At 32.2% G+C, this 144,179-nt stretch overlaps 5 protein-coding genes, 3 long non-coding RNA genes and 1 pseudogene across 9 annotated transcripts; 6 read left to right on the forward strand and 3 right to left on the reverse strand.

Moving 5' to 3' along the window:
- Nucleotides 1–3,894: 3,894 nt before the first annotated feature.
- LOC143042964 (sodium/glucose cotransporter 4-like) lies at nucleotides 3,895–6,054 on the reverse strand (annotated as a pseudogene).
- Nucleotides 6,055–17,558: 11,504 nt separating this feature from the next.
- Nucleotides 17,559–28,369, forward strand: LOC143085099 (sodium/glucose cotransporter 4-like). 2 transcript variants are annotated; one of them, XM_076261284.1, is made up of 14 exons: nucleotides 17,559–17,771; nucleotides 19,199–19,270; nucleotides 19,878–19,982; nucleotides 20,462–20,521; nucleotides 21,174–21,278; nucleotides 22,418–22,523; nucleotides 22,911–22,991; nucleotides 23,350–23,564; nucleotides 24,213–24,348; nucleotides 24,693–24,800; nucleotides 25,146–25,469; nucleotides 26,041–26,258; nucleotides 26,889–27,012; nucleotides 28,076–28,369. In XM_076261284.1, the coding sequence occupies exons 1-14, from the start codon at nucleotides 17,694–17,696 to the stop codon at nucleotides 28,288–28,290; spliced, it is 1,947 nt and encodes a 648-aa protein (XP_076117399.1). In that variant the 5' UTR covers nucleotides 17,559–17,693; the 3' UTR covers nucleotides 28,291–28,369. The 2 variants fall into 2 exon arrangements, with proteins under 2 accessions (XP_076117399.1, XP_076117400.1); XM_076261285.1 differs by having other exon boundaries at nucleotides 25,146–25,465; nucleotides 26,037–26,258.
- Nucleotides 28,370–29,965: 1,596 nt separating this feature from the next.
- LOC143085100 (sodium/glucose cotransporter 4-like) lies at nucleotides 29,966–57,719 on the forward strand. Its single transcript, XM_076261286.1, has 14 exons — nucleotides 29,966–30,054; nucleotides 30,780–30,851; nucleotides 33,227–33,331; nucleotides 33,960–34,019; nucleotides 35,010–35,114; nucleotides 35,885–35,990; nucleotides 37,448–37,528; nucleotides 38,022–38,236; nucleotides 38,794–38,929; nucleotides 39,847–39,954; nucleotides 40,417–40,736; nucleotides 41,618–41,839; nucleotides 56,114–56,237; nucleotides 57,392–57,719. The coding sequence occupies exons 1-14, from the start codon at nucleotides 29,977–29,979 to the stop codon at nucleotides 57,616–57,618; spliced, it is 1,959 nt and encodes a 652-aa protein (XP_076117401.1). The 5' UTR covers nucleotides 29,966–29,976; the 3' UTR covers nucleotides 57,619–57,719.
- Nucleotides 57,720–62,840: 5,121 nt separating this feature from the next.
- LOC143085101 (sodium/glucose cotransporter 4-like) lies at nucleotides 62,841–81,295 on the reverse strand. Its single transcript, XM_076261287.1, has 14 exons — nucleotides 81,178–81,295; nucleotides 79,651–79,722; nucleotides 78,066–78,170; nucleotides 77,743–77,802; nucleotides 76,220–76,324; nucleotides 75,379–75,484; nucleotides 74,944–75,024; nucleotides 73,862–74,076; nucleotides 71,647–71,782; nucleotides 66,800–66,907; nucleotides 65,821–66,140; nucleotides 65,229–65,450; nucleotides 64,634–64,757; nucleotides 62,841–63,542 (listed from the first exon to the last, which is right to left on the reverse strand). Exons 1-14 carry the CDS (start codon nucleotides 81,253–81,255, stop codon nucleotides 63,334–63,336), a joined length of 1,941 nt encoding a protein of 646 aa, XP_076117402.1. The 5' UTR covers nucleotides 81,256–81,295; the 3' UTR covers nucleotides 62,841–63,333.
- A 2,784-nt stretch (nucleotides 81,296–84,079) lies between these two features.
- On the forward strand, nucleotides 84,080–93,786 carry LOC143085102 (uncharacterized). Its single transcript, XM_076261289.1, has 9 exons — nucleotides 84,080–84,243; nucleotides 85,739–85,956; nucleotides 87,950–88,116; nucleotides 88,577–88,827; nucleotides 89,651–90,063; nucleotides 90,824–91,093; nucleotides 91,605–91,799; nucleotides 93,128–93,275; nucleotides 93,535–93,786. Exons 1-9 carry the CDS (start codon nucleotides 84,153–84,155, stop codon nucleotides 93,663–93,665), a joined length of 1,884 nt encoding a protein of 627 aa, XP_076117404.1. The 5' UTR covers nucleotides 84,080–84,152; the 3' UTR covers nucleotides 93,666–93,786.
- Nucleotides 93,787–98,347: 4,561 nt separating this feature from the next.
- On the forward strand, nucleotides 98,348–101,808 carry LOC143043118 (uncharacterized). Its single transcript, XR_012968202.1, has 2 exons — nucleotides 98,348–98,419; nucleotides 101,387–101,808. It is a non-coding gene; the product is annotated as an uncharacterized LOC143043118 (long non-coding RNA).
- Nucleotides 101,809–108,097: 6,289 nt separating this feature from the next.
- LOC143043119 (uncharacterized) lies at nucleotides 108,098–110,882 on the forward strand. Its single transcript, XR_012968203.1, has 3 exons — nucleotides 108,098–108,168; nucleotides 109,851–109,915; nucleotides 110,404–110,882. It is a non-coding gene; the product is annotated as an uncharacterized LOC143043119 (long non-coding RNA).
- Nucleotides 110,883–116,336: 5,454 nt separating this feature from the next.
- On the forward strand, nucleotides 116,337–118,218 carry LOC143043120 (uncharacterized). Its single transcript, XR_012968204.1, has 2 exons — nucleotides 116,337–116,401; nucleotides 117,699–118,218. It is a non-coding gene; the product is annotated as an uncharacterized LOC143043120 (long non-coding RNA).
- A 5,553-nt stretch (nucleotides 118,219–123,771) lies between these two features.
- LOC143043121 (acetylcholine receptor subunit beta-like) lies at nucleotides 123,772–129,278 on the reverse strand. Its single transcript, XM_076215575.1, has 5 exons — nucleotides 129,131–129,278; nucleotides 128,076–128,120; nucleotides 127,254–127,372; nucleotides 126,023–126,558; nucleotides 123,772–125,344 (listed from the first exon to the last, which is right to left on the reverse strand). The coding sequence occupies exons 1-5, from the start codon at nucleotides 129,266–129,268 to the stop codon at nucleotides 124,968–124,970; spliced, it is 1,215 nt and encodes a 404-aa protein (XP_076071690.1). The 5' UTR covers nucleotides 129,269–129,278; the 3' UTR covers nucleotides 123,772–124,967.
- Nucleotides 129,279–144,179: the final 14,901 nt, after the last annotated feature.

Here is a 144,179-nt window from a genome sequence, read left to right on the forward strand (position 1 = left end):
TAGATACCAAAGGGTCATCGAAACTTATTTATATATAAATCAAGTCAAGAGAAACTGACAATATCATGACCAAAAAAAAGAAATGACGGAATGTGGCACAATCGTATCGATTGAATATGATCGATACGATCGTGCAAGGTTTGAAAAATTGATATAGAGTTGACTGTGTTGAATATATTATTCAACCGTGGCACAATCGTAACGATTGCATACGATCGATACGATCGTTTAAGGTTTGAAATAAGAAAATACAATTGACTGAGTTGATTATATTGATCAACTGTGGCACAATGGTATCGATTGAATACGTTCGATACGATCGTGCAATATTTGAAATAAGAAAATAGAGTTGACTGAGTTGATTACATTGATCAACAGTGGCACAATCGTATCGATTGAATACGATCGATACGATCGTGCTTTGAATGCAATATAAATTAACATTTTACAGAATTGATTATAATTATAGCAAAGTTGACTGAGATGATATATCCTGACATGAATGAAGAATGTTAATTTGGTACAACAATTGATTGAATCGACCAACTGATACGATCGAGTACAGTTGACAAGATAATTATACTACAAAATAGAATGTGTCGAATCAATCGATTGTCGAATATTGTACCATACCTTTTTTATAACGGAGTATGCACATAGCGCATTGGCTCACACCGAGCAACAAGCTATAAAGGTCCCCCAAAAATGACTAGTGTAAAACCATTCAAACGGGAAGACCAACCGTCTTATCTGTATAAAAACTACTGAACATCAGATTCCTAGTACGATATTACTCTATTTATTTTGTTAATCATGAAAACTCTTTATAAATCTATAATTAAAATATTAACAATAACTTTGATTTCATGTTGAAATAATTAAAAAAAAAATAAACCGTTTAAATGAATGGATAGAGACGACTAACTTTTTCAAATAGTAATATAACTCATATACAAACATACAGGTCGGGTATTTCTTTTTTTAGAAATAATTACCTAGTATATTGTGCATTTATAATATCACTTTTTTTAACTACAAACATTAATAGAAAAAGCCAATTAAAAATGTAGTAAATACCGCAAGTAATATTGCAGTAACGTTTAATAATTTTCGATAAAATGGCTTCTCATCAAGTGACGTCATTTATTTACGCAATTTTTGCTTTTCTTCCTGTGTGAAGTATTTTTTAGAATCTTCAACTGTTCCACAAACCCAGTCCTTGCAGGCTTTGTGTAGTCTCGATTCCATGCCCATCATCTGTGGAAAGAAAATGGAGTTATCAGATAAGATTTTTTTATCAAATGTGTACAATTATATTTACTATATCTGTTGATTTTTAAGAAAATTTATTTGTTTAAGACTTACTAAAATGTGCCACCTCTATAAGACAGACATCCCACAACATATATACCAAAAATACATCTTTATGGTAATAGGCCTCGGTGGCCGTTCTGTATCACTAGCGTGTGGTTGTGCATACGAATCCCACACCTTCAGTGAACATGACTACAATCTTAACTGACCAGGTTGTCATTTGTCCTGCCAAAGGTTGGTGGTTCACATCGGACACCCGGCTTCGTCCATCGGTACAGACGGATCTCCAGGAAATAGCAAATATTTTATAATGTAGCGAACACCAATCAATCAATCAATCTTTATATGAGCATTTAGTCCTTGCGTCGTAACTACAATCCCCTTCCCTTTCATGAATGTGACCTCCCGAATTAGACTATATACCGGATTTGTTATCACATAAGCAACACGACGGGTGCCACATGTGGAGCAGGATCTGCTTACCCTTCCGAAGCACCTGAGATCACCCCTAGTTTTTTGTGGGGTTCGAGTTGCTTATTCTTTAGTTTTCTATGTTGTGTCATGTGCACTATTGTTTGTCTGTTTGTCTTTTTCATTTTTAGCCATGGCGTTGTTAGTTTATTTTCGATTTATGAGTTTTACTGTCCCTCTAGTATCTTTCGTCCCTCTTTTAGTGGAAACTACACTATATGTCCATATCTGGATCGCTCCAAGGCTCAAAACAGCTGTATGTTAATAACACAGAAACTATCATTGATCTGCTGTCAATTATGACTTTTAAAAATAACTTAAGCAAAACAAAACACTATCAAATCAATCAAAAGATAAAACATGACATCAGGCACCCACTCAAAAACTTCAATTAAACCTATTGGTAAGATATTTTAACATTCGATATTTGCAGTGTATATAAAGTGCGAATCCAGCTAGTTCATTTTCACTGTCATATGCGGGTATGTCTATTGTAGAATAAAGGATCATGGGAAAACTGTATTTGTTTACGTTTTGAAAATACCAAATTAATTGATTTGAAGAAAAGTTTTTACATATTTTCATTGTGATATGTCTTAATTATGTACAAACATAGCATTAAAGTTCAAATAAGTGTTACAAAAGCAACATAATATAGCATATCGATTTTTGAAAGCGATCCATTTTAACTATAGATGCGATGAATTATCACTGTTAGTGCAGTCATTTCTGATGTGGAATTTTCGAAGATGCGAGGAATTTTTATTGTAGAATTATGTGATAAATGCACTTGAAACAAATGAAAAAACTTAGTTGATGACTTTAGAATATATGATAAATGTATTTTCAAATTGAAATACAAACTCCTCATTCATTCTTTATGAAATATATAGCTTTTCAAACTTGTAACAAAAACGCTTCTCAAAATGTCATATTGTATTCTTCAAATTACGTTTTTTATCTATTGTTTGAGCAAGTCGGCTAAATTAAGGCTTTACAGCTAATTTCCTAATGCATGTAAAGCAAAACTTTGGTTGACTTGATTGCTTAGTTTGTATAATTGTTTATACAAACTTTGTAAATAAGATTGACATCTTTAAACAATATGTATCGGCATAGTTCAACCTGTATTCATATAATTATTATATTTGAATTAAATTGGGTGTTAAAAAAAACAAAGCAAGCACGCTAACTAAAGTCTTGCTTTACATGCTTAAAAAATACGCTGTAATAGATAAAAAAATAAATATATCATACAGTGAAAATGCGCCGCATATACAATACTAGTGAATCGCTCTACAGTGAAAATGAAAGAATAGTATCATTATTCGACAGTTAACATGACTCACATAAAGAAAACATCATAGTGGAATTCAGTTCAATATGAAGAAACTGAATGACAAAACCTATTCTACGTTATACAACTTTAATAATTGTGTTGAAATGAATATTTTTTCTGCAACAACATCTTACCTGTTAGTTATAAAACACCTGCACGATCTATTCGTGAAATGTCCTAAAGATTCACCTATTTTGGTATATATTTCACAGCTATTTGGATTTAGGCGCGAAAAAAAAACCCGTTCGCATCTTTTAGTTTGTTTTATTAGTATTATGTGTTTCTTAACATATACTTTTTAACTAATTTTCTTCATTTTCTTCAAAAATAAAAAAAAAGTCGTCTGTTTATTTATCATTCTACATCAAAAATTTCTGGTATATACAGTGAAAATGATACTTTAGGATCCGCACTTTACATACACTGTATTTGGTTAATCAATGATGTTTGTATTGAAAGACTTAACTATGATAACTTTTTACTTCACAGCCTCAGTATGTAGTATAAGTTAAAAAAAAAATGTCTGTATAGACTCAATATTTAAAAAGTCACATTGTTTTTGTCAGTTGTTTTTATTCTCTAAATCATGGTTTTTCAGAAGAAAACTATGAACCGTTACTATAAACGTGTTAATGAGCAATATTTTTTGTATTGCCATTGTATCGATGGTAATAATTTAAAAGTGATTTTACTAAATGATGTTTAAACCATTTTCCTAAAATACAAATTTTCCTACAATAATTAATAAGCCTATTAAAATATAAACATACTTTCGGTACCGTCATCGATTTCTCTATTTTCCGTTCTTTTTCTCTCTCGTCTTCTTCATCATCCTCTGACGATAGGTCTGGTTCTTCCTAGTCATTTGTTGTCCAAAAGGTAACACGTCTTAACTAAAACATCTGAGTGTACATTCTGTATATGAATTACTCACAACAAAAAGATTTATTTCATGACAGAGGAATGTGATGGGGTCATCACCGAGGGCCCGCTCCATGCAAATGAGTAAATTGTAATCAAACTCTTAACTTTGCCAAAACAATCTTACGCAATCTTACAAGAAATGAGCTCTTTTTGACAAATGATACAAGAAGATTTCCGTTTACATGGCTCATTGTTAAACGATACCCCTTCGTCCCCAAAACAGTCAAAGACCTTAGCTCGCATGTGAATGATCTAATAAAGATGACTATTCGATATATTGTCAACACCACATTTTAGAAAAACATCCTACGAAGTATACGATTTTTGTTAAATGAGTTATAAGAGGAGAGTTGCGTTCAAAAGGGTGCGAGCATATGACGAATTGACAAGCGAGAGCCTAAGTATGGTTATTAAAATTGGACTTATTAGCAACTCATCATGGATTTGTTCCATTCACGTACTCCTTCCATTGTTTATAATTGTCATAGAGTATCACAACATGAGCAAGTGATTAGATGTAACCAATAGAACCGGAACTGCTTATTATTCTAAAGCAAATGAGATCACAGCCAGACTTTATTTGTTCGTATTATTCTAATTTTTTTTTGTGGTTTTTGTTATTGTTCTGTGGGCTGTTTTTTAGTTATTTTTCTCGTATTGCATTTTTAGTTTTCGGGTAGTATTTTGTTGAATATTTTGCATATGTCCGTCTTTTAACTTTAGACAATGGAGTTGTTGGTTTGTGGTTTGTAACCTTGATATCTTTATACTTCTACATCTATCTATTTCTATTGGAAAATATATCTTTATTGGAAATACTATTTCTATATTAACAGTATTAAACTAAACTGTGTTATTAATCCATCATAAATAATGAGGTGCAAAGACTACTGTTTAAATAGACACAAAAGGTGTCAAACGGTGTATATATACTTTGATCAGCATGATGGCTGTCTGAATTGATAAATCTAATATTATATTTTTGTTCTCTTGTTAGTTTCCATTAAAAGTTAAAATAAGAATAAGATCAAATACATACTTTTTTCTCAGGTCTTGGCTCTGTGAATATGTTGATTACAAAAATAGCAATAAAACTAAATATAGCCAAAATGGCGGCAAAGTGCAGAAAGTCTACATCCTTCACGATAGATAGCTGGTCTATCATCTGGTTCTCCACTACCACACACTGGCGCTACATAGGTGAAGTCTAACGCCATTCTCACGATACCAGCTACTAAATTTAACATCAAACCCCAAAAGGCTCCCTGGAAATAAAAGGAACAGTAACATGAAAATGATGATGATGATGCTGTCGACGACAACGACGATTTTGATGATGATTATATATGATATCGATGACGAAGACTATGTTCTTGTCAATGGTAACGACCACGATAATACTTATGATGTGAAATATATTTAGATACATGGTATTATACACGGTTTATATGTTGCGTATGGTGTTCTTTAACATAAGGACATCAACCGTCGGATAAAAACACAGGAAAATTTGCTATCTGCGTTTTACAAAATTTTTGTCGAAGCTGGAGTTTGAATGAATATATGGAAATGTTCAAAGCAACTTGTTACAGGTTGTTGATATCACATCAGAACCTGTTTACTTTCCATTTGAATACAAAACATGTATCATACTTGCCTGTTCCGTCAATCTTTTCAAGAAAAATGCAAGAAGAAATAAAACACACATGAGTGGAATCAAAATATGACCGGATAGCCTGCATATAAAACCAGAATGTTCCTCCCTCTACAGCTTCTAAGATAGGTAACCAGATTTTACTGATACAAACTAGTATCAAAACTTTTACACCGCCTACATTCATGAGCTCGGCCTGAGAAGCCTGTTTACGGAACTGACGCCATATATCCATCGTCATAATTGCACTTGCACTGTTTAAAATAGATGTAAGTGAGCTCATGAGAGCTGATATCAGGGCGGCCAACATCAATCCTTTCAAACCTAAATACAGAAATCTAAAAAGTACCATCACGACTGATAGCAAAGTAATGCTCATTAAATCTTTTGTATGAAAACATCAATTACCTTTGTTCAGATTTGTTTGATGTGTTTGAGCTTTTGATTTTGCCATTTCGATTATGACTTTCTAGAAATTGACTACGAGGGTCGGTTGGAAACAAAACTTTACGACCAAAGAGATGGTTTCAACTTCCCAATGGTTTCCTTTCTAGTTATAAACCAAGAGATCTAAATGGTGAAGTTGTAATCACCACTTCGTAACTATTACGGCCGCCATCATGTGTTGGTTGAACTTAATGGAATATTCGTTATATAGATGATATCGGATATGTTCCTTATTCGTAACTACAATCCCCTTCACTCTTCACGAATGAGACCTACCGAATAAGACTAGTTAACTACTTTGTAACAACATGAGAAACACGACGGCCACATTTGGAGCAGGATATGCTTCCTCTTCCGTAGCACCTGAAATCATCCTTAGTTTTTGGTGGGGTCCGTATTGGTTTTGTAGCCCTATTTGTGACATCTAATTCGTGCATCATTATAAATATTATGGAAATTGATGCGAAAGTCGTACAAGTGAGAGGTTTAGCGCTATAAAACCAAGTTCAATCCACCATTTTCTTCATTTGACAATGTCTGTACTAAGTCAGGAATATGACAGTTGTTGTCCATTCGTTTGATGTGTTTTATCTTTTGATTTTGCCATTTGATTAGGGACTTTCCGTTTTGATTTTTCTTCGGAGTTCAGTTTTTTTTTAGTTTATTTTTTGTTTCACATATAGTTGACATTTTTACCAGCAGTAACAAACCAAAACTAGTCTGTAATATGCAATTTGTTGTAATTTCGGTACTGGTGTTGACTCGTACATCATGGATTTGTTTGAATTTTACTCGATATTATTCGACAGTAGACTTAATCGTATTAAACCAATCTTGTATTCGACCTTCATTTGACCGTTTCTTAATTATTCAAAGAATCTCAATCATACTCTGCTGAAGTCTGAACCATACTAAACCAAGTCTAAACCATCCTCGAACGAGTCTGAACCATACTGAACCAAGTCTAAACCATCCTCGAACGATTCTGAACTATAATCAACCAAGTCTAAACATACTCAACTAAGTCTTTAAACTTCTTCGACCAAATCATAATCTTTATCTCTTATTTCTTTTTCTTAGAATGACAATGAGTTAAACATGTTTTATCCTGGTCGAGTACGAGTTCAGACGTTTATGGTATTGTCAAGTTGGGTATTCATCATGGTTGAATTTGTTGTCGAGAGATATCATGTATATTTTAAACCTTAATTAGTTAATGGTTGAGTTTTGGACAGCGGTATACTATTGTTGCCTTTATTATACATATTCATAGTAAGGACATTCGGTTATTATTAATTAACTCATCATAGATACCAGGACTAAATTTAGTAATTATTTACATCAGTGGAATTTATAGTATAAAATAAGAATAACAAAAGTATGCTTCATAAAATTGTACATAAAATCCCTACCTGGATATAATATTCTGCTGATCATTCCGAGTACAACAAACAAAAGAAGCCCTGTTAACTTTATCAAAGCACCATACAATGACCCAGCTTTAGCATGAACCATATTTTTTGCTGGCAATGTCCTTTGTACAATCAACTACAACAGACAATGTTGGTTGGCATCACAAACCATTCATTGGAAAAAAATTAAGTATCGATAAGTGGACGAGGATATGCTGGTGTACATAATTTGTTCGTCTGTTTACAAAATGATGCATATCCTCTGCTTTGAAAGTTAAATTCGAATCAGCAATAAAAGAAAAAATGAAAATGATAGTTTTCTGATAAAGTGAATGAATGTTACGGGCATATGCTAAATTATAAACTGAGTTTTAATTCGTCTATAAAAATAGTTCGCCTAAATTTAACAAATAATAAATGCATTCCCATTCATTTTAGATATCTTACCTTAATATTGTATATCAATGAAGTAAATACTTGGTCCATGCACCAAACATAGAATCCCCGGAACGACAATCCTGTCAGAGCTATAGTCCACGGTATATAACCCGTCTTTGGACTTCTAAGGATGTGCAAGGCGTATTCTCTTGGCATACCACAAGAGTAAAATGACTGATTAAGTAATATGTAGTTAGCACCACTGTTCATATACTTTTCTGTCATAGCATTTCAAACTCCAACCTCTATATTTTATTTTGATTAGAATTAAATTGATTTTTGAAAATTGTTAAGACAAAACAACATTTTTTTGCGATCAAGGACCCCTACTCACTCAAAATAAAGAGAACTGTTGCACTAGAAATCAATATAACACAGTTAATGTATCTGTATATATGACAGATGCCAGTCCAGCTACAAACAAACAAATGTTCGATCATTAGCATACACATTTTCTTTAATAATATTTTGAATGAAAAATACTAAAAGTAACATTTTGTGAATTTTATACGTTTGAATCACTTTTCTACCTCTACTTTCATCTGGAAAGATTAACGCTAATTATCGCATCATACTAATTTTTCACACAAACCAAATTATTGGAACATGACATTTCATTTGTGGCTCAAAGAGTATATATACAGTTCACTTATTGAAAGGATCACAGCCACAAAATAAAAGATAAAGTTTGAAGGCACATAACGATTTCAGTGCAATTGGTTAAACATATTTCTTCATTTTGACGAATAGGAATTATAGTTGAATTTTAAGTTGAAAATAGGAGGTGTTGCAATACGTTTCTCATTCTTGTTGTATAGTTTAATTCTTATTCCGTGTCTTACCCCACATGATATATAAACAGGTACAAATATCCATCCTAAGGCAATTAGGAAAAACACAGCCTGAAATGAAAATTATAATTTTCTTATAGCAAAGCCTTTGGGGTCACAAAATACATGTTGACTAAAATCGTCCAATGCAAATTATCTGTGCAAGGCAACATGAGTACTTTGGTTTTCTTGGTCTCCTATATTATTATTCAATGTGTATTTCAATGGTCAGATTTCTCAAAAAAGGTCAAGATATAGAGGAGAAAACAATAAAAGTGTTACATTCATGAATTACATAATACCTTGCAAATTAACTTTGATGTTGATGAAAGAAAATCACTACTTTATGTAATTTTCACAGATGAATAAAGGCAACAGTAGTATACTGTTGTTCAAACCTCGTAAATCTATGGACAAAAAACAACATCGGGGTAACAAACTAAAACTGATGAAAATGCATTAAATATAAGAGGAGAACAACGACACAACATTAAAATGTAACACACACAGAAACGGACTAAGCATTAGACAAAATCCGATGAGAATAACAAATATAACAGCAAAACCAAATACATGAATTTGCGATAGATAAGTACCGTGACACGTTTTATAGTAATGTGAATTCACACTCAAATATAAGAGAAAACAAACGACACAACGGAAACACAACGTTAAAATGTTACACACACAGAAACGAACTATGATATAACAATGGCCATTTTCCTGACTTGGTACAGGACATTTTTAAAGAAAAAAATGGTGGGTTGATCCTGGTTTTGTGGTATGCCAAACCTCGCACTTAAATGACAATGTTTAATATAACATTAAAATGACAAAATAATATTACAGGACTACAATACAAATAAATAGGAGAACGTATAAGACAAAGAAACACATGATTAATAGATAACAAAAGGCATCAGGTTTGAAATTCAATACACCAAAAACGCGCCTCGCTTCACCAAGTGCGTGTATTTTATAATTCATGTCTATAATTTTTGTATTTTCGAGCGTCACTGATGAGTCTTTTGTAGACAAAACGCGCGTCTGGCGTAAATAGAAAATTCCAATCCTGATATCTATGATGTGTTTATTCACGATGCTATGACTAAATTCTGTCAAAAGTCAAAACCGTATTCAAATACTTTTAAGCAATTCAAGGAATCACGCTATGCGATCATGGGGATACATTCCTTAATGTTTAATTGTTTTACTTTATTTGGAAGCACATGTTAAAACAAAACAATATCCGTATTGTCATACCAGTCAATCCGAGTACTGTCTCCTGTGTTAGTAACACCCTAGGGGACTACCAGTGCAACAGCAAAAGTATCGTCCCAGTGATTGTAGTAATAACTACTGTAGCAATTAAGTACAGTGTCGGTGTTGCCTTTATACCTTGTTCTACTTTTGTTGGTCAGAAATAAAAAAAATCATGACTTCAAAACGAAAAAATATAAATCATTATCTTCCACTAATTTACAACAAAAGCCATACAACTGATGCTATTATCCTGACTATATTTTAATTTTATGTCGTAAAATGTGCAAATCGACACCAAAACATTTATTATCGTTAATTATCCGTTTTTAGATGGTGACGTTCCCTTGTCACCATCTTACGGTGTTTATATATCTCAACTTGTACGATTCGCTCGTGTATGTAACAATGTTTTAGATTTTAACGAGAGAAATTTATGTATTACTGAAAAATTATTACACCAGGGTTTTCGATATCACAAACTAGTCAAAACATTTACTAAATTTTATCATCGGTATAAAGACATGATTCGTAAATATAGCTCAACATGCAGACTTCTAATACGTTCAGGTATTTCACATCCAATTTTTTATGGTAATATTCTTTATAAAGCACAAAGGTGTCAGTATTCACCTCAGAAACTTACAAAACCTTTGAATAGACTTATTAAGAAGGGATATAATTACGATACTGTTGTCAAGTCATTAAAGATTGCATATTTTGGCGTTAATATTGAGTCACTGATAAGGTCTTTGCATCGGAACTAAACACATTATTTTTAAAAACAGTTGTTGGCATGACACGGGTTATGTTCTTCTCATATATGTTATGATGGTATGATACTAAACCCCTAACGGGAAGGATTGTGCCTGATGATCATATGATGAAATCATAATCTTTCAGTCAGTTTAATTGAAGTCTGGAGCTGGCATGTCAGTTAACTGCTAGTAGTCTGTTGTTATTTATGTATTATTGTCATTTTGTTTATTTTGTTTGTTTACATCTTCTGACATCAGACTCGAATTGTGTACAATTTGGAAATTAGTATGGCGTTCATTATCACTGGACTAGTATATGTTTGTTTAGGGGCCAGCTGAAGGACGCCTCCGGGTGCGGGAATTTCTCGCTACATTGAAGACCTGTTGGTGACCCTCTGCTGTTGTTTTTTATTTGGTCGGGTTGTTGTCTCTTTGACACATTCCCCATTTCCATTCTCAATTTTATTAAAAGTCAAACTCATAAAATCAATATACCATATTGTAAGTTATGGTAGACTTACATGCCTTTCATATATAATAACGGCAAATCCAGAAGCCGCTGCTGTTCCAGCTAAACAAATAAACATTGAAGCTCCTACAGTACTAGCATAAATTGATGCACCCACCTACAAAATACAAGAGACATACTTTATAGTTGTATGTATAGGTAGTATACTGAACTAACTCTGCCCTAGAACATACAATTATAAATTGGACAAAATTAATTTTAAATATCTGACATTATCGGGATCGTCAAATATAATACTTAAACGTACAAAAAACAAGCGTGTACGTACTATTTGTCATAAGTGACATTCTAAAGTCTCAAATCATGATTATGCATTTCTATCTCACCTCAAACCTACCAGAAGTGACTGAAACGATGATTTCGTGGTGTTGTTTGCAGATTTATAATACGTTTACATTGAATTAACGTACAGGGGTAAATTCATGGTAGACATATTTTTTTTTGTTTTACATATTTTGATACGCACATGCTGAAGACGACAAAAAAAAATAAGTTATTTCTAGATGTCGCTTCATCCGGACGCTTTCACAAACACATTAATGAATGGGTTCAAATTGATGGACACTACACACCAATGCCTATGGGAGGTATGTATTGACCTTTGTATTGGTTTCAAGAAAAAATTGTTTTCACTGGAATACTTTTCTTCACAATTGTTATGTCAATATGAATAAAATCGGCTAATTCCTACATAATAGTTGTTCTAGAATAATGAATGACACATTTTCAACAAAATTTTGTAAAATATGACTATTGATCACTATATTAATTTACGACTTACGGGTATCCAGTGCATTGTTTTTCCCGCCAAAAAGTATCCAGTTGCATTTCCTCTGTTTGGTCGAAATTTCGACTGAAAATGATAGATATTCTGTCAATGTTATGAATAAATATATCATTGAACTGCTATGGACTTTGTAGCATGATACATAAAAAATTAAAAATACAATTCTATAAAATTTCGTAACTGTTAGAACTTCCCCAGCTCTAAAGAAAGTGTTAAGACTTATAATTCAATAATCTCTGAATTAAATTGTTAAAACTGTTTAACATCTAAGGTATGGAATAAAAATACAGAATGCATGTAGACAACCGAAAGTATATTTTAAGTTGTGAAAGATTCGGTTTTACATGCACATGTCTATATACAATCTTCTTTTTATTTATTTTGTTTCAAGGAAAACATCAACTTTTACGATCATGACAATGAATAGTAACAATATGAAGTTTGAAGTTTTAACATTTACGCATAGCATTCCTTAGAAAAGTATATTTTGTGTATGCAGCAATACAAACAGGTAAACAAATCTATCATCGATTTAAACTTATTATCTGATATTATCACTGAGTAGGTTCTTGAATGGTAAAAGCTTAATGAAAAACATTGCTGCAATGATTAATTGAACAGACATTTAATAGTCGGTGCTTGGTTGAATATGTATTGCGGATGAATTCAGGGTTCTTTTCTTTATCCTTTCGCTCCTTCCAAGTTTAATTACTAATAATTTAATTTTGGATGTGTCTTCTGATTGGCTAAGAACATTTATATCGGCTCATAGACATAATCTTATTCTGTGGCCGTGACGTTGCCAACGTTGTTTTCACGATTTCCTCCTTAAAAACCTGCTACAAGTGCCATTCAGTGTGCTCCACATTTTATGTGTTAGTCTTTCCTTAAACATACCCTTGATTGATAGAAATGAGTGAGAGTGAGCAAACTTGATAAATGAAAATTAGGGAAGCGTTTTCGAAACAGGATTTTTTCAACAAATTATTTTCAGTGGCAAATTTTAGAGGAATAAACAGTATACAAAAAAGGGATATACAAAATATCGACTTGGGATTTAGGTTCAGAATGAAAATTATATGTTTTAGCTCAGTTGCACCAATATCACTGATACAAGAATGTAATGATTCTATATAAAGTTACTCACCCACAGTCCTACTGCAGGACCACCCCGAAATATATAGCAATAGTAACAAGGTCCTCTGTATGGAGTGTTTCCACCAAGTACAATAAGCTCCTGTTTTCATCCCTTTGTTATCTTTTTAACTGTCAGTTTGAATTTTCGCAGTTTATAAGATAACACAGAATATTGGTACGGTACCGTTTATGGTACATTAATCGTGTTACTGAGACACGTTGTTTAACTGGTCAGGTGATAAATGATAGATATTTCATATGAATTCAAATTCAAATATCCAGGTACACTTTTGTGTTTATTTGTACAAGAATATGCACATGATGCATATATAGATAAACAGGTAAAAGTATTCAGGTGTAAAAATAACAAGAACTTATTAGTAATAATGTTTCGTACCAAAATTTAAAACAGGACCGAGAAAACCGGTTCTGATGTTGATATTTTTTTTTCTAAATTATATGAATTGTAAATATGAAGACACTTCACAAGGAAGCAGATGTTTTACTTCCAAAAGATCTTTCACTATTAAACACGTTCCTTCCAAAATTTACATCTCGTTCACACGTACATTTAATTCGAATTGTATTCGAATTGAATGCGATCGAATTCGTTAATCGCAATTACACACTCTTTTTTATTTGAATTGGCTGAATCGCATTATCCAATTCGCATTAAAAATGCGTTTTTGTTATTATGAATTTGAGGTAACGTCGTTTGGACAGTAAAGCGAATTTAGAGCGCATTGTGATTCGAATTAGAATTTACGTTTGAACGTAAAACGTTTAGAATGCGAATTAAACTAATTCGAATTACGTGTGAACGCGACAAACGGAAGAGTTCTAAGTAATATCATTGATTATAGAGTGTGCCCTCGATTATTTCCTGCATTTCAATGTGATTTGAAAGTTAAATATTTACTGGACTAGAAAAATGAGCAACAATGTAGGATTTATGCATGGACATATAAACCGCTAACCTGCCATTTAAATACAAACAAAAATGTATTTTCATACTCAATATCAAAGTAATAGCAAACGTTTATTACCTTGTAATAACTGTACTGATATGTTTATCTTTTGTTCAAAAACTATAACTATACGTTTCATGTTATATGAGGTATCAGTTTTTAGCCCATCGATTACCGTTTCATTGAACTTTAAGATATCTTTCGAAATTTAGACTTAGATGAAAACCATGTGCCATAGCAACTTTGTTTCACTTGTTTCGTCGATTGATTTTTGTTAGCTTGTAGGAACTGCCTCATTTTAAACTAGCCTTGGAGTTTGATAATTTGTTATGCCAATTTTTAAATGTGAAGAATTAAGTACTTTCATGATGATAGACCAATCAAAGTTTTCATTGAAATTGGTAGCATCGACATAATATATATATTTAATTTTAGTATATATATATAGAGAGAGAGAATAATACATGGCAAAATCCGTATCATATGCCGTATCATCCCGAGATATCAATATCAGCCCGAGGGCCTTTAGGCCCAAGGGATGATATTGGTCGACGGTGATACGGCATGTGATACGGATTTCGTCATGTCTTATTCTGTTTATCATATATTTTAATAGAATCAGATTCATGGGATATCCATTTTTTTTAAATCGTCCGAAATTATAAGCAAGAAAAGAACATTATGATTGTGCTCTATTTTCCCAGCTGACCTTTTCTTTTATAGACTTCCTTATTTGCTTAATATCCACATCGTAATATTCCCTATAACCTAATTTTATTCTCAATATACGTTTAAGACAATGTATTAAAATGCACCCACAAACGATACTGTTCTATTATTTCAACAAAAAATAATGTCTAAAAAATAAATATTGTAAGATGTAGAAATGTTTAAAGTTTTCTAGTTTATTTGGCGATGATATTATTCATGATCTGGTTCATTTTAACTTCTGACGAGGTGAACACCAAGAAAAATATTTATTGAAAAGTTTGCTATCTATTCTAATCAAATTAAAATCGTAAAAATTTCCATTTGTGTTTTACCCATTAGGTAATGCAAACAGACTTCACAAAAAATAAGACCAAATAAGCAATAGAACTTCAGATATTTCCGTTTTATTGTGTCTTTTTTATAGATAAAAATCGCTCGTAAAGTTACTGGTTACTAATTTTTTTTAAATATCGATTTTATTTTAAAATTTTTGTTAGTTTGAACTATTTTTTTCCCTTTCATGCCAGGAAATACAGCAACTTGACGTCATAGGTCAAAAGTTGACGTCATTCACACTATGATGTCACGCCAGGTATGCGATACGGGTTTTGCCATGCGATACGTGGTATGCGATACGGGTTTAGCCATGCGATACGGGGTATGCGATACAGGGTATGTGATACAGACTGGAAAAAATACCCTTTATTAGATATACAAAATTGCTGTATTTTGTACTAAGTATATGATAAATATATATATATATATATATATATATATCAAAATTTCTATATGAATCCGTCCTAAAAAAAAGCATTTTCAATATCCGTACTATAAATCAGTTATTTGAATGGTGTTTAGATCAATAAATACATATTTTTCGAACGTTTTTTTTTAGCATTTTTAAGTTGGAGAAAGTGTTTAGATATGTGTTTATGGTCATTTTTAGCTTATAAATGAGTGTTTCAGGTCTGTAAACGTTTAATATTAAAACACATTTAAAGTTGTTTATATATATATATTCAAAACATGTTTACATGTAATGTGTTTACTAAGAGATGTTTTGAGATAATATAGTCCTATTCATGATGCAAACTAGCATTGAAAGAATATAAAGATGCTTAATTTGAAAATTGTTTTTGCTCAAAAGCAGTCGCTTGTTTACTGTAGTACATGTATTTGTCATTATTCTCGATTTCGTTTTCCCTCTTTTTCACTTTATTGTACAAAGGTTAATTTTAATAGATTTAAAGCTGACAGAAATATGGAATCTATGAAAGTAAATTCATGTCATGAATCTTCTGTTCCAAGTTATTATATTACCTGCCCATGTCAAGAATCTTCTGTTCCAATTTATTATATTACCTGCCCATGTCAAACATTATTGTCGTCTACGTTGACTATCTTGTAGATTGTTAATCAATGATGTATTTGTTTCCATCTAGCATTTCCAGTTATATATAACTTTGTGTTTGAGGCTTTAATTGCGCAATGATCATAATTTGATTTGCAACAATTGTTTGCAGTGTTTATTCTTACTTTGACCTGAATTTATTTATGACTCTAACTCATTGTGATAACCAACATAAGCTTCAGAAAAAAAATCCCTTATCGTTCAAAATTGTGCTACGCCGGTATATGCAAGACATATTTGAAGCGATTCATATAAAATATGTGGATAAGATGAAGTAGGTGCACGACGTTACTATATATAGTTGTGATTCTGTTTGTAAATACTTTCACTAATGGGTTAAGGAGGAAATGATAATACCCCTGATTAAATGGTAAAAGCGATATTCACTAAAAGTAACCTGAAACAATAGTTCAAATAAAAACCCTACATGAGTGCACAATATTGTATAGTAACTAAAGTTTGTGACAAAATATCATTGAATTAGGATTTATGGTTCCGTATAAAAAAAACAAGAAAAAACGGGCAAAAACGTGAACTGCAATGTTAGAATTGACTTATTCCATGTCGTTTCAAGGTAATAGTATTGCGGTCAAGCAGATACAACGAAAAGTATTTCAAATCCAGAATTACTCTTTAACTTATACAAGTAGTTTTAATTTGAAAATAATTATTTGATTGGTAGTGTCGAAAAACTAAAAAAAAAAAACAATTCGGACTCAGACTAAAACCATAACTCCCCGCATTGAAGTTGAAAGGTTGCTACCTAACTAAAATTATCAAAATTATCAAAATTCAACTTCATTGTTAAATAACGTAGAAAACCGGGTTTTTTAGGTCAGTAATATATGAGATTGAAGTATTATTGCAAAGGAAAAAGTTCTGACATTTGCGTTCAAGTAAAATATGCGATAAAATAATACAGTATAATAGTGCAACTAAACATACTGTTTTTAGTTTATGTATGAAACGTTTACAGGGACCAGAATAGACAAGTACCTGTTATTTCTACACTTGAATAGGTACGTTTACCTGTCCATAAATATATTATATTCTTTTACAAGTTAATACGAAAGTGTCCTTGAATATTTGAATTTTAATTCACATGGACAAGCCATCATTAACTGACCAATTCGTCTCAGTAACACGATACTATAAACGACACGTTGTTATATTCTAAAGTCTCTGAAGCGTACAACAAATAAAGGAAGACGATTCAACATCAAAACTGATGAGTTTAAAATGACATTTAGAAAGGTAACAAAACGGTGAAAATAGGATTTTATTGTACATTGTACTTGTAAACATGGTGGAAACACTTCATACAGAGGACTATGTTACTATTGCTATATACTTTGTGGTCGTCTTAGCAGTAGGACTCTGGGTGAGTAGGACTAACAAGGATCATGGCATATTTTAATTTTGCATGAGTTTTATAGATGTAGGGTACATTTATCGGGCGTCTCTTAAATCCTTGCCTTATATTAAATTCGTCTGTGACCCGTGCAGTGATATTTTTATATTGACACTTATACCCAAGCGAATGTCTTTTTTATTGGCAAATAAAAGCAAACTAAATTCATTGTTGATAAAAAAAAATGTTGAAAATGTCCTGCATTCTAAGCGCATTACTGGATTGTGCATTATCAAGACTCTCAAGATGAAATATTTGACAGCCGGGGATGTAGTATTTAATACCTAATTAACGTGGGGAGATATATGACTTTATTATACACTTAGTTGTAAATACAGATAAATTGTATGTGTAATAGAATCATTGACAAGCGTGCTGTATCAGCCACCAGTGATGATATCGATATCAGCACGGTTAAAAAAGCTTTATCACTCCTTTAATCTGTATGACGTCACGTCATCGATTGCAGTCACTGTTGCAAAGGCTTTATCAAATCCCTAATCTGCATGACGTCATTTCAAACCTATAATCTGTATGACGTCATTTCAAACCTCCTTATCTGTATGACGTCATGTCACACAAAAAACATATCCGTGAGGTATATGTATATAATAAAGTGTATATGATATGGCTTTTTCAATATCTCACACCGTATCAACCCTCAACCAATATAATCCCTCGAGCAGAGCTCTTGGGATTATATTGGTGTCTCGGGTTGATATGGATGCGATATTGAAAAAGTCATATAATATTCTCTATATACTGGCTGGACCTACTAGCTAAAGTAATGTAATCTGATATATATTTTCGACAAGCATTAACTTTACTCAGTTTCTGTTTACTTCATCCATGCAGCAATGTTGTACGTCTAGCTTTGAAGTACCTAGTTAATGGGTATCTAAGATTATAAGTTTATATCGATGAAACTTGTTTACCTGTTTGTGTTACTGTGTACAAAATAGTATACTTTTATTAACAATGATATGCATGAATGTTAAAACTTCATAAATTCATATTGTTACCCTTATGTAATGTTCGTAAATGTTGATTTTACCTTTGAGCAAACAAACACAAATTGAACGTTATATATCCGTGTAATAAAGAAACGTTTACAAATTAAAACATATTTTCCGTTTTCTACATGCATTTTACTTTAAATAAACACCTAAATTTAGATTACGTAATACAATTTAAATTCATAATACATATACAAAAATGTAGGTATAGAATAGTTAACAATATAATTCAGAGACAGTGTCATTGTGAATCTTAGTTTTTCTTGGGCACTGGGAAATTCATACCAGTGGTTCAATGTTAACGATTTACACAAGTATATTTATATGTTATTTTGAATATAAACACTAGTAGCTCAGACTTATATGTCTCAATATTTTCAGTCTACCTTTCGACCAAACAGAGGGAATGCAACTGGATATTTTTTGGCGGGAAAAACGATGCACTGGATACCCGTAAGTCGTAAATATGTATTGTGGTAGATAGCCCTAGCTTTACAAAGGGTATGTTGAATAAGTGTAATTCATTAACCTACATCAATTTAAATGTATGCATTATCAGATTTTGTACATATAGACTTGAACAATAGAATAAGAAATAGGTAATACAAGTTTTCGTTAAAATAAAACAAAAGTCAAGAAAAGACAATTTAACCACTTTCATTATTGTTTCACCTGAATGGCTGGTATGGCACCTTAGTCCGATAACTGCTGGTGTTGTATGTTATAACAGTGATTGGGCGACACCTGGATAACTGCTGTCGTCTTGTGTGTCGTTGACCGCATTGTTCATGTCACCATGTTTTGTTAATCTGCTTCAAATTTATACGGCTCGACAGGTTACCACAAATAGAGATGTTCTTATTTTAAAATTTATGCTTGGAATATTTTCTACTGAACGTTTGAATCAACATAAACATATTATAATTCTGCAAACAACACAACAAAATAAATATGTCAGTCATATTTAACAATTCCTTCAATGTCAAATTTTATGTACGGGGGCTGTTTAAGTAAACAAGTAAACTGCTACAGTATTATATTTGGCTCTTATATATTGTAGGTCGGTGCATCAATCTATGCCAGTAATATAGGAGCTCCAATGTTCATTGGTTTAGCTGGAACAGCTGCTGCATCAGGATTGGCTGTTACCATATATGAATGGCATGTTAGTTTACAATAAGTTGACATATATTGTATGAATGTTTATTGACTTTTAATTTGTTATGTGTTATGTTTGTTACTTAAATTTGGTGTTGATATAATCTGTTTTGACAAAAAAATATAAAATTGAAGGCCAGCTTATGGCATCAGTTGTATCTTATTTAGTTATGAATTATAGTGTCTTTCCAATCTTTAACTTATCGTTTTTTCGTTTTAATCATGTGACCCCAACATTTTGGCTTAGTGAATTATGATTTTCATTGCAGGCTGTGTTTTTTTTTTTCTGAATGCCTTAGGATAGATATTAGTGCCTGTTTGTATATCTTGTCATCTATAAAGCGTTGTATAATAAATTATGATTTTCTTTACAGGCTGTGTTTTTTTTTTTTTTTTTTGTGATTGCCTTAGAACGGATATGTCTGTCTGTTTATATATCATGTACCCCCAATAGCTTTGCTTAGTGAATTATGATTTTCATTCCAGGCTGTGTTTTTTCTGATTGCCTTAGGATGGATATTTGTGCCCGTTTATATATCATGTGGGGTAAGATATGAAATAAGAATACAACTATTGAAAAAGCTGGAAAACAAGTATGTGTCGTATGACATAATTAGAATATGCTATTAATTATATATGTACGTCTTCTGATACATTATAAGTTTAACTGTGATTATATACATACATAATGTATCGTGTTATGTAATCTTTCAATTGAACACTGTCAATGATACAGAATACTAATTTAAATTAATTGACATGACATCTACTAGGTTATAAGTCATTATTAATGTGAAAAACAACTTTATGTATTTGTTTCCTATTCATTAAAATAAAGAAATAGTTTCATCTTATTTGTAAAATCAAATAGAATAATACATATTAAAAAGTAAAATACGAAAAAAACGAAGAAAAATCATAAAAGAACAAACAAAGAAGGCCAGATTAATGTGATAAAACGAAAAGTAATTTTTGACTATCACGGGAGAAATGTTTTTATGTAAACCTTTATTAGTGTTTCTAGCCTCGAAACGATTGATATAAAATTGATGTATGGTTATGACACACTGTTATTGTTGTGGACTGTATTTCGGCCATTAATAAGATCGTTGATTGTGTTTGTTCTGTTGCTGTTGATACGCATATCTTCTTTAATTTGCATATATTCAACTGTATACTCTCATCTCTTTCTTTTCAGGCTTTTACTATGCCAGAGTATCTCAGAAAGAGATTTGGCGGGAAAAGAATCCGCATGTACTCCTCATTCTTTGCACTTATTGGATACGTCTTATTTAATATAACGGTAATTCAATGTATTTATACTTATTATATGTTCATAAGAGATTTATGGAATTTGATAATAAATAAGTTATTGTTTAAGTTATTATATTTCTTTTTAAATGCATTTTTATTAAAAGTACGTATGCTAGTTAATACTGATTGTGAACATTTATTCTTAAAAGTTGATGAATGCATTTGTGCTTGACATCCGTATTCAAATGTTAAATATTGAAGGAGATAATATTATGATATAAAACAAAATATCCTGCTCAATACTAAGATCAACACGCTAAGTCAATCATTTAACATGCCAAGTAAAAGTAACAGCCTTCCTGGTAAAACACGGTGTTCTGAATTCAAGTGCTCCTATCTCTGGTTTTCTTCCCAAATGCTACATTATCATGTAAGGAGTATGCATACTATCTAGTTAATAGTAAATCACTATTCATGACTGAAAATATAAAACCACGACTAATTGTTATTAAGGCGAAACAATAACTAACGAGAAATGCTTTGGACAATTTTGAAATACATTTGAATACGTCCCAGAATTATTACCCTGATTTTTTAACAAGATTAAATATATGCATAGGCCTTGTTGTATAACATCCAACATGATAGCATCTTTGTGTAAAGTCAGAACTTGTAATAAATTTATGTACAGTTTTTCAGTCTTTTTTCAAAAAATAGTTTCCACTTAAATGCAGGTAGTACTGTTCCAACATTTTTCAATAAATATATATGTAGCTTAAATACGAAATTAGGTATCCATGACACAAAACCAGCTCAAGCACATATAATATGCAATAAACATAGGGACATTTTATCAGTGTTCTTCATCGTAATGCCACAGTGCAGCCTTCGACTCGGAGGAAAATCCCTCCCCTCATTGAAAGTTTATAATGACTATAGCACCGGTTTTGGCTAAATTTCTTTGCAAATCGACGATCGGCTTTAAATGAAAGAACTAAGTCATTGTGTAACAAGTTAAATACCAAAAATACCGAACTCCGAGGAATTTTAAAACAGAAAGTCCTTAATCAAAAGGCCTAAATCTAAAACACATCAATATATATAACAAAAAATCTGGTAAAAAAACAAAATACTTACCGTCATGATTTAGCCCAACAATCACATATTTTCCTTATTTTTTTTTTTTAGATCGAGATTTATTCCGGTGCAATATTTCTCAAACACATACTTGATTGGAATATGTATTTGAGTGTTGTGGTGATCCTTGCCGTAACGGCTGTTTATACTGTTGTAGGTAAGAAATATGTACTATTGGAAAATAGAGTGAAGGGCATTCAAAGCTTTAAGTCGACTAAAAACAGACAAGAACATAAGTATCTTCAACAGTTCTACTCGAAAAAATCAAAAAAAATCAATGGTAGTACCAAGTCTACCAATGCAAATTATTTTCAATGATCTTACAAGGGTGGTAAAATGCAACACGTTATTAATGAATTTATTCAATGTTTGTTATGATTGCATACAAATGTGTATGCTTTTTAAAAATGAAATCGTTGTATGAAAGAAATGAAGTAAAAGTTTTATTTATCTTTTATTTTTATTTGTTATGCAAAAAGGTTTAACTGTGCCTTATAATTATATGATCTGCAAGGAGGTAATTGTATGCCTATTTTGTTTGTAGGAGGACTTGCATCTGTCATCTATACAGACACATTACAATCAGTTATACTGGTTGTGAGTGCAACAGTTCTCTTTATTTTAAGTAAGTAATTTATATTATTACAAAATATGTCATTTCTTTTTAACTGTGACAAAGATTTAAAAAACTAACATTACATTATCTGCTTACCACAATGAAATAATTCGTATGAAAGTATTTGACAGTAAACCGCAATTTTGGAGAAAAAATGGAGACATTATTAGTTGTGTAGTGTTGAATTCAAAGCTTTATCATAGTGCAAATACAACAAACAACAAAGAATATTAGTATGGTTAATACCCCAAATAAACGAAACATTTTAAAGTGTTATAAAATGTGTTAAAACTAGAAATCTGTTTTACATTTGCTTCAATACAAGACAAATTAGTATCATGCAAAAATCATACTTCTTTCTTTTTAGGTATGATAGAGGTAGGGGGTTGGAATGCTATGACGGAAAAGTATATGAACAGTGCTGCTAACTACACATTACTCAATCAATCATTTTACTCTTGTGGTATGCCAAGGGAAGACGCTTTACACATCTTTAGAAGCCCAAAGACGGGTGATATTCCCTGGACAGGTGCTCTGACAGGATTGTCGTTCCTGGGATTGTATGTTTGGTGCCAGGACCAGGTATTTCTTGGTTGATAGACAACGTTTACTATGAACATTAACTAGGTTCAAACTGAAATAATCAGGAATGAAGAAGTAATGATTTATTCAATGTTAAACTTAAACAATTGTTCTTTAATGAAATACTAACTTCTAGATCTTAATAGAATATGTACATGTATCAGAAAGCTATCAATTTAAATATATTTTTCGGTCTATAATGTCTTCATTAAAAATTACAGTAATAGCAGATTGTGGAAATATTTTGTAATTAGTTGAACAAAAAAAATCTAATAGTACCATTACGTTGAATACTAGCACTTAAAAGCGGGGCGAAAGATACCAGAGCGACAGTCAAACTCATAAATTAAAAATAAACTGACAACGCCATGGCTGAAAATTAAAAAAAACAAAGACACAAATAATAGTACAGAAGACACAACATAGAAAACTAAAGACTAAGTAACACGAATCCTACCAAAAGCTTGGGTGATCTCAGGTGCTCCGGAAGGGTAAGCATATCCTGCTCCACGTGTGGCACCCGTCGTGTTGCTTATCCTATTACAAATCAGGTAAATAGTTTAATTAGGTAGGTAACATTCGTTAAAAGGGGAGGGTATTACAGTTTGCTCTAAGAAATGTTGTGTAAGGCTTCAATGTCTGTTATAGTTGATTGTACAAAGGACATTGTCGGCAAAGAATATGGTTCATGCTAAAGCTGGGTCATTGTTTGGTGCTTTACTGAAGATTACAGGACTTCTTTTGTTTGTTGTTCCTGGAATGATCAGCAGAATATTATATCCAGGTAGAGAATTTATAACAAAATGTTATTCCCCTATTTTGTTACTCCACCGAAGTACTTTTGTATAACTGATTACTTTTGATTTGAATATATATTCTTGTTTTGTCTTTGTTTAGAACCATACTCATTTCAAATTTATTTAAGTGATTCAGAAAATATTAAGACTTTTTTGAAAAGTGAAACGTCTGTTCATTGCAACATTACATTGTTATACACACTTTTGTTTTAATACTAGCTGTCAATTTGATAAGACCAAATATATATAGATGTTACTACTGTTTTCCTGCAATCCAATTAACAATGTATAATTTACATATTTAAACGAACCATTTGCGTGTGTTCCACAGATGAAATAGCATGTGCAGATCCACAAAAATGCGAAGAGTTCTGTAGTAATGAGGCAGGATGTAGTAACTTTGCCTATCCATTACTTGTACTGCGACTTTTGCCAAGAGGTTAGTGACATAGATGAATTCCATTATGTTAAAATGTTAAAATTATGAATTTATTTTTCTATTTTATGGTATCAAGCTTTTATCTAGAGCTATATGTAGAAAGATTTCAACAACACGGAAATCATTTTACATTTGCGAGGTCCCCATACAAACATGTCAATGTGTCTTTCCCCACTAGCTCTTCGAAACACTACTACAATACAATGTCTATGCTTTATAAAAAACGTGTCTTGGTATACGTAGTAACTAGGTTTGAAACAACGATAACGGATATTTAGATTTTAAGAATTATATTTTTTTACTCTATCAGCCGCTTTGTATTGATTTGCTTGATGTTATTTTTAGGTTTGAAAGGACTAATGTTGGCCGCTCTGTTAGCAGCTCTTATGAGCTCACTAACATCCATTTTAAACAGTGCAAGCGCAATAATGACCATGGACATATGGCGTCAGTTCAGGAAACAGGCTTCTCAGGCCGAACTCATGATTGTTGGCAGGGTGACAGTTCTGATACTAGTTGGTATCAGCATAATCTGGTTACCTATCTTAGAAGCTGTAGAAGGAGGAATGTTCTGGTTTTATATGCAGGCTATCCGGTCATATTTGATTCCACCTATGTGCGTTTTGTTTCTTCTTGCATTTTTCTGGAAACGATTAACGGAACAGGCAAGTATGATGTCTTTTATGTTTTCAAATGGAATGTAAACAAGAACTCATGATCAGGCGTAATAAGACAAACTTCGACTTAGATTTAAAAAGCACCTCAAAAAGTAAATTAAATGTGTTTGAGTCCGTCGATTAACATTACACAAACGCAACTCTATGATGTAAAAAGTAAAATAAAAAAAAATAATATCAAACTCCAAGAAATATTTGAATCGGAAGTCCTTTAAAAAATGACAAAATCATATGCTCAAACACATCAAACGAATGAAAAACAACTGCCATATTTTCTAATTGGTACAGGCATTACCTCATGTAGAAAATAGTTGATTAAAGCTGGTTTTATAGATAGTTAAACTTCGACCTTGTATGACAGTCGCATCAAATGTCATCAAATTGACAACAATGTGTGAACAAAATAAACTGACAAAATAGGTAAAAAATGTCAACATTTTGGATACAGCAGTCAACATCGTGTTATAATTTCTTAATCACTTTAAAAAATCAAATACGTCAACAAAAACAATGTCACAACATCATGTAACCTCTGAACTGTTTGATATTTTTTTTCCAGGGAGCCTTTTGGGGTTTGATGTTAAGTTTAGTAGTTGGCATCGTGCGAATGGCGTTAGACTTCACCTATGTAGCGCCAGTGTGCGGTAGTGGTGAACCAGATAATAGACCAGCTATCGTCAAGGATATAGACTTTCTTCACTTTGCCGCCATCTTGGCCATATTTAGTTTTATTGCTATGTTTGTAATCAGCATGTTCACACAGCCAAGACCGGAAAGAAAAGTAGGTTCACTAGTACCATATTTTTCTTTGTAATAATTTTCACAAACGAGGAAAAGAATTTTATTAAATTAATGAATATCACACTTCTGGTATTCTGATATCCATTATGTAGACAATGGTTGATTAAACCGTTTTTTTAAAGCTTTTTGTCAGTAATTATTCCATCTTTGTTCCACCTGTCAGTTTAGATGTTACATTTCGCATCAACAAATGCATTAAACTGATGAATAACAAAGTAAGAAGGTATCGAATGAATGACAATCCAAAACCAGAAGTCAAACACCGATACTGCTGAAGCCGGGTCCGACAAAAACCAGACGTTGAGTCTTAAAGATACCTCTTAAAAATTTACGGAGTAAGCAAAAAGAAAAGCAATACAAAAAACATATGAACAGACAAACAGTCGACAAAACACTGAAAATTGAAGCCCACTTAAAAACCTCGGAATGCGAATCAGTTTATATTCTACTAGTGGCACCTGTCCTGTAGCTCATGTAAACAGGGGTAGAAATACGTAAATGGAACTCATTCCTGATCAATTCTATTAAATCCAAATTTCCATGTCCAACAAAAGCTTTCTTTCGTGATTGATACAGGTTCAGATGAAATATATACTATGCAATGTTTCAGTTAAGACGGGTTACATTTTGGACTAAAAATGACAAAGAAGAACCAGAACTATCGTCAGAGGATGATGAAGAAGACGAGAGAGAAAAAGAAAGAAAGAATAGAGAAAACGATGACGGTACCGAAGGTAAATTGATCTTTAAATAGTCTTATTAAAGATATTTAACAAATTGGTATTTCAGAAAAATAAAACTTTCACCTATCTGTAGGATATTAACAAATAAAAAGTCTCAGCAATATCACAAAAATGCACGACACTCAAAAGGTAACGTAAAAAACCTCACACAATGCACGAAACAACTACTACTGCCGGAGCGAGTTTTAATATAGATTATCATATCTTCAGCCTTTTTCAAGTTATATACACGGTAACTATAGTGTCCACTTTTGATTTCAATATCCCAAACCTTCATGTAAAAGTGTTTTGCTTGATAAGATCTAGAAAGCTAAAAACATCTGCCTACCAAAAAAATCAAGATACAAAAACAATCCCTTAACTTTCAAGGAAACATTGCCAGCCATATCGTCAATGGTTATCATCTTTCATGTCATATCATTTAAGGTTGTTTTTTTACATTTAGAGAAATTAATGTTGATGATAATTTCTGTTTCTGCTAATTTCTCATTGTTTAAAAAAATAAAACTCTGGTTGGCTTGCTTGCTTTGTTTGTATTAACGTTAGCTTATACATTGTAATTAAGATTGCCAACTCCAAGCAATGAAAGTAGGCGGAGAAAGACCTGTATATCGGAAATTGTATTATTTGATAATGTCCAATTACACTTATTTTTAATATAATGTATACAGGCTTGAGCTCTAGGAACAATTTTATATATCTAGATAATGGCATGTTGAATGTACACCTATCTATTGTGTACTATCAAGGATTAATTTTGTATAATACGTATATATACATACAAATCCTTGGAATTTTGAGAATGTATCATGTTACCCTTTATATATCTTTTGTTTGTTTGTGTTGTATGGCAGCTGTCTTATAGATGTAGAAAAAAACTTTGTTGTCATAGCTTTCTACAAAAAGTAATTTACAATTAAAACTAAATTGTTTTAAAAAAATAGTTGTATCAGACGTCTATTACTAGACTCTAGTAATGGATAGTTGTTGTATTCATTACATAATATTACGTATTTATTCAAACCTATATCAATACACCATTTTGTTCACACAGATGATGACATGGGATCAAGACTAAGAAAAAGCTGCAAGGACTGGGTTTGTGGAACAGTTGAAGATTCTAAAAAATACTTGACGCAAGAAGAACAGCAACAATTGCGTACAAAAATGACGTCACTAGAAGAAAAGCCTCTTTATCGAAAGTTATTAAATATTGCTGCAATAATAGTTGCGATATTTACTACATTTTTAATTGGCTTTTTCTATTAGTGTTTTAGTTTTTAAAAGTGATATAGTTAATGCACAAAATAGATAATTATTTTTGGAAATAAAATATATCCGACCTGTATTTAACATTGTTCATATGTGTTATATTATATTTCGTTTCTGTGTGTGTTACATTTTAGTGTTGTGTTTCTGTTGTGTCGTAGTTGTCCTCTTACATTTGATGCGTTTCCCTCAGTTTTATTTTGTTACCCGGATGTTTTTTTTTCTCAATCGATTTATGAATTTCGAACAGCGGTATACTACTGTTGCCTTTATATTTGCGTTTCAAAAAAGAAAGTCTCTTTGCATTCATCTAAACTGTTTAACCTTGAGTACCCTTGAAAGCAAAGTAAATGACATATAGGTTTCTAACGATTAGTCATTTTTATCAAACAAAACAGATTGTAATGAAAACCTCCTAACTGTAAAACTAATGCAAATGTGTCAAACTGAATTGAGAACATACTGCCAGGTGACCTACAAGATGAAACTGATAAAAAATGTTTGTAAAAAGAACAAATTTCAACTAAGCAAAAACACAAATTCAAATATAGAGTAATGTTATTTAAGAATTGAATGCTTCTTTTTGTAAATTTATTGGGGTGTAAAAGCGTTGACCGAAGTACATTTTGTATGAAGCGCGGAAGGGCTTCATTCTAAAAATGTGCGCACGGTCAACGCTTTTACAACCCTATAAAGTTACAAAAAGAAGCATTCAATACTTATAATTACATTTTTTAGCTATGATCATGAAAACACGAATTTTATATATTTTTTTATTTAATTCACCTGTGCACTTTATTGTTGGACCACGTGTTATCATGAATGAAAAGTTGTATTGAGCAATGCAACTGCTTACGGAATAACACGTGATGTGCAGTAAGCCAATCAGAATAAAGTATTACAATGAAACATACATCTAATGTAATTATAAAGAAATACACAACGTAAGCTAGAAACTCATGGTATATATACCAATGGTATTGAGGTAAATAACTATACAATAGCCTGTCTTTCTGCAATTATATTATTGGCTTGAATTATATTGCTAGCAAACATATCACTTTATTAAAGAGGGACGAAAGATACCAGAGGGACAGCTAAACTCATAAATCGAAAATAAGCTGACAAACGTCACTACCTTATTCCGTTATAAGAGTCAATGAGATTTGGATACAGGTAATTTGATGATGTCCAAGATACCATTGGTATCTCTTGTACGACAGAAGACTTGTCGAACTTTGAAATAACCTCTGTGTCATACCAATTTACTGTTTTCATCATACATATAAAAAAGAAGATGTGGTATGATTGCCAATGAGACAACTGTTCACAAGAGACCAAAATGTCACAGACATTAACAGCTATAGGTCACCGTACGGCCTTCAAAAATGAGCAAAACCCATACCGCATAGTCAGCTTTATTTTTTTATAATCCCCAGAGGAATGGATTGACTTATATCCTACATCTATTATTCATTGAGTGAAACCCTTGTTATTCCGAATTAAACCAGTTGATGGAACAGTTTCAATATCGCGTAGGAAGGTTATCATTTCGATTATCGAATATTAAACTGTTACTTACCTGTGACACTACTTATATGATATACATGGCATTATTTGTCTAGACCTATAGTTCCTTATCACAATCTATATATATAGAAATGCCCTACTTAAAACGATCCAAATATGGTGGACACGTTAGCAACGGAAGACTATGTCACCATTGCCGTGTATTTTGGAATTGTCTTGGCAGTTGGTCTATGGGTAAATAAACATAATCCATATTTTTTTGTGAAAATAATGTTGCTTTGTTTTGTAAACGTCTTATATGCAAATATTTAAAGTACACCAATAATGCTTAATAAAGCAATTTTCTCATTAAATGACTGAACGGAGTATGCATCTGAAATGAGAGATTCAAAATTGCAATCGTAGCTATTTTTCAGTTGCTACTTTCCGCACAAAAAGTTGTATTACTTCACAATTATGGAATAAGTACAGAAATGACTTTGAGAATAGAAACGGAGAATGTGCCAAACAGACAACAACCCTACCAAAAAGCAGAAAACAGATGAATAACACCGATGAGTCTTCAACACAGCAAGTAAATCCCGCACCCGGAATCGGGTTGGCCCCTGAACAAAAAAGTGCACTAGTTCAGCGAAAATATTCGAATACGTCAAAGTAAAATGTTACAATACTTATTATATTAAAAAAATGTAGATTAGCAATGAAAGATAAAAAAAAAAGAGAGAAATAAGCGAAAAACAGTTCAAACTCCCAAAGACAAAGATGACCTTACTTGTATGAAGATGTGTTTGGCTATTCGCCATTTATTTTATAATTCATTCAATTTAGTATTTACACACCCTTTGCTTTCAATTGTTTTGTTTGAAGAGTTCCTAATGAACTTACAATTATTACAGTGGTTCGACACACCAAATTTATAAAATATATGTAGTTACTGTAAGTGTTATTCCATTTTATAGTCCACATTTCGTCCAAATCGTGGAAATGTTACTGGTTACTTTTTGGCGGGAAAATCAATGCACTGGATACCAGTAAGTATTTTAGACGAGCAAAATTAGCATATTTAGAATTCTTTCCCTCTCGACCGTTTTAAAGCTACATAAACATTGAATTATAACTGATCGATGAAAATGTAAATTTAACATTTTTTGTTCTGTAAGGTTTGCTATAAATATTGCTATAAATAAGCAATTGGTCTATTATAGTATACATTGTGTTTCGTTTGATGTTAAAGGAAACCATAAATAGCTAATTACTTATTAAGTTTAATAAAAAAGGGGTAATATTTATATTTACTAAAATTTTAAAAGTTTAAGGTTACTGGTGAATCACTATGGTGATGTAATTTGGTTTTTCAAACCATCTCAGATAAAACAAAATCCCATTTGTTGTTGTTCATTTGCATTTGTTCAATTTTTCACATAAGGACTGACTGGGTAATAACAATATGGTCACTTAGATCTTCTTTTGACCGGTAGTAAAACCCTTGTCAAAGTGGGCTATGCGGGGTGTAAAAGTACACAGCCACGTCTAGTCTGTATTCGTGTAAAGAGAATGTCACGCTCTGTGCACGCCTAGAATCCTTGCAACATCTTTGTTGGGTTCGTAGGTGGCCTGTCGCACGGCTTTATTTCTGTTCTTATATAATATACCATCATCTTCCACTGGCAATCCAAATGTTACGGACATTCATCTTGGACACCCTCTTTACAGGGTTTGTATTGTATTGTATTTATTGTTAAAAAAAATCGTCCTAAACATCTATGACATATCAACCACTGGACATTAGTTAAGCAACCACAAAATAATCAATCAACACTCTTAGTTACTGTTTATTCGATGTATTTGGTATTTAATATTGTATATTGTATTCTTGAGCTTGGAGTACCAATGTTTAATGAAGTAAGGTAAATGTAATACTGTTAACAAATCTCTGAAAGTAATTAGGACAAATATATCAGAATCATGTGTAGTGAAGTAGAAATTACGATATTGTATAACTTGTATACTGTGTGTCAGGGTTTCATTTTATTGTTTGAAATATTGGCTCATTGTAAAAATGAACGCGTATGATTTACAATTGTCACACATAACCCCACCTGAATGTCATATTTGTTTTTTGTTCATTATTTTGTACATAAATCAGGCCGTTAGTTTTACATTTGTCATTTCGGGGGCATTTTATAGCTGATTATTTAGTATGAATTTTGCTCATTGTTGAAGGCCGTACGGTGACCTATAATAGTTGTTAATTTATGTCATTTGGTCTCTGGTGAAGTGTTGTGTCATCGGCATTCATATCGCATCTTATGAACAGACCTTCAGTAATTTCGTGTAAATTGTACCGTTTATCGTACTTTGTTATACCGCTGCATCAGTGTAAGACCCCGTTCACACTAGGACATTTTTATCGATTTAAAATAGACCGGTTCACTTTAGATCGATTTAAGGGCCAATGTGAACGCTTTGAATCGATCTTCAATCGGTCTAAACTAAAACACCAAAAGAGGTAGTTTAGTTTGAATAGATCTAAAGTAAACCGATCTTACTTTAAATGTGAACGCAGAGATCGATTTAAACTAGTACGATTGAATCGAAAATAACGTATGCGCATGTACAGCGCCAAAACTATCTCAGAGGTTCGTTGTTTAACCCATATTTCTCTGTTCACAGACATTTAAAACAAACTGAAAACATATTGTCTTCGCCATCGCATAGATTCGCGAAATCTGTGTCTTCTTTTCTTATGACGATTTTTTTCTTTTCAGGAACCGCAATACTTCGTCGTGTTGTAACTTCGTTACTACAGATATTTTTTTCAAAATTAAAGAAAACGGCAATAACACCTGTACCAAAATGTTAACTTCTAATTCAGGAGAAACAATAACTTTATCCATTTTTTTTCAAGTGTGTGTGTCAGAGTATCAATAAATGAATTTAATAAATCAGTTCTATTTATACACAATGTTTACAGTTTTACGGGTAAAAAGGTTAGATCGATTGCGTTTTTAATTGTAGTGTGAACGCAGTGGATCGGTTTAGACCATAGAGATCGTTATAATTAAAGATAATGTGAACGCTAACTGGTTTTATTTAGATCGATTCAAATTAGATCGATTAAAAAAAATGCTAGTGTGAACGGGGTCTAAGTGTGCAAGTATAATAAACATTATATATACATTATTACCTAGTTTCAAAATATTTCAGAATCTAATGCATTCTGGGTAATATTTTCGAAACCAAAACGTTGTGATTGGTTTTGAACGTTCTAAACAATAGAAATTAAATAAATGACGTAACGTTATTTTCATTTTGGTGTACAAACAATTAGATTACCAATAGTCCTTTAGATTCTGAAATGACAAATTAAAAGCTTTAATGTTTGTGTGCGAATTGCCTATTTCAGGTCGGTGCATCAATTTATGCTAGTAATATTGGAGCTCCAATGTTCATTGGTTTAGCTGGAACAGCTGCTGCTTCAGGGTTGGCTGTGACTATATATGAATGGCATGTAAGAATTGATTTTGAATTAAAGTACATTTCATATGAATAAACATATGGAAAATACGTGCATTTGGAGAACAACAATGTTTATTGATGAATTTAGAATTGTCCAAAAGTAAACGGGAAATCCTCAAAATATTGGGTTTGTCGTTTAAACTATCAATAAAGTATACATTGTGGTAAATGGGTAATAAGTGGCATCCTTTGTCGTGGAGAAAAAAAACAGAAAGATTTTCTTCCTGTATCTGTATATAATTACAAGATGTCTTGGAGACAAGTTTATTTTCTATACTCTCAAAGATTTTGGCTCGTATAGCCTTGGTTGCGTTTAAACAGATACGTCAGTATTTTTTATCTGCATTTTTGAAATATCAGACTTTTTGTTAACAAATTTTCGTAAAACCGTTATTTGATTGAATATCGTTCTCCGGTACGCCGTCTGAATTTATCGACTTTTTTTCTTGATAATAAATAGAACATTCTTGTTCAGAGAAAAAATACATTTAAGTTCTCCTTTAGCCACTGCAACACTGCAGCACAACAAAAATGTTGGGTTTTTTGTTTGTTTGTTTAGCTTTTATTGTATCATAATATCAATGTATTATTATTTTTTATTACGTTTTCTCTACATCCAGGCAGTGTTTATACTGATAGCTCTGGGTTGGATCTTTGTACCGGTGTATGTATCAAGTGGAGTAAGTAGGTTCTTTTCGAGTTCACTTCAAAATCAATGAATAACTGTTGTTTTCGTGAAAGTATATTACAAAATGTAAGAAATAAATATATAATAAAACATTAAAAAGAGAGAAAGCCTGACAAGGTCGACACATTTTATACCGAAAAAAAAAGAAAAAAAAAAAAAGTATAAATTGCATAGAGTGTTAAGACAAATATTCTTTGTACTTGTTTGGCTTTCTTTACTGTTTTGGTCTAAGCGTCACTGGTTAGTCTTATGTGGACGAAACGCACGTATGGTGTATTGAATTATAAATCTGATACCTTTGATAACTATTAGCATGTCAAAATGTCCTATTGTAATGTGTATTTTTGTATTTCTCTGTCCTCAATGTTCTTGCGACTATGTTTATGATAATATAAAAAAAAAAAACAACAAAAAAAACAACAACAAAACAATAATTTTAGTTGACATGGATATATGTAAATTATTATCTTACTTTGAAATTCGTTACTCAAATGTCCTCAGTTTGCTTTTAAAAAGAAAAGTAGTAACGAAATCATAAACCTGGTAAGTGACAATGTGGAGAGTTCTATGACTGGTAAGTGACAATGTGGAGAGTTCTATGACTGGTAAGTGACAATGTGGAGAGTTCTATGACTGAGAGAAGTGTCTTGTTTTAGGGATATGAGACACAGAAATAGGGAACGTAGCCATAGTGATTATTGATTTAACTCTATATAAGGAAAATTAACACAAATCCTCTCCTTTGGCATACAAAATGTTTGATGAGTGTGAACATTAATGTCGAACACGCAAGTTTGACAGAACTTTCTATATCAACCTCGATCATGATAGTCCGTAATTAAAATCAACCTTGGTTTGCATTTATACACATCTCTGCCAAACCAGACATAGAAAGATATCTGTTTGGTCCACTGTTAATGTTGAGCATCGTCACACAAAGATTGATAGATTTTGTTAAATTAATATGACAATTGAATTACAGGCGTTTACTATGCCAGAATACCTGAGGAAGAGATTTGGTGGAGCACGTATTAGAATGTACAGCTCATTCTTTGCTCTTATTGGATATATATTTTTCAACATTTCTGTAGGTACAAGTAATTTCTACTGATGAAGGGAAATATAGAAAAGCATGTTTGACGTAGGAAATTTATAACGTGTTGTTGGTTTATATTTTTTTCTATGAATGGAACTACAATGTATCTTACATATCATACATGTATCTTACACATCATACATGTATCTTACACATCATACATGTATCTTACACATCATACATGTATCTTACACATCATACATGTATCTTACACATCATACATGTATCCGAGCTTTAAATATGTAACCATAAATTTAAATCACATTTGTTTTTACTTTAAATAAATATTCAAATGAATTTTTAGGATTGGATGGAGACAAATCTCAGGCTATGAACATCCAGGAACATATAATATATTAACGTTAGATATACTGTTCACGGGAACATCCAATGAAATATTTGTAGTTTAGAGTAGCTATCAATCAATCACATCAAAATTGAAATGGATTAATAAAAAAGATGACTATGAAAGCTTAAACTTAAAATAGAATAGAATATAGAATTTTTTTTTTTCTTCAAATTATGGAGCCCATCAGATTCAATGATTGAAGTAATTGGGTGAACAAAAAAGACATTACAATATTATATAATATGCATCGCTGTAATCCTCAGTCAGAATCAGAGTCAAATTAAAATCAAAACAAAGAATACATTGATGGAATACAAAAGTAATGTCTAGCATGCCTTGAAATGTGACGATATTTTGGACAATCAGAAAATAATAAAAAGACCAAAATTAGTATTTCTTTTAATTACTGCAGGCAGAGATATACTCAGGAGCAATATTTCTCCGACACATACTAAAATGGAACATGTATCTTTGTGTTGTTGTCATATTAGCTGTCACAGCTGTTTTTACTATTGTTGGTAAGATACATTGCATTGTTCGACTAATATAAGTAATTTATTATTCTGAAGGGAAATTTCCCGGTTAATTGTGCAATTTGATAGGTTTCCTAAACAGGGGTGTGATCCATATCCTTAGAGAAGACAATCAAAGATGAAAATGGCAACTAGAAATAGTATTGAAATCAGGATATTCAAGTATAATGTAATTGACATTCAGGCTGCACAAAGGGTATTGGAGCAAAAATTCCTGTTAGTGTCTTATCGCCTGACGCTCAAGTGATATGACGAAAGGATGAAAGGGTATACGAGCCGAAATCCCCTGTGAATAATACATCAGTAGATTTAAGGGATGCTTCCTTTTATGAAAACAAAAGTAAATGAATCAAGTCCTTATTTAAAGGTAGATTTTTTTGGTATTCCAAGTCCAAAAGTACACCTAGTGTCTGAGTGGTGACACATTTAAACGTCTATCAATCAAGCATATATCTAGTAGGAAGCGTGATTTTTTTTCGGCATATATATTAAAAGTACAATCATACTGAATATGGGAATTATGCTACATTTGTTTATGTTTCAATAATTTAATTCTGGATGTAACCCGTCTTCTGATTGTCTGACGTTTTGTCTATCAACTCATAGACATAATTTTGTCACGTTTTTTTTTTTTTTTTTTATAGTTACTCCGGTTTGAAATGGACTTTAGATTTAAATTATAAGAAATGACTGTAATATGTTTTCTGTCTATTCGAAATAACATTAAAAAATGTGATTCATACTTCTGTCTATGAAATAATGACATAAAAAAATTTGATGCACGCTTAGCGTGTTATTTTAAAGTGTGAATCACATTTTTTATGTTATTTCTTCATAGACAGAATAAAATATTAGTCATTCCTTAAATATTTTCAGTATTGAACAAGATATAAAAAAAAATTTATTAAATTAAATATGTTACCGTTTGGTTATTTGTTAAATGATGTCTGATGCTCGTTTGTTAAATGATGTCTGATGCTCGTTTGTTAAATGATGTCTGATGCTCGTTTGTTAAATGATGTCTGATGCTCGTTTTTTGTTTTCCAAGAAATGGCCAAGTGAATTATTGCCTAGCAATCTGTTTGTGTATTATGTAAATCATAGTACTATCAAAACTATAGTTTTTTAGCAATGCATACATCGTTATTGCCTAGCAACACATATGAATATTATTTTACATATCTTTCTTCAATTCATTACATATGGAAATAAATAAGATCTTATATTTCTTTATCGTCGAAAAGTCAAGATCTTTAAATGTTTGCCTGAGAAACAAAATAACAAAAACAAAAACAAAAACAAAAAAACAAAAAAAAAAACAAAAACACGAAAGGTGGATTATATCAATTTTTTGAAATAATTTTAATTTTGTTTTTAAATTATGTACGAAGTATTAATTTACCAAATTAGGCATTGAAAGTTTTTTGTCGATTTACTTGTAGGTGGTCTTACAACTGTAATTTACACAGATACTCTACAATCAGTTGTTCTAATAATTAGCTCCATTATATTATTTGTAATTGGTATGTAGCTTAAAATATTTGTCAATTATGGATTTTAGAATATATATTATGTAAATGTATAAAATATGCCTGTCCCAAATCAGGAACCTATAGTTCAGTGGTTGTCGTTGATTCGTGTCATTCATATTTGCTTTTTTATAATAATAAAAAAAAGGCCATTAGTTTTCTTGAATTGTTTCACATTTTGCCGGTCGGGACCTTTTATAGCTTCGGTGGATCATCCATCAGCATTGCTATTACCATTAGACGAATGTAAACCAGGTCACTGACTTACTTTTAAAAAGACAAAAGATAATGCATGTGTATGTGGTAAAGGTCAAGCAGCAAAACAAATCCGTACCTATAAAAACCAAATAACGACCGAATGTCTGTCGTTCAAAGAAAACATTTTCCTCTAAGATGTTGTCACTACAGCTTCCAATCAAGTGATGAGAAAAAGGCACCTTTGTTTTCAGAAAATTATCATAAATACTTTATACTATTTAACTTCAAGGTATAATACAGGTAGGCGGCTGGGACGAAATGACGGAAAAGTATATGCACAGTGCTGCAAACTATACACTTATGAACCAGTCTTTATACTCATGTGGAATGCCTCGAGAAGACTCTTTACATATATTCCGAAGTGCCACTACTGGTGATATTCCATGGACAGGGGCTTTGACAGGACTGTCCATCATGGGACTTTATGTTTGGTGTCAAGATCAGGTTTCAACTTATTCTGAATACGACAAAGATTTGTTGCATTTTGTTTTTAGAAAGCAATAGTTCTAAAACTAAACCCTTTTCAATAGATAATTCGTAACAAATTGAAATTATGGAAAATGAAGGTACGTTTCATCAACATTTCATACACAGGGAAATCTTAAACATTTATAACTAGTAGTCAGTGCTATTTTTTGATTTACGAATATGTTGAATGGACGTCTTATTTCATTTATACAGAGGATTAATTGTGGAAAATCTGTTCTAAAAAACATGATAGTTTAAACAAAGCATTATCGGGAAACTATTTATAATAATAATATAACAGACGGACATTTATATTGCGAGCTGAAAAAGATCACACACACAAAAACAACAAAAGACCCACAATGTACGTATTACTACTTCCTAAAACTACATAATTAGAGGATAGTCTTGAGCATACAGAACACATTCACAACGACAAACGTATACTTAATACGATTTCATATGTTTTCAGATTATTTTTTCAAGTTGACTTTGTTGAATCGACATAATTTGTGAGCCGTTTCTTTTGATAGCTTATAGTACAGAGAACACTATCAGCCCGTGACATGGCCCATGCTAAGGCCGGTACGCTACTAGGTGGCGCTTTAAAGCTATTGGGGTTATTTACATTTATTGTTCCTGGTATGATTAGTCGTATATTATATCCAGGTGAGCAAAATTAAATAAAACCTATAAATTCTTGGTTTGACTAATCCTGATGTTTTGCCTTCAGTTTTTTGTTCATGGTCTTTGTTTTATGCTTTGTTTATCAGCATGGCAAATGTTGTATTTTTTCACTATGTATTTGTTTTGCTTATGTAGCAAGCCCCTTTAATTTGATCATTGTGTTTTATCCCAATTGTGCCTGCTTCAATAATTTGAATTAAAGTTCAATTTATTTGTAAATTTGTTTTTAGCACGAAGGTTTAAATTTGGCGCGCTCCCGCTTGGTCTTGCAGACCCCAAATACCCAGCCTCGTTTTTAGTTTGGACCATGCTTTCTCAGTAACTTGCTCATGGCTGCACGCTTTCTTTTTGCTAGCTTTGTGTGTGTGTATGTTTGTGACTTTCTTGTACTAACTATGTCTTTTGTCTTGTTAATTAAATTATTTGAAAACAGTAAAAGAAAATTACTGTGTTGGAATTTTGTGTTCACGGTTTCGATGCGTTCCTTTGAATTTTTGTCATTACTATATGAGTTTGTTTTCTTGAGGTGACATTGACGACTGGAACCTAAAGAAAATTCTGATGACGTGACATACTGATTCCTTCTTGGTAATTGAAATTCTCATTTGAAATTAGTTACTTGATTTTATATTTGAATATGAGTTATCTTCCTTTTATCAAATATTTATCAGTAAACAAAAACTAAAAGCTTAATAGCCGAACACGACTATGAAATTGTTACAATAACATACTCTTTATAGGAGACTTTACTCCCAATCTCAAAACTTTTAATTGTTTAAGAAAAGGACTTGTGGTTTTCATATGTACATGTATCTTATCCCAATTGATAACCTATATTGTAAAGACTAGTGGTTAAATTACAAGTCGATAAGGACTAGTTTGGCAAAATTGTTTTGCAGATGAAATTGCCTGCGCCGACCCAGACAAATGTGAAGCGTTCTGTCACAATAAAGCTGGTTGCAGCAATTTCGCCTACCCTGTTCTTGTTCTGCGGTTGATGCCAAAAGGTATATCAAATCAAAATCCTAAATCATATAACAATAATGTTCTTGTAAAATGCGCTACAATGCAGAGACATCAATTAGTAAGGTTGTCAAAATCACAGTTTTTAAATACAGAGTGGTACCTCAAAGGCATGTATCTTTGTTTGATTGAATACATTATCAGGAACAGGGTTTATATAGAAAGAAGCGAAAGGTCGAAACAATAGAACAACATTGTTATTAACAAGTGATCTAAATTAAAAACTAGAAAACCCTGACTGAACACCAATCTTGTCACTTGTATTTTTCTCTAGTTCTAAAAGCTTTTCAAATTAATAACCAGAAATATGAAACGAAGTAACCCTACTGTACTCTATATATCTTTCTTTAGCCTAATTATTTTTTTGGGTTGTTGACGTATACATGTACACTGCATATCATACAACGTGCGAAGCCTTACTATTTATTCTATTACCTTACTGATAGGTCTGCGAGGACTGATGCTGGCTGCACTATTGGCAGCTCTTATGAGCTCATTGACATCTATTCTTAACAGCGCAAGCGCTATAGCCACCATGGATATTTGGAAACAGTTCCGGAAGAAGGCAACTCAAGCAGAACTAATGGTTGTTGGCAGGGTAACCGTGATGATTCTAGTTGTTATAAGTATAGTGTGGCTACCAATCATGGACGCAGCTCAAGGTGGAATGTTCTGGTTTTACTTTATAGGAATAAGGTCGTACTTCTTACCGCAGATGTGTATCCTGTTTGTTCTGGGGTTGTTTTGGAAAAGATTGACAGAACAGGTGAAATGCAGATGAATAGTTTCAAAATTGAAGAGAAATAATAGAATAAAAATTATTCAAGCAATGATGAAAGTAACATTTTATAAACTTTTTGCGTTTGACGCCATTTAGGAAATTTTATCCTCATTCGAAACTTTAAGCTTCAAACACAGAAAGATCAGATTGAATAGAAACTTAAATAATTAAAGACCTACATGAACAAAATTGACACCAAAAAAAATATATCGATTTTGTTGGATCGATTTTGCCTAACTTTTAAAGGGAGTTGAAATTTTGATTAAAAAAAAAAAATAAAAATATTTGTGAACGGAGTATTTTAAATTTTATAATATAATAAATAATTTGGTGATTATAGAAAATTCAATTACATGAAATATAAACGTTAACATAAAAACATTCCAATTTACTTAATCACTATTGGATTACAATAAGTCGATATGAAGCAACGACAAACTGTTTGAAAAACTTATAAAAAAACTCAAAGGAAATTGAATTTAATTTTTGACAATTGTATATTTTAGTTTTGAATAGGTATGAGTATCAGCTTGTCGGGTTTAAACAAATCATAAATCCATTAGCAAATTCGGAATGACTTCTTTGAAATAAAAAAAAGGGGGGAAAAAGGAATAAAATGTAATATCACATTTCATCTAAAACTATTTAGATCTTAAATAAAAAGCAGCTGTTTAGAAACATTATAAGGATTAAAGATAAAGTTTGTCTTCAATAAATTCATAACGAACTTACAAAAATTGAAAAATATGTTCTATTGAAACTTGAACGATTGATTGATCGTTGATTGTTTAACTCCAATTGTAAACGTCTCAATAAACATAAGAAGATGTGGTTTAAATATTGATACTATACTTTTCATTATTTAGGGTGCATTTTGGGGTCTTATGATCAGTTTGGTTATCGGCATGATCCGAATGGTTCTGGATTTTACATTTATAAAGCCATCTTGTGGAAGTGGAGATGAAGACACCAGACCTTCAATCATCAGCAAGGTTGATTTTACACATTTTGCCGCCATTTTAGCAGTTTTATGTTGTATTTCTATGGTAGTTATCAGTCTTTTTACGAGACCGAGGCCGCCAAGAAAAGTGAGTAAATTGTATCAGTCTTATATATCTTAATCTCTCTGTGGAAGATTGAAATAATTTTTGAAAAGGCCTGGGTGTGATATTAATTCAGGGGAAATTGATCCTTCCTCATTTAACAAAAGAATGCATAGGATAATCCAGGTGTGCCTGGGGGCCGGGGTCCCTCTTTCGTGGGAAAAATATGGTTGATTACATAGGGAATCACTGAAGTATGACTGGAGCAGCACTCCCCGTATGAAAAGTTCTTCAACCGCCACTGGGATGTAAAAGTTTGTTGCATTGCATGCAATATTGTTGCATTGCATTGCATTTTTATTCATAGCACATGTGCTATTGTGACAACCTTTTTAATTGTACCATATAGATTGCAACAGCCTTCATGTTTATTATCTTTCAAAGAAAACAAGTTTAATAAAAGGATTATTTAAGGAAATTGAGCATACCCGTTTAATTTAATAACAAAACTACAACCAATTAAAAGTCCCTCACTATCAGTCTTTAATCGTTAAAAAGAATTTTCCATTTTTTTTTTTGGGGGGGGGGTTTAACTGGAAGAGGGAATTGTAAACTCATGGTGCGTTAGTGTTCATGATTTCCTAAACATATGGTATTGATGAGCTTATCTAACTTTAAGGTTTGTGATGATTGTTCCAGAAACAATATTCAAGTGCACTTAGGTCAGTGATTGGCTTATCTAACTTTAAGGTTTGTGATGATTGTTCCAGAAACAATATTCAAGTGCACTTAGGTCAGTGATTGGCTTATCTAACTTTAAGGTTTGTGATGATTGTTCCAGAAACAATAGTCAAGTGCACTTAAGTCAGTGTGAATAGTTAATTATAGTGTAACCGTTATAATCAATATTAATTTATCTTTAAGTTTAGATCAAACCGGAATGGAATGCTTTATATTTCCGTTAAGCTATTGCAGTACATTGTATTAATCTTCTTAAAACCTCAATTGTGGACCAACATACGGATGTTTTTATTAAGTGTGTTAAGTTAAACATACTACTTTAATTGATTATTCAGTTAGCCAAAGATGAATTTTGCATATCCTTAATACATATCCCTACATTTATTAATTTTTAGAAAAATGTTTCTATCTGGAGAAGGTCATAAGAACAATCATAACAGAAATATTATATCACAATTTTTTAAAAATGATATCACTTTTAAATTATAATGCTAAGTTTGGTAATCCTCAGAAACCACGCGTTGATTAATATTGTCTCGTGTAATGATCTGTAATTCCCTGCCATATCCATTCAGAATATTTCATATATCAATAGGAGCCCCTTTTCTACAACTTTATCCTGTGACTACAATATTTAGGCGAAAGAAACCAGGTATTTCATATTGAATCTGCAAACCCTAATTGATTTGTGATTCAATTGTCCTTAAAATCAATCAAAGCAAATTTAACAATAATATTTGGTCGGCGTTTTGCATTTGCGACGATCTGCATTTCATTTGCGCCGATTTTTTCTTTCATTTGCGGCGATATTTTTACAGGTAAATTACTGGTGAATGATATTTTTCATTTATCATTATTGACCTCTTCCGTTAGCCAGTTGTACAAATGATATGCATTGTCAACCATAACATGTATATGACGGTTGACGGGGTTGAGGTGGAAGTAGGATGTCGTGCAGGATACCAATTTAAACACACTATGTTCACCTGTATGGGAGATTGATGTTCACCTATTTTGTGTTTCCTGGTAATTACATTGTACGATATGTGGGCGGTTCTTTCAATATACATTTCGGTATCCTTCCAGCAACAAAACTTGAAAAATCTTTATTAAAAAAGGCAAACATCTTAGATAAATAAAGGAAAGAATAGACAATACAATTCAAAGGCGAAATGTAAATGAATTAAAAAAAAACACACCTTTTTATCAACTTTGCTATCCAGAAGCCTGTTATTTTTACATCGCGATGATCTTGAGATCATTCCGATGTATTGCTACTGCCTAGATTTCCATTATGTAAATTATTTTTGGGTTTGTAACCGATTTATAAACATGTGTTATGATATTGTAATTATTGTATTTATTTATGTTGGCCTGATTTGTGTTGTGTGGCCTGATGGTTGTTTACAGAATAATCTTAGAACTGTGCAGTTTAGAAATCACTGGAACAATTACAGAATGATTGGAACTTTCCAGAATGATCCTAATAAATGATGCGTTATATAAACTTCTACATTTTACTAGAAACTTCCATTGTAACTTTCTAGGATGTTCCAGTATAGATTGTTCCAGAATTTTCCTTGACAATTATATATATACCGACACTAAAATTAAACACTCACTCTTGGATTTGGACTTAGACATAAATAGACATTAATATTCATAGCCTTTGGATTGACACTTTTATTCTACAAACAACATCATACTGGATTGTGACCGTAATATTCAGATTGGATTCCGAAAGATATCCGGATACAGATAAAGATAAAAGATTGGACTCATATTTTGACAGTTAAGTTGACAGTAATATTTGTGTAATACTTCTTGTAAACTTTTGTATAATAAAAATTGTTAAATTTTATTATTGATTTGTGTCTTTTGTTGGCTACAATTTAAAGGCGATTTCTGGCCGTAACAGAAATTGGGGGCTCGTCCGGGAGAACGAAAATATCTTATTCAAAATTTATTCAATATTTTTATTATAACTAGCCAACAAAATTCTACAAAATGGCATTTGATGCCGGTAAATTTTTGAAAACGCCAGACCTGGAGGGGTTTGATAATTTAAAGAAAGAGGAATTAGTGTTGCTTGCTAAACATCTGAAATTAGATTTTAAAGTATCTATGAGAAAACAAATTATAAAAAATTTGGTTATAAACAAATTAGTTGACGCAGAAATTTTAGGTGAAGAGGCTCTTGAACTTAAGGTCGAAAATATTGACGCCTTTAAATTAAAACAGCTTGAATTAGAACATGAACTCAAATTAAAAGAACTGGAGATAAGAAAAGAAGATGAATTTAAATTAAAAGAACTGGAATTGAAGGAGATGGAGAAAAGAAAAGAAGATGAACTTAAATTAAAGCAGGCAGAACTGGAAATGAAGGAAAGGTTGGAAATGGATAAAAAAGAAAAAGAAGATGTATTTAAATTAAAAGAACTTGAAATGAAGTTAAAAGAACTTGAAATGAAGGAAAGGCTAGAGATGGAGAAAATGAAAATTGAAATGGTCAAAGAAGAAAGCAACACTAAAGTCCAGTCAAAATCAGATTATTTTGATGCAGCAAAAAATATACGTTTGGTTCCCAGATTTTGTGAAAAAACAGTCGATAAATATTTTCCTCAGTTTGAGAAAATTGCTCGTAATTTGAATTGGCCAAAGTCGTATTGGACTACAATGCTACAAAGTGTTTTTGAGGGTAAGGCCGCTGAAATATACTCCGCACTTCCATCAGAAAAAAGTTCCGATTATGACACGGTGAAACAAGAAGTTTTGAAAGCTTATGAGCTAGTACCAGAAGCATATAGACAGAAATTTAGATCTGATAAAAAGTTTGATTCGCAAACCTATGTGGAATTTGCTCGGGAAAAAGAAGATCTATTTGATAAATGGCTCACTTCAAAGAAAACAGATAACAATTTTGATAACCTAAGACAATTGATGTTATTAGAAGAGTTCAAACAATGTGTTCATTTAGACTTAAAAACACATTTAGACGACAAAACTGTTGGGACAATACATGATGCAGCTGTAATTTCAGATAATTATACCCTTTCACATAAAAGAAGTTTCAAGGGTCAAAATGTTAATACTTCAAGTGGAAATTACAAAAATCAAAGTACTGAGCGTACTGATAGTAAGCCTGTTGCACAGAATAAGAGTCAGTCCAGTTATAATATGTCTAGTCCAAAATTTGATACTTTTGAGAAGAAGTCACTGATTTGTGCTTATTGTAAGAAGAATGGTCACCTGATGGCTGATTGTTTTAGACTCCAGAAGAAGAATGAACGAGATAATAAGCCGAAGTCCAGTGCGTGTACGACACCTTATATTACCAGTACGTTGGAATGTCCTGCGAGTCAAGCTTTTAAGTCCAGTTTTTGTGATTACATGGAGGAATAAAAACCCTTTATGTCTGATGGGTTTATTTCTATTGTTGATGATACCACTCTTCAGCCTATTAAGATTTTACGGGACACTGGAGCTTCTCAGTCTTTATTGTTAGAAGGTGTGTTGCCTTTGTCCGAGAAGACTTCTGTTGGTGCCTCCGTTTTGTTACAAGGTGTAGAGCTAGGTTGTATAGATGTTCCTCTCCATCGTATTTATCTGAAGTCAGATTTGATAACTGGACCAGTTATTGTGGGTGTTCGTCCTAATCTCCCTGTTGAGGGTGTTACATTATTGCTAGGAAATGATCTAGCTAGGAACAAAGTGGTTGCTGAACCAATTGTTACCAGTGAACCAGTGGTGGATGTTAAATCACCTGAAGGTGATGCTGAATTGTATCCAGCTTGTGTTGTTACTAGGGCGATGGCTAGAAAACAACAAGATGAGAATTTGCAAGAAGACCAGTTCGATTACATGGACTTTTCTGACACTTTCCTAGCTGACATTGAAGGTCCTGGTAGCTCAGAAAAGGCCATAATAAGACCACCTAGTGTTAACAAGAATGTTATTATGCCATGGCCAAACGTAAACAGCCATTCATTAGACCGAAAGAATTTATTCGAAGAACAACATAAAGACCCTGAGGTTCTTCAGCTCAACCAGCGGGCTCAACCACAGGAGGAAGCAGACAAAGTGGCCGAATGCTATTACCATCAGGACGGCATTTTAATGAGGAAATGGAGACCTCCTGATGCTAACCCAGAGGAGGAATGGAGAGTGGTATACCAAGTGGTGGTGCCTAAAGTTTATAGGCAAGAAATTATTGGTCTTGCCCATGACACCCCCTTGGCTGGACACTTAGGTATAAGGAAGACTTGCCTTAAGATCTTGCAGCATTTCTACTGGCCCAGACTTCGAAATGATGTCGCAGAATACTGCAAATCATGCCATATATGCCAGGTTGTTGGTAAGCCTAACCAGAAAATACCACCAGCACCACTTCTGCCTATTCCAGCCTTTGACGAACCTTTCAGCAGAGTTCTAATTGACTGCGTTGGACCTTTACCAAAGACCAAAACTGGAAATGCGTATTTATTGACAATCGTGTACATCAACACGCTTTCCTGAGGCTATTCCGCTAAGAAATATCAAGACACCTACTACTGTCAAAGCTCTTATCAAATTTTTCACGTTAGTAGGACTTCCTAAGTCTATACAGTCCGACCAGGGATCAAATTTCATGTCAGGTCTATTTCAGCAAGTCGTGTACCAGTTAGGGATTGCTCAGTATAGATCAAGTGCGTACCATCCAGAATCTCAAGGTGCCTTAGAACGTTTTCATCAAACATTGAAGAACATGATTAGAACTTTTTGTCTTCAATTTGACAGAGACTGGGATGATGGAGTTCACTTTCTACTTTTTGCAGTCCGAGAGGCTGTTCAAGAATCCCTTGGATTTAGTCCCTTTGAGTTGGTATTTGGCCATACTGTAGGGGGACCGTTAAAATTGATTAAGGAAAAGTGGCTTACTGAACATACTGACTTGAATCTTTTAGACTATGTATCTAGATTTAAAGAAAAATTGTATACTGCTTGTCAAATTGCTCAGAAAAACTTAAAAAATGTACAGAACAAGATGAAAATTTGGTATGATAAAGATGCCAGGGATAGAGTTTTTGAGCCTGGTGATAAGGTACTTGTATTTTTGCCAGTCCCTGGACATCCTTTACAGGCTAAATATTGTGGTCCTTATACAATAGAGAGTAAAATCAATGATTTGAATTATATTGTAAAAACTCCAGGTCGGCGTAAACAAAACAGAGTGTGTCATATTAATATGTTAAAACCATATTTTGAGCGTACTAATGAATGTGATAGTAAACCAGTTGCCACTTTAGGCATGGTTAAATTTGGGGACAATCATGACAAACCAGATGTAATTGAACCACCTTTTAGTTCTAAAACTTTGGAAGAGACGGTTAGATTGAAAAATTCAGAAATTTTGTCAAATTTAGACTCAAAACTTGCACATCTGTCTTTTGATCGTAGAGAAGAAATAAAAACTTTGGTATTTTCTTTTAAAAATCTTTTTCCAGATGTGCCAAACAAAACCACTGCTGTTTGTCATGATGTTGATGTAGGAGATTCTTCTCCAATTAAGCAACATCCTTACCGGCTTAATCCACTCAAACTTGAAGCTATGAGAAAAGAAATTAAATATATGCTTGACAATGATATTATTGAGCCAAGTAACAGTGAATGGAGCTCTCCTTGTCTCCTTGTACCAAAACCAGATAAAACCTTTCGTTTCGTGACTGATTTCAGAAAAGTAAATTCAGTCTCAAAATCTGATTCCTATCCGATTCCAAGGATAGACGATTGTATTGACAACATTGGTCAAGCAAAATTTGTGAGCAAATTTGATTTGTTGAAAGGTTATTGGCAAGTTCCACTGACACAGAGAGCTCGTGAAATATCAGCTTTTGTTACACCAGATGGCTTATTTCAATATACTGTAATGCCGTTTGGCATGAAAAGTGCACCAGCTACATTTCAAAGAATGATCAATAATGTTATAAAAGATTTAAACTGTTGTTATGCTTATATTGATGATCTAATTGTATGTAGTGATAGCTGGGAACAGCATTTAACACATTTGTATGATACTTTTGATAGATTGTCACAATCAAATTTGACTGTTAATCTTGGTAAAAGTGAATTTTGTCAGGCCACTGTTGATTATTTAGGGCATACAGTTGGCCAAGGTCAAGTGAAACCTATTATGGCTAAAGTAGAAGCCATTTCAAAATTTCCTCCTCCTACAAATAGAAAACAACTTATGAGATATTTAGGCATGATTGGATTTTACAGAAAATTTTGTTCAAATTTTGCTACTGTGGTTCAACCATTGACTCATCTTTTACGAAAAGATTCTAAATTTATCTGGAGTAAAAATTGTCAAAACGCTTTTGAAAATAGCAAATCACTTTTAATTAATAGTCCAGTTCTGATTACTCCAGACTTTGAAAAACAATTTAAACTTGCCGTCGATGCAAGCGATGTAGGAATTGGAGCTGTTTTATATCAAGAGACAGATGATAATGTTGAGAAACCTATATTATATTTTTCTAAGAAATTAGATAAACATCAGAAAAATTATTCAACTATTGAAAAAGAGTGTTTTGCAATGTTGTCAGCACTTCAACATTTTGATGTATATTTGAATCCCACTGTATTTCCTATTCTTGTTTGTACTGATCATAATCCTCTCACCTTCATACAAAAAATGAGAAACAAGAATCAGAGGTTGACTAGGTGGAGTTTATTGTTACAGGAATATGATGTAATTGTAAAACATATTAAGGGTAAAGATAATGTAATAGCAGATGCTTTATCCAGAGCTTATTAAAACACTTTAATTTGTCTATACTATGTATTTTTGTTCATATTATTCATGATAAGTTTTTGTTACACTAAAACTTCTTTTAAGGGGGGAGGTGTTATGATATTTTAATTATTGTATTTATTTATGTTGGCCTGATTTGTGTTGTGTGGCCTGATGGTTGTTTACAGAATAATCTTAGAACTGTGCAGTTTAGAAATCACTGGAACAATTACAGAATGATTGGAACTTTCCAGAATGATCCTAATAAATGATGCGTTATATAAACTTCTACATTTTACTAGAAACTTCCATTGTAACTTTCTAGGATGTTCCAGTATAGATTGTTCCAGAATTTTCCTTGACAATTATATATATACCGACACTAAAATTAAACACTCACTCTTGGATTTGGACTTAGACATAAATAGACATTAATATTCATAGCCTTTGGATTGACACTTTTATTCTACAAACAACATCATACTGGATTGTGACCGTAATATTCAGATTGGATTCCGAAAGATATCCGGATACAGATAAAAATAAAAGATTGGACTCATATTTTGACAGTTAAGTTGACAGTAATATTTGTGTAATACTTCTTGTAAACTTTTGTATAATAAATATTGTTAAATTTTATTATTGATTTGTGTCTTTTGTTGGCTACAATTTAAAGGCGATTTCTGGCCGTAACACATGATAAAAACGCGCACATAAACTAGTGCAAAATTACATTCCTTATCGTTTGATATTAAAATACATCTCTTCAATGAATACTGATATAAGTTTTTTATTTACAACAAACAGTAATAATATGAAAATAATTTGTAGTACAAAATAATATTCAATTCCCAAATCGATGAAAAAATCTGTTCAAGCAGAGGACAAAAAAAATATTTTGAATCTAGATCTTCACCAAAAATGATTTTTTTATCTTTCAGAGATGCAAAATGAATTTAACTTTTATAAATCTAAAAACATTTAAAACTTCCCAAACCACACAGGAAAGGTAGCACTCCACAGTAAGAAAATAAAATTAAAAATTAACCACAAAATGTTTTATCATTTCCTATTCCTAGATTTCTAATACATTAACCTAACTGTTTGTGTTGTACATGTGTATATGTATGTAATCAGTATCTTCCATAGATTTGATTTTCAAAGGTTAAAAGGGTGACATATAATTCCTTTTATGTGTATCTATGGCAACATTCTGCATTTATTTACCATAAAATATTGCAAAAAGGGAGATGAAAATGTCACATATCCTCCCAAAATTTAGATTAAACTAGAATTTCAATGCCTTTGAGTGATACCTTTTTGAAACTATTTGACAAGTTTGACAAGTTTATTCCGTAAAACCTTTGTGGATGCAATGGTATAACAGAAAACAATAACAACAAAGTAACCCTCTGTCACAGCGATGGTGAAACAAGAGGTTTTCATAGAAACATTTATACATGTACCGGATTGTCTTTAAAAATGATTAATAGCAAAGCAATTATTTAACGAAATAATGTTCCCTTTTCTCTTTAAAGTGGAATATCTTGGTTTCATGTTTAAAACACTGTTAATTGTTAGGTATTTCTTCTAGAATCGTCTGCGTTCTTTACTGTTTGGTAGTCAAATCTTGTTTGAACACATGGAAACCTTTCAAGCTGCGATAATTGAGGTTCATTTGTTGATCTTTCGTATTGTTGTGTTATATTTCTCCGCTGTATAAAACTCAAAACATCTTGTACATTTTCGTTTCCAACTCCTTCAGTGTTTGGTTTGTACAAATCACCATCAATGTACAATTTGTCTCTTACCATACGTACTTTTCTTTTTTCTTTTCTTGCCTGTTTTGCAACTGGGTATAAAAGTTTTCGTTGTTGTTCGATTTCTTTTGGAAACTGTTCTTTAACTCCGAATTGTGTCTCTTTTAATTTGTATCCGTCTTTTAGCACAATTTCTTTGTCCTTAATAGATACAAATTTTGCTAATATCGGACGATTACCTCTGTGACCTCTTTTTCCGAATCGATGGACGCATACGAAGTTTACTCTTTTGTCAATTTTCAACTTTTTTTTGATAAAAGAATTAAGTTTATCCTCAGTGTTTTCTTCTGGGTGAAATTGAATGCCAGTAAAGATGAGGTTAGTTTTCATTGAGCGCCACTTGAGCTCTATCGCATCATCTTCCATATTACGCAATTTAGAATCTAATTTTTCACTATGATCTTTATGTTGTACTACTGCAGTTTCCAAGCTTGTTATGTTTAAAATGTTCTCTTTACATCGATCTACTACTTTATGCATCACATGACCAATATTTTCAATGCTCCCCTCAATTTCATTGCTCCTATTCATTGCACATTCGAGGTGCTTTTCAACATAGTTAACCTTTTCGGCGAGTTAATTCACTGTGGATTGCATAACAGTTATCTTCTCCATTTTCTGTTCAAATTTGACAAATCGATGCTGAAGATCTTGCACCACTTGTAATAAACTGTCAAGAATCGTAGCAGTTTTAGTGTCAAAACAGTATTCAGACATATTTTTTTATGAAAAGTCTCAAATTCAAATATACTTTAAATCTATATTGAGGTACCGTTCGTTTCTAAGGCGCCATATTGGAAACAATCTTTAGAACAATAGGCAACGTTAACGTCGTCAAATTGAAGATCTCGCTTGGTTCAGAATTTTCAAATTCTTCACGTTTACCTTTATTTTCTGGATAAATTTGAATTGCCTTTACATGAACAATCATAATATTAAATACTTCTCAACTAATTCATTCAGAATCACTACCAAAATCCAACGTAAATTTCTAATTTTAAAGGGAGCTCAAATTTTGTGGCCTTCGTTCCTTAGCAGTACATCCGGGTCTCTATTAATCTGCCTAAAACTAATAAAAAATGAGTGTCTTTCGACTCATTTTATCGTAAACGTTAATCACAAAGTTCGTGCGACAAAAAGTTGGAAAAAAATAACAATAATTGCCGGACCAATGTATGGTATGGATATGCAAATACAGACTGTCATACTGAAAACAGCCTATATTAGAGACATTACATTATCTTGATGTTCATATAAACCCAATATGAAGACCATTTTAATCCTCAGCTATCCAAAAATCAAGTTTTTAGGTGAAAATACGGCCGTATTTGCCAATTTGTTATGATGAACCTTAATACATGTACTAGTGTTAAATGTTGAGTAAATAATTTTAATTGATAGCGCTGAAGGGCTTCGGTGAAAAAAATCTGGCTCGAACAAAAAAACATTCATATTCCGGATCATCTTCAGTTTGTTGCTTCTACATCAATTTGATGTACTAATTCAGAGTCAGTTTTATGTCATTTTTTGCATATATTATTTGTTAGCTTTTCAAGTTTTATATGACAGCAAAATAAAATTGAGAATAGAAATGGGAAAAACAAGCATGTCAAAAATTTGCTTTCGAGTAAATTAATGCTTAATCATGTCTTGACATAGTTGTTTCCAGAAGACATATTTGGTTTCCAGACAATAACTTTAGTATAAGTAAAATTTGGAATGGAATTTAGTATAAGTTATTGGATCTTTATGAAATTGTACTAGAAGGTTCAATACACAACATGAAGATTAGAATTAATTTTGGGGTTATGGTACTACATTTTTTTTTTTTACAAAATTTTGGGTTTTTCTTCAAAAATTTACCATATTTACATTGATTATTACTCATCTAGTATATATAGATGCAACAAATACGGATTTGGCAATAGATGCACACAAAATAGGGTGTTTTAATTATTTTATCTGTAATTTGTGCATTTTTCCTACGATGTGTACTCCTTGATAATGTCGACGTCAGTATCATAATAAAGAAAATGTATTTGGTAAGTATATTCACAATTGACATGCGCCAGTGCGCAGCAAAAGGATCTTCTTTCCCTTTAATTCCCGAAATTGCATATGATTTTTTTTTCTCACAGAAACACACGAGTTGATTGGTAAATAGAACACGTGTCATTGTTTGAGACTTTCAGTAATAAAAATTAAGTTAAGCCTTTTTGAAAGTTTCACTGATTAAAATTTTAACAGAAAAAGTACAAAACACTTGACAAAATTGCATTATCTGCAGAATTATTGATATTAAGTTTCCTCACTATAGAAATATATCTATATATAGCTATATATTCACAAGGACATATAACTAACATATTGTCCTTGCTATTCTGATCTGAGTTTTTATTCACACATATACTGGCATGGCTGGTGCTGTTCCAAGTTGCCTTCTTTTTCTGTTTCTTGAGAAGTATTTGTTTAAAAGAGGGACGAAAGATACCAAAGGGACAGTCAAACTCATAAATCGAAAAGAAACTGACAATGCCATAGCTAAAAATGAAAAGGAAAAACCTGCTCAGTCACTATAAATTGTTACAATTCTTATTTAGACGAAACCCATAAATAGCGACCAAAAAGGTACCGCTTTCACATGAGAGAAGCTAGAAAAAAAATTAAATGAACACATTTTCAATATTTTTGTAGGACTATATATATATCATGTAAAATGAAGGAGATATGTAGTAAGAGACTGCTGCTGAATAGAAATGTTTGGGTTCACCTGATACCTGTTTTCAAATTAGTCTATATTGAAATTTGAAGGTCCAAAATCAAAATATGTTTGATTTCAACTGACATAAAAAATGGTGTTTTTTATATGCTAAATATACATTTGTGGTCGTATCAGGCTGTGCTTGGCAAAGCATTTTATTGCGTTTTTTTAAAAAGACTTGTAAGATTTCCACAGCTTTCTGTATTTTTTTTTTTTTTTTTTTTGAATAGGTGCATTTGGTTACTGAACTGAGTGCAATTTTGGTACTGTGATGTTATATAACGATAAGTGTGTATTGCTAAATAGGTTTAAATGTGAACCTGATATAGTGATAATGTACTTGGTAGAGTGAAAATGTTTTGATCAGGTTTAAACTGACGCATAAAATATACAGGCGACTGCTGCAGCTTGAACTTTAAAGGATATAGCCCACATACTTCCAAGTAACATGCCCTGTATATAGCTATCAAAGTCATGGTATTATTAAATAGGTTAACATATAACTCAATCTTCCCATAAAATCCAATTTTGGACAATATGGGGGCAATCAATATATATAGTCTGTACTTAAATGTACTACTCAGACTCAAGTCTCCTTTTATGATTAAACTAATATAGATAAAACAAAACAGTTTCCATCTCCTGGAACTGTATAACATGTATAAGGTAGATGTCTGATATGTGGCATATTCAATTAAAAGATTTAATTGTTTAGAGTTTGCCAAAGGAAGTACAGAATAAGAAGATTGTGATTTATTTGAAACTTTTTTTTGTTGTTTTAAACTTTTGAATTAGTCTGTGGGCAATATGAATAACCCTGGTATAACAAACGTCATTATCACTGTTCCTTGATATGGGGAATTATGTGGCAGATGAACATATTAAGTACGTTTGTGTAGTCATGGTCAACCAGTGCACCGGAGTTAAACCCGCATGCCGCATGGCCATTATAAAAAAAATCCCGAAATGTATTGCTTGCAGAGGTTTTTTCTGTGTTCCAATGGCTGGACGGAACTTTTATATGTTATCATCAATTATGACTTTGTGACTTTTAAATGAAGTACCTGACGTGTGATTATCTAGGAAATTTGTTTTGACCTCAGATGAAGCAGGCGAAACATGGCGTCAGATGTTGTTGTCCAAACTTCGGTAATTTTCGTGGTACAATAAAATTAAATAAACGGCACAAATTACCAAAATTTCTGAATTCTTGTTTTTGTAAACAAATAAAAATTCATGTCGTATTTAACATCGAAATTATTCCGATCTGTTCCGTTTTTTTTTTCAAGTTCGCGTTGAAACGTTAAATTCGGAAGCCATTAAGTAAAAAAATAATAAGCGCAAGAGATTTAACGAGAGTGACGAAACTTTTCAGATGGGTCGTGTAGATAGAGTTATCGTTCTTTATTCCAAAACGATGCTTCTACCATAAGTGCCAGCTAAAGGTTGCATATTATTATAATAGTAGAATAGGTGGAATGATATATACAAACGGATGGAAATCATATACTAGTATACAGAACATGTAACTGTTATTTTGATATAATATATAACACCAAATCAGTGATTTGTATCATTACAATATAAATTAAATAGTTATAATTACGGAAAAGTTAAATTTCCTATCATTTATTCATGATCCACGCACAAACTTGTCTCAGAAAAAAATATATCTCTGTAAATTAACCTCAATTTCAGGTAAAGAGATATGTGATTGTTTTCTTCCTAGACAAGTGCATTTGGCCATCCAAAAGAACTTGTGGTCATCTGATGTTCAGTAATTCAGGACTTTGGTTCTAAATTGAATTGTTTCATAGTTTTGTTGTCGAGGCCTCTTATCGCCAACTATACGGTATAGGTTTTACTCTTTGTTGAATGCCGTACGGTTGACTATAATAATTTACATCTACTTTATTTGAACTTTGATGGATAGCTGTCTCATTGGCAATCATACCAGATCGCCTTATTGTTATACTGTCATATCCCTGACAGGAACAGGAACATTCCCCAAAATAATAATAGGTCAAACCTAGTTTTATACATGTAGTTAACTAAATCCCGGCCCCAACTTGTATGGCAATCGTGTACAGTTTATTGTTTAAAACATAGGAAAGAAGCAACACCAGTCTGATTAAAAACAAAATGTTCATGATTACCGACGAGTTTCCTCTCGTGATAATTAAAAGTTATTATGTATTTCCTAATTATACAAACTATATCAACAGCTTAGAAGGGTGACTTGGTGGACGAAAGACGACGACGAAGACCCTGAATTATCGTCAGAGGATGACGAAGAGGTAGACGAACAGAGAATAAACAAAGTTGAAATAATTGAAGACAACGGAACAGGTACTCTTGTTGTATATCCACTAATTGAAATTAGTTGTTGCATTGGATCCTTCAATCAGACTTGTGTGCTACACGATAGCCGATTCTGTACCAGAGTAATGATAAAAAGTAAAATAAGAATAATACCGAACTCCGAAGAAAATTCTAAACGGAAAGTCCGCAACCAATTGGCAAAACAAACAGATCAAACAAATTGACAACTGTTAGATTCCTGACTTAGTGCAGTCATTCCTTATGTAGATATTAAGTCATTTTAAAATCTTAACATATTTCAGACTGGAAATTTTCAATTTTTTACGGTCCGTCTTATTTCATTGGGGAGCATCGAGGCAACAAGAAATTCACACTAGTATTTTAAAAACGTTAAATGAAGCCAAGTGTATTAAATTCTACTCTGGAATGGAAATCGGGAATGTGTCAAAGAAATAAAAACCGACTAAAGAGCAGACAATAGCCTAAGGCCACCAATGGACCTTAAATTTTCCCTCGCCCTGCTCGTCCGAATTTAAAGTATTTCTACTCTAAATTCAATCAGTGTCAATAGGCTTTAAACAAAACACACACATACATAGGGTTAGTTTCTGGCAGTAACATTATTATCTTCTCTTTCGATACAAATTTTATTACACTTTATAATACAGGTTTCTTCAAAACAAACAAAAAAATATAGATACATGTAATAAACATAGCAGCCACTGTATATATACTAATGTAACTTCGTGACGATTCGACGTAACTGCGAGCACCTTTGATACTAATACATTTAAATGACAAACTTTATATAGTACCTTAAAACCTTTCTCGTAGAAACCGCCAAAACTTTTCTCGTGCCTTGTGCACGTAACATCAAACTTTATAAATAGTACATACTCTTGAAGAACCAGTTCCAGAACTAGTTACACTAGTTCCCATTCATCTATATTACTACAAATACCAAACGGGAAAACCCCAATTGTAAACGAAATGAAACATATTTCAACACAGCAAGAAAGACCAGCACCCGTGGGCGGGCTTCAGACTAAAAGTGTACTACTTCAGCTTAAGTTTTGGTCTGGACAAAGTAAAAAGACTTTAAAAAAATTTATAATTTTTTTGGTGTATCAGATTTCACTTTCATTTCTCATGAGTTTAAACTGTCGTTATTTTTCTTTTAGCTCTTCCTGTATCGTTTGGACAACGCTTTTGTAAAGCATTCAAAGACTGGGTTTGTGGAACAACAGATGAAGTACACAAACATCAATATTTGACACAACGGGAGATAATCCACCTGAGAAAGAAAATGAAATCAATTGATGAAACTGCTCTGTATCGTAAAGTGTTAAATGGTGCTGCCATTATTATGTGTTTACTAACAGCATTTCTTATCGGCAAATTCAGTTAGACATAAGTAGATGTCACAATTCGCATGTATGTGATTTTGTAAAAATGCGTACAATTGCAGACTGATAGAGACTTTTATGAAAATGATACCTTTTACACGAGTCCAATATGTTTTTATGACCCATTTATAGGCATTATGTTTTATGGCTGTGCGTCCGTCCGTCCGTTCGTCCTACTTCAGGTTAAAGTTTTTGGTCGAGGTAGTTTTTGATGAAGTTGTAGTCCAATCAACTTGACACTTAGTAAACATGTTCCCTATGATATAATCTTTCTAATTTCAATGCCAAATTAGACATTTTATCCCATTTTCACGGTCCACTGAACATAGAAAATGATAGTGCAGATGTGGCATCTGTGTACTTGGGATACATACTTTTATTTTCAACATATATGATATATGAAGTTTCGTCTAGTTGTAATCGTTAAATTTTTTCGTCAAAGTATAATGTGAAAGCAGCCTTCCGATTTATATTGTCAAGCATATTTTTCTTTTATTTAAAACTTATTATAATGTCATCCGACTTGGTTTTTAACGGAATTTGATGAGACTGTTGTATAATTGAGAGGTTTAGCGCTATAAAACCAAATTCAATCTACCATTTTCTAAACAGGAAATGCCTGTACCAAGTCAGGAATAAGACAGTTGTTGTCCCTTCGTTTGGTTTGATGTGTCTGAGCACTTGATTTTGCCACTTGTTTAGGATTTATGCCTAGAAATTGACTATGAAGGTCGGTTGAAAACAAAACTTTACGACGAAAGAAATGATTTCGGCTTCCCAATAGTGACGTTTTGGGAAACTGAAATCATCACGAGTTGGTTCACCGTTAGTGAATATCTGTTGTAAAGACGATATTTGATATGTTCCTTATGTCGTAACTACAATCCCGTTACCTTTTCACGAATGTAACCTACCGAATTAGACTTATTACCCTTATTTGTGACATTTTTACCGATTCTGCTTGTTTTGTTCACGCATCATTATCAATATTATTAAACTTGACACGACTGTCGTACACGTGAGAGGTTTAGCGCTGTAAAACCATATTCAATTCACCATTTTCTTACATTTGAAAATGCCTGTACCAAGTCAGGAATATGACAGTTGTTGTCCATCCGTTTGATGTGTTTTGTCATTTTATTTTGCAATGTGATTAGGGTCTTTCAAATTGAATTTTCCTCGGAGCTCAGTATTTTTGTGATTTTACTTTTTTACAACATATTTGTTTTGTGTTCTTGAAAACTATACAAGTCTCCGAGGTAAGAACTAATTAGTAAAGAATTTGTAAAAATAAAAGATTAATACTATATGTTAAAGACAAAAGAACACACCAGTATAGAAAATTTGAAAAGGCAACTAGTAGTAAAAAGTATTAAAAAAACACAGGCACTCGTCTCAGAAAAAAAAAATCCTATATAAAGGTAAATAGTATTTTTTTTTCTGAGATAAGTGCCTGTGTAAAAAGACTCAATAATTACGCATCGTATTGCCAGAGGTTTCAAGATATTTTGTTTATATACACCTTATGCTTTGTTTCTTAACAGACGTCGGATCTTTGATTTGTAATGTATGTGTACTGTTCTCTGGATTTCATTCTTTTGATTCTACCCTTCAAACCTATGTGGTTGGATATCTTTTAAATATTAAAGCATAAGCATTGATAACTATTTACACCTCTAGATCGATGCCACTGCTGGAGGACGTTTCGTCCCCGAGGGTATCACCACCCCAGTAGTCAGCACTTCGGTGTTGACATCAATTATATGGTGATGTTTGTTTTATTTTTGTTGTTAAGAAACTTATGAATTTTTCGAAATACTAAGGATTTTCTTATCACATGCATATATTACCTTAGCCGTATTTGGCACAACTTTTTGAAATTTTGGGTCCCCAATGCTCTTCAGTTTTGTACTTGTTTGGCTTTATACCGTTTCTGGTCTGAACGTCACTGATTAGTCTTATATAGCCGAAACGCCCGTCTGGCTTATTAAATTATAAACATGGTACCTTTGATAAGTATTTTACCTGTTGTTAACGTAGATTCGTCATGGAGGTTGTAAAACACGGGATAATCGCCAACACGCACGGGGTCACAAACATTTGCTTATCCACAGTTTACAAGCCTGGTATCGTTGATAAGCGTTTTCAGTCGTGGGGTATCATTTTCATAATTGAACATGATTACTACAACAAGAAATACTTATGAACAAACATTAAAACATCATATTCCTTGCATATTATGACATTACCTGACAGTGTATAGAAACAGTATACGTAAGGATATAACCAATAACATAAGTTATGCCAGGTAAAAGTGTTGCTAACTGAACTCAACTGGTTAGTATTGTCTTTTAAGCACAAGCACAAAATATTTAATTGAACAAAATGAATAATGCCTACAGTATGAAATATCGACGTAAACGTAAGCTATGGATTTCAGAGTACACATTTCTATTATAATTAAATTAAGGCAATAGTAGTTAAACCAGTGTTTAAATCTCGTAATTGAACAGATAGAGACAAATCAAGTTTCAATTAAAAACCGAGTCGAATGAACTCCAAAAGAGCGAGGCTGGGTGCAAGGGTTATATTTCTTCTGTTTAGCATACACAACCCGCCATTCGAAATCAAAACAGTTAACAATCAGGAATAGGACAAAATCAATTAACCATTGATAACCTTTCGTCCCTCCTTGATTAAAGTTATAACAAAAAGAAGGTTCAAACTTCCTAAAGGGAAAATCGACCGGAGATAAATTTAGCCTTACTTTTAAGTCTCGTTTGATCATATATAACGCTGTATGTTCACGTTTATTTTAACATACTTGACTTATTATTTTTTTTTTAGATTTGAGAGATGCGTATGATATCAGATCATGCAAAGCGCTCCATACGTGCATTAAATTTTAAGAATGTTATTTTATTTTTCTAAATGCATGCTTTAAAAATACTTCCAAATAGTTGTGTGGCAGCAAGTGTTGCAAATCCAGAATATATTGGAAGTCACATTAGACAATATAACAAATACAAATCAACATGTTATATTGTATCTATTAAAACGTGCATCATTTACAGAATGATACCTATGACAATAATTTACATTATTCAAATATTCAAAATATGAGCATGTGGATTATAAATCTCAAGTTAGGCAGTGAAAAATCAACTACGTCTAAATATAAGATTAAAGTCAACGCAGTCAAGATTAACACGTTATTCTTCTGGAAATGATTAAGTTTAAAACATGATGCCAATACACAAACAGGCAACAAGACCCAGCTATCCTATTTAGTTTATAAAACTGGGAGGGGAGAATACTATTTGTAGTCAAAGTAGACACTGATATTCCATTATACCGGTTTTACATTTTATTTTCAAATCTTTATATTAAAATATAAGTTCAGATTGCTTAGATGGAAACTAATTCACTTTATTATGCCAGTAGAAACGCACCTTTGCACATGGAATGTAAAGGTCTAATTTGAGATCTATGTGTTAATTATTGGAAATCTAATACCACTATTGTAGATAGAGATATAACTTAAACATACTTTCATATAAATAACGTCTTAGCATTAATCCTATTTACTTTCTATAATAATAATGAACTTTCTAATAATAATGAAAAAGGGAGAACGACGTCCGTAGTTTGTCTAAAAAAAACTCCTCATAGATACCAGGATTACATTTTGTATTTACGCTAGACGCGCGTTTCGTCTACAAAAGACTCATCAGAGACACTCGAATAAAAAAAACCGTTATAATGCCAAGCAAATACAAAATTGAAGAGCATTGAGGACAAAAAATTCCTAAAAGTTTAGCCAAATACAGCTGAAATAATCTATTCCTGAGGTAAAAAAGCCTAAGTATTTCAAAAATTCAAACGTTTTGTAAAGTTAATTTATAAATATGACCATATCAATGATAATTCATGTCAGCACAGTGCTGACTACTGGGCTGGTGATACCCTCGGGTAATTAAAACTCAACCGGCAGTGGAATCGATCCAGTGGTAGTAAATATGTATAGCCATATTGATAAAATAAAAAAAAATTAAAAAAGCAGTTTATGGAAAAATCAGTTTTCAGGTTTAGTTTTCTGTAATTAGTTAATTAGTTAATACTTTAGTTTTTTTGTGTATATCTCTTTCATATTCATTTGATAAAATTTACTGTTTGCAATAGCATGAATTGTTCTATATAATAAGAATGTTCTTATCCCGGGCATAAAAACAATGCCGTATTTTGCGAAACCTTTTCAACTTTTGATCTTCAGTGCTGTACAACTTTGTACTTTTTTCACTTTCGATCTTTTATATCTGGGCGTCACTGGTGAGTCTTGTGTGGGCAAGGCGCGTTTTTGGCGTATTGAATTTTAAACCTGATGCTTTTTGTTATCTATTAATCATGTTTTTCTGTGTCTAATATGTTCTCCTATTTATTTGTATTGTAGTCCTGTAATATTATGTTGTCATTTCAATGTTATATTTAACTTTGCCATTAAAGTGCGAGGTTTGGCATGCCTTAAAACCAGGTTCAACCCACCACTTTTATTCCCCTTTAAAAGTGTCCTGTACCAAGTCAGGAAGATGGTCATTGTTATATATTGTTCGTTTCTCTTTGTGTTGCATTTTAACGTTGAGTCGTTTGTGTTTTCTCTTATTTTTGAGATATTGAGATAAGACGTGGCACGGTACTTGTCTATCCCAAATTCATGTATTTGGTTTTCATGTTACATTTGTTATTCTCGTGGTGTTTTGTCTGATGATTGGTCTGTTTCTGTGTGTGTTGCGTTTCGATGTTGTGTCGTTGTTCTCCTCTTATATTTAATGCGTTTCGCTCGGTTTTGGTTTGTTACCCCGATTTTGTTTTTTGTCCATGGATTTATGAGTTTTGAACAGCGGTATACTACTGTTGCCTTTATTTATGAATATATTTTCAACCTAGTATTTTTGTTTTTATTTTTGTTTGAGCTTTCCACTTGTGAATACTATTAAATACAATTAAACAAGAAACATGGAATTACGACCTACAAGATAAATGCAATTAATTGACCGTCATGTGTATAATAGTCTGTATCATGAACATATCAATTAATAGTGTAGTTTCTTTGTGGTGGTTTAAATGAGAATGTCTGTTAGTTTTATTTTTTAAAAAAATCTTGTTATAGTATACGATACCACTGACTTTTATGGGCTGATATGTTAATAAAAGAGGAAATCCTTCATTTATCGAGATCTGTCAAAACTATTCTTTATTTCAAAACAAATATTTCCGATATAAAAACAAGACACATAAGTACCCGTATATTACATGTACATGTCTGATCAAATGTTTGATACATTTACAACAATTCTCGTCATTGACTGCTTTAAATATTGTAGTTATTGTCAGTGAAACAATAATTTCCTTTATGTCGTTCTTGTAAGTGCCACACTCACTGCTATAAATACTGTAGTTATTTTTTTCAGTGCCACACTGCTTTAAATACTGTAGGTTTTTTTTCAGTGCCACACTGCTATAAATACTGTAGTTATTTTTTTCAGTGCCACACTGCTATAAATACTGTAGTAATGTTTTCAGTGCCACAATGCTTTTAAATACTGTAGTTATTTTTTTCAGTGCAACAGTGCTATAAATACTGTAGTTCTTGTCAGGGGAACACTGTTATTAATACTGTACAGCATGACAGTGAAACTGCTATAAATACTGGAGTCTTTTCAGTGAAACACTGCTATAAGTACTGTTGTTCCTATTATAATTAATACTGCAGCGCAGTTCAGTATTCGTCTGTTCCTTGTTTTCTCCGATAGGGAGGTCATCTTTTTTCTCAGTAAACCTTTTTCCTCAGGAGATAACTTAGATTTTGGTTCCTTTATAGTTCCACATATCCAATCTTTGCATTTCTGTAGCATTTGACATTTTTCATCTGTTTTAAGAAAACGGATATTAATACTTTCATAAATTATATATTACATAATGATATTCGTAAACAGATTTCTACTTCCTCGAATACTTTGTATACCTTATAAATTCAAAAGTGACGTCACTTTAGAATTTCAAATGTGACGTCACTGCGTTGATGGCTTTGGCTAACTCGGCTTTGTATTTTCATGTGCTAGTTCAGGTTGTGTTATGTAATGTATAAGTTTTTATTCTGTAGTTAGTCAACACTTCGGGTCTATCATGTGTATCTATAATAGTCATTTTATAAAATTTATTGTTTTCAAAAGTATAAATTATTCTAAATAATAATGTTCTTAAACTCAGACAGAAAATCCTAACCGTATTGGTCTCAATGTTTTGGAACTTTTGGTCCTCTATGCTTTTCTACTTTGTACTTTTTCGAGAGAAAAAAATCATCTGAGTGTCACTGGTTAGTCCTGTGTGGACGGAACGCACGTCTGGTGTATCAAATTTTAAATCTGGTACCTTTTCGTGTGTTTCTCTGTACTATATGTTCTCCCAGTTATTTGTATTGTAGTCCTGTCCTGTTATGTTGTCATTTTAATGTTATATTTAACATTGCCATAAATGCGGGAGGTGTGGCATGCCACAACACCAGGTTCAAGCCATCATTTTATTTCTTAAAATGTCCTGTACCAAGTTAGGAAAATGGCTATTGTTATATCATAGTTCGTTTCTGTGTGTGCTACATTTTGATGTTGTGTTTCTGTTGTGTTGTAGTTCTCCTCTTATATTTGATGCGTTTCCCTCAGTTTTAGTTTGTAACCCGGATTTGTTTTTTATCAATCGATTTAGGGCATTATCACAAAAAAAGGTCCGAACAAGAACAAACACATCTGTTAGTTCTCGTTGTTATTGACAGTTTAAAGCCGTTGACATTGAACGTGGACGAATACACTTTGGAGAGTTCTCCTGCTTACGTCTTGTAACTTTTCGTCCCCTTTGGTTTACATCAGGTCGTCAACGTTTGCATATGATTTTGGATTTTCAGTATTTATTTTAAAAACATTTAACCGTCTCCAATGTTACAATTTTCCAAAGACTGATACTTACTATCCAATGTTTCAACGGGTTGTCTTTGTTCGTTTTCAGAATCAAACCCGAAATCCTCTTCCTCATCAGAAGATAACTCAGGTTCATCCTCATCGTTTCTGGTCCACCATGTTACCCTTTTCAACTATAAAACAGAAAAACTGATTAGATAAACTAAAGTTCAACGTTATTGAATATTTATTTGGAAAGACCTTTTAACGTTAATAATGTAAATATTCAAAAGAAAGTACAAGTAAAATTCAACATAAAACAGCAATAAGAGATTCTCATTCTTTGTGATCTTGTATTGGAAGCCTGTAATTTTGTCGCTTGAAAATCTTTTGCAGTTGGATTTTAGTTTAGTAGATATTCAATTTTTTTTTATTCTAAATAGTTAAAAATCATTTTTATTCCGAAAAAAATATATCTAACATTTGGCCACCGTTGCTTTTCTCAATTATAAGCAACTATCCAATCACATATTGACATGGATAAAAACGATAGACTGCATGATTTCAAGTTAAGAATATGATTTGTAGCAACATCTGACTATCATAGAGTCTTTTTGACACAAATTAAGTTTCTCTGTTTGTATAACAAAGGTCTGTATTACTACCTTTCTATCTGGTCTTGGTTCAGTAAACATGCTAATCAGAATCATTGCTCCTGTTGTGACTAAACCTAATATTGCTGCAAAATGTAGAAAATCTACTTTGCTAACTATTGCTGGGCGGTTGTCTGGATCTCCACTACCACAGAGAGGTGCACGAAAAGAAAAATCCAAGACCATTCTTATAATTCCAACAATAAGGCCAAGAATTAGTCCCCAGAAGGCTCCCTGGAATAAATAATACAATGATTTATGTTTATATATTGTGCAAACATATCAGTTATACACATTACATGGTCTTCTGGTGTTAAATGTAAATATTATGGAAAAATCTCGATTCATCGGTTCATTATTCTCACATCGATCATCAATAAGATATAACTTCATATATCTTGAACTATGTGGTTCTTTGCAAAAGTGACAAAACGGCTTCGTGTATATAACTCAATAATTATTTGGCACATAAAATATCAAACCATTGACGGCCAAATTATATGCATAGGTAACCTGATAGCTTACTTTATATTCAATTCTGTTTTGATTTTGATTATCAATCTTATTTTTAGTAAATGATTATTAATTACCAGGAGCAAATTACCTGTTCTGTTAGTTTCTTCCAGAATAAACCCAAGACAAACAGAACACACATCGGTGGTATCAGATAAGATCTGATCGCTTGCATGTAAAACCAAATGATTCCTGCCTCCGCCGACTTTAGAATCGGTAGCCATAACACGCTTAGTACAACAAGTACAAGAACTGTTAGTCTTCCTACAATCATCAGTTCGGATTGGGGTGCTTGTTTTCGGAATTGTCTCCAAATGTCCATGGTCATAATAGAACTACCACTATTCAATATAGATGTCATCGAACTCATTAACGCTGCTAACAGTGCTGCCAACATTAGTCCTCGAAGTCCTTCAAAACACAGCAAATACATATACAACAAGAAATGCTCAGAATGAAAAATAACATAACACAAATACCGAACTCCAAGGAATTTATAAAAAAAGCCCCTTATTAAATGGCAAAACCAGAAGCTCAAACACAATAAACGAATGTTAAACAATTTTCATATTCATGACTTGGTACAGCCATTTCCTTATGTAGAAAATTTTGGATTAAATTTTATAGTTACCTAAACCTCTCGCTTTGATGACAGTCGCATAAAATTACTTTGAACTTTGAAATATAAAAGCTAATATATCTCGCTGTCTATATGAAACCTTCTGTCTCGTGCAAATAAACGTTTTGATGCCTTAAAATTCTGATTAAAATCGTTAGGTCCATAAATGGCTGACGATATTCCAACAGAATTGACCATATTATGTAAAAGGTGTACCGTAAAAAGGGTTTAGATACAGGAACGTTAACATTTCTAGAGCAAATGCGCTCACTACCTTTTCGTTAGGTTTCTGTTGGTCGATCTTTATTTTTTCCTCTTTTTGTAATATTTTGCAAAATTGCATTTTCCATCATGCTGCTATATCTTTTCCTTTTATTACTTTAGTCTGATTGAATTCCATGTTTAACATGTTTAACATTTTTGTTAATCGTAATAATAACAAATACATTACCTTTTGGCAGTAGTCTGATAACCAACACTGGATATGCAAAGTTACTACATCCAGCTTTGTTATTACAAAATTCTTCACAGGATTTAGGATCAGCACAGGCTATGTCATCTAAATAATAAGCCTATACTTATATGCCAGCTATGCTGGCACTTATGGTAGAAGCATCGTTTTGGGACAAAGAACGATAACTCTTTCTAGACGACCCATCTGAAAAGTTTCGTCACTCTCGTTAAATCTCGTACGATTTTTTTTTAATGGCGGCCAAATTTAACGTTTCAACGCGATCTTGTAAAAACGGGGCAGATCGGAAAAATTTCAATGTTTAATACGACATGAATTTCTATTTGTTTGCAAAAACAAGAATTCAGAAATTTTTGTAACTTGTGAAGCTTATTTAAATTTAATTGTACCACGGAAATTACCGAAGTGAGGACAACAACATCTGACGCCATGTTTCGTCTGCTTCAACATTCCATTATCAGTGAAGTCAAAACAAATTACCTAAAAATCACAGGTACTTCATTTAAAAGTCACACAATCTCAGTTAACGATAACATATTTAGTGTAAAAGTTCCGTCCAGGCATGGGAACACAGAAAAGAACTCCGCAAGCAATACATTTCGGATTTATTTTTTATAATGGCCATATGCGGCATGCGGGGTAAACTACGGTGCACTGGTTGACCACGACTACTTATGTTCATCTGCCACATTATTCCCCAAATCAAGGAACAGTGATAATTATACTGTTGACTGGTTGTCACGGTTATTCATGGAGTCAATGGCGAATCCAGCATTTTTCATAAAAGGGGGGGGGGGCGCGCTGACAGGGTGCTCCAGTCATGCTTCAGGCTTCAGTGATTACCTTTATAACTACTATCAACATTTTTTTCCAACGTACCGCTCCCTCTGGATCCTATGGTAGCCCACAGACTAATTCAAAACTTAACAAAAGTTTAGAACACAAACAAATATTCAAATAATTCACAATCTTCTAATTCTGTACTTCTTTGGCAAAATCTCAACAAATCTTTTCTATGATTTTGTCACGCCTTATACAGCATGTACAGTCCCAGGAGATGGAAACTGTTTTGTTTTCTCCCTCTTAGTTTATTCATAAAAGGAGACTTGAGTCTGAGTAGTACATTTAGAACTATTGTATGCTCCCATATTGTCCAAAATTGGATTTTATTGGAAGATAGATTTATTTTAACCCATGAGAATGAGAACTTTGATAGGTATATACAGGGCATGTTACTTGGAAGTATGTGGGCTACATCCTTTAAAATTCAAGCTGCAACAGTGGCCTGCATATTTTATGCATCAGTTTAAACCTGATCAAAACATTTTCACTCTACCAAGTACTTTATCGCTATATCACTATCAGGTTCACATTTCAACCTATTTAGCAATACACACTTATGGTTATATAACCTCACAGTACCAAAATTATACTCAGTAACCAAATTGCACCTATTCAGCAAAAAAAACCTTCAAAAATTTTACTAAGTTTGCTTTCACCATGTGAAGTTATCTTATTATCATCTTTTTAAAATGAGCAAATTAAATTTGTTACCAGCATCCTTTTCTTAAAAAAAAAATAGTTTAAAGTATTAAATAATGTCAAATTGTTTGAAATATTTGAAGAAATAAAACAAAATTTATGTTTATATTCCAGTTTTAAGGATTTGAAAGTAACCATACATGTAATGATGTATGGAATTTGGGTACTCACCTCATTACAGTATCATGGATTGTTTAGATGTAATTTCAAACCCATTTTTCAATGACTCTACATGGACTCAAAATTAAAATGGTGTATCTATATTGTAAACAAGGATAGTCTACAAAATTAGCATAGAATAAACTTTTGTCTGGTACATAAAAAAAGTTGGTAAAAAACTGACAATTTAGGTGCAATTTGGGTATTCTCATGTTAGCAACTTCACAACAGAACTACAAATTTGTTTTCATGACCAAAAAAAAAAAAGTACAAACCTAAAGGCAATAAAATGCTTCGCCATGCACAGCCTGATACAACCTCAGATGTATGTTTAGCATATAAAATATATTTATGTCAGTTAGAATCAAACATGTTTTAATTTTGGATCCTTTAAACTTCAATATGGACTAATTTAAAAACAGGTATCAGGTGAACCCACATATTTCTATTCAGCAGCAGTCTCTAACTACATATCTCCTTAATTTTATATGATAGTAAGTCCTAAAAAAAATATTGAAAATGTGTACATTTAATTTTTTTTCTAGCTTCTCTCATGTGAAAGCAGTACCTTTTTGGTCACTATTTATGTGTTGCGTCTAAATAAGAAATGTAACACTTTATAGTGACTGAACAGGTTAAACAAATACTTCTCAAGAAACAGAAAAAGAAGAGAACTTAAAACAGCACCAGCCATGCCAGTATATGTATGAATAAAAACTCAGATCAGAATAGCATGGACAATATGTTAGTTCTAATGTACTTGTGAATATATTGTGAGGAAAGATATCAATAATTCTGCAGATAATGCAATTTTATCAAGTGTTTTGTACATTTTCTGTTAAAAATGTTCATAATCAGTGAAACTTTCAAACAGGCTAAACTAAATTTTTATTACTGAAAGTTTCAAACAATGACAAGTGTTTTATTTACCAAATAACTCATGTGTTTCTGTGAGAACAAACAATCATGTGTAATTTTTGGAATTGAAGGGAATCAAAGAAGATCCTTTTGCAGTGCACTTGAGCAGGTCAATTGTGAATATATACTTACTAAATATATTTTCTTCATCATGATACTCACATAGACATTATCAAGAAGTACATATCATTGGAAAAGTGCACAAATTACAGATAAAATATTAAATAAAAAATACCCTATTTTGAGTGCATCTCCTGCCAAATCACTATTTGTTGCATCTATATATAATACTAGACGAGTATAATCAATGTAAATAAGGTAATTTTTGGAAGAAAACCCCAAAATTTGGAAAAGAACCCTCCCCAATAATGTTGTACCAAAATCAATTCTAATCTTCCTTTTGTGTATTAAAGTTTCATAGAGATCCATTCACTTATACTCAAGTTATTGTCTAGAAACCAAATGTGTCTTCTTGAAAACAACTATGACACAAAAATATGACATGATTACTTTTGTATGCTTGTATTATAAAAAAAGAAGATGTGGTATTTGCCAATGAGACAACTATCCACAAAAGACAAAAATGACACAAACATTAACAACTATAGGTAACCGTACGGCCTTCAACAATGAGCAAAGCCCAAACCACATTGTCAGCTATAAAAGGTCCCGATAAGACAATGTAAAACAATTCAAACAAGAAAACTAACGGCCTTATTTATGTAAAAAAATGAAAGAAAAACAAATATGTAACACATAAACAAAAGACAACCACTGAATTACAGGCTCCTGACTTGGGACAGGCACATACAAAAATAATTGTATTTCCCATTTCCATTCTCAATTTTATTTTGCTGCCATTTAAAAACTTGAAAAGTAAGCTACATCCTGTACATGTAACAAAAAAAAATATATATGCAAAAAATAACATAAAACTGACTCTTAATTAGTACAAAAAATTGATGTAGAACTCACAAACTGACGATGATCAGAATTACAAATGTTTGTTTATTAGAGTCAGATTTTTTTTTTACGAAAGCCCTTCAGCGCTTTCAATTAAACTTATTTAGTCAAAATTTAACACTAGTTTAAAGGTATATCATAACAAATTGGCAAATACAGCCTTATTATCACCTTAAAAACTACTGTGTACGGAGTTACATGTGCGGTTTGGGAAGTTTTATGTTTTTAGATATATAAAAGTTCAATTTATTTTGCATTTCTGAAAGATAAAATCATTTTTGGTCAATATCAAAATATTTTTTTTGTCGTATGCTTGAATAGAATTTTTATTCATCAATTTGGGAATCAGAATATTTTTTTCAGGAAAAATACCATTACCCCTCATGCCTTTTCAAGTTCAATGTTCGTTCCCTACACATTTTCCATCTGAACTTATAATTTTATTTTAGACATAAGCAATATATTAATGTAGCCTAGGACATTCGTTCTGAACATGCATGAAATATTTGCCACTGGACGTTAAACAACCAACAACCTAATCTATATTTAGGACATTGTCTTAGTACAAAGCTGGCATTTAAGGTAGCGCCTTCCTCATATTACGTGTACTATACATGTACCTAATTAAAATATTATGCAGAAAAAAAGTCCATTCGCAGAGATTTTAGGTTTAAGTTTAATGTTGAAGATTTGTACATACTTAACTAATAACAGCAATACACACTGTTACATAAAATATTTACTTTGCATTGACTCTCGACTTTCATTGTCTTGTATATTCATCCTTTTTTTTTTTGCTATCAGTGCCTTTTGGAAGTTTTCATTCTTATGTTTCATAGTTTTCGTAAATTTAACAAATGTGCATAACGAATTGATCACCATCTGAACAATATTAAATTGACATGCGTTTTCCTTATCTGGATTTGAATATACTGTTTGTTCTTTTTGGGTTTTGCAAACTATTTGCTTAACTATAATCCAATATATGCTTTAAAAATCCTATGATAAAAACACAAGTAAACATAGTATCAAGGAATATATTTTTGTTCAGAATACATGTATATACAGTGTATAAGTGCGTTCATATATAGTATGTTTACTCATAGTAATATTATTAATGGGATTATCATTAATATAAATCAATTACCTTCCTTTGTATTCATATGTATAATAATGTTTTGAGATCTACTTACTTTATCTGTAGATTCATATATATTTTATTTTATTTTCGTCTATCTACAAACCTGTGTATAGTATTCTACTGATCATTCCAGGAATTATAAATAATAATAATCCGGTCAATTTTAATACGGATGCAAACAATGTTGCTGCTTTAGCATGCACCATATTCTTTGCCGAAAGAGTTCTTTGTACAATCAACTGAAATGATACAAGACTTTAGATGAGGCGTTTTGTGCGATATCATACTACAGCTAATATAAATCTAAAAGAGGGGCGAAATATACCAAAGGGACTATCAACTCATTAGTCAAAACTAAACTGACAACGCCATATATATAAAGAAAACCACAAACAGTATAGAAAACATAGAAACATAGACCAATAAACACTAAGCAAAACGAAACCAATAAAATAGGGGGGATGATACATGGTGCTCCGGATGGGTAATCATATACTGCTCAACAAGTTGAAATATATGAACACACCTGGTGAAGTTTAGTAATGTTAAACATGGAATTCAATGAAACTAAAGTAATAAAAGGAAGAGATATAGCAGCATGATGGAAAATACAATTTTGCAAAATATTACAAAAAGAGGAAAAAATAAAGATCGACCAACAGAAACCTAACGAAAAGGTAGTGAAGGTATGTTATTTGGGGACGGTGTTATAGTGACGACCATTTGAACACATTTTTCGTCATCTGAAACAGTCAACCAACTGATGGCGTTCGTAATATGGATGATGGGATGGTTTCAACTCAACCATTTGGAACTCTTGATTTATTTGTTACCTTGTGAGCAGCAACCCTCTATCAAGGAAATCACAATAGGAAATATAAGAGTATCGTATCAACTGGGAAATTTATACATGTACTCCGTATGCAGGCGCTGCTTTCATGTTGCTACATAAAAATGGAAAGTTCACAATTTAGATGGTGCATTTATCTTTTTTGTCGTAAAGTTTTGCTTTCAACCGACCCTCATAGTCAATTATAGATATTAGTCAAGAATGTATATTCAAAATAGATGAAGGATACCCCAAACTTATTTTCTTTCTTCCTAAGAAGCTCGCATATGAAGTGAGTCTTATATGAACAAAGTAACAAGACGACAAGAAGCTCAGTTGGTTCCCATTGGTATACTGATTGTTTGAAGAAATACAAGTTCTCCAAAGTTTATAAATATGTTGTCAATCAAGAAATTAAGCTTCTTGAGGATGTCAAATTCGGAAAATTTTATGTTTTAATCAGAGTGATGTTTTACAAAGTACGCTATATCCCTCCCTAAGACAAGATTCTTGTAACTACATTAACCTTTTTTTAAGAAAGAAAGCAAGACCAACAAATTTAAATTAGGTTTGGGATGGTGAATATAAGTTTAAAGTATAGAAAAGTCAGATATGTATTTATATTGTATGATGTAAGAGTCTTAGATTATGTTCTTTAAGAAAAGATCGTAGTAATTTATAAGTATCCACTTCTGACTTGCGCCACCTCTCGAATATGAGTTTCACATTAGCTTTAAAGCCTTGCTTTGACAAAATTGAAATTAATAATTTAGAAAGAGATTTTGTGGAACACTTGGAACTGTTTGCAAGGAAACTTATGCAGTTTAGGTATCCACTGCAGTAAAGATAGACCCAGTTCATTTTCTATGATTGAAATTCTCAAGGAAAATAGAACAGAACTATGAATATTCAGGATAATCTCCTTTGATTAGTGTCCTGGGGTATATGTTGAGTTTCCAAGTGAATTGTCAATACCTAATACATTTGTCAAGCAGTTTATAATTTAATGTTATTGACCTACGTTCCTAAGTTTGAGACAGGACCTTATGGCTATACGCTTGCAAACATGACTAACCTCCCCACATTGTGTATGTTCCTATCCTAAAACAGGAGCCTGTTGTTTAGTGGTTGTCTGTCATATTTGTTTTTGTTCATCATTTTGTCATATGTCGATCGTTGTTTTATTTGTTTTCATTGTATCCCATTGTGTCATGTCATGACCTTTTACATTTGTGAATTTTCAGTATTAAATTTCCTCATTGTTGAAGATGGCACAATACGCAATCCATTAAATGATTGTTTTATTGGCAATAAAACCACAATAGCACATCTCCTTAAATTGTATATACTAACCATTTGATTGAAATTCAAAATATAAAAGCATGAACTCCTTTTGTATGATGATATCATTAGTTGTATTGTGTAGTTAGTAATTAAGTATACAATATTAAAACTGTGTGGACTTTAAAAAGACTAACAGAATTATTACCTGATCCTGACTCCATACATATAGTCCCAAGAACGATAACCCTGAAAATGCACCAGTCCATGGAATATCGCCGGAAACTGGACTTCTAAGAATGTGAAACGAATCCTCACGTGGTTTACCACATTCCTGGTATGATTGGTTGTTGAAAGTCTGATTGGCGATACTTGTCATGTACTTGGCTGTCATACCGCTCCATCCACCAACCTCATTCAGTCCTGTTAAAAATTTCACTTATCAAATTATGGTGATGGTTTTTTTCGGTAAAATGTGTTACACTAACAAGTTCAACTTAAATTTTTCAGTTCTTTCTACCTATGTTAAAATGAGTTTGAACTCTGAACATTTTTAAATAGAAATAGACGTTTGGTCTTTCAATGTAACCATGCTTGTATGTGTGTTGTTAATGAATGGCTAAAGTTTTTTAATTTACTGTAAATGAAGGCATGCCTATGTGCTGTCTCAAAAAATGTTGTTGTTCATATCAAATTGCTGACAAGATTAAGTCTCTTATTGAATTGTTTTGTTTGTTTATTGCATATTATTGTTGAAAGCAATCTTTCAAATATGTTTTTTTTTATAGTAAAAATCACCGAAATACTGTGATATAATTATATTCTGTCAATTTTGTATCGAGACATGCACAAGTAACACGTGTGACTAGATTGTTCTTTTCACTTCTATGTATACAATATACGAGTTTTACCAGCTACAAAATAGAGATGTTCAATCGTCAAATGATTGTGATTATTTGGCATGTATGCGGTCATGTCGGCAGATATTATTATGATCAACATTAAATTGCTGACTTTTTGTTCTCTCTCATTTCATTTTGTCATTTTGTTTTATGACATAATTACTGCTGAACACGATCCCAGTAGCTAACGAGTTATACTAGTCCAGCCACTATGCGCTACATGACATGTTAACATAAAGGGAAAACTTAAGGCTTCATGTATACCATGTTAATCTGTATCCAATTTTGTCCTCAATCTGGCTACACTAATGAAACACTTTCAAAAGTAGATCATATTTTGGCATTGTTATGTGAATACACAATAGAATAAATCTTTAAATAGTCTTACCCATGACCGCTAATATTGTAGCACTGATGAGAAGTACTGCTGATTGTAAGGTGTCTGTGTAAATAACGGACGCTAAACCTCCTGATGAGATAATTTACAATTACTTATATGAAAGCTGATGAACTCAGGTCGTAAGCATAATTAATGTAATCAACTGCAACTATCTGATTACCTTTCCTTTTTCCAGTTTAGAAAACTTTCATTAAAACATATTAAGAGAACTCTTTTACAAATGTTTTAAGTCTTTTAAGAAATGAGTTTTGTACTGGTACGTGCGAAAGGACACTTGTAAGTTACATACATCCTTCAAGATATAATACACATATCCTTCAAGATATAATCAATCTTTATGAAAAATCAAAATGTTTATACACTTGAGAGCAAAAATCATACTGTTTTTGTTACGCAATTTCATATCATGAGTATTATAATTACCTATAACTGTAAATAAAGCTGTTACGATCAATATCAGGACAACGCATAAATGCATATTCCATTTCAAAATCTGTTGTAGAAAAATGGCGCCTGAGTATATTTCTATCTAAATAAAATGTACATGATTTATTTAAATAATTTTTTTCTTTTTTAAACAACATTATATATTTATTCACCAAATATATGCTTGTTACATTGTTACACCAAGAAACCAAACTTTCTTGATGCATCCTGTAATATTCCACTGATTACCCAGGTTAGTAATCAGCTCAGCTACTGGTATATATGTATATATTATAATAACATGTATAAATTTCTTGAAATACAATTATACAACATTTTAATACATTATGTTTTATTCTATCAATCGTCTAAACTTCTTTTTAATGACTTCAGTAATGAATTAAGTTTCATTGTATATTGTAAATAATATGTATATATACTAATTATATTCTGAATTATCTAGTTATCCAATACACAAAAAGTTCGAGTAAAATATGTGCATGCCTAGCAAAAAGCATTTAAATCGACGACAAGAGAGGGGAGGTAGATACCAGAGGGACATTCAAACTCATAAATCGAAAATGAACTGGCAACGCCATGGCTAAAAAGGAAAAAAAAACAAAAAAAAATCTAATAGTACACAAAATAGAAAACGAAGGACTAAGCAACACGAACCCCACCAAAACTGGGGGTGATCTCAAATAAATATTTTATTAATTTCTTTTGTATTTTTCTTCCATGTTTTTGTGTACTTTGTTCAATGGTTTTTGTTATAATTATTAATTAGTGATTTAGTAAGAAGCCATACACTTGGGAGTATTTTATAACATGTTCTTACCGAGATATTAAAAAGAATAAATCCTATTAATGCAAAGAACGACGAAAACATCCTTATTCTCTTTCCACCAAATCGTTTCCGCAAATATTCTGGCATCGTAAAAACCTTAAAAACAAAATCAAACCGCAATAGAAGTATATGTCAGATATCAATGAAAGTAAAGAAAAAATAATTATCATATTAAGATAGACATATATATATATATATACATAATAAGTAGTTGAAAGAGCAATGCAAAATGTTTGCTCGATTAGTGGTAGCCAAAGTCCCGTTCGCCTTTTCCCGTATATAATAAAACAAGATGCAACTTATCATCGAGTTTGTATTTGTCATGAGGAACATCATGGGTGTCGCTTTAGGACTAGGAATTGAGAATCCTTTTAGAACAACTAAGTTTAGTCCCGTGTTTGTAGATTAAGTAAATGAAAACAACACGTTGTAAATTTTATGCGTTAGAGGTGCTTTCTGGATTTATCGGCATAAGGAACGCTCAATACCAAATATTTGAAACCAAGGATGAATAAGAACCGAAACAGTTAAGGAGCTATACTACCAAAAAGGACATAAAAATAACCAAATCCACCCAACATAAATAAAGATTTGTGCGTTTCTTAGTGATAAGCGTTCTTGTGTGTATTTTGTGCTGCATTTCTGTCACGTAGTGTTGTCATTTTATCGATATTTTGTACATTTCCATATTAGCGGGAGGTTTGACTAGCCACAAATCCAGGCTCAGCGCATCATTTTTTCTTAAAATTTACTGTACCAAGTCAGGAATATGGCAGTTGTTATCAAATTGTTGGTTTCTATGTATGTTGGCATTTGTTGCACTTCGGTGTTCCCATTTTTCTTTGTTTTCCTCTCAAATTTTATGTGTCACAAGTTACTTTGGTTAAAGTTTGCAACCCGGATTTGTTTTCTTTCAATCGATTTATGAGCTTTGAACATTGCTTTATATAAGGTCAACTAAATCTGAGGCAAACCCCAGTTTCTAAATACTTTGTTGCATAACCTTTAACATTGTGTGTAGTGTTTTACGATCGGTCATTTGGCCTTTAGTTTCGTATAATTGATTATAAACAAACTAGTTTTGGCCATGGTGGTCTTTCTTCGGGCTTTGATTATCGGTTGTCTTTTTTGCATCTTCTTATTTTAGTTCTATAGAATGGTCGTTTGTTTCCTTTGTTAACATGTAATAAGTGTTACACATTTTTGAAACTGAAATGTTGCTGCAAAACGCAATTTGATTTAATAAAGGATGGAAATTCCTTATATTGGAGTTTTCAATGTAAGCTACAATGTACATGCATATATATGAAAACTGGAATTTCTTTTTGAGAATTAAACGATAGATATTGGAATTCTTACACCAATGTGCCATATTAAAGTAATGCGCACTAAACATTATTGCTTTATCGTTATCAAAAAACACATTAAAAATTGCAATGAACTATATCTAAGTTTTTTTTTTAAATTTCCTGTTTTTGTTGGCATATACAATGTAAGTATATAAGATAGCTTACCCCAGACGAAATATAAACCGGTAGAAACACCCATCCAAGTGCTACCAAGAAATATACCGCCTAAAATAAGATTCAATAAACTATCATTAATAACAATAAATATAATATAAATGATATAAAAAAAAAACAACAAAAAAAAAACGATTACATTATTGAAGTGTAGGAAACAACTTTAAGCCATATATGATTTTACACTGAAATTGAACTAGTAATATGGGTTTTAAAATGTTGCATATTTCAATAACTATAGTCTCTAACATTAGGAGCATTTCTTGTAAAATCCACCTGCATAGACATTTATGATTTAAAAACGTCATACTTACTATCCATTCATAAATAGTGACAGCCAATCCCGAAGCAGCAGCTGTGCCAGCTAAACCAATGAACATTGGAGCTCCTATGTTACTGGCGTAGATTGATGCACCGACCTAATTGCAAAAATCGTGTTCAATTAAACTACATGTAATACAATAACAAAATATACAAGTACAATTTTCGATAGAAAAACAAGTACAAAATGTACCAAAACAGAAGCATAGAACCCCTTCAACATTCATTTTACATTTTAGAATGATCTGATTTAATATCCACTCCGGATTTGCAAAACAAGGGAGTTACCAGTTATATTTCAAATAGGTGTTTAATGGGAAAAGGGGGGTTCTAATCATATGTCCCAATTCAAATGCATTGATCGTAAAAAAAGGGGGGTCCGCCAATGGAAATACCCTAGCTAAGAGGTGCATGATTACTTCACGGATTACATGTATTGGTAAACATTACAAATAAAGTACGACTTCAGTTTTATATAATTGTATTCTGATTTATTTAGAGACACCAGCGCCTATACATGACTATAATCCTTGACTTCTTATTTATTTAGAGACACCAGCGCCTTTACATGGCTATAATCCTTGGCTTCTGATTTATTTACAGACACCAGCGCCTATACATGGCTATAATCCTTGACTTCTGATTTATTTAGAGACACCAGCGCCTATACATGGCTATAATCCTTGACTTCTGATTTATTTAGAGACACTAGCGCCTATACATGGCTATAATCCTTGACTTCTGATTTATTTAGAGACACCAGCGCCTATACATGGCTATAATCCTTGACTTCTGATTTATTTAGAGACACCAGTGCCTATACATGGCTATAATCCTTGACTTCTGATTTATTTAGAGACACCAGCGCCTATACATGGCTATAATCCTTGACTTTTGATTTATTTAGAGACACCAGCGACTTTACATGGCTATAATCCATGACTTCTGATTTATTTAGAGACACTAGCGCCTATACATGGCTATAATCCTTGACTTCTGATTTATTTAGAGACACCAGCGACTTTACATGGCTATAATCCTTGACTTCTGATTTATTTAGAGACACCAGAGCCTTTACATGGCTATAATCCTTGGCTTCTGATTTATTTAGAGACACCAGCGCCTATACACGGCTATAATCCTTTACTTCTGATTTATTTAGAGACACCAGCGCCTATACATGGCTATAATCCTTGACTTCTGATTTATTTAGAGACACTAGCGCCTATACATGCCTATAATCCTTGACTTCTGATTTATTTAGAGACACCAGCGCCTATACATGGCTATAATCCTTGACTTCTGATTTATTTAGAGACACCAGCGCCTATACATGGCTATAATCCTTGACTTCTGATTTATTTAGAGACACCAGCGCCTATACATAGCTATAATCCTTGACTTCTGATTTATTTAGAGACACCAGCGCCTATACATGGCTATAATCCTTGACTTCTGATTTATTTAGAGACACCAGCGCCTATACATGGCTATAATCCTTGACTTCAAAACAACTTACACGTCCCATTTCCATTTCGTTCAAATTTGATCATTATATTTCTCCAACTTTGTACTCACCGGTATCCAGTGCATTGATTTTCCAGCCAAAAAGTATCCTGTTGTGTTGCCTCTGTTTGGACGACATGTTGACTAAAATCATACAATTATAAAATATGCATTAAAAAATCTATGCATATATGTATAAAATAAATATATCCTTTGAACTTATCAGGTTTTATTTAAGAATTGAATGCTCTTTTTTGTAAATTTATTGGGGTGTAAAAGCGTTGACCGAAGTACATTTTGTATGAAGCGCGGAAGCGCTTCATACTAAAAATGTGCGCACGGTCAACGCTTTTACAACCCTATAAAGTTACAAAAAAAAGCATTCAATACTTATAATTACATTTTTACCTGTAGGATCATGAAAATACGCCTTTTATCAAGTTTTTATTTCATTTACCTGTGCACTTTATTGTGGGACCTCGTGTCATCATGAATCAAAAGTTGCATTGTGTAATGCAATTGATTAAGGAATATCACGAGATTGCTAGTTAACCAATCAGAATAACGTATTATAATGAAACATACATCTAATGTAATTATACAACATAATTGTTTGCTTACATTGTACGAATTGTTCAAATATTTGTTGCTGCATAGTTGAATTGACTAGATGGTAGAATTTATGATTTACATAATTTCGAATCATTGTAGCATGTATTTTTCGGGGAGAAATTGTGATTCACCTTTTTTGCAGTTTGAAATACGACTCAAATGTTTATTTGAAATTTGGTTTTCTCTTTTGCGGCACAATTATGTTTCCCGCAAAGTTCTTGATGCCAATGTTTAGAAAAGGGTTGGAAGATACAAATAGTCAAAGTATGGTAATATATGAAAGTGTAAGCAAGCATATTTGATTATCAGCGGCATAGTAGTTACTAAAAGCTTGCTTTTAGTATTTTCTTTTGTATGGTACAAGTATTATTCAGTGGTATTTACTTGTACTTATTTACTGATTTCATCGTCTTGTGTTGTAAGGGTGAATGCATTCTCAGGACCCGTTTTTATTGTGTGCTCTTTTATTAACATATGGACACAACTTCCGTTCTTCTAACTACCGTAATACAGAGGGATAGTAGAACTTTTTTTTAACTAAGCTTTATGTTATAAATCCTGTCCAAAGGGATGAACTTTGTCAGTGATTGCCTTGTGATTTTGATGTTATAATAGACGTTTTAGTAGTATCAGCAAATTTTATTCGCAATTTGTCTTTAGTACATGTATTAAAGACATTAGAGTTTCCTATATGACTCATGTTTATACATTTGCCTATAGTTAAAGACCCTAGCATACTCATCAATAATTGTCTTTCTGCTTTGTATCGTCAATACGTCATTGTCATATCCCCACATCACCCTACATTCATATCAAAATTTTTGCTTTAAGTCAGAAGTCTTAGGTACGACAAACACGACACCAGAGGTTAATATCTTTATCTATCGATTCTTGTACATACCCAATAATTGTCAACATAACAGTACTTTTCGAAACTAAAACCAAACGTAAAGTACATGTTATTTTCAGGGACGAAACATCACTTACCCAAATTCCGACACATAAAACTGCAATAAAATAGATCCCTATAACAACATAGTCAATGGTATCTAGACTGTCAGCCATTGATCAAGATTTCTTTATTCTGATAAGATGGACATTGAGGATTAAATTGATAAGATAGAGCTGGGAGATCTTGTGAGAATATGTACAGTGGTTTAAATATAGTAACTTAAACCAATTGGGGAAATAATAAAAACATTTTAAAAATAGTTTCTTAAAGTTTCAAGGTTGGTTCGAAGTATAGGGCGCTGCCCTACTGACTTTAACCTTTCTAGCTAATGCTGGTATTTGTATTTAAACATTAACATAGACTGATAAATGATATGTTTACTACTATCTATGTTATCTTGATGAGTGCTGTTTATCGGTACCAGTCGCCAAATAAGTTTTGAATTATATACTGGTATAAACTTAGTATGGTTTTGGACTGTTGGAAAACAAAATTACCGATCGATTGGTCTTAAATTTATACAGACGCTTCACACACAAACAATGTAAACATATTTTAAGAAAACCAGCTTGTCAGAATGATTGACATAAAGATCGTGTGTACTAGAAAACGAATAAAACGGCAATGATCAAAATCTGAATTTTTAAACCTCTACAGGTAAAAACATTGAAACCCTATTCTATGTTCACTGAATATTAATAACATAGATTAAAATTAACTTTTGAAAAGGACAATTATTGCATGATGTACGACTTGATAAACTTGTAGCACCAAAAACACCGAAAACTGATCAGCATGCTCTTAAAACTATTTTCGAAAAGGGGATATGTGAAAAAAACATACAGATGAACCAAAATTTAAAAAAAGGACTTGCGTTGGCATTTTGTCAGGTGAAACTGCTTCATTCTTAATATAAAATGTGAACTTACGAGCATTATTCAATTCATGCTCGGACAATAGTGTAATATACTAGTGTATACTCGGTATATAGTTTAATACACCAATGTATGCTCGGTTTACAGTGTAATACAACCTATGTATCTCGGTTTATGGTGTAATACAACCTGTGTATGCTAGGCTTACAGTGAAATTCAACCTGTCAATCCTCGGTTTATAGTGTATAACAACCTGAGTGTGCTCAGCTTATGTCATACCCGTAGCCAGGGGGGGTAGGGGGGGTTCGGACGAACACCCCCCCCCCTTGAAATCAAATAAGCACTGTTAAAGTCAACGTTTTGGTCAAATTGTGACTGTTAAAGTCGATTTCATGAGTCCAACGAACCCCCCTTGGAAATACGGGCCTGTATGTTGTAATACAACATGTGTATGCTCGGTATATAGTGTTATACAACATGTGTATCTCGACTTATAGTGTAATACAACATGTGTATCTCGGCTTATATTGTAATACAGCCTATGTATTTTCGGTTTATATTGTAATACAACCTGTGTATGCTTGACTCATAGTTTAATACAACCACAGTGTGCTCGGCTTTTATTGTAATACAACCTGTGTATGATCGGTATATATTGTAATACAACATGTGTATGCTAGACTTATAGTGTAATACCACCTGCGTATGCTCCGCTAAAGTGTAATATAGCCTATGTATTTTCGGTTTATATTGTACTACAACCTGTGTATGCTATGCTTATAGTGTAATACAACCTGTGTATCTCGGCTTATAGTGTAATACTACATGTGTACGCTAGACTTATAGTGTAATACAACATGTGTACGCTAGACTTATAGTGTAATACCACCTGCATATGCTCGGCTAAAGTGTAATATAGCCTATGTATTTTCGGTTTATATTGTAATACAACCTGTGTATGCTATGCTTATAGTGTAATACAACCTGTGTATCTTGGCTTATTGTGTAATACTACATGTGTACGCTAGACTTATAGTGTAATACAACATGTGTACGCTAGACTTATAGTGTAATATAACATGTGTATGCTAGGCTTATAGTGTAATACAACATGTGTATGCTAGACTTATAGTGTAATACAACCTGCGTATGCTCAGCTTATAGCAAAATACAACCAGTGAATGATCGCCCAAAATTGTAATACAACTATAGTGTATTATCGGCCAATTATAGACTTACACAATTTCTTATAGAAATCATGTTAAAGGTTATGGCTACTTTATCTGATTATTCAAAAGTGTACTCTGCTAATATACATGTGTATTTTCCGAATAAGAACGATCATCCAAAGAATCAGTACACTGTTTCTATCAACCAACTGTGAAACCACCAGAACAAGTACAAACATTTACAAACAAAACTCTGCAACAGATATCACAGTGAGATGAGATACGTTGTAGGCTTCATGCGTTACTCTTAATCACTTGAACCAAACCAATAGACTGAAGATTGAAGGATCAAATAAGATATCCCACCTTTTGCAAAGCAAAAATAAAAATAAAAATATTGAGGCAAGAATTTAATAATGATGATGATTAAAATCCTATTTGTAAACAAATTTCTCTTTACTTTGTTAAAAACTTTGACAAGTTGTAACATCGAACGTCATGTCAATGTTGATGTAGGGTGGTCGGAATCTGCATGAATTAGTAAGATAAAAACCCTGACAAACCTAGGGTGTCTCAGTGTAGCTAGAAGCATCCCAATCATGCTTCTTAAAAAGAGTTGCAAAACGTCATTGATCGAATAAGAGAAGTTGAGTTAATTTTATTTGAAAAAACCTTAATATGCATTTAATTTTCGATTAATTTACATGCCTTTTATGGTATTTAAGCTGAGTTTTCAGTGACCATAAGTACATGTATACGATATACTATGCACGTATTAAAGTACTTATCACTTAAAATCGATAATTTATTATATATGAACAGGGGTGAACTTTATTTCACATGACGAAAAAGAGGGTAAATTGACACAAGATTTTCTTATCAAATTAATTAAACTTCCCGAATACTATAAAAGGGAAATATTATCTAAATTAAGCCGAAAGAAACATCGGTCAATAAGACAATACAATGGCACAATTTATGGAAACAAACTTGCTTATTTTGAAGACGACAATATTATTATTTTTGGTGGAATCGCATGGTCATATTTTATTACAAGGTATGAATTATCAATTTGTGGAGACCGAAATGATATGTCTTACCAATTGACCATAAAAATAGAAAATGATACTGAGCATAGATTTCGTAGAAAATGAGAAATCTTAAATAAATTACAATATTATTTTGTATTTTTAAAGAAAAAAAAGAATGCAAAAGCAGTTTTATTAAATATACAAGAAAGTAGATGTGGTTTATTAGTAAATGGGACAGTAAAGTAATCTAGCAACATAACTTTTTAAAAAAAAAGAAATACACTTGTATTGAAAGCACGAAGCACTGCAAAAACATTTACAATGCAAAGATGCCGAAAACCGATTTATAAAAACGAAAACAATCTATAACAACACTGTCGACATGATTACTTTCATAGTGATATAGATTATACCACAATGTTGACTATTGTTACTTTCATAGTGATATAGATTATAACACAATGTTGACTATTGTTACTTTCATAGTGATATAGATTATAACACAATGTTGACTATTGTTACTTTCATAGTGATATAGATTATAACACAATGTTGACTATTGTTACTTTCATAGTGATATAGATTATAACACAATGTTGACTATTGTACCCCTTTTCTATACATTTGTTTCTATTACGTCTGTTTGTTTTGTTCACACATCGTTGTCAATATGATAGAATTTTATGCGACTCTCATACCAGCAAGAGAGCCTGCTTTCAAAGTCTTTCAAACCGTGTTTAGTCTACCATTTTCTACATAAGAAAATGTCTGTACCAAGTCAGGAATATGACAGTTGTTATCCATTGGTTTGATGTGTTTGAGCTTTTGATTTTTCAACTTTCCGATTTGAATTTTCCTCGGAATTCTGTATTTTTGTAATTATATTTTTTGCTAATTTTCGCTTCTTTGAATTCAATTTCAATGGAATAAACTTCTGTATAGAATATTAAGATAAAGGGTAATTCTTTTCTTACCATGTTTTTTTTTTAATCAATATGTTCTTACTTTAATAATTCTGAAACAGTTCTGATGATCAGTAAGCCATAAGCCATTTAGGGATTTTTCAGCCAATAAGCTGAAAAGATATTTACTGTCAATCATACGAGATCAAACATATAGATTGTATGTTTTGAAACGGATACTACTGTTATATGTGAAGTCAATATTTCTACACATCACATTAGATGTTGTTTTACAAATGGTACCCTATGACCTTATGCTGATTCATTGTTCGGTTCCGACGATAGTTTTTTGTAAAGAAATATTCTTATTAAACTAAATTATATTTTCACAAATCAGTACAACATTTCTTAACCTAAAAGTTTTTAGGTCCACATGCCCTCAGTTTTCTGGTTCAACTTGTTTTCTATATCGTCATGCCCCGGTCTTTTTTAGCCAATTACATGTTTTTGGGTTTTTTCTCATTGTTGAAGGTTGTCAAGTGTGGGATATAGGTTACGTACACCCATTTTATTTTTATTCTGACGTATTTTTGTTTGCATTCTAACATATTTGTTTCAGACTACAAGGAACATCCGTGCATTAGACCATGTAAGACGGATCATCCAATGACATGTGAATATAACTTTACAGTTGAATACTATTATACTCTTACAAAGTCTTGTTACGAATGTCCTTACAATACAACTGATTGTGGACGACCTCATTGTGTTCCAGCGGATGGGAATCAAAGGGGAATAATCACAGTGAACAGGATGTTACCGGGCCCTGGTATACATGTAAGATATATAAATTTATCCAATTAGTCTGTTCTAAAATCAAAACAAACCTCTGTACAAACAACGATTGTTAGCTTAATTTTTGTCCACTCTTAGGGGAGCTTGACATTTATTTGGGGGGAAATTATCACAAAAATCGACACCTACTTTCGAAGATGAGAATTAAGTATTCAAATGTCTGCAAAAACATTCAAAATTTTACGTACACCATGTTTAAGATTCAAGTTATAAGTTTAAATATCGATTTTTGAATTTTCGGGGTGAAAAACAAAAAAAATCGTGTTTTTGCCTTAAGCAAATATCACTCTGTAAATATTAGACCAATTGGGCAATTATCTATCTTAGAACAGTGTATCCAATTTCATTATGTATGGTAATTACATTTCATTGTATCGTTTCTTTTGCTGACTAGTATATTAACAGACAAAATGTCGTGTATCAGTTCTCTATACTCTATTACATTGTACAACTTCACGCACATCTAGCTTTATTACGAAGATTAAAATTTCTATTTTGTCAGGAATCAAAATTATTCAAACCTAATTTCAAACATTAAGACAACATTTTAAATATATGATGCGATCATTTATTTACACTGATTTTTCAGAGAGTTATATGTTTTACAATGGGCACCAGTTGTACACAGTTTCTCCTGATTTAATTTCTTTTTATAATATGAGGTCAGCATACCCTCATCACGTTAAACTCAGCCTTTAAAGTTTCAAACTATTTTTTTAATGTAAAATATTTAAAGAGTCTAGACTTTAAATTTGTTTTCATCATAAGGATATTACAAAATGAAATAAAACTTCTTTTAATCGATCTAAAGGAAATTTTAACCTCTTATGTAATATCTGTAATGCAATTCATGTGTCGCAAGGACAAATAACCAGGTACACGTATATCAAGGAATCATTTTACCAAGAGAGCATGTGTCCCTAAAATCAGATAAATTGATAAAACGAAACAAAGTACAAAGTGTTAACCGTTATTCCTTTAGTAAGTTAAAACACCTTACGTAATCATTAAAATGACAATAAATGTCCAATCAATACTTTAACGAATGTGTCATCCGAACAATTGTGTATGCGTTCGGTTGCACGTAATTCCTTTATTGAGTGATTGGTTTGCAAATACAATTCAACAAATCTAAAAGGAAGCAGTTAAGATAAGCAAACAAGGCGGTAAATACCGACTGGTTTTCATAAGGAAATCGGAAAAATAGTCTTGAAAACTGTTGCTGAACAACAGATTATACAGATCCCTTATTAACACTTCTGATTGGTCTTCCTCATCATACAGATCCCTTATTAACATTTCTGATTGGTCTTCCTCATCATACAGATCCCTTATTAACATTTCTGATTGGTCTTCCTCCATATAAAGATCCCTTATTAACATTTCTGATTGGTCTTCCTCATCATACAGATCCCTTATTAACATTTCTGATTGGTCTTCCTCATCATACAGATCCCTTATTAACATTTCTGATTTGTCTTCCTCCATATAAAGATCCCTTATTATCACTTCTGATTGGTCTTCCTCATCATACAGATGCCTTATTAACATTTCTGATTGGTCTTCCTCCATATAAAGATCCCTTATTAACAATTCTGATTGGTCTTCCTCATCATACAGATGCCTTATTAACATTTCTGATTGGTCTTCCTCCATATAAAGATCCCTTATTAACACTTCTGATTGGTCTTCCTCATCATACAGATGCCTTGTTAACACTTCTGATTGGTCTTCCTCCATATAAAGATCCCTTATTAACACTTCTGATTTGTCTTCCTCATCATACAGATGCCTTATTAACATTTCTGATTGGTCTTCCCCCTTTGATTGATATACTCTAATTGAAATATTTTTTTCGGTCTTAAACTTTTGCTTTTATTTTCATTATTGTCTCTTCGTATGTTTTTATTTGTACGATAACATCAGTATTCTACATGTGTTTCAAACAACCATTAAACCATGTGTATGTTTTCAGGTATGTTACAATGATACTATAGTTGTAAATGTTCATAATAAGCTGGAGGGTAGCGAAGGAACATCTGTACACTGGCATGGTATACACCAGAGAGAGTCACAATTCATGGATGGTGTAGCCATGGTAACACAGTGTCCAATACTACCATACACTTCATTCCAGTACAAGTACGTTAACAGTGTGAAAAACTAGACTAAGTATTATTTGCATTATGGGGGATTTTAAAAACAAACTCAGAGATAAACAAGTACGTTAAAAACAGTGTGAAAAACTAGTATTATTTACATTGTGGGGGATTTTAAAAACAAACTCAGAGATAAACGCAGCTTTAAAGAAATGAACCCATACATAGTTCACTACAGTAATTTAGCAGTAATGTTTATCTGACTTTATCTGATCTTCAATAATGCAAACAAAATTAATGCTTGAAAATATAAGACATTGAATATCCAGCATACTCGTATTTATTTTTAGACATTTATTTATTTCGACTAAGTATTGTAGCAAGGTCAGTGTAATAACCCATGTATCCAACTTGTAATCACTTTGCCACACATTATATCAAGGCTTTACATATAAAGATCGGACATATAAATCCAAATACAAATTCTAACGTTGTATCTCTAGATTTAAGGCATCGACATCAGGAACACACTTTTGGCATGCTCACTCAGGATTACAGAGATCTGATGGTTTCTTTGGACCGTTAGTCATACGGCAAACCCCAGAACAAGATCCACAGTACAGCATGTACGACATTGACACACCAGAGTATACAGTAATCATCAACGATTGGTTGACAGAGCTGTCAATCAACAAATTTGCTCATCATTATCTTGCAGACGGTGACAATAAACCAGCATCAATGCTTATAAACGGTACAATTTTTGGCATATTGTTTACACGAGACATCTAAATGCATAGAGTGAAAAACTACAATACAATAACAAAATAACACAATAAAACTAAACATGTGTTTTTCAACTGTAGACAGGCACTTGTCTCCTATTTTTTTAATATACCTTATAATATAACAGTGCAATTTAAGATATAAAGGAACTTATTTTTTGAGACAAGTGCCTGTGGACATTACTCATAACATATTAGACTTTGGTACAATTTGGAATTACTAGATTTTTAGAAAATGACTTGTAAACTCATCTAGATACAGCTATTATAGGAATCCACAAAAAAAACCGTCTTCAAACTTTACGAGTAGGGTTTTCATAATGATGTTTTACTTGAGCAATGGTTGGGTTATTTGATGAATGTAAAACCTTGTCTAATATCTAGATTTTGCTCATTTTTTCTAGGACTGCGTGGTCTCTATAATGCATGGGAATTTAAACAATTATAGTGCAAATGCGATGTTTTGGCAATTCCTCACAAACAAAGATCTTTTTTCTTTTTTTTTCTTTTCTTAAAAGGGGAACGAGTTCTGTCTAATGCATATCTCGTCTTTAATGAAGACAGTTTTTAAAGGCTCTTTCTAGAATAGAGTTGATTTTAGTTACACACACGTACAGATTACCATTATCGATTTCAAATATGTCTCCCTAATCTCTCCATAGTACGTATTCTTTCGGTATAGACTGGCTTCATCTTCTTATATCTCATATATAATATTTTGATACACTTATATATTATCATCAGTTAAGTTTTTATATTTCTTTTGTTTCTATTCAGTATTTTATGTTTTAGGAAAGGGAGCGTTTCAGAAGTTTACGACGCCTACAGGAGGTGAAGTATACACGCCATTTGAATTTTTTACAATCGACTCTGGTCGCCGATACCGCTTTCGACTGATCAGTAACGGTCTGCTTTATTGTCCAAAACACATTTCTATTGATGACCACAACTTAACAGTTATAGCTACGGACGGAACTCCAATCGAACCAATAGAAGTGGAAAGTCTGATAATGTACAACGGAGAGCGGTATGACGTCATCATAAACGGTGATCAGCCGGTTGACAATTACTGGATGAGAGTAGTAGGACTTGCAGACTGCGAAGTTAAAAATGCTTCACAGCTGGCTATAATAAGATATCGAGGAGCCAATGAGACTGACCCCTCGGAATCAAGATTTCATGACGATGTAAACAGAGATGGAAAGGTATATAGAAGTCCCTAGTTTGGTTTTATAAGTTGTAAGTTCCGACCTTTGGAGACTGTGTTAGTTGTTTCACACTCCTGTAGTACATGAGGTTATACATACAGAGTATATATGAATGACAAAAAATCATGGCTTTTTGTAAAATGTCATTCTTTTTAAAATAATAGATCTAAACCCTTCATAAATTATAAATAGTTTATAAATAAAAAAAAAGGACATTGAAAGACCTCAACGAAGCAATGATCTAACTATAAATACTCAATGATTAAATGGAGTTGAAATAAAGTAAGATGGACACTTTGAGATCAATGTATGGCTATTGATTATTAACGAATTCAAAAAAGTACGTTTTATATGACATTACACCATATCTTAAACTTTGGAACAATATAACATGGACACAACAAGTGTTTGCTCGAGTTACATAGTAAGGTCACATCAACGTTGAACCTTGTAACCTTGAAGAACGACAACCATCGGTAAAGGTTTGGATAAAAAAAAAGAATAAACTAAAAAACTACAAAGACGACATCAATTGAATAAACTGAGTACCTGAAACGATAGACAAACATAAACCTCTAAAGAGTACTTTGTAAGAATGCTCGTTGCACGAAAAACAAATTATGTTCTGGTTGCAGAATGTTAATTAGTTTATATTTCGATATTGGTGTTATTTATACATAAACATTATTACAAATCGTTTAAACATATATTATGTTAAGACAGTAATATTTTATTTCTACCATCTTTTTAATTAAAGAAACTGAACCCATTGAATTCCCAAGAGACAGAGACACTCATTCCAGTCTCCAGTTTGGTATCAAAACTTGACGACGATGCATCACTGAAAGATGTTCCGGACAAACGCTTTTATTTGGCGATGGATTTCTACAATATCAGTAACTACCGATTAAATGATATGTACCAAATGCATGACCATGACCATATCCATTATACACCACAGATTAATCACATCTCTAACACATTACCACCGTCACCAGTGTTATCACAATTTAATGACATCCCAAAGGTAAGTTGAAAATGAAATAAGAAGATGTGGTTTGATTTCCAATGAGACAACTCTCCACAAGAAACCAAAAGGACACAGACATAAGTTATAGAACATTAATTATGATAATGGAATAAATAAACAGCTCTCTCACAAGCATAAAACCTCTAGCTGTAAAAATATAAGGGCATACACTAGTATAGTCACGGGGACACATTTTACTGCATCCACACAGCACGAGTAACAAACCTTGCAGTAATTATAAAAAAAAAAGATGATGTGGTATGATTGCCAATGAGACAACACTCCAAATTATACCTGCAAAACAAAAACAAAAACATGACAAGTTCCATTATTAGCAGATTTTTCACTGGAAATAACCTGATAGTAGGTGAAAAATTAAGAACTATTCTCACACATGCACATAAACGAAGTCATACTTTGTACAAATTAATACATTAACCATAAAAACAATCCAGAAGAAACAGGTGCATTAACTAACTTAATTTATCAATAAATTCGTTTGTTGTAGGAATTACTATGCAATCCAGAGACCCTGAGTAAGACAACCGACTGTACCAAAGAATACTGTGAATGTGTACATGTACAGAAAGTTTCACTAGGAGATACAGTAGAACTGGTGCTCATTGATGAAGGACAAACATATGATGCAAACCATCCAATGCATTTACATGGAAATTATTTCCGAGTTGTCGGTATGGATAGGGTAGGTAGAATTGTACCTTTTGTTATGTTGTTAAAGATCGTTTGTATGTGTTAGCCATTGAACTGCAGTACTGTATGTTATATTATCGCTATTTTGTGCATTTTTCCTTTGATCTTTTTTTGTGATAATTTTCTTTCATGCTACTCGCTTGAGATGGAAAATTATTGCCAGAAACTAAGCATGCACGTGGCGTTGCTAACGAAATTGACAACGTCGTCATAGGTAAAATAGCGATAAAAAGATTATCATTGATCATCTCAACTCAATTGACTTTCTCGCTTTCGCCGTCCCGGCTCAAGCGAGAAAATCAATCTCGTTGAGATGATCACTGATAATCTATAATTATCGCTATTTTGTGCATTTTTCCTTTGATCTTTTTTTGGTGATCATTTTCATATCATGCTTCTCGCTTGAGATGGAAAAATTATCGCTAGAAACTAAGGAGGCCACGTGGCGTTGCTAACGAAATTGACATGAAATTGACAACGTCGTCATAGGTAAAATAGCGATAAACAGATTATCATTGGTCATCTCAACTCGATTGCTTTTCTCACTTTCGCTGTACCAGCTCAAGCGAGAAAATCAACGATAATCTATAAATATATACATTTAATGAAGCTAAGTAATAACACTAAAACTTTTGAATGAATAAGAGGCCAACTTCTGTGATAGATTTCCGTGATGTATGAGGTATGATATTCCATTTAGATTTAAACCGACACGTAAAGCAATTTTGAAGAACACTAACAAATAAAAAATAACAAAAATCCCCGGCTGTCTGAGAAATTGAAGCTACATGTATGCATATGCATAGTTAGGAGATTCTCTCCTTTTTTCGCTTGAAATTTGTCACACTAAAGGAGAGGGTATGATAAGAGCTTTATTATTTGACATTAACTTACAAAAACAGTCAAATTCTGCGGTTTATAGAAAATCATGGGCTAGTACATATGTATCAGTGAATAAAATCTGAAAATTTGAAACTGAAATATCAGTTGTATTTTCACAATGAAGTCATACACATTTTGAAATTGATGAGCCTGTAATTCGGTTGTTGTCGTTTGATGTTGTATATCATATTTGTTTTCCGTTCATTATTGTGTACATAAATCATGCCGTTAGTTTTCTCGTTTGAATTGCATAAAAATTCGTTGTTAATTTATGTGTCGTTTAGTCTCTTGTGGATAGTTGTCTCATTTGCAATCATACCATAATCTTCCTATTTTTATAAATCACCTTGTTTGCCTTTAGTTTTTACAAAATTGGGTATGAGTAAATCCCTTACTCAAAGAAGTATTTGATAATTTGCAATTACATATTTCTTACAGCTTGGATCCACTACAACTTTAGAGGAAGTAAAAAAACTAGACGACCTTGGATTATTGCAAAGAAATCTTACAAAACGGGCAGCTAAAGATACTGTTACTGTACCAGATGGCGGATACACGATTGTTAGGTTCCATGCTACTAATCCAGGTAAATATGGTCGACCATTTCGTACTTTGACCTATAATGGTTTACTTGTGTCCACAAGAGACTAAATGACACATAAATTAACAACGATTTTTTATGCAATTCAAACGAGGAAACTAACGGCATGATTTATGTACAAAATAATACAAAAATTGTGACTTGGGTGGTTTTTAGACGAATGCAAGAAATTTAAAGATTGGAGAACATATTATATGTATTAGTAGTCCTATCTCAAAATCAATAACTTTTTTGACTTTTTTAGGATTTTGGTTTTTCCACTGTCACATAGAATTTCACGCAGAGATAGGTATGGGCCTAGTTTTCCAAGTTGGTGAGATCCATGAACATCCAAAATCACCGCTAAATTTTCCAAAGTGTGGATCGTGGCATTAAGTAAAGGGATCATTCACTGGAAGAATTGTTTAAGCTTTTCCAGTAGACAATTGAGACGCTTTAATTATGCAGACTATTCATATTGATTTGAAATAGTTAATAAATTACATATGCATTTCTATTATTTCATTATGGTATTTATACTGATAACAACATAAACGGTACACACGTATCTGCACCAGATGCACATTTCGACAATCAATGTCTTTTCAATGAAGCTCAGGGTAAAATATTTGAACATCCAAACCTTATTACAAAGATGAAGGCTTTCACTGAAGTAATACACCATTTTATTTATGGACCAGCTGATGACAACTCTGGGTGTGGGATTTTCTAGTTGCGTGGAAGAACCATTGGTGGCATTCGGCTGTTGTCTGCTCTTTAGTTGGGTTGTTGTCTCTTTGACACATTCCTTATTTCCATTCTTAATTTTATTATAAAACAAAAAGGACAAAAAGGTATATCCAAAGCTGGGAAAGGAACTAGAGCTTTATATTATCAGGATGATATATTCCTTGATTTCGAACAATTAACAAAATTGTGTATAAGCAAATTTCAATAACACAAAATCCGTATTGTCATACTAATACCGAAGTACTGGCTACTGGGATTGTATTTAAAATTGAAAATTGAAATGGGGAATGTGTGAAAGAGACAACAACCCGACCAAAGAACAGACAACAGCAGTCTTTGAATTGAATAACACGATAAATGTAAGAAAAAAATAAATCGGAAGATTGTGTAAGCTTACAATTGGTACAGATATGCTATATAAATTGTCTTAAAACTCATAAGGCATAACTACGTAAGCATTCATTTGAATAAACGTGTTTGCTGGTTTTTGTAGCGGAGAGTATTTTGGACGACGCCTTAAAGTGAAGCAACTATGAATAGGTCAAAATAATACAGATAAAATAAATTACTGGTGAAATCAAACTACATATAAAATATAAATGGTTGATTGAGTGTTGGTTGGGCAATGTTAAGTGGAATATATGTCATATATGTTATGGACGGCTACATAAAAGAGAAATATCTAAATTGAAAAAAGACATATACATGCCTAAAATCCTCTCAACTTTCGTTCTAGCTGCTGAGACATATAATAATAATAATAACATCCACGACATCGATAGGCATTTATATCTTAAATCGGAGGAAACCTTGAAATAATATTACAGAAAAATGTTGATTATTGTAGACGGTGCATTACGTTTGCGCGCATTACCATTACATTTGCGCGCAAAAAAACATTACGTTTGCCCGCAGCTTTTGATTACAATTGCACGCATTTATTTGACAGGTAAACTCAGGTAAGCTCAGGTTATAATACTTATTTATTTGTAAATTTGTTCAATTATTTCTAAGTAAAAGTACCTTTCCGTTAGTCTAAGTCACCTACTCACCCACGAGGAGGTTGAAGTGGGATTCAAGCAGGATAAGTCGGTTGCATTATATTCTATTAATACGAAAAGTTTTATATTCATCATGTACTAATGATTTTCTTCCCGATTTGTTATAAAAAAAAAACACGTCAACTGTTCGTGCTTTGACCAAACTTTTCAAACTAACTTAAATTATTTACGAATTTAAAAGAGATCACTACTCGGGGTACTTGTTCACCCTGGCAAATTCGTAATGAAGTTACATGTTTGCTCTAAGTTATGACGGAATTTATTAGGAACACTTTATATTTTGTCTTAGAGTTCAATATAAACAATATATAATTAAAAAATATTTTCAAACTTAATGATTTTAAGTCATATCTAATATGAAAATTATAGTCATTTATATTTTGATATTATTTATATCTTATTATATTCCCTTTTTGACCTGAGTTTACCTGTAAGATGAATGCGCGCAAATGTAATCAAAAGCTGCGCGCAAACGTAAAACATTATAATCCCCTAATGCGCGCAAATGTAATGCGCCCATTGTAGAAGCCTGATTGAACCCGAGGGACGAAACAGTGGTATTTCACACCAACCATTAATGGCAGCATTACAAACGACCAATCTCCGGCGCAGAGATCACATATCCGTTCCGTTCAATACTTTGTAACACTACACTCATATTAAGTGCAGTATTGCGGAGCATGTATGGAACGGATATGAACTCTGCGCCGGAGATTGAACAAACGACATGTTAGCTTTAGGATAAAGAGTTATACTGTTTATATTTAATCTAGCAGTTACAGAATCGACAAAGCGACATAAACAGGTCTCCTCGTGATTTAGCTAAATTTGAAAGAAATTGTGTTTTTTACTCGGTGAAAGTCAAATACATACATCTATTGTATATATATATTGTAAATATTGTCAGCTGTAAAAGAGGGACGAAAGATACCAGAGGGATAGTCAAACTCATAGATTGATAAAATAAACTGACAACGCCATGGCTAAAAATAATTGACAAACATACAAATAATAGTACAGAGGACAAAACGAGCATCTTCAAAAATATTGTCAGCTGTAAAAGAGGGACGAAAGATACCAGAGGGACAGTCAAACTCATAGATTGAAAATAAACTGACAACGCAATGGCTAAAAAAAATTGACAAACATACAAATAATAGTACAGAGAACAAATCGAGCATCTTCAAAAATATTGTCCGCTGTAAAAGAGGGACGAAAGATACCAGCGGGACAGTCAAACTCATAGATTGAAAATAAACTGACAACGCAATGGCTAAAAATAATTGACAAACATACAAATAATAGTACAGAGAACAAATCGAGCATCTTCAAAAATATTGTCCGCTGTAAAAGAGGGACGAAAGATACCAGCGGGACAGTCAAACTCATAGATTGAAAATAAACTGACAACGCCATGGCTTAAGATAAATAGACAAACATACAAATAATAGTACAGAGGACGAAACGAACATCTTCAAAAATATTGTCAGCTGTAAAAGAGGGACGAAAGATACCAGCGGGACAGTCAAACTCATAGATTGAAAATAAACTGACAACGCAATGGCTAAAAATAATTGACAAACATACAAATAATAGTACAGAGAACAAATCGAGCATCTTCAAAAATATTGTCCGCTGTAAAAGAGGGACGAAAGATACCAGAGGGACAGTCAAACTCATAGATTGAAAATAAACTGACAACGCCATGGCTAAAAATAAATAGACAAACATACAAATAATAGTACAGAAGACAAAACATAGAAGACTAAGCAACTCGAACCTCACCACAAACTGATGGTGATCACAGGTGCTCCGGATGAAACTGTGCACACATTTATATAAAAAAAAATGCATCTGATGTAAACTTATAAAGGAAAGGTATAGGTCAAAAGATTAACATCAATGATATGTTGTTAAAAGCCCAATTTTTCGCCGTACAAAACTCGATTTACTACATTTAATTTATACCATTTTCCATATTAAAGAAAATTACTTGACATATGTGGTTTAATGACGAAAGAAGAAATTTAGCAGCAGCCTTTCTGTGGATATGTTGTTTTTTTTTTTTTTTGTCTAAACGTTGTTTTGGGTTATTTTTTGGCCAAGGGTTTGTCAATTTCTCTTCTACTTATTTTTTTTTTGTGTGTCTCTATGGCTCTATTAATGGCTCCTCCTACTGATATACTTTTACAGTTCAATTTAAACGTATATTTACTAAATTACCAGTATTAATCTCCAGGTTATCTTATTTTAAAACAATTACTCAATTCTTCTAAGAACATTATAGTGTTAAGGATGCATGGTTTAAAAATTTAAGAAATATAACTCTTATTCGGATATAGTATTACAGGATGTGCATAACCAAAACCAGGAAGAGGCTTTAATTACATTGCCAGAAATTTCTCTATATATATCTAGGTTTTCAGATGTCCTAAGTAATATAGATCTTCAAAGGGTAAGTATATTATACATATAGAGTTACAATTTAATAGAAATGATAAAAAGATAAAGAAAAAAAAAAAAAAAAGCAACAGATATAATAAAAGGTGACAATCAAAAATGTACTAAGTTTAGTACTTTTCCTAAATGGATTATTATTTATTCTATAGTATTTTTTATATCTCTGTTTAGATTTGGGCAAACTCAAAATCAATGTCCATCTTGCAAAATGTAGTGGTTTTGCGCTTTTATATATACGTTGTTTTTTTTTAATATATAAAAACTCTTCAAAGATATCAAGGCATATATTATTGCTTTTCGTCTATATAAGACTTACAAGTGACGATATATATATATATATATAAAGAAGAACATGGGTTATGATTGCCAATGAGACAACTCTCCACAAGAGACCAAATGACACAAAAATAACAGCTATAGGTCAACCGCGTACCGCTTTCAACAATGAACAAAGCACATACCGTATAGTCAGCTATAAAGGCCTCGAAATCACACGTCATTCAATGACAAATGTTCTTGGAGGAAAATCCCCGGAGTGCACTATAATTCTGTTCTGTTAACTGTCTGATTGTAATTTCAATCAAATCTTTCAGATGTCTTGGTTTGTGTATGATCATCTTTTAAGTTATATAAATATACTGTCGTAGACGAATTTCAAAATGCATACAAAGAATCCTGTACAATTCATGATTTATACCGCCGATCGACATTATAAAAATGAAGGTGAACACATCTTTGTTATTTTAAATCTATTAACTTAAAATGATTTCATATAAGTGTTGAATTTTAAAATGTTCTATCTTTATATATTTACAGGTTTTGAAGACATAATTTGAGGACAATTTATTATCTTCTTTAACACAGAATTCAATCATGCAGGTATGTCGTATGTTAATCATTCTCAGTGAGAAAACTATTTGGCATTTTATGTTATCGGTCGTCTTATGCAGAGACAAAAATTATGGCCGAGTCTATCAAACATGTACACTTATGTTGTTTTTGTTTTTTGGTGGGGTCCTTTATGGCTTGCTGTTCAGTGTGAGCCGGTGCTCTGTGTTGAAGATCGTACCATGACCTTTAAGGGTTTGCTTTTGTTAGTTGTGACTTGGGTGAAGAGTTATCTCGTTTGCACTCAAACCACATCTTTCTATGTCTATGCATATATATTGTGTTTGCAACTACCAACTATGAATTATAGTAGTTTACAAAAGTGTGACAAAAATGGTCATCAATCGCATTAAAAGCAGTTTTAAATAATATTCTGTAGTCATTACCACATAACAACGTGTATTCTCCCGCCTGAAGAAGAGACAGAATTGATGAACCTCTAAGACTTTCAATGTTTACCAATGAGCCAAAACATAGAGATAAACAATAGACGAAATATGATCTTTTTCAAGTTCTCTTTATTTAGTGTTTCTCGCTCCCATTGTATTGCATTCTATTACCTAAGTCACATTCTCTTTATTGAGTGTTTCTCGCTCCCATTGTATTGCATTCTATTACCTAAGTCACATTCTCTTTATTTAGTGTTTCTCGCTCCCATTGTATTGCATTCTATTACCTAAGTCACATTCTCTTTATTGAGTGTTTCACGCTCCCATTGTATTGCATTCTATTACCTAAGTCACATTCTCTTTATTGAGTGTTTCTCGCTCCCATTGTATTGCATTCTATTACCTAAGTCACATTCTCTTTATTTAGTGTTTCTCGCTCCCATTGTATTGCATTCTATTACCTAAGTCACATTCTCTTTATTGAGTGTTTCTCGCTCCCATTGTATTGCATTCTATTACCTAAGTCACATTCTCTTTATTGAGTGTTTCTCGCTCCCATTGTATTGCATTCTATTACCTAAGTCACATTCTCTTTATTGAGTGTTTCTCGCTCCCATTGTATTGCATTCTATTACCTAAGTCACATTCTCTTTATTTAGTGTTTCTCGCTCCCATTGTATTGCATTCTATTACCTAAGTCACATTCTCTTTATTGAGTGTTTCTCGCTCCCATTGTATTGCATTCTATTACCTAAGTCACATTCTCTTTATTGAGTGTTTCTCGCTCCCATTGTATTGCATTCTATTACCTAAGTCACATTCTCTTTATTGAGTGTTTCTCGCTCCCATTGTATTGCATTCTATTACCTAAGTCACATTCTCTTTATTGAGTGTTTCTCGCTCCCATTGTATTGCATTCTATTACCTAAGTCACATTCTCTTTATTGAGTGTTTCTCGCTCCCATTGTATTGCATTCTATTACCTAAGTCACATTCTCTTTATTGAGTGTTTCTCGCTCCCATTGTATTGCATTCTATTACCTAAGTCACATTCTCTTTATTTAGTGTTTCTCGCTCCCATTGTATTGCATTCTATTACCTAAGTCACATTCTCTTTATTGAGTGTTTCTCGCTCCCATTGTATTGCATTCTATTACCTAAGTCACATTCTCTTTATTTAGTGTTTCTCGCTCCCATTGTATTGCATTCTATTACCTAAGTCACATTCTCTTTATTTAGTGTTTCTCGCTCCCATTGTATTGCATTCTATTACCTAAGTCACATTCTCTTTATTGAGTGTTTCTCGCTCCCATTGTATTGCATTCTATTACCTAAGTCACATTCTCTTTATTGAGTGTTTCTCGCTCCCATTGTATTGCATTCTATTACCTAAGTCACATTCTCTTTATTGAGTGTTTCTCGCTCCCATTGTATTGCATTCTATTACCTAAGTCACATTCTCTTTATTTAGTGTTTCTCGCTCCCATTGTATTGCATTCTATTACCTAAGTCACATTCTCTTTATTGAGTGTTTCTCGCTCCCATTGTATTGCATTCTATTACCTAAGTCACATTCTCTTTATTGAGTGTTTCTCGCTCCCATTGTATTGCATTCTATTACCTAAGTCACATTCTCTTTATTGAGTGTTTCTCGCTCCCATTGTATTGCATTCTATTACCTAAGTCACATTCTCTTTATTGAGTGTTTCTCGCTCCCATTGTATTGCATTCTATTACCTAAGTCACATTCTCTTTATTGAGTGTTTCTCGCTCCCATTGTATTGCATTCTATTACCTAAGTCACATTCTCTTTATTGAGTGTTTCTCGCTCCCATTGTATTGCATTCTATTACCTAAGTCACATTCTCTTTATTGAGTGTTTCTCGCTCCCATTGTATTGCATTCTATTACCTAAGTCACATTCTCTTTATTTAGTGTTTCTCGCTCCCATTGTATTGCATTCTATTACCTAAGTCACATTCTCTTTATTGAGTGTTTCTCGCTCCCATTGTATTGCATTCTATTACCTAAGTCACATTCTCTTTATTTAGTGTTTCTCGCTCCCATTGTATTGCATTCTATTACCTAAGTCACATTCTCTTTATTGAGTGTTTCTCGCTCCCATTGTATTGCATTCTATTACCTAAGTCACATTCTCTTTATTGAGTGTTTCTCGCTCCCATTGTATTGCATTCTATTACCTAAGTCACATTCTCTTTATTTAGTGTTTCTCGCTCCCATTGTATTGCATTCTATTACCTAAGTCACATTCTCTTTATTGAGTGTTTCTCGCTCCCATTGTATTGCATTCTATTACCTAAGTCACATTCTCTTTATTGAGTGTTTCTCGCTCCCATTGTATTGCATTCTATTACCTAAGTCACATTTTGATTGTATTGATTATGACATCAAACTTGTTGTTTTAAGGGTTTCGAACATCGTTTCAGTCTAGTGTTTCCTCTTGCTGTTTATACAGCTGATTAAATAACAACATATTTTACATTTAAAATTTGTATTGCTGTCACTGTGTGCTATTTACAGTGATTAAACAATAAAATCTTTTTTCCAGATGAAATTTGCTTTGCTGGCACTGTGTGCTGTTTTAATGTATGCCAATACTGTACAAGGTCTTAAAACTGGACTTTGGGGGCGAAGACACAGACTGTCAAATGTGTATCAATGTTACAACCAGTGTAACTACGGCTTGAACAAGTGCCTCCGTTACCAATGCAGACCAATTTACTATAACAGAGGATATTACTACTACAATCAGTGTTGCCAGAATTGCCAATACATCAAACAGAAGTGTAACTACTTCTGTAATCAACATGGATACTATCCAGGATATAACCATAAATTCTGAACCTAAGAGATATTACATCTCGTCAACCTAAGAGATATTACATCTCGTCAACTTGACCATCTTTCTTTTATGTTCAGTTGATTTTTCAATTTTCTTTATGAATCATTTAATAAAACATTACAAATGAATGTATTCTTATATGCGTTTTCCCTGTTACTTTCCGTTCACTAAAAATTGAAAAGTTTGAATGTACATGTATGTTAATTACATTTATCCACACAAACTCGACATAAAGAACACTACACATTTATCCCAATTAAATCGGAATAGAGAACATTATGCATCTATCCCAAATAAACTCGAAATAAAAAAAAACACCACTAATCTATCCCTATACACTCAGAATAGACAACGTCAAACATCTATCCCAAAACACTACGAATAGACAACACCAAACATCTATCCGACAACACCACGCATCAATCTCAATTACCTTAGAGTAGACAACAACAAACATTTATCTAAATACATTCGGGATAGACAACGTCAAACATCTATCCCAATATACTCGGAATAGACAATACCACTCATCTATTTCAATACACTATGAATAGACAAGATCTCTCATCTATCCCAATACACTTGGAATAGACAACACCAAACATCTACCTTAATACACTCTGAAAAGACAACACCACACATCTATCCCAATATCATCAGAGAAGACAACACCAAACATCTATCCCAATATACTCGGAATAGACAATACCAGTCATATATTTCAATATACTATGAATAGACAAGATTTCTCATCTATCCCAATACACTTGGAATAGAAAAAACCAACCATCTACCCTAAAACACTCGGAATAGACAATACCACTCATCCAACTTAAAACACTCGGAAGAGACAACACCACATATCTATCCCAATACACTTTGAATAGACAACACCACTTATATATCTTAATACACACGGAAAAGACAACCCCAAACATCTATCCCAATACATTCGGAATAGACAAGACCACTCATATATTTTGTTACACTCTGAATAGACAACAACACACATCTATCCGTATATCATTAGAGTACACTTAACATAGACAACACTAAACATAAATTATTATACCACAATACACTCGGAAAAGACAACACCAAACATGTATCCTAATACACTAGAAAAAGACAACAACTCTCATCTATCCCAATACACTTGGAAAACACCAAACATCTACCCCAATACACTCGGAATAGACAAAACCACTCATCTATCTTAATACACTCGGAATAGACAACCCCACACATCTATGCCAAAACTCGGAATAGACAAAACCAAACATGTATCCCAATACACTCGGAAAAGACAACACATATCTATCCCAATACACTTTGAATAGAAAAGACCACTTATCTATTTTAATACACTCTGAATAGACAACACCAAACATCTATCTTAATACACTAGGAAAAGACAACACCAAACATCTACCCCCATACACTCGGAATAGACAACATCAAACATCTTTCCCAATAAACTCGGAATAGACAACGGCAAACATCTATCTGAAAACACTCGGAATAGACAACGACAAACATCTACCCCAATATACTCGGAATAGACAACACCAAACATATATCCCAATACACTCGGTAAGACAAGACCACTCATCTAACTTAATACACTCGGAATAAACAACACCAAACATCTATCCCAATACACTCGTAAAAGACAACACCAGTCATCTATCCAAATAAACTCGGAATAGACAACATCAAACATCTATCCCAATACACTCGGAATAGACAACATCAAACATCTATCCCAATACACTCGGAAAAGACAACACCAGTCATCTATCCAAATAAACTCGAAATAGACAACATCAAACATATATCCTCATACACTCGGAATAGACAACATCAAACATCTATCCCAATACACTCGGAATAGACAACGGCAAACATATATCCTCATACACTCGGTAAGACAAGACCACTCATCTATCTTATTAAACTCGGAGTAGTCAACGCAACTCATCTAACCCAAAACTCGGAATAGACAAAACCAAACATGAATCATTTAATAAAACATTACAAATGAATGTATTCTTATATGCGTTTTCCCTGTTACTTTCCGTTCACTAAAAATTGAAAAGTTTGAATGTACATGTATGTTAATTACATTTATCCACACAAACTCGACATAAAGAACACTACACATTTATCCCAATTAAATCGGAATAGAGAACATTATGCATCTATCCCAAATAAACTCGAAATAACAAAATACACCACTAATCTATCCCTATACACTCAGAATAGACAACGCCAAACATCTATCCCAAAACACTACGAATAGACAACACCAAACATATATCCGACAACACCACGCATCAATCTCAAGATCTTTCATCTATCCCAATACACTTGGAATAGACAACACCAAACATCTACCTTAATACACTCTGAAAAGACAACACCACACATCTATCCCAATATCATCAGAGAAGACAACACCAAACATCTATCCCAATATACTCGGAATAGACAATACCACTCATATATTTCAATATACTATGAATAGACAAGATTTCTCATCTATCCCAATACACTCGGAATAGACAACGACAAACATCTACCCCAATATACTCGGAATAGACAACACCAAACATATATCCCAATACACTCGGTAAGACAAGACCACTCATCTAACTTAATACACTCGGAATAAACAACACCAAACATCTATCCCAATACACTCGGAAAAGACAACAACACCAGTCATCTATCCAAATAAACTCGGAATAGACAACATCAAACATCTATCCCAATACACTCGGAATAGACAACATCAAACATCTATCCCAATACACTCGGAAAAGACAACACCAGTCATCTATCCAAATAAACTCGGAATAGACAACATCAAACATATATCCTCATACACTCGGAATAGACAACATCAAACATCTATCCCAATACACTCGGAATAGACAACGGCAAACATATATCCTCATACACTCAGTAAGACAAGACCACTCATCTATCTTATTAAACTCGGAGTAGTCAACGCAACTCATCTAACCCAAAACTCGGAATAGACAAAACCAAACATCTATCCTAATACACTCGGAATAGACAAGACCACTCACCTATCTCAATACACTCGGAAAAATCAACTCCACACATCTATTCCAATACACTAGGTATAGAAAAGACCACTTATCTATCTTAATACACTCTGAATAGACAACACCAAACATCTATCTTAATACATTCGGAATAGACAACACCAAACCTCTATCCCAATACACTAGGGAAAAAAAACACCTAAAATTTACCCCCATACACTCGGAATAGACAACTTCAAACATCTATCCCAATAAACTCGGATTAGACAACGGCACACATCTATCTGAATACACTCGGAATAGACAACGCCAAACATCTATCCATATACACTCGGAATATGCAAAACCACACATCTATCCCAATGAACTAGGAAAAGACAACACCAGTCATCTATCCCCATACACTCGGAATAGACAACGGCAAGCATATATCCCAATACACTTGGAATAGACAACACCACACAGCTATCCCAATACATTCAATTCAATTCTTTATTACTTCGAGCAAATGATGCTCATCAGTACAAATATAATATATATGCAAATACAATATATCATAAATAAATACATAAAACATACATAACTGATAAATGAATACATCCGAGAAGAATAATAATCTATATTAAGTATTGGTTATAACATGTCTGTTCTACGTTTAAATGCATGGAAAAGAAATTTACAAAGGTTACATATGTCTTTTACATTTTCTGTGCTCAACAACTGTAAAAGCTTAAATGACGATGGACGCTTATAATAATATGGCTTAATATACTGTCTCCTAATTGCATTATAACAATCACACTGTAAAATGAAATGAAACTCGTCTTCTATTGTATTTAAAGTACAGAGAGTGCATTTTCTTTCAGATCTATTAACACCGTGATATCGTCCTGTTTCAACAAATAAGTTATGTGAAGACAATCTTATTCTCGTTAGATACACTCTAAAATTCACATGTTTAGTAAGGTAAAATTGTAAACGAACATTATTTATACAGAATTGACAAGGATTTGTCTGTCACACTTATGTCTCGGGTTTTTAAATTATTTGAAATCTATTCGTCAGAAAATTATTTTAAAGAACTTGATTTGTCCGAGTAATTTTCGAAAATATATAAATTCACTTAAATTGGGAGGTCAGATTACTTTTATAAGAAAATTGATACATAGAAACTTGTAAATAAAGTGATCATGTCGACGTCTGTCTTAAGGGCATACGATACAGTTACAGGGGAGGTAATGACGTTGCTAACGTAAAATTTTATTTTCGCGACGTCAAACTGTGACATATCGGGAAAAGATGCATTTTCAGACTGATTTTTAGCATTCAAACTGATTTAATTCGAAAACGAGTGCATGGACCCCCATTTTTTAAACCGACATTTTGTTTCATTTTGCAGGGAGATTATGTGGACCAAATTTTATAAAACTGTAAATAGTGCAATTTTTTTAATTTTGATAAATATACAGCAAAAAATTACTGTTTTTTTTCTCAGTTCATGACCATTTGATAAATATGAGTTATTTCTGAACAAAAAAGGCATAAATTTTTAGAATACTTATAAAATACAGAAATTACAAATTATTTAACAAAAAACAATTTGTGTTTATCTTTTAAAACAAAAAAGTTATGTCTTTCTTTCTAAAGGGAAAATACGGCCACAAATCCAAATTTTGAGCAAATATATAAAATTTCGACCTCATTTAACTCAAAAAGTAGCACATGAAGGTATATTTTTTATTACATATTTGATTTAATCAGGTAAAAAATAGCCTATATGCAAATTTTCATCAACTTGTAAATACAGAATCAAAACTGTATCGTATGCCCTTAAAGATACTGATTTGCTATATATGACCCACCATATATATGACTAAAATGAGATAAAAGGAACAAACCGATAAGACCGTGACCACCTCACGATCAACATTTCAACCTAGGATCTTGATAAATCTATTCGTCATAAAGTTATCAGAGGTCGGGCTTAATGCAGTTTTTTTAAATCAATTTCCCATGAACTATAAAGATTAGTCCCTCAAACCTCTTTCAGTTTACAAGTTAGCTCATTTGTTTTGTAGAAAATCTATGATACAAGTAATAACCCATGTATTGAATGTACATAAACGATTTCAATGTAGAAACAATTTGAGGTTTTCTAATTTACAGTTTAGAAAAAAAATGTTATTGACTGTAACAGTTGATCAACAGGGAATTCTACAAAAAAAATTACATGGTTTATTTTATTTTTGAAATAACACATTATACATTTTGATGGTCAAAACAAAACAGAAGATGTGGTATGATTGACTATGAGATAACTCTCCAAAGAGATCAAATGACACAAAAATAAACAACTATAGGTGATCGTACAGCCTTCAACAAAGAGCAAAGCCAATACCGCAGTGTCAGCTATAAAAGGCCATGAAATGACAAATGTAGAACAATTAAAACGTGAAAACTAACAGCCAAATTTATGTACAAAAAACCAACGATTTTCTGTTCGTTCGCAAAATTTTGGGAAGCAGTTATAACCATGAAATCTTTAAAAGGCTTTAATTAATGTTGTAAGATGTTTCTACAAGTTAAATCATCAACTCCGTCTTTTTTATGTATGCTAAATTTTGAAGGTTTCCTCTCAAAATACAAATAAAGGCAATAGTTGTATCCTTCTTGACAAAAATTTTTGAAGGTAAAGTTCAAACTGACATCTATAATGATATTTATATGATTTATCAGTTCGTTCAATGTTGACTATAAATTGTCATGTCTATGAGTATCTAGAAGGTTTATTGGTTCAGCATAAATATGTAAAACACAAACTTTTAATATAGCAAGGGATGGTGGTGTAAATATAGTAGATCAAAGTGATATAAATGGGCTACATCCGGGCCAAGTCTAATACATGGCTAAGAACAGAGAGAAGTGGAGGCAGTTTTTTGTGGCCTTTTGTCCCATTGGGGATGAAGAGGATAAGTAAGTAAAGTAATATAAATCAATTTGAACAAAATTTGCAAAGCGAAATGGAAACCTTTTTTAGGGGTCAGCCAGTCAAAACTCAGTTGGACACCTGTCTAGCTAGAAAAGGGCCAAGTGCCGGTCTGACGTCTGTCGCATAGATGCTGATTTGTCGAATATGCGGTTTTTTTTTCTCAGGACAATCATCTAGAAATAAAGATATGCATGTCTGTATATTTAATCGCATTTAAAACAATTATGAAATTATTTTAAGAACTTATCAGGATGCGTGGTGTTAAAATTAAAAGAAAATTAAACTTTGATGAATGGATATATATGACATAAAGATAAGCTTAACCACACTTAATAACAGGAAGAGACTTAACACGGGTATGAACATCTCTATATAAATATGGTTTCTTAGATGTCTGGTGTATTATAAACGTTCATGTCTTAGGGGTAAGTACATTATAATTTACACATATATTATTCAATTTGATGTATAGTTCAAACGTAAAACGCAAAAGATTTTATTTCTTATTTTTTTTTTATTTAGGTAGAAGAAAAAGAATGCGTTTGACTATCCACGTTTTATTGAAATACCATCCCTTATATATCAAAGCTTACTTTTCAGATTTGTTCCAATACAAATCAAATGTTATACTTTACTGATCTGAGTATTTTCCGGTTTTGAGATTGTCCATTTAAGCAATATAAATAAAATATATATATATATATATATATATATATATATATATATATATATATATATATATATATATATATATATATATATATATATATATATATATATATTATAAATTTGAAATTAATATCTACAATTTATCGTGGTATTATTTACTATATAAACACCCAGATTTAATCTACAACAATAAGATCCGGATGCAGGCTGTTTTACAGTACATATACGAGTCTAAATTGAAAACTACGTTCAAACCTATGATTGCGTTGGATAAAACCCGCAATTTTTATACGTGTGCATGTAAAACAAATTTCGTTGTAGAAGGGTCTAAAAACAGCACAAACAACATTTTCCAAAAGACCAAAAAAGTGAAAAAGTATATTTAAACAAAACGCATTTGACTAACAGGTCGAACAACTGATGTTCTTTAACCCTGCTGACTGCCATTGGCGATTGCCAAATAAAAGTAACAAAATTGATCTTAATATAAATTTAATATTAAACACAAACAAAAATTAAATTGTGGCCACGATGTTATGCCACAAACATACGGTGTAAATAATTTTTTAGTACACCAGATTCGGATTTCGACAATAAATGTCTCTTCAGTGATGTTAGGGATCGAAACGGTATTTAGAAGGCCACATAAAAAGTACCCTCATTTTTAGATAGACTCTTGAATTTTAATATATATACAAAAACATATTTTGTCTCAAAATTAGCCGATCAATGTTAGATGTGCATGTATATATTTGCCAGTCTTAAAGACGTTTATGATGATTCACCCATAACAACATCAATTATAAAAGAACTATTAGAATTAAAAATTACTATAGCAATTACAATACTATACTGGTATTACATAGGTATTATATTCATGTGCAGTCGTGTATGTATTGGGTAAAGGTTATCTGTATTGGCCGAGGTCTTAGCAGGAGGCCAATACAGCTGATTGAGACTCACTGCGAATGTTCGAGGAGAAAACAGAATAAATATGAAAACACCAATTTTAAGTTTAGCTCTGCAATACCACCTTTCAACAAACAACGATGACAATTCCTATTATGTTCCGGTAACTTGTTCCGTGATGTAATAGACAGAGGGATAAAAACTATACATCTTACAAAGTACTTATAATAAGGCGTGTACGGTCCTTACTTTTTTAAGTATGTTTTTTTCATGGCACTCCGGCTTCCCCCACCAATAAAAAGCGGCGTTTATAAGTGCGTAAAAACACCAAAATTCCGAAAGGTTTAAAATATATATGGTACCATACTAATAATCATATATACAATGCATTTGGTTATACCGCTTGCTAAAATAATCTTTTTGCTATAAATCTAAGTGAGAAAAACATGTTTATTATCAATGATTATCTTTAAACTTAAAATGATGCAATTTTATTTCCATTTTATATTTCTATTTTATATATTTTCAGGAATTGAAGACAAATTAATTGAGGATCGTTTATAAATAAGTATAACAGAAAGTTTCATTATGCAGGTAAGGTGTTTATTTAATTTCTAGACGAGAAAAACACAACTATCTTTCTGATTGTTTTCTATCTAAATGAGACCAAGATTAAAGCTGCGGTAACACAGTTTAAAGCGCTGCGGTAACACAGTTTAAAGCGCTGCGGTAACACAGTTTAAAGCGCTGCGGTAACACAGTTTAAAGCTGCGGTAACACAGTTTAAAGTATTTTATACATTTACACTTACTATTTCCAAGTGTTTCACGTAGAAATCTGGATTACGTACATAAGAATTTGATAAAAGTTCGACGAGAGGTTCAAATAGTTAGTGAAGTTTTTTTTATGTACGTATATTCATTTATAATGGATTGACTTTGAAGTCTACAAAATAAAGTAAATCTTGACAGAAAATGAAATATAATACATATAATTGTTTTCGTCGTTTTTCTATCCATGAGACTAATTAATCTATTTTTTTTTTTTTTTCAAAGTACTTACCTATTACTGATATGTTTCAGCTCAAGTTTATGTTGCTGGCAGTCTGTGCTGTTTTACTCTGTATCAACTTTGTAAAAGGAAGTTCCAGTGATAGTGGCGACAGGAACGATGGTGGGAGTTTCGGAGTTAGGCAAAACGTTGGTGGCAGGTTCGGAGGGAGGCAGAACAGGGGTAGCAGCGATAGCAGCGACAGCAGTAATGGTGGTAAAAGCGGGAAACGACCAAACAAATGTTATTACCAGTGTGACTACGCCCTACACAAGTGTAAAAGTTATCAATGCAGACCCCTTTATCACAGCCAGGGATATTATTACTTCAAGCAATGTATCAATGATTGTCTATTTGTCAAAGAAAAATGTTATTTCTTTTGTAATGAGTACGGATTTTATCCAGGGGATAACCATCAATTCTAAGTCATTTCATAATCCAGCGATTTATAGTTAATATTCTCTTGTTTTTTTTTTTAATAAATTATTTAATAAAAACATATCAAATAGTGTATTCACTTTTACATGTGTTACTTTGGTAACATTGAACATTTTTATGCGGTACATGTACAATGACGATTTTTTTATTTGTTAACTTTTGAGTTGAAAATACCCTTTCATAAGAACTAATATGAAACATACACCCTACATTAAAAGACGCAATAAGCAAACAAATAAAGATCTACTTTTAGATCGACATCTCATCATATATGTTCCTCTTATTTGAATGAATGAAAACATTTTGGTAATATGTTAATGACGTAGACTTTACCAAATGAAGGTCATCGTACGGCCTCCAACAACGAGCATGATCCATACCACACAAAAAGGCATTAAACGTTCCGACTTGATAAAAACGAGATAACCAACTTTTTTACAAAGAAATAAACGAAAAGGCATTATGAATTATTGCAAGAAACGACAACATTTGATTAACAGGCCCCTGTCGTGACTTTAAGGTTCATGTGGACCCTATGGCTAAAATGGCCTTATTTTTACCTCAAAATCTACACTGAATACAGACAAACCTGTTCATCTGGAAAAGTTTTACTAAATAAACAATAATTAATTATTGTACATTTAATATTAATTCTATAAAAGTATAAAAAAAAAATGGTTTTCAAATCATTAGATTAATACATCATCAGATCATGTTTGATTAAAAAAATAGGATATTTATATGAAATATATCTACAATGTTCCGTTATTCATAAAACAAATGTAAATACCTAAATTTTGACTACTTTTCTCTGGAAAGATTTTAAATAAATATAGAAAAACTGCATACAATCTATATAAAAAAAAGTTTAAACTCATTTGCATACTACACTACACGAACTTGTTGATGGAGAGATGTCTTTGCAATTTTACTAGGGAAGTCCGAGGACATAAATACAACATTCTCTGCATTACTAAAGACTGCTAACACCCAACGGTAGATTCAACTGAAACCAACAACTTTATTTGTTGATAACGATGGCTGCTGTCTAGAATTTTGCCTGATAAGCACATTTAAAGTTGTTTTTTTCAAATACTATTCCCTTTTTTTTTTCTTCAAATTTTATAAGTTACATTGATTAGTAAAATTGAGAATGGAAATGGGGAATGTGCCAAAGAGACAACAACCCGACCATAGAAAAAAAAACAACAGCAGAAGGTCACCAACAGGTCTTCAATGTAGCGGAAAATTCCCGCACCCGGAGGCGTCCTTCAGCTGGCCCCTAAACAAATATATATTAGTTCAGTGATAATGAACGCCATACTAATTTCCAAATTGTACACAAGAAACTAAAATTAAAATAATACAAGACTAACAATAGTAACCTTTAATTAACTGCAGTTTGAAAACAAATTAATCATTAATAGTTATCCCACGATGACGCGGTGTGTCAGTGTAAGATCACCCCGATGGCCGGAGGCCAGAGGGTGATCTAACACTAACACACCAAGTCCTAGTGGGATAACTATTTTACATCCCAGCTGTTTTAGATTAGACGAAAAACCATTTACAATTCATAAAATCTAGTTAAGAACGCCACACAACCATTATAATATACTTTATACATTACTATATGATTTATACCCTTTTTTACCCCCGAACACGATGAGTAGATATCAAACAATGTCAACTCGCCCCACTGGCCAATCGGCCCAATCTATATCGCCACTTTATGAAAACTATCGCCCCACTCTTGTTTACCGACTCGCCCCACTTTTGAAAAAGTGTAAAATCAAACTGAACAATCACTGACAACTCACTTATTAACGAAAAGGGTTTAAACCCCACTGAATAAAGATCTGACAACTCGCCCCACTTATAAAAATATCTTTTTCCTTTAAGTATGTTAAATTACTGACAGTTTGTATCCAGTCGTCCTGGAGTAGTGGTTGTGTCGTGGCTTGATATGCTAAAGGTCTTGAGTTCGAATCCCAGCATATACACTGGATTTTTTTCAACGTGAATTTTGGTAGATAGTCTTTTCCGTATAATTGTATATTTAATTATTAGTTTTATAGTAGATTTGACATTCCCGCCAAAATGTTACAGAACAAAGGAAAGCATGCATAACAAAGAAACTCAAACTGGGGTGATCTGGTAGGGGTGATCCGGCTCAGATCACCCCTGTTAGAACAAAGGAGCTGGGATGTAACTATTAAAACAATTCCCATTTGTTCCACATTTAAACTTAAAATTGTCCCACAAACATATTCCCGATTGTCCCACAAAATTTCATTACCTTTTTACCTGTCAATTCAAAAAGTGGGACAATCGGGAAGACACTAAATTATCGATGACCATTTTAGCACAATATTTTTAACCCCATTTTATAATAAGTAAAGATTTTTAATAAAATCAAAAAAGCACAATATAAAAAAATATCATGTCCATTAATGAGCACTAGAATTATAAAAGGTAAATTCAAATGTTAAAAAACTTTAAAAGTTGATCACTTCTAGCATGGAATTTTTATCCTAGAGAACGTCCGTGATGGGCCCTGGATATTTTCTTTCTCTTTATCTTGTCTAAACTCTGGTGCACATTCGTATATAATAATTTGTATTTCTACAAATGTTGTTGTTTGCAATTTGATGATAGAATCAAGAAAAACATAAATAAACGGGACCATTATTAAACTGTTCTTTATTATGGACATGGAACGACTCTAGACCATCATTTGTTCGCTATGAATTACATTGATCTGTTCATGGCTTTGGTAAGGTTAATACTATTCAACCAAGTAAGTTTTCGCTACATTGGGCTATCGAAAATACAGGTGACCGGACTTATCCTGCGCTAAAATGGGCTCTAATGTCTGCGCTTAAATGTCCACTATTAGTTTAAAAATTTCCCCTAAAATGTCCTGCGCCTGTCAGTTGTTGTAATTTTTACCTGCTCTCATAAAAGGTTTATTATTGTCGAGTTGCAATTAAAAAAGTCGAGTTTCAATTGAAAAAAGTCGAGTTGCGAGTGAAGAAAGTTAAATAAGTCGAGATGCGTGTTATAAGTGTAAAATTGCGAGTTAAGAAAGTCTTAATTATTTCAAAGAATGAAGTATATCACTTGTAAATAAGAGCACGGCAATTTTATTTCTCATATTGCAGTTTTCTTTTGAAAATTGAATTTATCGCTTTTAACACCACTTTCAACACTACGCTGCATAATTGCAGCCCGGTTTTATATTAAATTAACTAAATGATTAAATGGCTATACTCTACGGAAGCGTATTAGGGACATAGTAAAAATAAAATTGGCATACTAGATGGCCAGGTGTTTGAAAATAATAAAATAGAATATTTTGTCTCTATAATACTGACATAAAAAAATAAAATGGATATGTTTGCGGCTTTGAACTTTATGATAAAGTCGTACATGTAGCTAATTTAGAACTTTGTTTCTAATCAATCGCTATTTGTTCCCGCGTAGATCATTTCTAAAGATTGTCAAAAACCAATGCAATATTCTGTAACAAGATATAAACTTTCACAAAATGAGGGTCTGAATGGGAGGGTCCTTCAATTCTTAATTATGTCAGAGCATTCATGTAGTTTTTGTATTCACCTTGCCCATTTTCTCGATTCTTTATATTTTAGCACCCCCATTATTACCTGTTTCTTTTATTTATGGGCTCTGTAACTCTTTTCTTTGTCTTTACTGCCCATTATTCTGCACAATTTGCCTATCATTCTCTCTTTTTGTAAACCCCTATCCAGACTGTCAAATATACCTTGATGTTTATTTGGAAAAATCACATTTCAGACATTTAAGATATATTCTTGGTGTAAATAAGAAAATGTGGTACGAGTGCCAATAATACAACTCTCTCATCCAAGTCACAATTTATGAAAGTAACCCATTAAAAGTCAAAATACGGTCTTCAACACAGAGCCTTCAGTTGGCTCACACCGAACAGCAAGACATGAAGGGCCCCAATATTAAAGACATGTGTAAAACCATTCAAACAGGAAAACTAACAGTCTAATCTATTATACAAAAAAAAAAGCGAGAAACGAGAAACCCTTATGAACCACATTAACAAACTACATCTACTTCCTGACTTAAAAAGGTGGCAAACAAATTCTGCGGGATTAAACGTTTTGATAGGTACCAACCTTCAGCCTTATCTGAAACAACATTGTAACATCACATACCTTCTTTATACAAAAAAGGATTTCATTATTTTCTTCTGTGACAATAGTTAATCTTCCATTGGTAACGATAACATGTTGCGCATGCAGACACTACACAACCAGGTAATATATCATGTGCCAAATTTTAAAACCAATACTAGGTTTAAAAATGTATCGCAAAACGACATGTTTTTTTTTCAATGACAGAAAATAGGGCAAGGCTATTGGGAAATCCTGTTATCTGTTGGACTTTTCCAAAATCCGGGTTCTTAAGCTTCATTCAGATAAAAACTTGCATGAGGGTTACATGTAGCTTGAGTAAAAATATCTGACTTTTCCAAAATCCGGGTTATTAAGCTTCATTCGGATAAAACTTGCATAAGGGTTACTTGATGCTACCAAATCAGGATATAGACTAGATTCCTAATATATTAAGTCTTAATATATTTTTTATTACACAAGACTTTCTAGACTATTACCGGTTTCTGTAACTTTTTCGGATACAAATTTAAATAGTCGTTATGAATTTCTTGTATAAATATCGTGCGCAAGGCGGAATTTATATAAACTCCAACTTGACGTCGAACGGTGAGTTTTGAGCAGTTACGACTATAATCATATCTCATTGTCGTTTACATTTAAATGAAACCATGTTTTAAGTTCTAATATCGGTTTCTGAATTTAAGATGAAAACTTTCGCTCTGTTGCCTTAAATATATGTATGTTTTTAAGTAGTTTTTACTAAATGATTTTCTAGAGAACATTGTTGCTTATATGTTTAACATTTTCAAAATTTAGCTTAATACTACAAGAATGACGAATTACATTGTTGTATACAATAATTTGTCTTGATGTAAATCTATGAACTTACAACCATGAATCTATCTATCTATATATATATATATAGTAGCATGGGTTCGAATCCCGACGATAGCAAATTTACAGATCTAACATTGTTGGGTTGATGTTTAGACGAGTTGTATATATATATATATAATATATATGAGTTTATTACATGTATCGTATTGCTTATAACCCTACTAATAAAAAGCTTAAGAATAAAGCCAGACTTACATTTTTGATACCATTGCCTATTTGACATAACAATGGTGTACTCATCCCTTCAACATGTATATGCGGTTTTGGAACTTTCAAATATTTTGGCCTCGAGCATCACTGAAGATTGATTTTTATTAAAATGTATATCTTTATAGAGTTTTAAAAGCATCAAACTTAACTTGTATGCTTATGTCTTAAAGTTTTTATGTCCAGAGTATAATATCCTCATTCCAATGTTGTAAATGTATTTCTGAAGTTGCACAATATTTTCTTTTTCAGATTATATCTAATTTAACTGGTGCAGTATTTTGATTAACAGTTAAACAATCGTAAAAAAATGAATGTAAGTATTTTATCATGATGTTTAATTAACAGATTTTGATTCTATGCAGTCGATACAATATAACAAGGTAAAACTAAGTTGATTCATACTCATAAATAGATATGAGTTATCATGCAGATTTATATACTGAATGTTTTTCATTAACTTTTTTTATAAAAATGAGGCCGTTAGTTTTCTCGTTTGAATTGTTTTACATTGTCATTTCGGGGTCTTTTATAGCTGACTATGCGGTGTGGGCCGTGCTCATTGTTGAAGGCCGTACTGTGACCTATAGTTGTTAATGTATGTGTCATTTTGGTCTCTTGTGGAGAGTTGTCTCATTGGCAATCATTCCACATCTTCTTTTTTATATGCATATAAAAAAACACCAACGTATCAAAAACAAAATCATATCTTTAAACTAGTTTAGAAAAATTGCAATCGTTCATTCTCAAAGATTTATATTTTTTCGCGTCATTAATAAAAACCCAGAGTAAAAAAGTTTCATAAGTTAAGTTAAGTTATTGATAAACGATACGTAGTCTATATAGAGCTGATATAAGAAATTTAACAAAAGACTTGGCCTTATTATTTCAAAAATAAAGTATAATTAAAACAATTTTGAGACTGAATGTAAACCTAGAAACAGATCAAAAGTTTCTCCGGCATGTGGCAACTATGGGTTAATATAAAAAAGATAAAGGCCTCAAATATTTTGGAAAAAAAGAAAAGAACCAAACTTATTTATCTTTTTTACACTTTCGTTTATTAGTCTTAACATTTATTTCTTGTCTTTGAAAATCAGAATAAAATCTAAACCAAAACATAAATTAAAAAAAAAAATGAATGAAATTTGAATTCTCAACGCAAATTTTCAAACAGATGATTTTAATTTTTAAATGTTTTTCTTATAATGGAACAGATTTTATCAAATATAACAGACCTTTTGTCGGAAAGGTTAGCCAGCCTGAAAATTATTCCTGTTTCTAAGTAGAGTACATCAGATCTTGATTGTATTTTCGTTTGGGAATATCATGTTTGATAAATCACATATAACTGTACTGTATTTTCAAACAGATGATTTTATTTTTCACATGTTTTTTCTTGTAATGAAACAGATTCTATCAAACAGATTCTATCAAATGAAACCTGCCTTTTATCGGAAAGATTAGCAAGCCTGGAAATTATCCCTGTTTCTAAGTAGCGTACACCTATTTCTGGGATAATGCATGATAAATCAAATAAAACTGTACTATATTTGTGAAGGCAAAACATGTTCAGTGGAATTCTTTTTATGTTTTTTTATTTATGTTTTCAGAAAAATCTACTTATGGTGCTAGGCGTTTTATTCACTGTATTGTTGTTTACCGGTTCAGGCGTAGAGGGTAATAAACCTCTAAACTATAACTTTAACAGATACAGGAGAGGCTATGGTAATAACTTCGGTGGCTATCGACGATATCGCTACGGCTATAATCGTGGTTATCGTGGTTTCCGTCGTAACCGTTATGGAAGAAGATATTTTCATGGATAGATAGACATGAGAAAATTTCTTGAAAAATTGAGTTATTCATAAAAACAATTTGTATAGCAAAAACATTTTGTTTTTCATTAAGCTTTACTGTAAACAATATATTTATTAAAAAAAGTGTAAAGTGTTGTCACTTCTAAACTTGAAGCACACTGTAGACCTTTGTTGTGCCGTTATTTTGCTTACGTTTACCTCGTGTATTGATGTATGTGATGCTTAGATTATGCATAAGCATTGAAAAGTCTTACAAGTTAAATCATTTGTATTGTTCAATTTCTAGACCTGTACATAATATAAACAAAAGTTATATTTAGTGTTATTCATGCTATGGAACGCAATCTTTAATGATAATAAAACAAAATTGACACAGTTATTATTAATACTGTGATTCAACGATGCAAGAAAATTTAAAGTTAGATAACATGTAAAAAACAAAATGTCTACATGGCCCAATTCGGCATGTATTTCTTAATTTTCCTATTACCTAAAATGCCCTTGATTGAGTTCTGATAATGTGGGTATCAGTGTCAAAATACGCTATTCCGATACAAACCAATAACTGAAGCTCAACATAGTATTCAACTATAGAGGTCACCATATATATAATCTTCAACTATAGAGGTCACCATATAATCTTCAACTGTAGAGGTCAACATATGATCTTCAACTATAGTAGTCACCATATGGTCTTCAACTGTAGTGGTCAACAAAATTATGGTCTTCAACTATAGTGGTCACCATATAATCTTCAACTGTAGTGGTCAACATATGGTCTTCAACTGTAGTGGTTACCATATTATCTTCAACTGTAGAGGTCAACATATGATCTTCAACTATAGTGGTCACCATATGGTCTTCAACTGTAGTGGTCAACAAAATTATGGTCTTCAACTCTAGTGGTCACCATATAATCTTCAACTGTAGTGGTCAACATATGGTCTTCAACTATAGTGGTCACCATATGGTCTTCAACTATAGTGGTCACCATATAATCTTCAACTGTAGAGGTCAACATATGGTTTTCAACAACAGACAAGCAAATTTAAATACCGTATGTCACACCCTTAATTTTCTATAAGCAGGTCATGGAAACAGTTTAATGAATATCATATTCTTGCAGCGACACCATATTTCGTTGAAAGCAGAAAAGCATAGAATATTATTCATTAATATACCTATACAAACAAAGACAAGGTTTCAGACAAGAGACCGGCAAATTACCGGGCTAATGAAGGCCAATACGTTTAAGAAAACAAATTATTCGGAAAAAATACGCAAAGGTCAAGCAAAGTAAATACTAGATCCTTTGAAGGAAACAATTGATGGATAGAAAATCAAAAGATATTATAACAAAATAATGATAGCATAATGTAGGTTGTTAGGTTTTCTCAGTTTTTGGTGTTTGTTTTTTGGTTGCTGTCTTATTTACGTATACCAACATTTTACATTCATATTTATGACGGTTTATGAATTTGCCATAAAAAATCTAGATTGCATCAATTCATACTGATATTCTTAAAATGGATCCATGTATGCAAAATAAAATGGGATCAACATTACAGTATCATTTATAAGAACAATTCAATATTTTATTTTTTCCTCAACATTTATAAAACAATATCAATTAACAAAATGTGCATTTAGCGAATCAAATGTGACCATTAAGTGTTTACATTTCTGTAGTTGCCTGTGGTCATATACCAAATAGCGTTTTTGGTTAATAGGTTTTTTTTGAAATCACAAATCTCGAATAAGTTGAATTTTGAATTTAGGATTTCCTGCTATTCGATTTAAAAAAAAACAACACCAACAACCTATGCAAGGTTCGTATGTATACAAAGATTTTGTTAGAGAATATCCGTTGATTTCTAATCAATGTGTTTTTCCATATTGTTTAAAGATTTTATCTAAATACCTTCTTAATACAAAAGTATTTTATTATTTTCCGCCAGGAATTTCGTTTTCATACCATACGCCATGTATCAAAACTAATATTGTGTGTTTATACGCCATGTATGAAAACTAATAGTGTGTGTTTATACGCCATGTATCTAAACTAATATTGTGTGTTTATACGCCATGTATCAAAACTAATATTGTGTGTTTATACGCCATGTATCAAATCTAATATTGTGTGTTTATACATGTACGCCATGTATGAAAACTAATATTGTGTGTGTATACGCCATGTATCTAAACTAATATTGTGTGTTTATACGCCATGTATCAAAAGTAATATTGTGTGTTTATACGCAATGTATGAAAACTAATATTGTGTGTTTATACGCCATGTATGAAAACTAATATTGACATGTGTGTTTATACGCCATGTATCTAAACTAATATTGTGTGTTTATACGCCATGTATCAAAACTAATATTGTGTGTTTATACGCCATGTATCAAAGCTAATATTGTGTGTTTATACGTCATGTATCAAAACTAATATTGTGTGTTTATACGCCATGTATTGTGTGTTTATACGCCATGTATCAAAACTAATATTGTGTGTTTATACGCCATGTATCAAAACTAATATTGTGTGTTTATACGCTATGTATTGTGTGTTTATACGCCATGTATTGTGTGTTTATACGCCATGAATCAAAACTAATATTGTGTGTTTATACGCCATGTATCAAAAATAATATTGTGTGTTAAAATGTACCGCAAACATTTTTTTTTAAAAATTGCAAATGAAGTAAGGGTTGTTCGCATGTCGTTAGCTATGATAATTTCCTATTATCTCTTCGGTTCGTTAGCTTCATTCGTATAAAAACATCCGTGAATGTTATTCCGAGTTAAATATGTCCTACGTACCAATGCAGGTAATATTATCCTGATTCCTGACGTAAAGTTAACTTTAGTATTCATTTATAATATAGCACTTTCTAGCCTATTACCTGTTTATTTAACAGTATTTTGGATGAACTTTTACAAGGTCATAACTATTGCTTGCTTGACGTATAAATATTGCGTGAAAGGCGGGATGTCGATATCCTTCAGCTTTACGTCGAACAGTGACGCCATGTCTGTATTTATATCTGAAATTCATTCAACATTTTAATCAGACCGTTTTAACCGTCTGATTTCACTGTAAATTTTACGGACGCCACTTGATTGACCGTTATGGAATAATCGTTTCACAGATAGGGTCGTCGAATTGGTTACTTATGTCGTAACTACAACCCCTTCCCTTTTCACGAATGTGACCTACTGCCGGGTTTGTAAAAAAATGAGTAACACGACGAGTGCCACATTTGGAGCAGGATCTACTTACCCTTCCGGAGCACCTGAGATCACCCAATTTTTAGAGTTGGTAGTGTTGCTAAGTCTTTAAATTTGTTTTATAAGTTGTGTCTTGTGTACTATTATTTGTCTGTTTGTCTTTTTCTTTTTTAGCCATGGCGAAAATTGTCAGTTTATTTTCGATCTATGAGTTTGACTGTCCCTCCTCTGTTTCCAGTTTTAAACGAACTCCTTATCAGATTTAAACTGTTGAAGCTAATAAACCTCTAAACTATAACTTGAGCAATATGTTTGTCATAATAGTAGCAGCTAATTATCTTCTAGTAACCCTTACCTCAATCACTTGTTAGCTGTTCCAGGATATAGTTAACAGCAGCATTATGACACATTTTAATCAACAAAATATACTCTGTGAAAACCAACATGGTTTCAGGAAACACAGATCATGTGAAAGCCAGCTTATTGTCACCATTGATCAGATAGCCAAAAGCATTTCAAATGGAAAACAGATTGACATCATACTCCTGGACTTTAAAAAGTCTTTTGACAAGGTTCTTCATTCGAGACTTCAGTACAAACTTCAATTTTATGGAGTAAAGGGCCGGATAAACCCTTCAATCAGTCTATTCCTAACAAACAGGAAACAACAGGTAGTAATATAAGGTACTTGATCTTAACAAGATGATGTTCAGTCAGGAGTGCCACAGGGCACAGTGCTAGGTCCTTTATCGTTCCTAACATACATTAATAACATGCCCGGTTATACCCAATCTGACGTCCGCCTCTTTGATGATGACAGTCTATTGTACGAGAAAACAAGTAAGGCCAAAGATACAGACCAACTGCAGAAAGACCTTGAAGCGTCAGAAAATTGGGAAGAGACATGGATGATGAGATTAACCCAACACAATGCAACGTTATCTACATACCACCGAAGAATAAAGAACTTTTACAATACCAATACAGATTAGATAGACACACACTCGAACCAGTAGATAGTACCAAGTACTTGGGAGTTCAATATCTAACAATCTCTCATGGAACAAACATATACAGAACTTCACAGCAAAGGGTAACCGAACACTTTGGTTTGTTAAACGAAACCTAAAAGATTTTTTTAAATAAAAAATAGATCTTTTATTGCACATTTCGCAGTGTTTTACAACTTACCCGACTCACAGAATTCAGTCTGGTATACTTGTAAATTAGTTACTGTCTGACCAGTGAGATTATGCAGTAAAATTTATAGCTAATAAATATGGATAGTTATACAATAAATTAATTTTGACAGTTTGTTTTTTTATATTACATTACGTAATTAGGAATGTACAAGGAAAGTAAAGGCTGCTTGCTATGCAACTCTCGTACGATCTGTCATAGAGTACGCTTCTGCTATATTGGACCCAACCAGCAAACATTAACACACTAGAACTTATTCAGAGGATTGATGCTTTAATTGTCTTTAATGACTACACATCACGTACACCAGGGTGTGTCACTACAATGTTAGATGAGCTAAAATGGGACACATTACAGACAAGACGCAATGATAGCAGGCTATGCATGCTCTGTCGTATTCAGAATGGACTGATAGATATCAACAAGATTACTTACATCAAAGGTGGCGACAGTAAAACTAGTGGTCAAAGAATCACCAGTGATGTGCAGAGGCGGATTTAGATGGGGGGCAGGGGACACGCCCCCTTTTCAGAAAAATTTTGGTTGGTTATATAGGGAATCACTGAAGCGTGACGGAATCGGCCCCCCCCCCCCCACCTTTTAAGGCAGTCAGTGGGCCCCCTCTTATGAAAATTTCTAGATCCGCCACTGATGTGTATAGGAACTCTTTCTTTCCAAGAACAGTCATGTAATGAAATACATTACCTGCCAAGGTTGCTGAAGCCGGATGCTACAGACGACACATTAATACCAGTCACAACAATTGTACATAAGGTTAACCGTATCAATCGGATTTTATTTTAATTACTGTATATAGCCTTCGAGGAGTACATTTGTAATGCCAGCATGCGTAGTCCTGTAGAATTTAAGTGTTTCATAATAGAGCCAAACTCTTATATGGAAAAAAAGGAAGAAGAATATATGTTTTTGCTGAAATGGGTTATCAAAACTACAGGTGAACAGAACGCTAAAAGAGGTCATAATGTCTCCTGGTAATTCAAATATCTTCGCTAAAATTTCTTGAGTCCCGAACATACGCGGTCTTTACGTGGCTGCTTTTAACCAATCATATTCTGTGAAGTGTATAACAGATGAATATTTATATCTTTTTTAAAAAATGTACGAGGTTTCTGAATGGATACAGTCATATGGTGTGTCACTAACATTTTCAACACGTGCCGTAACTGTTATAAGAGCAGTTATCTGTCAAACAAAACTATATAGATGTACGAAGATGTAGTGTGAGTGCCAATGAAACAAATCTCCTTCCAAGTCACAATTTATAAAAGTTAACAATTAGGGTACGGTCTCAACACGGAGCATTGGCTCACAAAGAACAGCAAGCTATAAAGGGCCCGAACATTGCTAGTGTATAACTATTTATACGGGAAAACCAACGGTCTAATCTATATAAAAAAACGAGAAACGAGAAATTTATATATTTATATATTATATATATGTACATTTACCTGATACAGATAAAAAAAAATAAAAATAAACATAGTTTGTCACACAAAAGATATTACAGGTTTTATTTTTTATACCATTGACGGTTACTATTACTCCGTACTTCCCTAATGTTTCTCACAAAACACTCTAACAATCTCCTAAAACATGTAATATTATTATTGCATCAAACGTATATAAATTATGTCGTTTGTTAATGATATAAACACTTGCGTAGATACAAAAAGTTTAAAAAATATATACATTTTTTTTAGATTAAAATAAACACTGATGTTTGAGTCACTGAAACTGGACTATAATAACCTTTGGGTTTTTCCAAGTAGGAAATCTCAGTATCACAATTTTATTTTGGAAACCGAGAAAATTTATCAGTGGTTACAACAAACACGTTATCAATACAGAGATATACCGACGTTTGAAACGTAAAACCACATAAATACTGAACTCCAATGAAAATTAAAAACGGAAAGTCTCTAATCAAATAGCTAGCTAAACCTCTCAGCTATGACAGTTGCATCAAATTCCATTATATTGACAACGATGCGTTGTTGTGAACTAATGATTTGAATATCGAAGTTACAAATTCCAGTACCGATTTATTCAAACGTCATAATAATTTGTAGTATTTATCAAAAGTTTACTAACATTTTTCAATTAGATAGGTATTCAAGCTGAATATATACAATTACGCGTCAATCAACATACAGACTTTAACGGTTTGAAGTAGCATTTTTATTTTGACCTTTTTTAAATTGGTGACTAGTGATAGCTTTGGTTTTTTGCTACAGACTATATGGTAAAGGAGTCGTTAAGGGTAAGGTAATTGATATTTTGATATTGTTATCAGGTGAGAATTTAACATAAGAAATTTATTTTAAAAACTACATTTTATGAAGTATTTTAACTTCTTTAAAGAAAAAAAGGCTTGAATTATTCCTATTAATAAAATAACACCGAGTTTCTTGGTTGACTTTCTCTCCACATCTTTAATTAGTTTGATCCTCCTCTTTTTTTATTGGAGCGCGTCTGAATGAGTTTTGAATAATCTTAACGCGCCTTAACGATTAAAAAAGTAGGCCTGATATCTATGAAGATTTTTTTTTAATTCGACATGTCATTAGAGTGTTTAAATCCTAATAAAACTGTTGTTAAACATAGCTTTCTAAATCAACATCTTGAGTATGAATAGTACTGTAATGACAAAGAAAGCAATTAAGTACAGTCGGAAACAAAAAATGTCGAGCATTTTTGAAATATTTTGCCAAGACAATTCCTCATCGTTGTCAACCCCATGACAGTCAATTTTTTTATCCCCCTTTAACTCAGATATATCCATTACACTGTTTCCGTTCTTTGGTCGCTTATAACTACAACCAGATTTACATTTCCAACATATTAGTCTGGATATTATCTTCTCCATAAAAAATCTGAGACATTTTGGTATCTCAGTGCTGCCATCTGTGTGGTGACAATCCAGAATCAAAACAGTTAATATGACTGAAAATATTTCCATACCCAGAAGAGAGATAAGATAGGTGGCTGAAATAACAATACAACTCAATGAGGAAATTATAGACTAGTGAACTAGTGACTGCACAATATGCGCATTTTGACAAATACATCTTTTTAGTTATTCTCGAGGTCAAAACAGTCGAAAATCCAAAACTCGAAAGCATAAAATTCTGATAACACCAAAATGTAAAACTAAAACTAAAGTTTGCGTATTTTGATATCGGTTAAAAAAAACGCGACCATGGCATTGTCAATATTTTTCATGTAATTTGTCTTATAAATACCGATTTCGGAGTGATTTCATTGCTTTTGTTGTATAGTGTTATTCAGGTCGTTAGTATTTGAAATATTTGTCATCTCAACCCACGGTAAGACCTACTATTTGGTTTGGGTTTTTGCTTATTTTTGAAGACCTTACCTGTTTAGTGTTTTTGTTCTTGATGATTGATCTTCGGTAGCCTATACTTTTTGCAATTACAATTATACATCTTCTCCTTACTTTAATATACAACTGTGCTCCTTTAATCAGTTTGTTTCGTATTTTAATTTACACAATATTAAATAAAAATGTATAGTATGGTTCTTGTTGAAGGCTTTCCTTTTCCAATTGTCGATTACAGTGGTCGTATATTTTACCATTGTGCACTTTGTTTTAGAATGTACATAACTGTTCAACTGGTAGTTTAGACTTAGTGTAATACTTACTTAGATACGGTGTTGTCAATGAAGTTGTTGGTATGCTATCGGAGACCAGAGTCAAATATACAGCAGACGTCAGTAAGATAGTGAGACTAAATCCAACCTTTTCTCCTGCATCCGCCGAAAGTTTGAAAACAAAACAAGCAAGCAGTGAAATACAAACCATTGGCGCAATGCTGTTCATTATATGAAACTCAGATCGTCGTTCGAAAGTGAGGCTGTAAATTATTTGAAAAAACTGTACAGCTTCGCGCTGTTCTACCCCATTGGTAACAGTATAGCCTATGTATTTCCATTCGCCATTCTCCTGATAATTTGACACTCCTAAAGGAACATATCTATCCACTTGAAATTGCATTTCAGCTTTAGTATATCCCCATGACGTCACAATAATATCACATGTTTGGGTATCAAATGGATAGTAAGTGACGTCAGTAACACAACTAGTGGTAAAAATATCTGCAGGAGACCATGTGACCTGTCCATTGGCAGCCACACGTATTCGGACAGTGTTATCACTAATAACACCGACGTTGTCTACCCTAAAAACAGAAAAAAAATAAATCGTTTTTTATCTCTTTACCTGTCTTGTGCTTTAACACTCGCATACACATTCATACTAATAAGTAAAATATGAAACAGCAAATTCTCACTTAATAATTCCTTATTCAAAAAGTATTGAGTACAATGATAATAGGGCGGACTTACAACATGCGTTTTCCAGATTAGGGAATACGGAAAAAATAGAGTTTGACAAATCATACAGACTTTTTAGTCAATTTTCATTGTTGTTTTTTTTATGTGATGTAATTTAAAAGTTTCTGTTTATTTAGTGTAGCTTATTTGATTGTCTGATTAAATAAAAAGGACAAAAAAAAACTTACGTCTATGAAATGATGATGAGTTATTAAAATTCAACAGATTAGCTGATGCTGGCATACAAATTATACTCGATAACGAACCGTTACAACAACTCTCGGAGAGGTCCGTAAATGCAATTTGGTGCAGCTAATCTAACAGCCTATTATATTCTTACTATGTCTGTGCAATTATAGGTAATGTTAGAAACTTAAAAATACTAACGCAACATCGTTTTTAACGTTCATTTTGATTGGGAAACGTCACTAATTTTTAAGGAATCCATTAACGTGTCGCCATTAAACTATATTTGTTAGCAAGTCACAAATTGATGGCATCAGAGATTAATATACAATTAGTTTATCTCTTATGAACTTACGAGTTTTCAATCATCAAAGGTGGTACCCATATTTCATTTTCCGTACAAAATATGTTTTGGATGTCGCTGCTATATGTCGGATTAGTACTCCATTTTAATCTGCTAGTCTCATCCCATCTCTGTAAAAGAGAGGCGAAAAATATTCAAACTTGTATGTCGAAAATAAACTGATCATGACAACCCATGACACAAAACAGCATAGGACACTAAAAACTGAACAATACGAGCCTCACCAAGTCATACAGATAATAATAGGCGCCCTGGAGGGTAAACAGACCCTGCTCCTCACGTGTCATATTTTATAAGGCAATGTGAGTAAAATGAAGGTAGACAGTGAAAAGATTGTGATCTGATGTTTGAATTTCTATTCATAAAAGTTGCCTGGCAAAACTTTGAATCATTTTCCATGTAATTCGTACTCAATATTAAAAATAAAGAAGAAACAACACGAATCAGAAAACACCAAATTAACCTTCTCTGGCAATTCACGGTAGTATTTAATTTTTATCTCTTTTTGTATGATGGATATTATAAAAAAAAAATAAAAAGAATTCCATAATAAAAAGGACAATAATATGTATATCTTTATATATTTGAAATCAAGACAAATTATAAATATAAAAAATACAGAAATATAGTTCTATGTAGTCGCGATAAAAATTTCGGAAGAGATAAGTTCTCTAAACAATATGAGAAAAAATATCTCATGCGGGAAACATCCTTCTAGTAAAAAAATAACCGATTCGGTAGTATCCGACTGAAAATGTGGACAAAAACTCAAGGGTCAACTAAATTGCCTGCATTAGTTATACTTAAACTTACCATGACAAAGTATCCTACCACTGTCAGGTATTGGTCACGGATATTCTGTAAAGGAGAAAGAAAACTTGACAAAAGATAGAACAACCTCGGCAATAAGATTAACGTTCTTTTCTTGGGTAAATTCATTGTCAGAAATCCTCTTTCATGTTATGGTAGTTCTTATGCAAAGAATATTGGATCTAGTTTTAACTGATCGATATTGTAGGACCAGTCTGCACTTAATTTGGTAATCAATTGTGCACTTGTATTTTTAATGAGTTTCACAGCCTTCTCTTTATTTATTAAATTGTTTTATATGCTTAATTGCTTTTATTCATGTGTTGTTATAGATAAAAGACATAAATTATGATTGTTGTTAATGGTTCAAAAGTTACAATAATGTTAATATTTGCGCCAGATATCATCAAATAATATTATTGAGATTGATGTTAATCTTTTGTGTTTTAAACGATTCCGAACCATGTTTATATAAGAAGCGAGATTTCGTACAGGTAATTTTTTAGAATTTTTAAATAAAATCATATAACTCAAAATCTAGGCAATTATGAATAAATAGAAAAGTTGCAACCCAGCAACGTACCAAGCAACAAAAACAACGTTATCATCTGGATGACAAATGATGGTTTACACTAATTCTGTGTTGTCCCTGGGCTGTATATGTTGTAAATAAAGGAGTAGGTCCGGCGAAACCGGCCTTTTTTAGCAAAACAAATATATTTCAAAATTTTGATAAAATGTAAAACTTTCAGCTATTTATTGGAAAGAAGAATTATTTTGCTACATAAGTGTAGCAACTAGTGTCATATGAGATGTTCTTACCTTTTACGGGGACTAAATAACTGGACAAGACATCATTACAAACACGTCTTTATTCTCCATAAGCACGTTCATACTAAAAACATCAAAAACAGCATTACGGGTCTGACCTTACACCCTTACCTGGAATAGCCCCGACCTCGAACAGAATTCAACCCTAATACATAACACATATTTTCCGCTGGATATAAAGCAGAAAATAATCAGCATCATACATAGGAAAGTTGAAACATACTTACCAGTTCCTTTAGAGTCAGTAGATTCAGTTGCATGGCTATTGTCACACTCGTTTCAGGTCTTGCTAGCTTATTATAGCTGTTGGTTACAAACAGTTCATTCCGCAAGGCTGCTTCTTTTGTAAAGGAATACACACCCATCGCGACAGGAAGGTCTGAAGTAAGAAAAACATATTTAAAAGCTAATGAGAAAGAAGGATATATTTTGTAATCGGTCAAGATGCAATATTATTTTCGACAATTTTGTGTTTTCGTCAAATAATAAATGTTATGAATGTATCAGCTCAGATCGGTCATGCATTGCAAAGCTCGCGCGAGCCATTAAATCACGTTGAGAAAACTAAGAATGTTTAAAATGTAATAAACTGATGATGTTACGGAATCTGTTCATTTAAAAGAGTAATAGGATGAACATCTCCTATGAACAGAATAACCTTGTGACTATTATCTACATATAAGTTTTGTGAACATTAAGTCAAAAGTAAAATAACAAAAATACCGAACTCCGAGCTGTACAATATTTTTACACATATATCTAATTAAGCAATACATTTTACGGAATGATTACATGCATTTTATAATCTTTATATGTGCAGAAATTAATGAGTATTCAACGCTGGTGCACACAATAATGTACGTAAGTTTATATAGGGAATTATTCACTTAGAAAAAAATTACAAAACTTTCCTAGAAGATACCCACTTTCATTCATGTATATGACCTGAGAACATACTATGATCACCATATATGTTAATTTGTATTTAACCAAAATAACAATCAATTTACTTCATCAATATGAAGATCTTGTATGTATGCATTGGCTTAAAGATGTAATAGCCGTTGTAATTATGCATTGGCTTAAAGATGTAATAGCCTTTGTAAGTATGCATTGGCTAAAAGATGTAATAGCCTTTGTAAGTATGCATTGGCTCAAAGATGTAATAACCGTTGTAAGTATGCATTGGCTAAAAGATGTAATAGCCTTTGTAAGTATGCATTGGCTTAAAGATGTAATAGCCTTATTTCATTTAAACGTGTTTTCCATCTGATATTTCTGCAAGGTTACTAGACTTTAAGAAAACTACTGTAACACAAATATACAATTCATATTTGGATCCGTCTAATTTTATTTTGATGACGAGCACATGTATCATTTGACATATGTTGTAATTTTGTTGTTGAGAAACAGTGTTAAAATGTTTTCCGAATCATCTAAACCTCCATCAGTATTGATCCTTCTACTAATAACAAAACGTACATTTATTGTTCTGATATGAATTTTGTAATTAAGTCAGGATTCAAATGAAGCAGACATAATTGTCTTGATTGATTTGAATTACTTGATTCCTTCATGACAATTATCCTGATTTAGAGTATTTTCTCGCAATTTTTTGGCTGATTATGTCCTAATAAGTTTCAGAACGTTTTTTTTTATTACGTCAACTGGAATTATCTCTCTTATACAATTGACCTAATAAAATTTTAAAATTTTTTGAGTTTCTTTAAAGTCCTAATATTGTCATGTTTTACAGTTTTAGATTATATATTTGGTTGATATAGTTCTAATAATTGAATTTAAATATTTTAATTTGTAATATAACAAAATCAGGATATATTACAATTGTAAATGATGTGTTACACCCTAGCCGTTTCTCAAACACAAACACCTACTAGATACACATAGCCATTTCTTTATTCCAGAAACTTTCAAATTTATGTCAAATGCTAAATTAGTAATAAATTATAGTTGAAACCTGCATAAAGCATTTGAGCTTTTTATAAAATGCCTATTATGAAACCCGAATTATTCTATCTCCCCATAATGATAAAATATTTGAAAAATTAACAACATTGATTTTTCATTTTTCACAATTAGTGACTTGCAAACAATTTTCAATTGAACCTAAAGATACGTTGAAACAATTGTAATGTCTGTACAAAGCAAAAATATTGTTGATTCAATTAATGTGTTAGAGCTTGTATTTTAAATTTTGTCATTTGCTTAGGGACAAACCGTTTATAATTTTTATCTTCGTTTGGTATTTATGTAATTTTACTTTTTCCATTAAAAAGTAATGTTACTTGTGTTATTGTTTTAAAATGATTTTGTATTCTTGTCATTTTTGCTAATGTGCTTTATCTAAATTGCTTTTTTGTGTTTCTTCGTTACATATGACGTGGCTCTGTACTTATACATCCCGTCATTCTGTTTGTTAAATATTTTTATGTTTTTATCGTGATTAAGATTATAACACAATGTTGATAGCTGTACACCTTTTTTGACATTTTTACCTATTATTATTTTTATTATTTTGGGTCACATATCGTTGTCAATATAATTGAAATTGATGCGACTGTCATACAAGTGAGAGGTTTAGATAGCTATAAAAGCAGATTATATCCATATTCCTACATATGAAAATGTCTGTACCAAGTCAGAAATATGATAGTTGTTATCCATTCGTTTGATGTGTTGAAGCTTTTTTTTTATCATTGGATAAGGGACTTTCTGATTTTGAATTTTCCTAGGAGTTCAGAATTTTTGTAGATTTACGTTTTACTTTTTCCAATTACAAGGACCTAGTTAACCAAATCGACGAATGATAATGGACATTATGATTGTTAATGACAATAGATATGCTGCATCATATTTTTCTTTATTTGTATATTATTATGAAGTTTTGAATCAGAAGAGCGTATGAATAGACGATTGTCTACCAATCGGTCACATATCAAACGAACATTAAAGAAAGTTTGTTTATGTCAAACTCTTTACCTACTAAACAATAACACGCATTTAACATTGATACAATCTTTAAACATTCGTTATATAATAATATTTGTTGTGACTTTTTGGTAAATTGCAATACCAAATGTCATAAAAGACAAGTATATGTTAAAACAATATTTAGATGTGTATTTCAATCTCAACGATCAATAAACACAACATGTTAAATTGTTTAAATGTAAAGCAAAGTAAGCCGTGGTTTTTAAACACCTGTGGTCATTTATTTTGTCCTGTAAAATGTGTATGTTAAAAAACAAAATTTTTGTTTATTGTAATGACAATATAAATATATCTGTGAAGATTAATTCCTTAGAATTGGTATTAAAAAACATTTAGTTATACTTGTGGGGTCTATAGATTTTTATCTCAGTATATGACTATTGAAATCTAATTTCTATTATTCTTTGATACTGAAAGTTAAAACAATCTTAAAAAAATATATTTGTAACATAAAATCAACACATTTGTAAAACGGAATGCACCTTCATATCATTAAAACATATACATGTATAAGTTAAAAATATTCAAATCAAAGTCCATTCTTCCGCGTGTGGAACCAAATATATGTATGAAATGAAAAGGGAGCATGTAGGGTAGCTATACAAAGAACAGATATTTAAAAATATAAGTTAGCCAAAACGCTAATAGAGTTAACTCAAGAATAAACGGTTTATCTATTATATTGATACGGTTTACATATACGAAACAAAAATAAAAGATCATGAATATAGATAGCAAGGAGACATTGCCTTTCCCATCGACTTATGGTAGTAAATTTCCGTCTTGTGATCCTCTCTCCATTTCTGATTTGTTATGCTCATATAAGGTTCAGTTGGTTTTTTTTGTCACACTATCCGATTAATAAATATAGTTTCCCAGTATTAACCATATCCTATATTATAAACAATTTTAAACAAAAAGGTTTACATATTATATAACAGGAAGCGATTATAATCTAATCCTCTTTGAAATCAGTTTCTCAATTTAACTTTTAACTGTGTTAAGAAAGGGTTATCCTGATTCTAGTTCAATGTTATTTGTACTTTTAAAATTGTAACTCGGGTGGTATCAAATTTGTTCGTACAGTATATGTTCACTTGTGTTTTTTTGTCTTTTGATTGAGCTAAGCCATGTCGATTAATGTTTTATAGTGTGTCTTTCTATGTTATGATGTTACACAATTGTTTCAGATTAGGATGAAGATTTGGTACCATTGAAACTTTTTAACCTGCTGCAATTGTTTACACCTGTCCTAATTCAGGAATCTGCTGTTCAGTAGTTGTCGTTTGTTGATGGTTTATAAGTGTTTCTCGTTTATTATATGATTAGACCTTTGTTTTTTTCCGATTAAATGGTTTTACAATAGTACTGTTTGGGGACCTTTATAGCTTTCTGTGTGATGTGAGCCAATGCCTTTTTCCTACTTTTACATTTTTGTTGTCATATTAAAACCTGTCGGAGCTAGGTAATAAGTATGAAATGCATTTAAAATTATTTATTATTAGGAAAGTGTGACCAACTAGAAAGCAACTGAAGCATAGACTTTTACAAAATAAAAAACAAAAAGGGAACGAGAAGATCCCAAAACGATGTTTACTTGAAAGGCGATCCCACATATCTCATCTATGGAAAGTCTTTTTTTCAAATAACAAAAAAAAAGAACAATCAACATGACAACATCTATTTAATTGCAAAATTGACAACCTGTGTTTGGAGCTTTCATCTCTAAATTTTCATTGTCCATTTGTTTTTAACATTAAGATTGTTTTGAATTAGTGAATAGTTTCAACAAACATCAGTTCATGTTGATATTGATGAAAATAGTCGATGTTGTTATATATGAGTTTATTTCTTCCGCCATTTTGGAAGGTTATCATTTGACGTAGGGTTTTAAATAAGTTAGGACGTCTATAGCTATTGACTACAACTATTTCAACCAATATATTATTAGCCGAGCAGCCAATATACAGAAAACAAACAATAAATAAGCAGACTCATTTGACAGTGGTATAATAAACAGTTTGACAACTAATCCTGCAATTTGTCTTTCATGAAAAGCATCATTGAACAGAAAACTGTCAACTAGTTCAAAATTAAATAAATCAAATGTAATGTTGATAAACCATGAATGTTCGGTAGAAAAAACCGCAAATATCCTGTAGAAAAAACGTTTTTTAAAGTGCATAAAAAAATCAAATGGTCAATTCAAAAGCACAAACACCCAACGATGATATTTGTTTACTAGAAGTTGATGTCCTTTATAATATATTGCATTCAACAACTTCCTAAACAGAACACAAATACATGGTGGTCTTTGACAATACCAAAAACTAACTATAAATTCACTAAATGACCAAAGATATCAGTATTAAACTTGTTTTAAAATATAAAACAGTTCATTGGTGATTTTTTTTAAAAATTAAACAAATAAACGGTATAGATATTGTAAAGAGAGCAATTTGTGAGCAATTACTGGTTTGTGAGTTTCATAAAGAAATTAAATCATTAACCGTTATAAGCATTTTGTTAGCTTTTAAATATTATAGAAAACGTTGAGACAAAAATAACACATTTTAACAAGTTCTCTTGGTAAAATAATACTTACAAAATAATTTTCAATGATTGATATTATAAGGTAAAAACAAATATTTCATTGTACGTATCTATATTCTTCAAATATTATAGGACACATAAGTGATAACTTACAACAGTTGAAGGATCTCAAACGAACAATTGTATTCAACTCATTATCTGTATAAAATAATATGAATAAAGGCCACAGTAGTATACCACTGTTCGAAAGTCATGGCGTTTATGAAAGTGTAATATGGACATTCATATTTGTCTTTTATGATTAAATTAAAAATATAAGTGATCGTTTTTGTACTGAAAACATTTTTTTATTTCCAATATGGCGATTGCGGAAATCAAATTCAATGATAAAAATTTAGCCAGACAAAAGATGATTGATTAAATGAATAAGAGATTAATGTTTCAGATAATCAGAAGAATATTTATTCAAACAAAATCTGAACAAATAAAATAAAAATTGACACGAAAACTGATACAATACGTAAAGATTTTAAGTATAAATGCAACAATATCAAAGAAAGAAAAAAGAGCACGCATATAAATTTCATAATTACCTATAAATAGAAGAAAGAGTGTCAACAACACAGCCATATCTAACAGCTAAAGACAGTTCAGTTAAGTTTTAACATTTAAATATCTTCATATTATAAATAAGTTATTTATATTCAATTGTATTTCCCGTGCAATAATAGCCCTAGAGACAGTCAAATATTTAGACCCACCATCCCATCAGCCATTTAAATAGCAAATAAGGCATTATAACAAAAATCAAAACATTGTCATAATAAAATTGAAAGGTCCATTAATAATTATCATTAGGCAAATATAAAGATTAAAAGTATGAAATCTGACAAAAAGTTGTATTTATTTATGAAATGGTAATGTCAAGTTTTCCCTACTTCACTTATATTTGATTCCTATTGGTGTGAATCGATCAATGAAAGTCAATAATGTATCCAGAAACTAGTTACAAGCATAAGAACTTGGTTTTCCGTAAGATATGCAAGTAAAGTATAAGATAAGATAGAAGGTTTTAGCGCCGCCGTACCTTTTTATATTCCTTCTGGTGTTTATCATACAGCATTTATCTGAAGTATATGAACGGACATACATTTTGTTTAAAATATTTTTTTTAGCAAATACATTACACTAGTGCATATTTACATTTCTTTAATTTACTTGAAGTTTATCGCAATGTCAGCACTCTCGGTGTGTCCTTGCGACCAGTTTTATTAATGAGGGAAACTTGAGTCTTGCCGAAAACCGTCGCGTTCCAGGCAATAGACACCATATTATCACTTAAGACCGACCGACATAGAACGCATCAGTCAGGTAAGGTGATGAAATCACAACCTCAGTGCTTACAGGCAGTATTACAATAGATGATATACTAAGACAACTCAGCCAACTAAAATTTGATACAAAGTTTCTATTACGCTACAAGGTTTTTCCCAAATACGGGGTGGTTCCAAGACCGTGTTTTTTTCATTACGATTTTGCAAGTAGGGCCAAAAGGTGTACCTTCTACGTTTTTGTTACAGGACCCTGACTACCAATGCAGATTTTGCATGGTCGGCCAAAATGTTTCTCTATTATGGATTTGTTCCACGTCCTTGATTGCCAATGAAGATTTGCACGGTCGGAAAAAAAATGTTTCATTATAATTCAATCATTCACAAAAACAGACAAGAAGTTTGCAGCGTCTTGTAGTTATGCTATGACTCCATGACCACATTATTTATATAAATCCATATGTAATTTTCAGCTATTGTAACTCTTTATTTCATGGTTGTCACATTGACAATGCTATAAACGTTGGAATTAAATACTCAATCAATTTGTTATAAAAATCAAGTACATGTAGATACCCAACTGTACTATAACAAGTAAATCCCTCATCAAAAGTATAATCTTTCATCAGAAACTATCATACAAAGGCTTCAACTGTAACTGTAAGTCTTATTAAGGCATTATAAGGAGGGCAAGTTAAAAACTGCGAAAATGATCTAATTCAGTTACGCCTTACTTTAGTGTTCCATACGTATACTGGCAACCAAATAAGAAAGGTTCTGTCATACTTAATATTGTACAGCATAATTACCATGTAATAAAAGAGAAAATATACAAAGGCCAATTTGAAACTCACAGATATGTTAAAAATTAACGAACAACACCCAGATCAACTGAAGAGGAGACAATTAACTTACAAATCACCATGCATATCAAACTAACGATTCAGCAGACGGAATCCCGCACAAATAAAAACAGACTTAAACTCATCATGAAGGACAACGTGTCTTTTGCCAACATTTGTCATTTTTTACTGATACTGTTTGTATTGTATTTAATGACATCGCGACAAATACAATGTTATGACATAAGATGAAATTGTAGGATTAACATATTGTAAAACCCGGTTATAATCTGCAACTGCCCTTATCTGACAACTGAAATGTTATCTATATCACATACCTATTTATTAAAAATATTAAACAAATAATACGATTTTGTTATTATAGACTTTAAATTTATTTTTAATTGTTCAGCATGTAAACTTACATTTACTTCAATAGCAGTAGTAGGTATATAAATTATTCTGGATTCAAAATATTTCCTATATTACCTTTAAAAATATCTCTCTTTTTTGGGTCATTCGACATGTAATGAATACATAAAGGCAACAATAGTATACCGCTGTTTGAAATTCATAAATCGATTGCGAAAAAAAATCCAGGTTACAAACTAAAACTGAGGGAAACACATCAAATATAAGAAGAGAACAACGACACAACAGAAACACAACACTTAATTACACACACACAGAAACAAACTATAATATTACAATAGCCAATTTCCTGACTTGGTACAGAACATTTTAAGAAAAAATGGTGGGTAGAATCTGGTTTTGTGGCTAGCCAAACCTCCCGCGTTTATGGCAATGTTAAATTTAACATTAAAATGACAACATTACATGACAGGACTATAATGCAAACAAGTGGGAGAACATACAGGACAGAGAAAAACACAAATAATACCGATCAGAAGGTACCAGGATTATAACTTAATACACCATCTGTTTGATTTCACATTATAAATTAAAAATAACATATCGTTTTAACCTGTAAAAGAACGCGTTTTTGTGGGTCGAATTTGTCAATCAAATCGTTTACCCTTGTTTCACATCTAATGTTGATTTTTCCTCCTTATTACTAACTAAACACGTTTTATTCATGCGTAACCCATCTCTAGCTAACGAGTTAACTTGAGGTTCAAATGAAAACGGATTCAATTAGGTCGAATTATTTACTTGCAAGTGAATAATTCATCAGTGAAGTTTCTTAGTCTTTTTGACAAAAGTGAACCAAACTGGCTTCTAAAAGCGAATTGCCATTTGACAATTTCACTTTCATTAATGATAAAAATATATATATATATCTTGTAGCTATTGCCCCTTTAAACTACAAGGTTAACAAATTATATACAACAAAATCAGTTTCTCGATTCAATTTTAGATAGAAGAAAAAGTGTATAGCAATATCTATCACCCAAAGGCAGTTCAGCCAAGTTTTAGCGTTTAAATATCTTCATATTATTAATAAGCTCTTCATATATTTATTTGTACTTTCCGTGTAATGATAGTCTTAGAGACAGTCAAATATTTAGACCTACGAATCCATCAGCGATTTAAATAGCCAATAAGGAATTACAACATAAATCAGAACATTTTATTACAATACTAAAAAGTCCATTAATGAATAAAATTTATGCAAATATAAAGATTCAAAGTATCAAATCCGACATAAAGTCGTACTTATTCATGAAAGGGTAAACTCAAAAATTCTCTACTTAACTTATATTTGATCTCTAATGGTATGGGTTAACCAATGAAAATAAATAGTGTATCCGGAAACTAATAACAAGTATAATGACGTTAACAATACCTGGTAGATTAACATAAACAAAAAATGAAACGTTTCAGCGCCACACAAACTTTTTTATATTTCTTTTGATGTTTTCGTTATAACGCACACCTTTGCTAAATAACACAAACTTGAACAATAATGCAAAGTATGTTACAAGAGAGGCGAATGATACCAATAGAACATTCAAACTAATATGTCAATAACTACTAACACAATGGTCAAAACCAACAAACAAACAAACAAAAGTTCAAGAAACACAAAATTGAAAACCAAAGATATAGAAGCACGAGCGCTACCAAACACTGAAAACTTTTGAAAACTAAAATACTTAGCATATATCATTGCATAATACTGAGGAGAAGAATATTAAAATTGAGAAAATTAAAGTTATATAAACCCTGTGAATTAGTTGCTATCTATTTCATAATTCCTTTGTTTTGTGGATCGAGCCGTTGATTTTTCGTTCTGCCTTATCTACATTTTGTCATGTTGTGGCTTTACATAGCTATGTATCCTTTTTTTCATACCCAACTATATCAGTCCTATTCAGGACCGATAACTCTGTCGATGGATATTATAGGGTATACAATATTGTTGAAATCAGAGCAATCGTATTATAGGTCTCTGTTGAAATGTAAACAATAAAATATTTTTTTACAAATGGGAAACTTTATATCGATTCATTGAATGCCTGGATTTAGCTTAAAAACATTTAATTAAAAAAAAATTTAATCATATGCAATGAAATCTCGTTGAATTTCCTATAAAATAAAAAACAAATCCATTTGAATTAAAATTTGATTCACAATATTTCTTTAAAATAATTATGGAAAAATAAAAATATTTGAAAATATTTTGAGCAAAAAATTATTTTCTTAAAGACATTTTCATAATATTCATATTTTCTTAAAGTTTATTATGGTAGATACTTCTTCTGATTTTAAACGGAAAATTAAGAGAAAGTTTATTTGTACATTTATGAAAACTTTTGTATATCGCAAAATTTAAACTCTGGTAATACATGTACACACAGGATTTTTAATGTCACCTGGTTGCTTTTTGTTTGCACGTCTACCTGACACTATATTGTTATGTAACATTACAACCCAAATCAGAGTTCACCTGTTCTGTAAAGGGATGAAATTTTAAAGGTATAAAATATTTATCTATATTTATTTTCGGGCATTGGTTTTTTTTTCTCATGGGATGAAAACATTTTTTGTTCTAAAAGGGATGTATAAATACATTTCTAAAGAAAAAGAAAATATACAGAAAAACATCTTTAAAAAAAGAAGAGAAAAATTTTATTTCAATTTTATTGTAAACTATTTTCGGGTAACAGTATATCCTGGATATCTGTCAAATAAATGTTCCCGTGTCACACTTAAAATATTTTTTTTTATCTTTATCAAGAAATTTTGAAATCAATCATATCGAAATATCACCAAAGAAAATAGCAGAAACATCAGAGATTCTGCATGGAAATATTAATATAATCTAGGAAAGTCTTACTATACAAATCCTTGATTTGATACAACATTTCCATATTATGGGATATTCATCAGCCGCCATTTTGAAAAATTCCGAAAAATTCCATTTTTTAAATCGATATTTATCCGACTTTTAAGTAGTATTTTTCGCCAGATATATGTTTTAATAACTTAATCGATTTGCTAAGTTTGTTTTTAATGTACGGAATTTCTTTATTTGTTGTACAAGTAGACATGGGTATCGGTAATTTAGCATGGAGGCAACGGAGAAATGACGAGAAAAGTGCATGTTTTTACAAGTCTAAATGACCGACTTTAATCAAAAATTAAAATGTTAGGACCAACATTGTTTGATAAAAATATGTTTGAATATCAAGGATTGATTTGCAAAACTTAGAAAGCTGGTCAGGTTTATGAGAAAATTAAACTTTATTGAAGCATCTATGCATTTTATATGGGGAAATATAATATAAAAATGGCGGCAAGAATACGTCACAAAAGTCACGTGATGTCTAACTTAGTTGGATATGAATTCTCGAAAGTCGTGGAGTGAACTTTAATTACCACATAATTACTGGTAACATATATTTTGTTTAAATACATTTTAGCTAATACATTACACCAATGATTAATCACAGAATATTCTTGTTGATGTTTATCGTTATTTTAAAACTCTTGGTCGTATCGTTGCGTCCATTTTTATTAGGGTAGGATGCCGTAGTCCCAAGAGAAATCCATCGACTTCTAGTCAAATAACAATATTTGCATCACTTAAAATCTACCGACGTTGAATGCATCTGTCAGTTAATAGGCCGAACTTACAACCTCGGTTGTGACAGATGAAATTCTAAGACAACTTAGCCAACGAAGATCCAAGTTTGTTTATCTTATATTAGGCGTTTCCCTACTATGTGGTTGTTCCACGACCTCGATTACCAATTAAAATTTCGCACGGCCGCCCAAAATGTTTTACTACTACGTGGTTGTTTCACGGACCATGTTAACCCGTTTAGATTTTGAAAGTCGGCCTAAATATGTCACTACTACGGGTTTGTTCCAAAGCCTTGACTTCGAGTTAATATTTTGCACGATCGACAACATGTTTCCCTTCTACGTGTTGGCTTGTTAACCCATCTAGATTTTGACGGTGTGCTAAAATCTGTCCGTACTACGGGTTTGTGCTATGACTTTGGTTACCAATGTTGATTTTTCACAGTCGGTCAAAATGTTTCCCTTCAGCGGTTAGTTTCACAACCTTGATTATCTATGAGGACTTTTTACAGCTGGCTTAAATGTTTCCCTACTGAGGGTTTGTTCACGACCTTGATTACCCATGCAGATTTTGCGCGGTCATATGAATTCTATTATTTACATTTACAGTCAACAGTCATGTATAGGTTGCACTTTGTAAATACAGCTGTTTCTAAAACCACGCCCTCTTTTGGAGAGATATAGAATATTCATGGATACTTAATTTTAGTTTAGATATCTACGTTGCATCTCATAGATACATAACTTGGGAACGTTACCAGTAAATATACCTGTGTTTATTATTTATATTGAAATCTGTGGTAACCCTACAGTCGATGTTTGGGTAGTTAAGAAATTTAGTGTAAGTTTAAACTCTTAGAAGTTCAAGGTACATAAACGTTGAAATATGCCACACAGTCCTATATTTTGACTTTTAAAAAATGGAGTGCATATGAATTTTCCATTCTAGGATATATTTTTTTTTCAAAACTTCATAGTTAAAGTGGTACAGTTTAAGCCGTAAAAGGGAGTTCCTGTGGGAAAATGCATTGTCAATATTTACAGAAATGCAACCTATAGTCTTGAAGTTAAGCGCTGACTCCATGACCACGGAATATAAATCACATGAATATTGAAAGAAAAGCAAAATGCTTTACTAACTCTTAATTTCCTGGTTTTTACATTTAAAATGCAAGAACTGTTAGTATTAAATGCTCAAGCAATTTGTTTATAAAAAGTGAGTAGAAACTGGATTTTACGAGTCCATCCCTTATCAAAAGCATAATATTACTCCTAAAACTTACTTGCATCACTTAGACTTTAACGTAACCCTTGTGTATATCTACAATAAGTTACAATTTAGGATATGGACGGCAAGTTAAAAACTGCAAAATGGATCAGATTATAAACTAATTAACTCTTCCTAGGGTACGTTCAATTGAAGACGAAAGTCCCTGTAATATTGAATGTTTTTAAGCATAAAAACTAAATACTAACAAAAATACATTGGAGATGAACACACAACAATAAGGTCAACTGAAGAATAGACGATTCGAACATCATATAACAAAGTCATAAATTAAAAATGAACAATTTAGCAATATGAACCCCACCAAGGCATGTGTTTCAGCAGGACAATATTATTATTACCATCATATGAACACTTTTATTACTTATACAGTTTGTATTTTGCTGAAAGAATTCGCGACAGATAACATTAACATTAAAACGTACGATTAACATATGGTCATTTCCTGTTATAATCTGCAACTGAATGACCATTATTTGACAATAACAATATCAACTAAATTAAATACCCATTTATGGTATTGATCAAATAATACAACTTGTTAGGTCATGGACTTAAAATTTGTTTTCAATCGTTCAGCATTTAAACTTAAAATTACTATTATGACACGAGAATCAAAAACGTTCAACCTGTAAAGAAGGACGTGACGTTAACTTTACCCTCAATATCCATTTACAAATTCTACAATAATGATGTCTACTTTCTTTAAATTAACATATTTTCACAATTTTGAATAATCATTTTATAACTTCATTTCTGGTTTCAATTTGTTCTTTACATCCGCAGTTTTTGAATTATGTTTCTTCTTCTTTGTCACACGACAGGTAGCTGTTACCTCTGTTCCATGTTAGCTTCATCTTCGTGACTTGTTTTCCGTTCCAAACGAATTTTAAAATCTACTATATTTGTGAATCGCGTTTCAGGTATACATTGTTGGATTTGAATGGGATACACTCTTTACTTTTAACAATTACTGCTTTTGTTAGATATTTGGAAATCACATTTAGGTATTCACTTATTGAAACTATAATTATAGGGAAATATATGATCTCGTGGAGTGTTTGATTCTGTTGTTACAGGTTGTAAACTATGATTCTTTTTACAGAAGCTAATAAAATCTCCACATTAAATGCAAATGGTCGGTTCGACTTAATAAAAAGAAATTTTACATACATTTTTTTGTAAAAGAAAGCGAAATTGAACAACTTTTAACAGAAAAGATCATTCGGTTATTATATATTCATGACACTGTAAGCGTTTCTGATAAAAGCAAATTTAGCTCAGCGGTTTGAACTTAAATTTAAATAAATTTATAAAATAAAGAATATTATCTCAAATCAATTGAAACTAAAAAAAAATACTTGAGTAGAATAAATGTTCCAAAAATTATCTGATTTATTGGTCATCCTTTTTCTTTTCATTTTTCTTTCTTTTTTGTTTTTGCTGTGAATCAGGTAATAACATTTGTCCTTTCAATGTCTTTGTATATAACTGTCTGGGAAAGAACAAGCCAAATCAAGTAACTAATATTGGACATGTTCAAAACTTTTAAAGTCTCAATTCATATCAAATGATCGTATCACACTTAACTTTAATATGTTTGGTATGATACAACAAAAGAAACCTAACATATATTTTACAAGTTCGGTGTTATGAAAATTTAACGTAATTAAAATAAATAATCGAGTACTATATTGAACATATACATTCAATGACAGTCAGAAATCTTTCTTTAATTGTAGTTTAAAATGATAATATAATATATTAGAATTTCTGGTAATTGTCATATTCTTCTACGACAATTGTGTTTTTCGACCGTTGATTTACGTTACATTGTTGATAGATCTTTACATCGAATAGGCCATGCAAGTATCTCTTGATATTAATTGATGAATACATGCGAATAATTTTCATAGATTATAAACCTTTCTCTCCAATTCACTTTTTTAAGGTTAAATTTGGTTTGATTTGATCTGGTTGGTATCTTAACTGGAGAAAGTACCTAATTTTAGATTATTTTAAAAAAAACTAGCTTTCAGTTATTGTAAATACTTTGAGGTTGATCCATTTTATTGCTCAGCGAAAAAACACCCAATCGATTGTATGTTTACCTAGCTTATGTATCTCTAATTTTTGAAGAAAAAATATGCCTTAATTGCACTTTTAGAAATAACAATTAGTTTTTCATCGTGAAGCTTAA

Source organism: Mytilus galloprovincialis, chromosome 8 (genome assembly GCF_965363235.1).
Source record: "Mytilus galloprovincialis chromosome 8, xbMytGall1.hap1.1, whole genome shotgun sequence".
NCBI lineage: Eukaryota > Metazoa > Mollusca > Bivalvia > Mytilida > Mytilidae > Mytilus > Mytilus galloprovincialis.

Bases quoted from the DNA above. Each gene is read 5' to 3' on its own strand.
- LOC143085101 (XM_076261287.1), bottom strand. From the start codon at position 81,255: ATGGCTGACAGTCTAGATACCATTGACTATGTTGTTATAGGGATCTAT. The intron at 75,485-76,219 runs GTAAGAACATGT...CATTTTATTTAG, and splicing joins TTATTCTTTTTAATATCTCG to ATAGAAATATACTCAGGCGC. The intron at 65,451-65,820 runs GTAATTTGCTCC...TATTTATTCCAG, and splicing joins GGAAGAAACTAACAGAACAG to GGAGCCTTCTGGGGACTAAT.
- LOC143085099 (XM_076261284.1), top strand. From the start codon at position 17,694: ATGGTGGAAACACTTCATACAGAGGACTATGTTACTATTGCTATATAC. The intron at 17,772-19,198 runs GTGAGTAGGACT...CAATATTTTCAG, and splicing joins TCTTAGCAGTAGGACTCTGG to TCTACCTTTCGACCAAACAG. The intron at 23,565-24,212 runs GTATTTCTTGGT...TGTCTGTTATAG, and splicing joins ATGTTTGGTGCCAGGACCAG to TTGATTGTACAAAGGACATT.
- LOC143085102 (XM_076261289.1), top strand. From the start codon at position 84,153: ATGGCACAATTTATGGAAACAAACTTGCTTATTTTGAAGACGACAATA. The intron at 90,064-90,823 runs GTATATAGAAGT...TTTTAATTAAAG, and splicing joins ATGTAAACAGAGATGGAAAG to AAACTGAACCCATTGAATTC. The intron at 93,276-93,534 runs GTAAATATGGTC...TGACTTTTTTAG, and splicing joins GTTCCATGCTACTAATCCAG to GATTTTGGTTTTTCCACTGT.
- LOC143085100 (XM_076261286.1), top strand. From the start codon at position 29,977: ATGGTGGACACGTTAGCAACGGAAGACTATGTCACCATTGCCGTGTAT. The intron at 33,332-33,959 runs GTAAGAATTGAT...CTCTACATCCAG, and splicing joins TGACTATATATGAATGGCAT to GCAGTGTTTATACTGATAGC. The intron at 38,237-38,793 runs GTTTCAACTTAT...TTCTTTTGATAG, and splicing joins ATGTTTGGTGTCAAGATCAG to CTTATAGTACAGAGAACACT.
- LOC143043121 (XM_076215575.1), bottom strand. From the start codon at position 129,268: ATGGGTGTGTATTCCTTTACAAAAGAAGCAGCCTTGCGGAATGAACTG. The intron at 128,121-129,130 runs GTAAGTATGTTT...TCTCCTTTACAG, and splicing joins TACTGACTCTAAAGGAACTG to AATATCCGTGACCAATACCT. The intron at 127,373-128,075 runs GTAAGTTTAAGT...TCTCTTTTACAG, and splicing joins TGGTAGGATACTTTGTCATG to AGATGGGATGAGACTAGCAG.